The sequence below is a fragment of the Ruditapes philippinarum genome, unplaced genomic scaffold (assembly GCF_026571515.1).
Source record: "Ruditapes philippinarum isolate M1 unplaced genomic scaffold, ASM2657151v2 ctg10927_1_1_1_1, whole genome shotgun sequence".
NCBI lineage: Eukaryota > Metazoa > Mollusca > Bivalvia > Venerida > Veneridae > Ruditapes > Ruditapes philippinarum.
This window is the reverse complement of record NW_026862102.1, coordinates 1-113,495: the sequence shown is the minus strand read 5'-3', so window position 1 is coordinate 113,495 and position 113,495 is coordinate 1. Positions and strand designations below refer to the sequence as shown.

General features: G+C 33.0%; 3 long non-coding RNA genes across 3 annotated transcripts; all 3 read right to left on the bottom strand.

Moving 5' to 3' along the window:
* Positions 1 to 36,208: 36,208 nt before the first annotated feature.
* On the bottom strand, positions 36,209 to 56,009 carry LOC132717941 (uncharacterized). Its single transcript, XR_009624009.1, has 2 exons — positions 54,381 to 56,009; positions 36,209 to 52,700 (listed from the first exon to the last, which is right to left on the bottom strand). It is a non-coding gene; the product is annotated as an uncharacterized LOC132717941 (long non-coding RNA).
* Positions 56,010 to 60,551: 4,542 nt separating this feature from the next.
* Positions 60,552 to 94,699, bottom strand: LOC132717940 (uncharacterized). Its single transcript, XR_009624008.1, has 2 exons — positions 93,550 to 94,699; positions 60,552 to 65,659 (listed from the first exon to the last, which is right to left on the bottom strand). It is a non-coding gene; the product is annotated as an uncharacterized LOC132717940 (long non-coding RNA).
* Positions 94,700 to 94,921: 222 nt separating this feature from the next.
* On the bottom strand, positions 94,922 to 112,797 carry LOC132717939 (uncharacterized). The gene is made up of 4 exons (XR_009624007.1): positions 112,403 to 112,797; positions 109,472 to 109,642; positions 107,443 to 107,610; positions 94,922 to 105,794 (listed from the first exon to the last, which is right to left on the bottom strand). It is a non-coding gene; the product is annotated as an uncharacterized LOC132717939 (long non-coding RNA).
* Between the last annotated feature and the right edge of the window lie 698 nt (positions 112,798 to 113,495).

Genomic DNA, 113,495 nt, shown 5'->3' with positions numbered 1-113,495 from the left:
ACAAGTTCGAACATGGTCACAGGATCCAAATATCCTTTAAATTGGTCTGAATGTTTGTTTTGATGATTTCTAGGTCAAGTTCGAATATGGGACACCTGTTTGTTTGGTTGGTTTAACGGCTAAGAATACATAGACTGCAGTTAATTGAACCCATTTTACGATCACACAGGGATAAGCGATGGCTGTAATTGCTATACCTCAACGATTTAAGGCATTAGTACAAAGGGCGTGCCATAGTTGGAGGATTATAATTTATGTTTTTCATCCCATTGAAAGGCAATAACGTCGGAAAAGAAACTTATAGCATGCAATACATCATGCTTAGGATATGTTATTCTTCGTATCCTTTAAATAATTAAACATGCTTTTAACAAATTAAAGAAACCCCATTTATAAGTGCTTACTGAAATCACCAGAAGACTTATTTTCAACGATTATAATGTAGAATATTACCGGAATAAGACATAAAAAAACCTTTATGTATGTGAAATGACACCGGCTTGAAATAATAATTGGTTTGGGTCAAAATATGTGAATTGTTATTTATTATTATTTTTGTATTCTGAATAGTAAATGCTAATTGTCAATATCGGGAAAGCGTAGTAAAAAAACTACTTTAAATTACCGTCCGCAAATTTGTACCTTGAAACAAAACCCCCTGTTGAAAGTCGAGCAAAAAATGAAAATTATAAAATGTGTACATTTTGTAAATAACAATGATTGTGTATGGAGACATTGTAAAGTATGTATATATTTTTGCTGTCGTGCAATTTCATATAGCAAATACAGACGGGTCTCTATAATAAATAATAATCTATACCGGTCAAAACACAGTTATAAATTTAATAAAATATGTAAACAGATTGTACCTGATAGTTTTTGTAAGTATTGATAATGTCATCAATGAAAAGCGTTTTCTCTTTGTTATTTTGACTTGTCATGTTTCCGTCAGGAGTAGTTAATAACATGAAGTTTATAAAATTTCTAAAGAACAAAATTTGAATGATTTATATGTTACCATACCGACATTGGACGGACTTTAGCTATACCGAAAGTTTTATACAGGAAGTTGATAATACTCATTATTTGGATTGTTTTTTGTTTGTTCCTTACGATTCATTGTGTTCAGTTGTTAATCCCAGAAGCATTGTTTTCATTGGTTGAAAATGGTTTGTGTATTGTTGCACATGATTGTTGTGGGGGTGAACATCAATGTCATGATATAGCTGTCTATTTCTTCGGATTGTGGATCTCCACAGAACTCCATGATAATTTGTAACTTTTGGTTTTTATTTGTGTTGTTGTACTGTGCATTAATTAATGTTTATTTGCCATTTTGATAAAATTAACTGTTTCAATAATTTATTTTATTTTTGATATTTATTTATATTAAGTATTTAGAATTAAAATGGATGACATTTATATAAAATAGAGACACAAAAAAAATCCCCAAAGAAAGCCCAAACATGACATTATATTGAAAATGTTGCAGGCTCGGTTTGATTGAGCCTCTTAATATTGAGGACGGTAATGAAAAGCGCACCCCCACCCCGGCATTGGCAGATTTCAACATTAAAACACGAAAATTGTGAAATTTAACAATAGCCAAAGTCAGATGTACTAAAAATCATTCGCTCGAAAGGTGATGAACATATATCGATTATGGATAGACTGCTGTTGAATGGTCATTGTTATATTTTTTTACAACAAGAGGGCCTAATGGCCCTGGGGTCGCTCACCTGTACATAGGCCCCAAGGCCGGGCCAGTTTAAACCAAAGGGCTTTTATTTGAACAAACTTGCTTCTTTCTTCACACCCATTAGAAGATGTTTCATGGTGTTAAGTTTTTACTATACACAAATAATGAAAAACAATGACTTTTGCCCCCACCCCCCTCTCCCTGGCAGGGCCAATTTTAACCCAAGGGCTTTTATTTGAACAAACTTGGTAGACACCCATTAGAACATGTTTCATGCTAAATATCTTAGCTCTAGCTCTTTGGGTTCTTTTAAAGAAGATTTTTAAGTTTTTAATTACTATATGCAATATAGGGAAAATCAATGAACCCCTAGGGCGGGGCCAATTTTGACCCAAGGGCTTTTATTTGAACAAAATTGGTAAACATCTATTAGAACATGTTTCATGCTAAATATCTTAGCTCTAGCTCTTTGGGTTCTTTAACAGAAGATTTTTAAGTTTTTACTCTATGTATATAGGGAAAATCAATGACCCCTGGGGCGGGACCAATTTTGACCCCAGGGCTTTTATTTGAACAAATTTGGTAGACACCCATTAGAAGATGTGTCATGCTAAATATCTTAGCTCTAGCTCTTTGGGTTCTTTTAAAGACATTTTTTTAACAAACTTGGTAGACATCCATTAGAACATATTTCATGCCAAATAAGCTCTAGCTCTTTGGGTTTTTTAGAAGAAGATTTTTAAGTTTTTACTACATGCATATAGGGAAAATCAATGAGCGCCTGGGGCGGGTCCAATTTTGACCCAAGGGCTTTTATTTGAACAATCTTGGTAGACATTCATTAGAACATGTTTCATGCTAAATATCTAAGCTCTAGCTCTTTGGTTTTTTTAGAAGAAGATTTTTTAAAAGTTTTTACTATATGCATATAAGGAAAATCAATGACCCCCTGGGGCGGGGCCAATTTTGAGCCCAGGGCTTTTATTTGAACAATCTTGGTAGACACTTATTAGAAGATGTTTCATGCTTAATATCTTAGGTCTAGCTCCTTTGGGTTCTTTAAAAGAAGATTTTTTTAAGTTTTTACTATATGCATATAGGGAAAATCAATGACCCCCTGGGGCGGGGCCAATTTTGACCCCAGGGCTTTTATTTGAACAACCTTGGTAGACACTCACTAGAAGATGTTTCATGCCAAATACCTAAGCTCTAGCTCTTTGGTTTTTCTAGAAGAAGATGTTTAAAGTTTTTTCTTTTGGTTGCCATGGCAACCAGAGTTCTGCATGGAATAGAATTCTTTGAACAACTTTGTTAAGGCTTCACACAAGGAACATCCCTGTGAAGTTTCATTATGATCTGCCTTATGGTTTCAGAGGAGATGTCGTTTGAAAAGTCTGAACGGACAACGGACGACGTACGACGGACGACAGACGACGGACGAAGAGTGATCCTAATAGCTCACCCTGAGCATATGCTCAGGTGAGCTAATAAAATGTCATAGCCATCGGTCATGTAATGTTCTCTTTTCAAAGTGTTACAAAATTGTAAAACATTTCTTTCATATACATACCTGTAAGCTAAGAAAACTAGTTTATTTAAAATAGGAATAGCCCAGAAATCAAACGGTATATTTTAGCGTCAAGCGACCAGGTACTAAATTATAACAAGGATATATGGATTGTGCTGTAATTTACATTAACGTATGAAACATCGTCGCTTGAAAACTGTAATGTTCTATCTCCAAAATTTCCAAAAACAAGTTGAATTACGTCATTGACTGATCCATCTCCTTGGCATGTTATATTAGTGCTTCAGAGCTTCATAAATGAATTACAACAGAACCATCCTGTTCTAGCTTCACAAAATCAGTATGTTCTTACATATTGAACCAATCATATCATCGATAAATGTCACGTGACCTTTTGGGGCATATGCAACAAACTGTTCTGAATCCAAAGTACCGTATCAAAGCATTGCATTAAATCACGTGAAGGCAGGACACCCGCCATGTTGTACGAAACATTTTGAGTTAGCTGGTTATACAAAGTTTGCTGATTATTTCATATATTAATACTGAATGTAAGTATTGAAAGATATTATGTATTCATAAATTTACTCCAATCATTAACATTTAAGTCTTAAGTTCTATGAATAAACTGCATGTGATTAAACAGAGTTCTATGAATAAACTGCATGTGATTAAACAGCAATTAAATCTATCATAAGTTGCAAGTAATTTCGGATGTGTATTTTCGGATAAAAATAAATGTGATCATACAATTTCAACAAACAATTTCGTAAATTGGAATTGTTTATATGTTCTAAAATTTCTTTTATTAAAGACACATAATACGTTTTTTGGCAGCCTTTTAAAGATAAAATGTGACATAAATCAATTCAACTTCTAAGTCACATTGAACACTGTGATTTTTAAAAAAAATTGAAAAAAAAGTTACAAGGACTGTTCTATCTCCAAATGTTTTCTTAGGTTTTTTTTCAGCAAGGAAATATCAAAATCCATATATCTTTTACGATATTGAGTTGTTCTCCCGGTATTACGTTTAGTAGTTTTTAATTTTTTAAAATCCGACAATAAATAAAAAAGGTAAGCAATATTAAATCTTTACATGCTTTCTTCAAATGGCACTTAGAACAAAACGTTTTTCAAGCGACGACATATAGTCGTTAATAATGTAATAGCCTATTTGTTTTTTCTTTTGTTTGTGAAAAAAATCGATCGCATTTTTTTTTAAATTAATAAATCAACATAATAGTATATTATGTTTGTTCTATTATATTATAGTGACACCTTCAATTGTGACCTTGACCTTGAGCTGACACATGGGCAACATAGGTTCTGCACATCTCCTTGTTGAGGTGAACATTAGGCCAAGTTTGAAGAAAACCGTTTAATAAGTGTAGGACTTACAGAGCGGACACGACATACTATCTATTATTTGATTGTTTGATATTTGACCTTCAATTGTGACCTTGACCTTGAGCTGACACATAGGCAACATGGGTTCTGCACATTCCCTTTTAGAGGTGAACATTTGAGCCAAGTCTGAAGAAAATCCTTCACTTGGTAAAGGATTTAAAGAGCGGACATGATAATGGAGACGAACGGACATACGCGACAAAGCGAATCCATTATAGCCCCCACATTTTGTGGTGGGGGTATAATAATGAAAGAAGGGGGCCATGATGGCCCTGAGTCGCTCACCAGAAACAACTGATTTCCAGTGTTGGAATGTCAATATTTTCTAATATTAAATTTGAGCATAGAATATGTTTAAACAATAATTTGAAGAGATGCCATGACCAGGGGCATTAAAGGTTTAGCTTAAACGGGGCTAATCAAATTAATATGAGCAAACCTGATAAAAGACTACCTAAGAATGCTACAAAGTTTGGTGATCATCTATCAATTATTTCAGTAGGAAATTCGTATTCGTTTAAAGGTTTTTCTATATTTAGCTTAAGTGGCCCTTAAAAGGGGCTAATCAAATTAATATGAGCAAACTTGATAAAAGACTACCCAATAATACGACAGACAAAATTTGGTGATCTTTCATTTATAAGTTCTGTAGCAATTGATGTTTAAGCGTATTTCTTTTTTTAATTTTAGCGGGGGACAATCAAAATGGTATGATCGAACTTGATAAAAGACTTCCCAAGAATGCTGCAGACAAAGTTTGGTAATCATCCATCAGTTAGTTCTATAGAAGAAGATATCTAAAGTATTTCTCTATTTTTAGATATAGAGACCCTTAAAAGGGGCCAATCAAATTAATATGGGCAAACTTGATAAAACACTACCTGAAAATGCCACAGACAAAGTTTGGTGATCATTCATCAATAAGTTCTGTAGGAGAAGATGTTTAAGGGTTTTTCTTTTCTTAGCCCTAGAGACCCCTAAAAGGGGCCAATCAAAATAATATAAGCAAACTTGATAAAAGACTACCTAAGAATGCTACAGACAAAATTCTGGAAACAAAGTGATCCCTCGGAAGCATTAATCACATCAAAATAACATAAGAATTGCAGACTCTGTTTGATTGAGTCTGTACATGAGGGATAATGAATAATTGCAACATCCCTCACGCCCCCTAGCACCGGCTTGACCGGTACTCAATACTCAACACTTTATAGTGTTGGCATCAATGATCCCGAAGGATCAGAAAATGTAACAACACTGAAATGAAGTACGGGGCAACTTTTTACGGCTGCCACACGGCACTTGACACCTGCTGTTGTGAAGTACAAAATTCTGGAAACAAAGTTATCCCTCGGAAGCATTAATCACAACAAAATAACATAAGAATTGCAGACTCGGTTTGATTGAGTCTGTACATGACGATAATGAATAAGTGCAACATCCCTCACGCCCCCTAGCACCGGCTTGAGCAGTACTCAATTCTCAACACTTTATAGTGTTGGCATCAATGATCCCGAAGGGCCAGAAAATATAACAACAAAGTTTGGTGGTCATCCATCCATTAGCTCTGTAGAAATAGACATTTAAAGGTTTTTCTTTTTTTTAGCTTTAGCGGCCCCTAAAAGGGGCCAAACAAATTCATATGATCAAACTTGATAAACGACTACCCAAGAATGCTACAGACAAAGTTTGGTGATCATCCATCCATTAGTTTTGTAGAAGAAGATGTTTAAAGGTTTTTTTTCTATGTTTAACCCAAGAGATCCTAAAAGGGGCCAATCAAATTAATATGAGCAAACCTGATAAAAGACTACCCAAGAATGCTACAGACAAAGTTTGGTGATCATCCGTCAATTAGTTCTGTAGAAGAAGATGTTTAAAGGTTTTTCTATTTTTAGCTCTGCTGACCCTAAAAAGAAAAAAAAATGGAATGACATGAGCAAATTCAAGTGTGACTTCACAAGGATGCTACGACCAAATTTGAAGTAAATCTGCTTAGTAGTTTCAGAGAAGAAGACGATTGTTGACGCATGACGACGGACGCCGGAGCATCCCCCTTTGATCCTGAGCCTTCGGCTCTGGTGAGCTAATAATTGAACTACTTGCATAACCTATTATATCATTATGATACGACCGAATAATGCACCGTTATCGTGTTCTTTTACTGGTAGTAGTTGCAGATTTTATCGACCTTTAAGATTAACAAGTGAGAGCGATATTCACGGAACTGAAAGGTCAGTGTTTAATATTTTCTTTACAATATAGTGTTATAGCCCGCGGTCATAAATTAAGTAAGAGAACAGATTAAGTCGAATTATATTGGTTCATGAAAGTAATAAAATATGAAATATTCAAACATTAAGTTTAAGGAATTGGAAAAAAAAATCTACTGGAAGTAAATGCATCTTTAGCTGAAGAAAAGAAAACTTAGACTTTAACTTTTAGTTAAAGAAACTTTAGAACATATAACAAATTTTCTTTTTTACGAATTTGTTTGATGAAATTGTTAAAATACACATCCGAAAGTACTTTCAAATCATGATCAGTTTTGCTTGTTGTTTAATCACATGCAGTAAATTTACAGGTCTTAATACTAAAATGTCAATAATTGGAAGGAATAAATGAATACATAATATCATTCAATACTTATATTTAGTATAAATATATTAAATAAACAACAAACCATCTAACTCAAAATGTTTCGTACAACATGGCGGGTTTCCTGCTATCACGTGATTTGATGTTATGTTTTGATACGATAATTTTGGATTTAGAACAGTATGTTGCATATATCCCACAGGTCACGTGACATTTATCGATAATGTGATTAGTCCAGTAAGTTAAAACAGTCTATTTATAAAGACATAGTAAATTTATGGAGATAGAACAGGATGGTTTCGTTGTTATTTATTTATGAAGCTCTGAAGAACTAATATAACATGCCAAGGAGATAGAACAGTCCATTACGGACAAAATTGTGTATTTAACTTGTTTTTTGAAAAATTGGAGATTGAACTTTACAGTTTTCAAGCGACGACTGGTCTGATAAATCATGTTATCAAACAAAGCAGACTAATATTAATAATAAAACACATCAAAATTCATTCATAATCAATCACTTGAATAAAAAATCAAGTTAATAATTAGTTATTCACCAACTGAAAGAAGGTGGAAATATCTTTCAAAACCCTGTTAAAGACAAGTCAAATAATGCATGATTCCTGGTTTCGCTAAAAACACATTCCTACATAAAATCAATGTTAATACATTGTATTTACTTTCTATCACTTTGAAATTTTTATGTTGTTGCATGTTGCATTTTTTGTCAATTTAAAGGAATAACAAATTTCTCTCTAAACTAATATCGAACTCTCAAACATTACAAGAAATAAATATTGATACAACAAAATATCAGTCATCTGCTTTAACTAACATAGGTTGATATGTCTTTGTGAAATTCCCAAAATAATTAGTACAGATTATATCATTTTAATTACGAAATTAAACAGTGTATTCTTTACATGTCAAACAAACGACATTATAAAGATAATACTTAAAAACTTTATAATTGCTTCAAACGAGTTTTGCAAAGTATCTGAATGAAAATTAAAAATATGTGTGTATATAACCTGAATATCAAATGACGAATGAGAAAAACATTTCATTCTATCCATACACGTTATTCATGTGAGTTACATAACAAATACTGTCTTTGTAAGATATTTTTAATATCAACTGTTGTAACACGCGATTATAGAAACAACATATTTCAGTATTTAATGTTTCTTTTTTTCTTTTTTTTTCATCCGACTTTGCAATATACCTATCCAAACTGTAGACTTTAAAATTTAAATTTCATCGTATTGAAACACAACTCTGATAAAAAATAATAAGAATAATCTGCATCAATCATTTCTGACTGTCATTATATCACATTAAATCAGTGAAATGAACGGTAACTAAAAGTAAATGAGATACGGTCATGTCATTTTGAGGTTTTAAGAACTATACAAATGAATTGTTCCGATGATTTGAAATAAAACACAAGCTGAGTTAAATCTGTCTGTTTATTCAAGTTGCTGTTTTATTAATATGGACTATTGATATATATTGTACGTACTAGTTTTGGGGAGATTCTTTACATATTCATAGCAAATAATTATTCGGAACACAGCGGCTTCTTTCATAACGTCTGTATACCGATCACTGTAAATTCATTTTACTATATAATGTAATCTTATCACAATAGTTATTCCATTTCCAATTAGTAATTGTGCATGAATCTCTTGTACGGATATTTCTGGTTTTCAAATTAAAGTTATCATTACTTTTGACGCTATTGAAATATCTAAAAAAATAACTAAAAATCTTTACTCGGTCTATCGTTTTACATCGTATAGTTCAAACTGCAAATGTCATTTATGTCATCACATATCAATGATACAACAATTAAGACTGAATTATTCGTCTATTGTATGTAAATGTTCTTTCAAATACAAGTGAACAGTGGTGCATTGCACATACTTGTTAAGCCAAGGCTAACCGGGACAAACGCCATATACCATCGATTAAGTTTATTAAAGGGACTTTTGATTTAAATACAACGAAACTCATTGTGAATGACATTTTTACACCTTGTTAAATTAACATATTGTCTTCACTTAACGTGCTATGTTTCTTTATATGTTGAAGTCATCACGGTTTTGGCTTTTTTAATTTTACGCAACTATTTCTTCTAAAATCGCTAATCTAAAAGAAAATTGCGTAGTCTGCTTATCCCCGTCACGTGTAAAACATAAGATTGATTTATCATTTCTATCAATGTCATTGGTTAAATGTTTTAAAACAAAATGGTATTCCTATCACACATTTTTAGAATAATAGTTTAAACAATCTTGATTTGTAAAGGTCATTTAAAACCGAATACCCAAAACATATCATACGCGTCAATTAATCAAATGCGATTAGAAGCTTAATCAGAACGACAGAACAAGACCGATTTCCCCCAGAAAACTTTTATTTGAGCTGGCATTGCAGACATAACTCGGAATGAAATACAATCTCAGCTAAGGATAGCCTGTTAAGACATGCTTCAGAAATGAATATAGTGTAGTATCGAGCACAATAGTACGATACTGTATTTCTCTTTAACCAACATTACAAAACATGTAAATAAAAAGTAAATAAATGCAAAGATTTGAGTATTCCATAATATCGTATAAATAAATAGATAAATAAATAAATACAGATATTGATCATACTTTTAAAGACAATTATAGTTTTTTTTCATTTTAGTTTTCTGTCCTTTAGTTTTCATAAAAATGCATGTTGGCTTCTGGACACACTATAAAAACGGCTTTAATTTTTATTTGGGACTTTCTTACAAAACAACTGTTGCAAGATATAAACATGAAATTAAGAGTTTTCTTTACACAAATGCTCATAACAAATTATTGATTTTATATTTACATTGATAACCTATTTGGAGTACATAATCCAATTGAGCTCTTTTTTTATTTGGTCATTTGTTCTTGTGCAAAGCCATGTTTGGTCAGTGTATGAAAAGGTCATGCTCTTTGAATTCATATTGGTCTGTTATGCTCAGCAGATCTTCTGAATGTTTTATTTTAAAGTAAATATGCGTTCTGTAAACACCCTCACTTCTCTTTAAATTATTATTTTGGACAACTCTAAAACTGTTTAAAACAACGCTTTAAAAGATTGGGTGTGTACTGAACAAAAAGTTAGACATAAACAAATTGTTGACTATTTTTATCCTAAATTAGTATGGTAACGTAATGTCACTTCTTAAAGAATTGTCAACCATTTAATTTTAAGAAGATCTCAGTGTCTTCAATATGCACTCAAACAAACAAAATACACGAAGGGAAATATTTGTCTTGTTCTATCTTTGCAATGTTTGTTATTTGAAATGAAATCGTTTCATTGACGCAGATGAAACATTTATTTGCCAAAAATTTAGGATGCTTTCATTTGTCTTTCACAGCTTTTACTCTGAAAATATGTAATTATAATTGAATCAATTAACCTTTTACACTGTCAGAAGAGATAGATTAAACTTCTAATTGATATGTAGCCATGTCCGATCAGCTGTCAGCGCCGATTTCTGAGAAGACTTTTGGGGGAATAATTGTGATTAAACTTTGTTAATTAAACATAAGATACACGATTCTCTCTATTTATTTAGTGAAGCAAGTAATCTCTATCTAGTAAATATTTCACTCATTAAGTTAATTTAACTGATAAATACTCCATAGCCTAAAACTGCAATATTTTGCTAAAATTCTCATTCCTAATAATTCCCAAATGAAAATAAGAAACACTTATTTTATAATGAAATGTAATACAGATACATAGATGAGCCATCGAGTTAAATTACTCTTCCATTAAGTGTTAGTTCTCTTTACAGATTCATTCTGTGTATCTATTTTTTAACCCGAAATATACTCAATAACTCAATATATACTACATGATTCAATTTATTCATCGAGCTCATTATTTTTAGCGACCATACTCTGTACTGCCATATTAATCATCGTCTTACACGTTAAGTAATAACAAGTATGCAAGGGTCTTGTAACATGACAATTTTTCCGTTAACGAATGGCTCGATGCATTTAACAAGTTGATTGGCAACACTATCATTTAATAGATAATGAAATGATTGCAGTATCCCTTAAATCATCACGACAATTAACAGAATGTATTCTGATATCACATATTCAAGATTCCAAACTTCTATATAGGTTCAATCTACTTAGAGAATTTAAAACTCGCTGACTTTGGTGCAGAAATAGAACATAAAACATGTAATAACACTTCTGGCAAATAACACAACACGTTATTTGTTTATTTGATAAAAGTATTTTTCTGCACAAAATTATGCACATTTCAATATTAAAAGCCTTTTGTTAGTGTAATTTCGTATTTCAATTCAACGATAATGTTGCTATGCACTTCAATAGGATGTATTGATTATGAAACATGCACTTACGAGGAAGTTATTTATAATTCAATGTTTGTAAATATTATGCATATCATGTACATTTTCATTCATTAGATATTCTGGTGATTGATCAAGTAGCGACAATGTAATTGAATTTTGTCAGTAACTTCAATCTGTAAGATATATAATTGAAACGTTGTGCTCTTTCTTCTTCAATCATTTAAAAGGAAATAAGGGTTATTTTTACCGTAAGTGTTGTGTGTTATATTGATCAATAACGTTGAATTCAAGAAGCGAAATTTTTTTTTCTTTTTTTTTTTTTTTTTATTGTCCTCGTCAAATGATGCTGAAGGGTCGAGGGCATCCCAAACAGCATCTTACAATGTCATTTCATGTATAATTATAAACTGTATACAATGACAAGAAACAATAATATAAGATACATGTATATAGGAAAATTACTTAATAGCTATAATATTAAACAAACAAAAAAAACAACAACAAAAACTTGCCCACCTTTGTTACATGAACCATTGGTAGAATTTTCTTTGCTAAAAGAAAAATATTTAAATATAAACTTAATCTGAGGCGTCCTGAAAAATATTTTTGACCAGTTTCTATTCTTTTTCAAAATGTGATAGTGTATTTCTTTTGAAAGCTATATTTCTGTTTAAATTGTATTGAAATTGAAGAAAAAAATTAAGTCTAGGGAATGTCAAAGTTCCATCTAAAAATCTACTTTGAAAAATGAACTGTTTTTTAATAGAAATGTATTATACAGTGGTATATTGTTAACCTAGGATCGTTTTTCTTTCATTCACTTGGAATTGTATATTATTTCTTTCACATACTAATTTTAACTCATTGAGAATCCTAGATGTATGAACACATGACCAAAAGAGATGCTAAATGCTTTCATTTTTCTACATTACAATAAGAACAAAGTGGGGAGACTTTCAATTTTAGTTTGAAAAGGTACTCATTTACTGGTATTATTTTATTCTAAATTGTAGCCATTGTGCACTAGTATTTTTGGTGAAAAAGTTTGAAATAAAGCCACTTTGTATAACAGATGATTCAATATCGTTATAAAATACGTTTTTTCATTTTTTAATTGAATTACCAAAGTTAAATATGTCTAAGGTTTTTTGTAAAAATTGCCAAGAAAAGGAATCAAAGCTTTCTCAAAATCAATAAGCAAAAGAAGACCAGGTAAATTTTTTTCATCTAAGTAATGCATAATATCATAAAGTAATCTAGTGAATTGAGTACCGCTCAAGCCGGTGCTAGGGGGCGTGAGGGATGTTGCACTTATTCATTATCCCTCATGTACAGACTCAATCAAACCGAGTCTGCAATTCTTATGTTATTTTGTTGTGATTAATGCTTCCGAGGGATCACTTTGTTTCCAGAATTTTGTACTTCACAACAGCAGGTGTCAAGTGCCGTGTGGCAGCCGTAAAAAGTTGCCCCGTACTTCACTTCAGTGTTGTTATATTTTCTGTCCTTCGGGATCATTGATGCCAGCACTATAAAGTGTTGAGAATTGAGTACCGCTCAAGCCGGTGCTAGGCGGCGTGAGGGATGTTGCACTTATTCATTATCCCTCATGTACAGACTCAATCAAACCGAGTCTGCAATTCTTATGTTATTTTGTTGTGATTAATGCTTCCGAGGGATCACTTTGTTTCCAGAATTTTCACCAATAAATCTTCCCTTTAAAATACCAGTTTGTTCTTTACTAATAATTTTACTAGTATCTAATGCATTTTTTAACCCATTTGCAATTGAACCTGATGCAATTTTATACACTATATTTAATAGAGTTATGGTTCTCCAATTTTTTTAACAGATGACGTGGTTTATTTTCCTTTGGTATGCAGGTTATAATTCCCTGTCTCTGAGTTATGGACATAAGACAAGTATCGAAGGCATAATTAAGGGAACGTACAATAAAGTGTCCTAGTTGTTTCCAAAATATTTTGAAGAAGTTTGAAGAGAAACCATCACTGCCTGGACTTTGATCATTTGTCATAGGTTGTAAAGTTAAACCTGTTTCCTTAAATGTTAGTTTACCTTCAATTGAATTTGTCTCGAAATGATTAAGGGTAGGATTATTATCACTTTGCAAGTACATATTTAAATCAAAATTTTCATAATCATGATTTTTATACAGTTTTTCATAAAAGTCATACATTTCTTGTAATATTTCAGGCTGGTCTTTTATAACTTCACCCTTTTCTTTCTCCAGTTTTGAAATAGTTTTATTTAGATAATTGTGCTTCTCCAGATTACAAAAAAAATTAGAGGGTTTTCTCCTTCCTCAATCCATTTACTTTTTGGTCTCAATATATGTCCTTTTAGTTTTTCTTCTCTTAAGGAGTTCCATTGTTGTTTTAATTGTAATAATTCATCTGAGTTTTCATTATTTACCTCATTCTCTAAAGACTGAATTTTATTTAATATTTCAGATTCTAACTTAGATTTCTTTTTTTTTTGACAAAACTTGCATATGATATTGACTGTCCTCGTAATTCCATTAAAAGTGTTTCCAAAAACAATTGATCATTTATAATAAATTGTATTTCATCATTAGGTACATCATTAATGTCATCTAAATTATAAACAGGTAGACAATATTGTTGTTTTATATCATTATTTTTTTTAATGGAGGCTATGTAATCAATATCATTTAGAAGTTCATTGTTATGTTTCCATAACCCTTTACCATGAGAAATATCTGAAAAATTTATATTTAGTGTTATAAAAGAATGATCTGATTTGTAACTTGATTGAATATCACATTTTTTTATATTAGGGACCAGGTCTTCAGTAACAAGGAAGAAATCTAATCTTGCTTGTTGAACTGGGTTACATCTTCTCCAAGTAAATCTTTTAACACTTGGAAAGAAATCTCTAAACGGATCAATAAGCAGACGTTCAGTAATATGTTTAAGTACGTTTTCCCTAGCTTTTTTATTATTTATTCTTTGATAATTATAGTAATCAATTTCTGGATTTAAAAATAAGTTAAAATCACCGCATATTATGTATTTATCATTATTTAGATCATCTATTGTTTCAAAAACTTTTTCATAAAAATCTGGATTGTCATTATTTGGTCGATACAGATTTACAAGAGTTAACCTATTTTTTCAATTGTAACATCTAATGCAATAAATTTACCTATATCATCATTTATTTTTTTGTGGATTTCAAATTCCAAATTTTTATTAAACAAAATAGCTACACCTCTAGCATTAGACTTAGAAAAACTAAATAGACATTCTCGACTCCACTGAGCATATATAGCTTTTTCTTGCTTTTTTGTAAAATGTGTATCTTGTAAGCAATAAATATGGTGTTTTTGATCCTTTAAAAAGTTAAATACATCAATGCGTTTCTTGTAATCATTCAGGCCACGTCAATTAAGGGATAAAATACTTAGTTCATACATATTACTAAAATGAACTGTTCAAAGTCATTGAGATCTTCTGAAGTTCTTAAAAAACAACTAACAATTCTGCACTGTGGGCAAGTAGAGAAAAATATTATAAGAGTAAAAAATGGAAAAAAATATCATGGACATGTACATATATATAAAGAATTTCTTTCAAAATCATTCAAACAAAAATAAAAAAATCTTGTGCTTATTTAAGATTACTAGTTATAATTCAATACTTACTTAATTACTGTTTAAGATAATAACAACACAAAGAAGATACCAAGGATATGGTAATAGTCTTATATCAATTGTTTTCAATCCATTTCAAATATGTTTTAACATTAAGAGAAAAAAAATCAAAGGGTAATTCTTATATGATGATAACAATTATCAAAATATCACAATTTTTGTATGAAAGAAATCATCAATAAATATACATTATTTTTATAAGTATATAATTATTATCAATGACAACAATAACTCTTTTATGAAGACAAAATATGTGATAATTCTAATAAGTAGAAAAAAAAATTAAAACGTCATCATGATATTCTAGCAATAGAAGGAGTATTTTCATGATAACGCTTATATGAAGAAAAGAAGAAGAAGAGAAAAAAAACATTAAAATTACAATTTTATTTTCAATATGAAGAAAAAACAATCATTTAAACAATAATTTAGAATATGAGGAAAGTTATCATACATAATTATGTTACTCCCTATATATAGTTCAAATTAACAATAAGCTATTGTCATTCTTATTTGAAAAGAACACAAACATCAATAATCATTATTCTATTATGATAGTTATCCATAATCATGATAATTCTCATATGAAGAAAAACCATCAATAATATTTCTTATATTTAAAGGAAAAATTATCAAAAAATAATAATGTAAACATAATGTAAAGACGCGCTAAATGTTAGCGTTATACTATAGGCGCGTCAATGAAAAATGACTCTTATTTCATTTTAAACGGTCTTTATTTTGAGTATGTGATAAATAGAATATTAAATTCGTGTAAGTTCATTACTGAATCTATTGCACGAGTTGAATAAAATAATATTATGCTCGCCAGAGGCTCGCATAATATAATTTTATTCAACTCGTGCAATAAATTCAGTATTGAACTTATACTCATTCAATATCCTCTATTTAATGAAGCTTTGATATAAATATGCAAAAGGGGCGATCCCTCATGAACAAAGAATACTTGAATATATTTTTTTATATCTTTGTTTATTAAAATGAAACCTGGATTGCTAGAAACTAATTTAATATTTTTCTAAAACTTCTTTATATTTCGTAATTATAAGTAGGAATACTTAAAACAAATTGGTTCCATATGAAGATATCAAAATTTATATGAAAAGATTTTATTTAGCCTAATAATCAACACACACGAATAAACTTGTTTGTAAAACTATAATTATGATCAATTTCAGGGTTTATGTGTTTAAGTATCATTGCAGTTGTTTCAAGCTAACAAATATGCATCTGTATACCGTGTCAGTACTTTTTTCTGCGGGAACTTTATTTCTGCTATTTCTGCGGTTCACAACGACACCGCAGATTTAAAAACCGCAGAAAATTAACCCTTTTCGTATGCATAGGTATCCGGACAATACCCCTCCCGGACGATTCCCCTCCCAGTATATATATGCATATGTCGGAATATATCAACTATTGTATAATTACATTAACAAGTACCGTTATCAGTTTTTGTAGATGGGAATTTTTCTTTATGTATCTGTCGTGAATAAAATATGAGAAAAAAAATGTTACTTTGCTTGTTCTCTTTGTTTAAAAGAATGTTATGTTTTTATGAATTTCGCTCACCCTTAGCTTGATTTCTTTTTTAAATGAAACTATTGGAGTTTATCGGGTACAATAAACATACCCTTTTGTATTTGTACAATATCTTGTGTCAACGTGCGATTTTGCCATTATTTATTATTCACACTTCATATATATACACAGTATTAAAATTGTTGTCATTGCACGTTTATTAACATGTATATGCCGATACATGATGATTACGACGAAATACATTGTCAGTCGTCTGCATGTTAACCGGAAGTAATGTACATGTTACATCAACAAATCTTGAAATGTGGTCTGTTTGTGTAGGTTAATTTTGTAAAAATTAAGTTCATATCGTCATTTGTTACGCTGCATCAATATAATTTATCGATAAAAAAATAACAGCACAAAAAATAACAACCATAATAAATAAGCCTTCCAGCATGAAATTGAATTCAAGAGATAAAGTTTGTAACTTTGCAATAATGTTATTTTCCCCACGAGTCATGGAACATAAATAACCTGACATAAATCATTGTCAACTCACATTTGTTGTGAATGTAGAGATTGCTTATTTTCGTTTAAAATTGTTTAAGCACTCAACGTGTATAAAAGTGACACATAAATACAATGTATCATAGGTTTGTTTGTAATCCTCAATTATAAAAAAATCATCTCTGTGGTAAATTTCAATGATTAATTGATTTTTTACGTATTTTATCGGAAAATGTTTCTAATAACTAATTAAATTTAAATTAATGGAAAAGATTTATATTCACAACAACAGGTGTCAAGTTCTGTGTGGCAGCTGTTAATGTTGCCCCGTACTTCACTTCAGTGTTGTTATATTTTTCTGGTCCTTCGGGATCATTGATGCCAGCACTATAAAGTTTTGAGAATTAAGTACCGCCCAAGCCGGTGCTAGGGGGCGTGAAGGATGTTGCACATATTCATTATCCCTCAAGTATAGACTCAATAAAATCAAGTGTGCAATTATTTTGTAATTTTGTTGTGATAAATGCTTCCGAAGGATCACTTTCTTTCCAGATTTTTATACTTCACAACAGCAGGTGTCAAGTGCTGTGTGGCAGCTGTAAAAAGGTGCCCCGTGCTTCACTTCAGTGTTGTTATATTTTTCTGGTCCTTCGGGTTCATTGATGCCAGCACTATTAAGTGTTGAAAATTGAGTACCGCTCAAGCCGGTGCTAGGGGGCGTGAGGGATGTTGCACATATTCATTTATCCACATGTGCAGACTCAATCAAACCGAGTGTGCAATTCTCTTGTAACTTTTTTGTGATTAATGCTTCCGAGGGATCATTTTGTTTCAAGATTTTTTTTGAGACATTACAGGTTTTTATCAGTTACTAATTATTTATCATTTAGTGATAGATCTGTCCGTGCTGACTTGTGCCCTGTCCTGTTTTTGTTTGGGGTCCGCCAGGCTCCTTGCCACTGGTTTTTGTTGCTGGGTCATATGGGGATTACGTTCATTGAACGCCGCCTTTCCTTGTTGATCTTGTTTATCCGAGGGATCACTTTGTTTCAAGATTTTTATGTGAGACAGTGCATGTTTTTATCAGTTACTAATTATTTATCATTTAGTGATAAATCTGTTTGTGCTGACTTGTGCCCTGTCCTGTTTTTGTTTTGGGGTCCGCCAGGCTCCTTGACACTGGTTTTTGTTGCTGGGTCATATGGGGGTTGCGTTCATTGAACGCCGCCTTTCCTTGTTGATCTTGTTTATCCGAGGGATCACTTTGTTTTAAGATTTTTATAAGAGACACTGCAGGTTTTTGTCATAATATCTAAGTTAGGATCATTTTACTGAACAAGATATTTTAATTTCCATATTTAATTTTTAGTATACTTTAATACATTGATAGGAAAAGAAGGAACTTTACTTAAAAGTAAATCCATCATAACATAATCAGGGAATAACGTGTTAACCCTGTCTGTCTGTCTGTGTCTGAGAGCGAATGTATATGCATTTGAAAGCCCAATCCAGCCAATAACTTTGTATAAAAAAATGATTATATTAAGACAAAGTGTCCTCTGCCAGACATTGACACGCTCCAATGTTAAGGTAACACTGAGAGGTAAAAGGTCAGCAGATAGAAAATTATGTCTGGCAAATGACTCTATCATTTATATATTTTTGTCAGTGTATAAAAAGGTCATGCTATTTGAATTCATGTAGGTCTGTTATGCTCATCAGATCTCCCAAATGTTTTATTTTAAAGTAAATATGCGTTCTGTAAACACGTCACTACTCTTTAAATCATTATTTTGGACAAATCTAAAACTGTTTAAAACGACACTTTAAAAGAATGGGTGTACTGAACAAAAAAGTTAGACATAAACAAATTGTTGACTATTTTTATCCGCAATTAGTATGGTAACGTAATGTCACTTCTTAAAGCTGCATGCCTCCAGATGAGACAAAATGTTTCAATAAAAACAAACTTGAGTAATATGTACTACAATTTTAGTAAAAGATAAGTGCTTCAAGATTCAAGCTATATTTTACATGTCATGTGTGGTTAATGACTGATTTTTAAATATTTACAACTATATATCTACCGCGTTAGTACGCAGTAAGGGCTATTTTGGACAACTTTTTTGGCGTAATTTACGTGGGCTTATAAGTGCCATTGATAATGAGCAAATTGCTTCCTTTTTCGCTATTTCACCAATTTATTATAAGATTTAAATACGAGGTTTTCCAAAATTTTCATCGAAAAATAAGCTTAAATCTTTAGAGGCGTGTGCTGCTTTAAAGGTTTGTCAACCATTTAGCTTTTAAAAACAAATCTCCAGTGTCCTCATATGCACTCAAAACAAAATACGCGAAGGGGAATATTGTAACAATATGCCTTTAAAGTTACAATTGATGTTGTTGTTATTGTTGTTATTGGTTTATCTATGTTCTACTGATTATACTTTAGAAGATATATTAATATATTTCTTGGCTATAGGAACGCCTCCTTACTAGTGATTGGTTAATTGATTTCTGCGTTGATATTATCGATATACAATTTTTCTTTCGGGGAGAAGCGATAGAGAGATGGATTAGAATAGATCATAAAAATAAATGATCTGGGTTGTTGTCGTAGTTAGGGAAATAAACTTAGAAATGAATTTGTAGTTGTTGTTTAACTCCCACCCTGTTACAATATTTGTCTTGTTCCGTCTTTGCAATGTTTGTTATTTGAAATGACATCGTTTCATTGACGCAGATAAAACATTTATTTGCCAAACATTTAGGATACTTTCATTTGTCTTTCACAGCTTTTACTCTGTACTGCCATATAAATCATCGTCTTACACGCTAAGTAATAACAAGTATGCAAGGGTCTTGTAACATAACATTTTTTCCGTTAACAAATGGCTCGATGCATATGACAAGTTGATTAGCAACACTATCATATTATAGACAATGACATGTTTGCAGTATCTCTTAAATCATCACGGAAATTAACAGAATGTATTCTGATATCACATATTCAAGATTCCAAACTTCTATATAGGTTCAATCTACTTAGAGAATTTAAAACTCGCTGACTTTGTTGCAGAAATAGAACATAAAGCATGTAATAACGATTCGGATAAAGAACACATCACGTTTGTTTCATTTTACGCCTTTTCCCAACAGTATTTCAGTCATATAGGTGGGTAGTTTCCTTATTATCGTTCCAGGAGAGTTTACACCAGTATTGTACCCCTTCCTCCGCCGCAAACTGCCAAAGCATCTCCCGGGATTCGAGCCCCACGCCAGAGAGGTACTGGATTTACCCAAGGTCATTTGGAACTCTTACCCCTCGACCAACGGAGGCCGGGTAACATCGTTATGTATTTATTTTGATACCAGGTATTCAAGTAACAAAAATTAAATTTTAAATATGGCAACATTTCAATCTTAAAAAAGCATTTTGTTTCTGTTCATTTCGTATTTTGATTCAAACGATAGGTTGCTTGCATTTTCAATAAGATTGTATTGATTTATGAAAAACATGCACTTACCGAGGAAGTTATTTATTTAATTCAATGTTTGTAAATATTATGCATATTCATGTACTTTTCAATTCATTAGATATTTTTGGTGGGGTTTAAACAATTTGCGAAAAAAATTTTAATTGTATCTTGTCAGTAACTTTTTTTTAAATTTATAAATTTAAAACGTTGTGGGTTTTTTCCTTGTTTAAAAACATTTAGAGGGAAAAATTAAGTGTAAGCCCGGTGTTTTTTAATAATTAAACAGCAAAAAAAGCTTTGGTTTTTCGTTTGTTTTTGGGGAATTTAAAAAAAAAAAAATTGGAAAAAAATTATACTAAAAAACAAATGTATATTTTTTTTTCAATTAGCAAAATTTTCTCATTTTTTCGTTTTAAAATTTTAAAATTTATTTTATAAAAAATGAGTATGGAAAAAACCCATTTAACAAACATTTTAAAATTTTAAAATTTTTAAAATTTAGGGCCTTATCCAAATTTTAAAGTTTCTGACAACTGTTTTCCCCCAACCATAAAAGGGCACTTTTTTAGCATAATGCTTATGAAGTGAAGTATACAAAAAATTTTTTAAAAAATAGGTTTAAAAAACTTTAAAAACCTGATTGGTTTTTCCAAAAAAATTTTCAAAAAAGGACTATTTTAAAAATAATTTAAAATCAGAACACTAAAAAACATTTCCATTTGGGAACTTTAAAAACTAACCCCCTGAAAAAATCTAGAATTTATTGTTATCTTCTATATTTAGGCTAAAGTATCTTATTTCTAAATTATGAAATAGTTGACATCTGTTTTTGAAAAAACATAGCCATTATGTCACTTGCAAAATGTAATTTATCCTTTAAATGATTTATGAACAAAACAAAGCTTGTGTCTTAGCACCTTTAACTACGAACTTTAACATTTTGTGAAAAATTGACTATTGCTATGTAAATTTGTCATGATAGTTTATTCATCTAATCTCGTGATGTATGTAATGGAATGCATTAATAAAACTAGAACAATTATAATACATAATACAATTTAGACTTTATATTCTAAGTAAAATGCGTTAGACCGTAATAAATTAAATGGTTTAAATTAATATACTTATAAAAAATAATTACAAATTTTTCTTAACAAGTAATTCAAAGGGCTAAATTCTTGTTAGTTTTTTATAACCCTTTCACCAGATTCCATTCACCTTTACACAATTAATATTGCTGCCCAACAAATTTATTGTAATGGAAAATGGGAATTAATTGGGGGGTTTTTTTTCTGGAATAAAAACAAACTTTGTTGTTTTATAAAACCTTGACCCAATAATCAAATTAAAATCCTAATATATTCGATGCTTTGATTATCGTCATATATATCAATAAAAACATTTTCAAGATTTTTTTGTCTTTAAAATAGATATATGACCACTTTTAACATTTGAATCATATTCAATTTAGTATACTTATTACATATTGATGTCTATTATTTTAAATTATTTCATTTATCTTATCTTCGTTTACTTTTTTCTGAGAAATCAATTTTGTACAGATCTATTATACTTAAACGCTGCAATGTTGTCTTTCTGATTCGTTAAAATCCGTGCAATTAAATTTGGGAAGAAAATCAAGAATTTGTGCAGTAAAAAACTTTTAGATTTGAAAATTGATAATGTGTCGGTAATATTCAAACTCTCATGTGTAAAAAGTAATGCGATGTTCAATGCTCACTTATTTCAGTTAATTGTTTCTTTCTTTTTTCTTTAGTGAATTGTTTGTGATGCGATTCAATATAATGGGCTTGAACGAGGATTTCTCTTACAAAGACACAACTGTCATTTGTTACAATTCTTATTGTCCCATTTGTTAAGATTGGTTTAAAGGGAAATTTAAATTCCGAAAAATTTTCCTTTTAACTTTCATTTTGATGGGTTTTAAATTTTTTTTATTAATAAACGAAAAATTAACCCTTTAAAACAAAAAAAATATTTTATTGGGGAGTTATGAAAATTTCTTAAAAGGGAAAAAGAGAAAAAAACCATAAACGATTTTTTTTAATGGAAAATTTTTAATTCAAAATGTATTTTCAAAAAACGCATAAAAGCTTAAAAAAAATATGCCCAATGCATAAGGGGAAAAATTAACTAAAAATTATTTTAAGGGCCCGGTATGCCCACATTTTCAAGCCGCCGTTTTAAATTTTTTTTTAAAAGGCTAAAATGCTTTCTTAAGCACATCATAATTTATGCGTTTCTTTGCCGGGGTTAAAAAAAAAGGAGAAAAAAAACAGATATTGTCTTTTGAATCCGCTGCAAAATCCACATAAAGAGTTAGTTAATTGAACCATTGAATTTTACAAAATGTTGTGCAATGCTAATTATAAAATCCGGGCATACACCCAAGAACATAAAAAAATATTTTCTGTTAAAATAGTTTAATTTTACATCTGTTTTAAGATTGTTTTTTTAAAGCCGATCGAAATTAGATTATTCTTACGTGCGCTCTGACAGATCTTCCTCACGGACAGTTTTCGCCAAATCAATATCCGGATTTGCGTTCTTTTTCTAAACATTAAAGTGAAGGGGAGTCTAAATGCACTTAAACACATTGCCCAAACATTGTATTTTTACATGACCTTTTGAAGGTGAAAACAAAGGAAACTTGTGCATGTTTGTTTCCTGAGAGTATTCTGGCTTGCACCAAATGGCCCTTTTGACATGTAAAACGTTTCCAAATTACTAGTATTGATTAAAATTTCATTTAATTTATGATGATTAACATGAAGACAGTTTTAAACCCAACTACTGGGGGCTGCGGATCTGTTATTACAATTTAAGTGAGTATTAAGCGTCGGTAGATTCTTGTTTGTTTAGAATATTAATAACCCATGTATATATGGTATAAAATCATTTTTTTTTTATTTAAGCAACAATTTGTAGCAAACAATACGATAATGGTTTTAATAAGTTTTAAATTTTGTTTTTGTTTTGGGTTTATACGTACATCGACACAGTATTATCGCGACGTTCAGCTTACTTGTTGTAGGAATCTTTTCCTAGCATTTCATTCCAGGCACGAAATGGGCCCACCTGAGGTAAACCAAACCGACGTTCCGTAAGCTAAGCTGGATAGGTTCCTACAAGACATGGAAAGATTCCAAAGTCCCTGCCGGGATTAAAACCCAAACAGCGGGTGAGGGAGAATAAAAATTTTAAAAATGAATTAAAATTGACAATTTTTTTAAATAAATTATAGGTAATGTTATAATTTAAAATTTAAATTAATTTTTTAATTTTTTTTTCCCTTTAAAAAAATTAAACCCGTAACTATGAAATCTTTTTTTTTGATAAAAAAAAAAAAATTTAAAAGTTTTAAAAAAGGGTTCTTTCTTTATAAAAATAACCAAGGGCCACAAGAAAAAAATTTACAGAAAATTGTTACTACCCTTTTAAAACAATTAATTTTTGGCGAAAATTTTCAAAAAAAAAAACGTAAAAAACCCGCTTTTTTGGGTAAAAATTAAAAATGGTAAAGAAAAAAAAGGAAGGAAAAAAATTTATATAAGACCGATTTTTTTTTAAGTTGTGCACAAATTGTAAAACATGTAAAAATTTACAGGATCGGGTTTCTAAGCCACCGGTTCAAGCCATTACACCAAAATTTTTCGATGAGTATAATTTTCAATGATGACTTGATAAGATAATCATTCTTGTTTCAGTTAACAATGTGTTGGAGTTACAAATTAAAAAAAAATAATTAAAAGGGTGTTAAATTTTAAAGATAATTATTTTTAACCTATATTCAATCAATTTTATCTAACCTTTAAGCACAGTTTCAATATTTAGGCATTTAATGTTGTTAAAAATCAGTATCGAATAGGGAAAAAAAGCAATACTTGTCGAAATTTACATATTTTGCTGTAATGCGGTATTTAAAAACAAAACTATACTGTTGTAACAAGAAAAGATGGTTTTTTATTTCACAAGAGAACTTTTTCCCACTAAAATTAAATTAATTTCAAGCACAGTTTCACCAACTCGCCCTGTTTTAAAATTAAAGAAAGATCGACAAAACTAAAGTCTTATTGAAATCTTTTTATCTTATGTTCCCATGTTGGGACGAGAATGCTTTTAACAATTTGAACCCATGGGCGATAATAAGTTAAAAAAAAAACGTTTCATATAAAATATCTGGGGATACGTAGACTAGTTTGGGTTCCGTTTGTATAAACAAAAATTATCAAAAAATTCATTAATTCTTAATCAGGTAATTTTAAAACATACGTTAATTAATTAATGCTAATCAAAACTTTTTTGAAATAAGAAGTTAAAAGATATATATTTTTTCATTATTTTGGCTGCCCTTCTGACTAAATGTCTTAACTTGACATCGAAAATTGACGTCCACGATACATCCTTCAAATTTGAAGTAGGACAACAACGAATTACGGGTTGGTTTTTTTACAGATTGAAACAAAGATGATATACATATTTTTGATCTCAAAATCAACAAAAGTTCATTTTCATGATAAATAGCATCTGCTTAAAAACATTTTTAAATCGATTTAACTATTAAGACAATGAACGATGTCGGTTTCATGTTTTGCTCATCTAACTCAAGCCAAAATAAGATCAATAAATGGACGTTCTCAACATTATGTTACCAAAAATGTGGAACACATTTATGTCTAAACAAGTTAAACGCTTACGGTATATTTTCTTATTGAATATAAAATTTAAAACCGAAAAACATTCTAATTTCAAATCCTAATCATTTTATTATTGGTATTATTGATATCGGGGTCACAGTTAGCGAAATGTTATCCATTTTCCATACGGCTGAACCATATGTTGCTTCTTTTACAATGTTGACATTCAGAACATTTCCAGGTTATGTCAAAATACCAACTTGAAAATGTGATCCATAGGAAGCATTTAAAACAGCAAATTGACATAAAAAATTACAGACAGACTCGGTTGATCGAAACTGTACAAAAGGTGAAAAATGAAAAGTGCAACATCCCATCCCTCACGTCCCTAATACCAGCTTTGAGAGGGAAATAAAATTCTAAAGTCAAAGGCCCCCCCAAGGGACCGAAAAAATAAAACAAGACAAAGTGAATTTTCCCGGGCCCCTCCTTTTCTAAGGTAACCACCCCAAAAACTTGACATTTGCTGCTGCTGTGTAAAAGAAAATCTGGAAAATGTATCCTTTGGGGGAAAGTATTAAACAAACAAAAATTAAAAAATAAAAATTTCCCAGATTTGGGTTTGTTTAAAGGGTTCTTTTCCCCACGGGGGAAAATGAATAGAAACAAAAAACACCCCACTTCAATTAGCACCGGCCCTTAAAGGGGTACCCCAATTTAATCTTAAACTTTGCTTTACTAAAAGATCCCAAAAGGCCCAGAAAAAAATAACAAACTGAATAGGGGGCAACGTTTTACTGCTCCCCCCAACAGCATTTCCCCTTCCCTTTTTTGATATTTTTTAACCCATTTTTGCTTCAACATGACCAATTTTTAATTCCCAAAGTATGAGGTTAAAAGGTTTTAAAAAACCCCAAAGCCCATACCTTAAAATTTCTTTTTTAAATTTAAAAAGAAGAACTAAAATCCGCCCGGAATTTAAATTTTCCCGAAGTTTATTATTCTTTCAGGCGCCGTTTGGCTGTTTATTTAACATTCCGTTTGAGTCTTTCTTCCCCAAAATTCAATTTCACACGACGAAATCAGAAGAATTATTATAAAAGAATATCTGTTTTTAAAATGCCCTTTCTGTTTTCCAGTGTTAAAACGCTTTTGTTTCAATGACGTTGTAAATTTTATTTTTTTTAACTTTTTTAAACTGCCTCTTCAAAAACTAAATTCTAAACGGGTGTGAAAAAAGTTTTTAAAAAAATTTGGTAAAGATTTTTAACCCCCATTGCGATTAGATATAGAAAAAATAAATTATTCCAGTTATTCAGAAGTGGTGGGGATATGCAGACTGAAACAATTTTTCTTTTTAGCGATTGTAGAAGAAATAATTTGCGTAAAAAACATTGCAAACAAAGCCTAAACCTTGTATACTTCAACATATAAAGAAACAAAGTATGTAACTTCAATATTCATTACATTTTAACATTTTACAAGGTGTGATTAGGTTATTCACGTTGAGTTTCGTTGTATAAAATTCCTGAACTGTTTTATTATATAAACTTGATCGATGATATGTTTGCTCTTGCCACTCTTGACTAAAATATTTATTTGAGCCGCGTCACGACAAAACGCCAACATAGTGGGTTTGCGACAAGTATGGATCCAGACCAGCTGCGTATCCGCGCAGTCTGATTCAGGATCCATGCTGTTCGCTTACCATTCCTATTACAAGAAGAGAAACTGACAGCGAACTGATTTCGTTATTACTTTCTCCTGTGCCGATATTATGTACTTATCTCAGAAACCTTTTCGGAAGACAGACAAAAACATTCCATGAAGACGTTATGATTAATACGTAATACATAAAACATTCCATGAAGACGTTATGATTAATACGTAATACGTAGAAGTTTTTAATCATTGCAAAAAACTATGTTGAATTACATGAGCTATTTGTCAATGCAAGTAACGTCTTTACGTCTTACTAAATATTTTAGCAAAGTCTTGAAAACAAGAAGATTTGACAGGATTTTTTGTCGAAAAGACAAAAGCTGCAAGCATATCGAAAACAAATGCAGTTGCAATGCCTAAAAGCTTCTCATCTATGTCAGTAAATTTTATTGAGAAATGCAAAAATATCTTATATCAACGCGAATAAAAAAAAAGTCGACTTAGAGAAAATAAATCCACCAACTGTATCCCCTTTTCCCGCTTCCGTACGGGGAAGTCTTTTGGCTTACCGTATCAAATTTGCTATTTTAAGTGTACGACTTTGGGAAACAATTTAAAACCCTTAACATAATTTAATTTTCACGTTACCCAGGGAATGCAAATTATAAGTGGGCCCGGTTTATAAAATTTGGTAAAAGGGACGTTAAAAACCGGCTTTTTTGTTAAAAGGGCCCTCTTTAAATCACTTACCAAAACCGTTAACAGGCTGCAAAATATAACCGACCTTTTTTGTTTCTATTGTTCTCAAAATAAAAATAAAAAAATGTAAAAGGTCAAAAACCCTTTCTTTTGAAAATTACACAATTTTCACCGTAAACGCAAAATTTTAAAAGTACATTTTTTTTTCCAAATTAACAAATTTAAAATTACCCGCATAGGGCTGTAAGGCCCCTATAACATATATTCGAGATTATTTGTGAGAAAATCGAACTGGCTACTGTTCTGGCGTTGAAGTTTGTGTTTCGCCGATATTAATGAGTACAATAACGCACATTTAGCCTGTCTTTATAGTTTGCTTTTTGGTATACCGAACTATATAGCTACATAAGATACTACGTTTTCGATATTTATTTCCATAACAATGTCTGATTTTGCACAATCCTGCATTATTTTAACAATTTTGCATTATGGGATATATACGAAGATTGGTGCATATCGAATCAAAGTCAACTTCAGTGAGAGTATAGTTCATCTTAAGTATAAGACCGTTTTTATATTCTCGTCCCCCCCCCCCCGTTTGGATTTTGTATACCAGTACTCGCCTGTTCCTCACAAGAATACGACTTGCGCTTCCATTCTAGACCGCGTGCTTACATGCGGTCTTATCAAACATATGAATAACGGATGATGCTAATTAAGAATACACCGATAGAAAATTCTTCCAAACATGAATGAAATTCTAAGAATATTTAAAATCAGCCGCCATAAACAACAACAAAAACAAACAACTTACATGACGGTATATCTACATGTATTACTTATATATATTCATTTACTTTTCTTTGAAAAAATTGTATTTTTAAACAAAGTCTCCGGATTAAAAATAAATGGCTTTAATGGCCTCATTTTAACATGCCACAATAGATTAGAGGGGCGAACATAATGAACAACAATAACTTACAGTTATTAATCGTTACAGTTTATTGTCATTGCGGTTGTTAACCATTTTTCAAATATCTCTTATTTAAAGCACTGTAACACCGCACTTTGGGGTCAAACGCACTTTGGGGTCCGACCCCAAAGTGCGTTAAACTTCGCACCGCACTTTGGGGTCAAACGCACTTTGCGGGTCAAAATCGAGAAATTGATCCCAAAGTGCGTTAATATGCTACATATCAACGCACTTTGGGTTCAAGAGGTTTAAAGGTTTGTAATACTGAGTTCTGCTTAAATAATACTGAAGTACTGACTTTATTTCTATCTGCGACATTGGAATATTTGAGGGTGGGTAGTTCAAAGATGGCGGTCAATACTTTAATGATGCTTAAGTGATAAAAGTTTCATTAATTTTTACCACTTGAAATGTCTAAAATGTGTGTTCATATAGCAAAATTACGGAGGTATAAAAGTGACATTTTGCATTTTTTGTTTTGTCTTTTAGTTTTGTATACATATTTTATTTTAGTTTTACATACATATTTTTTCAGTTGCATTCATGTTTTATTTTTGTTTTCGTACATATTTAATTTTTTTTCCATACATATTTTTTAGCCAATCAAAACAGCCTTTCAAATGTCCATAACAGCCCATAGTTGAGTTATTAAAACTAGCACAGTGGTTTGGTCACATTTCGGCCCATCTTTGGAATCAGCCCAGTCTGTTTCGGCCGCACCACTCAACCCCACCCCCCTGAGATTTGAGAATTATGAAACTTAGCTCAATTCCTTTAGCACATCCAGATAATGGCAGAAGAACTTATATGCCAGATGTTGCCGGCTCAAGGTCGGGTCACACCTACAGGCCAAAGGATTTAAAAACTTGGGTTTCATTTTTACGCCTCCTTATCTCCGAAACCCCATGAAGGATTTTTAAGGCACCTTTATGCAAATGGCCGTCATTGTAAAAAATGTACGAAAAAAACAAAAAAATAAAATATTTACAAAAAAAAAAACAAAAAAAAATATGTATTAGCAATCTAAAAAAAGAATATGTATGCAAAAAACTCAAATAAAATATGTATTCAAACTAAAAAAAAAGTAATATGTATGCAAAACTAAAAAAAAGTATGTATTCAAAAACTAAAAAAAAAGTATGTACGAAAAACAAAAAAAAATGTCTAAAAAAACTACAAATGTCACTTTTTAATGCCACTGTTCAAAAATACACTAGTACAGAAATTGTGTATTCCTAGAATTAAAAGATGCTGCGAAAAAAATACCCCGTTTCTGTCGGTCATTTACTGATAACTTTTGTGCCATATTGAAGCCCCATTTTAATATGTTGGAAATGAAATAAAATGCAGTTAATATTTTTTTCCCAAAGAACTATAAATATACTCCATTGCAATGTTCTGGTGAAAATCAAGCTTTTTTCGATCGGACTATAAATAGTTATTTTTACAAATACTTGTACATTATTAAGCTAATCAACAAAACTTAAGAGTTTTTGTAAGCTCCGTAACAACCGTTCGCCAGAGGCTTTTTGTATGGGAAATCTTACATACTTCTTTTAAAAAGAGCAAAACATGAATTTAATAATGTTAAAATAATGGTATCAGAGAAATGTTAAGATGCTTGTTATCTGAAAGTAGCTCTGATAACTGTGAAATTATTCGTCATTTAAAAGAAGTTTCAAAAACACTGTAGTATTTTGACTTCCATATAAAATACTAATTCACTATCTATAACTGTACTCATCATTGCCAAAAAGCAACAGATGAAAGAAGATGGCTCAGGTAATTGTTGAGTCAATGTTGTTTATATTTTTTGGATATATTTATATTTAGAAGAACATCAAAATAAAAAAGCTTTTTTAAGAAAAACAAATAAAAGCATAATGTGGGCCTTTAAAAACGTTATTTTTAATACCCCCGGTTGGGATCGATACCCCACAATCCCCTCTATACCCCCAGTGAGAATTTTACATTATTCTGAAGCTCCGCTCAAAATGTGCGACTACTTCATTAGTTGATATTTTAAGCACTGCCTGTACGGACTACTACTTAAAGCCGCATCTACACCTAGTCAAGTTATCTATATGTCACATTGAGCTAAATACATGGCTCTTTCAACATATTATTAGGCACACTTTTTTTTACTGAAATGACTTACTAAGCTTTTCTCAGAATTTAATACCTTTGTCTATGCTAAGACTATCATATTTCTAAAAAAAAATGTGTAAAGAAAAAAAAGGTAAAATAATGCATTTAGCCAAAAACAATTGAGTTAATGAAAGGTGTACATTCTTTTAAAATAAATGGAAAATTTGAGAAAAAATATTTTAAGCTTAATAATTGATACAAATTCTTTATTTGGTGATTTATTTTGTGAAAGTTCTTCACTTACTTATCAACACCATTTAAATCCCTATTGATTCTACTATAATTCATGGCACATGTTTGTGTCTATTAATACCTTGATTTTTTGTTTACCATTGGCTTTGACTACAATATATTATTTAAAACATAATGAACATTAATTTTCTATGACCCCAAAGTGCGGTCGTTTGCCTGATGTTAAAAAATGCATATGTACCTGTGTAACGCACTTTGGGGTCGAAATTGGACCCCAAAGTGCGTAACGCACTCTGGGGTCGGACCCCAAAGTACGTAACGCACTTTGGGGTCGGACCCCAAAGTGCGTTTGACCCCAAAGTGCGGTGTTACAAAGCACTGTTATTTTAATGCAGACAATTTTATTCGGTCGCGTAATGTACCGTTATATATTGAACAGAAAGATTGTCCGTGTCAGTGTAGATGAAGTGCCGAAAACTAAATAATAAGAGTGCTGATTGTTTAAACATTGTTGCTGACTTTATCATTGATGGTAATCCATATTTGTGTTCTAATTTCAAGTAAATCTTATATACTAGTATTCATAAGTCCATATTTGTGTTCTAAGTTCAAGTAAATCTTATATACTAGTATTTATAAGTCCATATTTGTGTTCTAATTTCAAGTAAATCTTATATACTAGTATTTATAAGTCCATATTTGTGTTCTAATGTCAAGTAAATCTTATATACTAGTATTTATAAGTCCATATTTGTGTTCTAATTTCAAGTAATCTTATACACTAGTATTTATAAGTCCATATTTGTGTTATAATTTCAAGTAAATCTTATATACAGAAGCAAGGTGTAAAGTGATAATTGAAAGGTGATGCCGAAAATCCTTCAAATTACCGTGGTGTCACGTTAGCACATTGTATGACAAAAATAGGTTCCCTGGTACAATATTATACCTTAAATAAATAGTGTTAATAAGAACAAATCTTTGACGATGAACAGGTTGGTTTTAGAGATTATAAAAAAACGGGTTGATTCTGTTTTTACTGATTGGGAGGTTCAAATAAACGCATGCAAACAATAACACAACATAGTTTCTATTACCTACCTGCGCAAAAAGTCGTGAAGCGCTCTATATTCGTCTGTTTCGAACGAAATCTTCAAATCAGAGAGAAATCTGCGTCGGCAAATACATGTTGGAAATTCTGGTCATGGTGTATGGAAACCTTTCATTGGTTGTCGTTATAAACAAAGTTCCTACCGAACCAATGAAAGGTCTCGATACACCGGCTGGTCACGTGAACGGGGTTTCCCCAAGATGTCTACGTCGAAGCAGATTTCTGCTCTGATTTGAAGATTTCGTATGAAACAGACGAATATAGAGCGCTTCACGACTTTTTGCGCAGGTAGGTAATAGAAACTATGTTGTGTTATTGTTTGCATGCGTTTATTTGAACCTCCCCCTTTTAAAATTGATATTTTACCCGTGGAATTTGGTGTTGCGACATCTCGTACGACTAAGCAATTTTGTGACAGAAGTGAACGGTTTTGAATAAATTTCTTAAAATGGGCTAAGGGAATCAGAATAGAGTTAGTGTTTATCATTTGTGGATTATATATAGAGCTATGCAACCGCAGTATAGTTTTTTGGAATTTTTTTTTATTTAATTAGTGGAAATCTCGCATGAATTTGAGGGTGATCGAAAATTTCTCTATTTAGCGAGTAAATGCCCCTTGTCTATATTTATATACATATTTTAAGGTCACTATTCAAGCAGTATAATACCATCCAAACACTGTGTGGGCCCCCTGTGGCACTAACCACAAGGGGACAAAGACGCTGACGTGTTCTAGATTTTGTCAGTAAATATATATTTATTTAAAAAGGCCAGCAATGTATTGATGATTAAATTCCAAATTTATCTCTTTTCTTTTTTCATGTTTTTTTGCTATAAATATTTATAATCAGATATCATCACATTCAAACTCATAACAAAGATCCTCAACAAAATACTATTTATAATAGTTATATAATAATAGAGTGATTCGTGTTGTTAGTGATAAGTTAATTCTGTATCTCTGTAATTTCATCATCTCGAGAACCTTGATTCAATGATATGTTACATATTTTATATTGTTAATTGTAATGTGGATACAAATATAATATATTTTGATTATTCTAAGGTTCCCTTGGCATTCGCATACATTTAATCTATGATTAATTAAATAAATACATTGATTATTTCAAAGCTAGTAATACCAGTTAATCATTCATCAATCAGCCTGAGGGTTCATTTCAAGCTAACGTCCTCTTTATAACTTTGTCAGGTCATTCCTAATAGATACTAAACGGTCAATATCATAGAATAAACGACTTTTGGGAAATATAATTTAGTTTACTATTGATTCAGCGTAAATCCATTATTTTCATTTATAACAGCGATATGGATTTGATTTAACTTAAAATATAGTAAAATTTGTTCAGACTATTTCTCCTACTTTACTTAATCCAGCGTAGGGTCGCGAGATCAGAAATCTCCTGTATCCCCACCCCCAAAGCTCTTACACCCAATAATTATTTTCCGGTATGACAGTATATAATTTGTTTCATAACTTTATAAAGTCTGCGGTTTTAACGAACTCACCGTTGGTGAACATACCACATTATCTGGTAATCTATTCCATCATGGTACTACTCTTAATGAAAAGAAATATTTTCTATTTTCCTTTACACATGATTTTATTTTCAACCTAATAGAATTACCTCTGATGTGATGATTATCAATAACGTTACTTTCCCTGAGGATTTAATACAGTCGAAATATACGGTGGCCTGTTTGGCCCAGTTAAAGGACTCCTATTGACATTTTTTTAAAGTCTTGCCCTGCCTTTCTGTATTTTTTATAGCTAAAGTAGCAAGATTTTACATTCCCGCAAGAAACTTTTCGCGCCAGTTAACATTGAATTTGTCTCATGATTATACCTTCTCATAAATTAATCCTCGTGCGAATCAAAATCTAATAATCTTCGCGATGATTAACCTAAATTTTCGCATGTTTCTTTCGAGAACTGTAACTTATTTACAATACAAGTGTCTATGGTGAAAGTTCTTCGAGAGAGAATGTTAAATCTCGCTACTTATCTATTAACAAGAGCCAGTTCGCTCGACTATTCTCGATGCTTGATAGTCAAACAAGAGCCTGAATAATGTAGAACTTTTTAAGTTCAAAGGGGCGAACATTCTGTCCAAATTCACATTAACAACAGCTTGCCCTATTTTTCGAATAGTCGAGCGTAAACAAGAGAGTTGGTAAATCTAAAATTGTAACAGGCGATATGTTAACTGTCTCAAACAGAACACCATTTAAACTGACGGAAAATTGTAGCGAACTTGATAGTGCAACTCATGGGCATCGATAAATGAATCAAATCAATCGGATGGCCATTTCCAGAAACAAAGTCATATTGACAAAACTAACAGTTGTTCGTTGGAAGATGCTAAAACTCTATCTGTTTTGTATGGGTCTAAAACGTTATCCATATAACATTGACACAAAACATGTTCAGAGACGGTTACAGTGTTGAATGACATAATTGATCTCCCTGATGAAGGCAGCCATTTTAACATTGTTTATCATGAATAAAAGTGAATTCTGTGCGATTTAATAAGTGCACGAAAATTCCGTGCATGTGCAATTTAACTACACCTTTCAATACCCAAAACTTAGAGGCCATGTACATATTTTTTATAGTTTAATGTTTTCAATGTAAATAAACATCTAATTTCAATTTGATATATTTATAATAAAATGTGTTTATTAATTTATCTGTTCTTTTGTTCTTTACAATTAAACGTCGTATAAGTCAGATACAGTTACTCGTATTTTCTTCAAAATTGTCTTCTTAGACAGTTCGCTAGCTAGGACAAACAACAATTTGTTATTTTATTTGTAACAATAATTCGCTTTTTCGTTTTTACATAAATGCATTGACGTTAAAAAATAGATATCAGGCTCTACAGTTAAATTGTACGTAACAAAACAGAGATATCATTTGTTTTAAATATACATATGTAAAATTTAAATTTCGTTTCACAATTGAAAACCTTTTTAGATTTAACGTTTCAAACATAAAGCAAAAAAAATATTTCCATTGTTTGTTGAGACTTTGCTTTACTTTTCAAATGTGTTATTATTAATGAGGTTTAGATGTTGTCCACGAATTCATTAATATTATCAAGGTACACGATAGTCTTTCAGTTATTCAAAGTGAAAATCTTCTTTTTGTCATTGATTTGAAGGATGAACAGTTTCCTTTTTAACGTGACTCATGATTATATGATTACTCTCGCCGACTTTATTAAATGTATTTTATTAAGCACTTACGTTGCATCAAGACTTGACATTATATGTAGGCTTTATATGTTCCTCCCAATAGATCTAGTTGTACACTTATATAGTTCTTAGAGACAATTAAGACATACTCGGTATAAGCTCTATAATTGATACTTATTCACTCATACGGGAAGCGTATCAGTGCATCTCGACGTATATCGGTGTAAGATTTCGATTTTTATGCTCTCATTAGGTGCCGAGAATACTGTATATGTATATCGCGACTCTTGATGATGTAGTAATTTCTCTCTGTTTGGTCAATTCTCAAGTTATCTTAAATTATCTCAACTGTTACAAATGATGATCAGCGCAGAGGTCTGTTTAGCATTGCGAGCATTGACATATTTTGTTATACGAATTGTGCTTGAGTAACTTATGCTCTGTTTACAGCTCTGTGTTTTCGTACTATAAAATAGTCACCTCGTTTAGATCTTACTTGTTTATTTCACACAACTATTGCTAAAAGTCTTTAGAGTTTATAAGTGACAGTAAAGACGTTACTGCTTATCTGTGAGACATTTATACGATAAGTCTCATTTCCATATTGCAAGAAAGAACAATTATCTCAAACAGATATAGCAATTTAGATTTTCCAAGTTAGGAAAATAAAATTGAAGAATGAATTTCTAGAGTAATATTAAGTAATTAGATACACAGTGATATTTTGGTGTCAAACGCAGATGACAAGTAGTAGGATGATATGACCTGATAAATGACTTTTATTGTTTCACTAGATTACAATACGAACGTTATTTATTTCCATTAAGAGAACAATGACTAGTTTTAAATTTATCATATAATACAATACAAAATAAGCACGCTTAAAGCGCGATGTCTTATGAAACATTAACATTTTATTTTTTTTGACCTAACGATTCACATTTGCATTGACTTTTTCAAAAACGCATTTAAATTTAGTTCGTTTTTTTTTTTTTTTTTTTTTTAAATGTTAAATTGTTTGATTTAACCCCGTGCTTTCATCTACGGTGACAATGCTTTTCAATGCTTTTCTGATCTGCCTTTATGACCAGAAATTAAAAAAGAGAAGTAAAGAATCTCTATAGAACGCACAAAACGACAAAATTGAAAATGTTGCAGGGTCGGTTTGATTGAGCTTGTTGGAAAGTGCAAGTCACTGTCAACGCCCGCTTATATACCGGTTTAAGCAGTATTCAACATTTGGATATTTAGGAAGTATCATTATGCGTACGGTCCATGGCATCATTGCATACCAACATCAACTATAAATCAACCGAATGACATAAGGTCTCAAAGTTGATTGCGTTTGTTGGTTGGTTTTGCGGCGCACAAACACAGTTCTAGTGAATAATGTTTTCAAAATAAAGCTCAATATATGTTCGTGAAGTATAAGGCAGTATTAAACAATGCCGTGAAACAGTGAAAAATGTACACTTATCTGGTTTATTTGTTTAGAAAAAAGATATTTAATTGTGTTATTCTGTTGATGATATCACAATGAATGATTCAGTGAGGTAAAGCTACATTAAATAAATATGTAAAAATAGTTTTGCCGTCGGCCTTAAAACCAAGCATTCTACAGATTCATTAACCTGTTGAATAGTATTGTTGTAAATTTCATCAAATATTGTTCATAAATTAGGATTATAAACGAAAACCCCACGGTAACACTAAAGTTCGTATACGAATTTTAACATGCAAATGAAGATTATAATAAGCTTGTGTAAGCGCTACGTCACAGTGGTATAGGTGCTATCCGGAACACAACAAATATGAGATTTTCTTGTGCAAACACATGTTAACCGTTAAACTTCACGGTGCACGAGGCCTGATGTTCAGTAAAAAGCAATCATCTCATAAAAAGTTTAAATTTGTATGAAAACATCCGTTACAATGCAGAAATTTACCGTTAAATTAGGACTGCTACTTATAGTCATGTTTGTTGATTTAACATTGATGTACGGATGATCTGAAGGCGGAGTTTCTCATGCAAAGAGATATTGTACTTCTGATTTCGCCAGAATGAGGTTGCCATTTTTTATGCTTATAAAGCTCATTTTGGTTGTCAGGACACCATAATAAAATCTGGAGTCGATATAAAACCCAATTAATAAATGAAATGTCGCTATTTCTGTTTATATGAAATTTATTAAATGAGCTGTGTCACAACAAAACCAACATAGAGCGCTTGCGACCAGCATGGATCCAGACCAGCCTGCGCATCCGCGCAGTCTGATCAGGATCCATGCTGTTAACTATCAGTTTGTCTACTTGTTATAGGCTTGTAAGCGAACAGCATGGATCCTGATCAGACTGCGCGGATGCGCAGACTGGTCTGGATCTATGCTGGTTGCAAACGCATTATGTTGGTTTTGTCACGACGCGGCTAAAATGAAACTTAAGGGTGAGCATCATAACATTATGTAAACATTTTGTATAACAATTTCATATACACTTTATTAATCATGGCATACAAATTAACATACAATTCATTTTTGCCATAGCTTTATCAATTGAACTTGTGAATTATATGTTTTGAAAAACGATACGTATCTATTCATATGATATTTGCATCCAACATACCATAAACAAAATGTTTTACTTTATTTCTTATTTTCTGTCAAACGTAGTTGATTTTGACCGGTCATGATGCAAATAAATACTTCATTTATAATAAAATATATAGCCAGGTAGAATGGTTTTACGGTACACTAACACAGTTCTAGAGAATAGCGTTTTCAAAATAAAGCTTTTTAGAAAATTAGACAGAATAAATTATGACGTGAAACAAGCGAAAACATATGCTTCCATTTAAAATTTAGATTCCAACGCTTCATTTCTCTGGTAAACTATCTTAAAAAGTATGAAATTGTATGCGTAAATAAAATCTAATACCGGTATACAATAAAATGTTGTCCTTGTTAATTTGTAAAATTTCATATTAAATTTGCATCCATAATAACATAAACAAAGTGTTTTACACTTTAAAATAAGCATGTATGTTTGCCATACTTTTGGTGATCTTTCCACTTTCTATCATTGTCAATTTTAACCTACACTAGCATTGTCCAGAGAGCATAAATCATAATGCAATTTGTAACAATGAATAATGTCTTATAAAAAATAGGCTTAATGCAGTGCTAGGGAGTCATTGTTGTGTATAGGTAACGATCGATCGGTTATAAGGTCGATGTGCGAGAAAAAAGAAAAGAAAAAAAGAAGCTCAATTGAACGCACAAAACGACCATATTGAAGATGTTACAGGCTCGGTTTGATTGAGTTTATTAGAAGTGCAAGTTACTGTCAACGTCCCTTTATACTGGTTAAAGCAGTATTCAACATTTAGATATTAAGGAAGTATCATTATACGTACTGTCCAGGGCATCCCTGTATGCCAACATCAACTATAAATCAACTGAATGACACAAGGTCTCAAAGTCGATTGTGTTTGTTTGGTTGGTTTCACGGCACACCGACATAGTTCTAGTGAAACACGTTTTTAAAATGAAGCTTAATGTATGTTCATAAGTTTAGGACAGTATTAAACGATTCCGTGAAACAATGAAAAAAGTACACTTCAATTTCTTATTAAATTGCATTAAATAATTAACCTTGTTAATTTGTTAAGAAACAAGAACGTGTTTGTTAAACACAAATGCCCCCGGCTCAGATTCTTGTCAGTAGCAATACTTCAAAATATGCTTACCCATTCACTCAGTTATGGACGGAAAAATCGCCAAAAAATTGTAAACACAAGTTTTATAGCTTGACAAAGTCATGGCATTTTGTAATTGTGAAAAATATAAGTTGCCAAGTCATTGCTCTGACTTGTGATGTTGAAAAATATTCAACTTCATGCAAGTTATCTTCCTACCAAATATGAAATACAACTGTCATTAAATAAAGGCTGTATGGGCAAAAGTGTATAAATCTATTTTGAGCACTGGTGACCTTGACCAAACCGACCCCTAACTCTATCCAAAAGAAGAATACCATGTAAGTTATCTTTCTACCAAATTTGAAATACATCTGTCAATAAATAAAGGCTGTATGGGCAAAAGTGTAAAAATCTATTTTTAGCACTTGTGACCTTGACCCAACTGACCCCTTACTCCATCCAAAGGAAGAATACCATGCAAGTTATCTTCCTACCAAATATGAAATACAACTGTCAATAAATAAAAGCTGTATGGGCAAAAGTGTAAAAATCTATTTTTAGCACAACTTACTAGAATTTGACAATTGTGGAATTTCATTAAACAATGGAGAAAAAAATCACTTGCATGGATCCATATTTTGGCCCCTAAACTCCTTGCAAAATTAAATTAACTGGTTAGTTACTACTTGCAATTGTATAGTTAAATATATATTTTTTATTGCCAATTACGTCACATATGCGCTAAGCAGACTAAGCCCTGATGTTATTGGGAAGAATTTCGATTCCTAAAATTTGGCAAATGACACACAGATTAGTCTAGTAACACTTGTGAAAGGGCAGGCTGACTTGACCTGGTAAATACAGGCTGGCTGGACTGCTTAAATTAAGGTTGACTTCAGCATTTTCATGAATTACAGATTGGCGATCACTATCATTTGTTGAAATGTTAAAATCAGTTGTATTTTAAGCTTGTAGATCAAAATATCCCCCTTGACACTTAGCCAAATAAATTGGTTTATTTTCGTTGGCACATCTGTTGCCTCACATGAAAATGAAAACCCTGGCTGACTTGACTGCATAAGTGCAGGCTGGTGTCACCACTGACTCGACCTCTGACTTGACCTCAGATTTGACCTCTGACTTGATTTGACCTCTGACTTGACCTCTATACAAAAGAAACTGATCGTAGGAAGAAGCTGTTAGAAAGATTTGCTATGGTAACATTGTTCTTCTTAACAAAAATTTACGTATTACCATCAGGGTCTGCAAAAAAGGAATAACCCGGAGATGGAGGTATGTACTGTTGTGAGTTGAATGAGTTGAATATAAAAATTATGAACTGCGCCATGGCAAAACCAACGTAATGCGCTTGTAACCAGCATTGATCCAGACCAACAGCCCAATATACCTCTATTACGTTACGCCGACTTCGGCAAAGTATTGAAGCAGGTGTTCCCGAATATAAGCACAAGACGCCAGAGGGGCCAGTCTAAATATCCTTTAACTTGTATGATGCGAGATTTTTTATAAAGAACGTGTTTCTTTTTACCTCACCTGGTACAAAGTGACAGAGTAAGCGTTTGTGATCGCATTTCGTGCGGCGTCCGTCCGGCCCTGGGGTCAAGATTTGCCCTGGGATCTTTGATTTTCTTTGTATGCATATAGTGCATATAGTGAATATGAAATAATTTTTTTTATAAAAACCCAAATACTCCGACTCAGGTGAGCGATTTTAAGCCATCATGGCCCTTTTGTTTATTTTTATAAACCCTTCATTTTTTTTATTTCTGACTATTTTTTTCCTTAACAAAAAACCTAAAGTGATTATTTATATTAAGGCGGACTTTATCATATTTTATCTTCGTATGGCTATTTCTTGCTCATGTATCAATATTGGCATTCATTACATGTACAATCATGTTGGAAAAGGCGTAAAACATATATGTTCAAAACATTTCTATCATCCATATTTTCCCACATTTACAGAGTTGCGAGCTTCTGTACACTGTGTATCATACAAATCCAAAATCATTATGATCGGGCACTTGATAAATTAAACCTGTTGTCTAAGATTTATTAACTCATGTTATAACCTTTAAGTTATACTAACCGATATATTACGTTTAATAATCTTTTGTTAGCAATTTTAATGTTCGGTGCGGTGTGGCCAGTTATGTGCCGTTAAACCCAAACAAGATTTAAAATGTAGCAATGTTTGCCCGTGGGCTATAATATTCTACTGTAAACGAAATAAATATGACCATACAGTAACGGTCTATGCATAATCGCCACTCTAGCAACCTTTTTCTGATACTGCCCAATGCACACATAAGAAATGTTACGCTTTTTTGGTCAATATAAAAATCTGGAAACAAAGTGATAACTCCTGTTTAATTTGGTTTTACGGCCTACCAACACAGCCCAAGCCATGACTCGTGCAATACACCCGGGCTAATGCATTGTACAATGACAGTTGACCATTACTTAATACTCAATTTTAATCATATGAAATATGATAAACAAGATCAACAAGGAAAGGCGGCGTTCAATGAACGCAACCCCCATATGACCCAGCAACAAGAACCAACGGCAAGTAGCCCAGGCGGACCCCGAACAAAAACAGGACAGGGCAAAGACAGAGCACGGACAGGTTAATCATTAAATGATAAATAATTTGGAACTGATTAGGAATTCAAAGAAAATAATAATAGGCCCACAAAGAGGAAGGGGATAGGAGACCGGGGAAAGGGGGTGCAATTAAAGAAATAAATACTAGAGGCAATGGAGAAGATACTTACCGTAGACGAGAAAACAACAAGGGACACAAGCAAAAGTGTCACCAAAACAGTATGAAACAACATGGACATACATCTGAGGAACACAGTGAGGCGCCGCCTTGGAACGGTCAGCAGCAGAATAATGACTGCTGGGGAGTTTAAACCGGTTAATGGTGCACCAAACCTCGCTCTTAGCCCCACCATGTTCCTATAAACGAGACAGTGTAAATAAAATGAATCCCCGCCAAGTGAAATTCTAACAGTTGTCATGGTTACGAAAGGTTAAATAAGTAAAACACTAAAATGATCATGTAGAAACATATGAAAGTAAACCCAATGACATAACAAAAGTACTCAATGTCCTAAAGGAAGAAGACAGAGCAACAAGAAAATCACCTACAAAACGGTTTTTCTTAGAACTTTATTAGATATATGTATCAGTTTCTCCGTTTCTTTTCATATTATAGTTAATATTGTTGATAACTACACAATGTTAGAAAAATACTGACACTTACATATTGTTATGACTGCATTACTTATTGCCGTATATACCGTTATTAAAATATTGAATTTGGTTGGGTTTTACGGCGGACAAACACAGTATAGGTCATGGTGACTCCCACGATTTACTGGCGGAGACAGACATAAGATACCTTTCGATGCCTTGACTCGGGCAAATGTTTTCAACACAAGTGAACAACAGAAACGTAAACATGTGATATTTACTGTTTATTTGTAAATATAGTATAAACAATGACGTAACCAGATAAAATGCAAAAAAGGAGAGAAAATGAAACCATCTAAATTCTTTTTTGTGGAAAATATATAAGCGAATAAGATTACACTCCTTTGTATAATTTATAGTTAATATATAAATTATGAACAAGGCAAGTATTGTTTTCAACATTTTCAATTTTGCCGTGTTGGGCTTTCTTTAGGGATTCTGTATTTATCTATTTTGTTTTCAATGTTATGCATTTACGGTCGTTACGAACATTCCGGCGCCAAATCTTCAGCATTTGTTTATCACTGCCAGTGTACTAAACATTTACAAATTGAGATTAAGCCAAGTAGAAAAATAAAGATATATATGTAGTAAATATTGTGTACAAAAGGTGACATTTCCGGAGCAGGGAGAAAAATACTATTGCCCATTCGGTTTGATTTAGTTTGTTTATGAGAGATTAACAGAGTTTGGTTTTACGGCGCACCAACATAATTAAGGTCAAATATATAAATAAAGATAATTTGGCTACTCTCGGGTGTTATAAACGTACCTCCACACAAGGGGGTTCCACTAAATTGACCACATCTAGTCGCCTCTGATGATCACGCACGCTAACAATAGCTGAAATACTTATACCTCAACCTGCTTGCACAAAGCTAAACATCGGTTTGGTGTGTGCGTCCGTCCAGTTATTCTTGTGAGGGATATAACTTTACTATAATTAAATGTTGAATTCTAGCCAAGCCGGTGCTAGGGCGTGGACGCTAAATTGCACTTTCTAATACCGTCCATGAACTGTCTCAATCAAACCGAGCCTGCAAACATTATCAATTTTGTTTATTACTATCTATTTTGTAATAAGAAGGCAAAATTAAAAAAAAAATGTAACTTAATATGTTCACAATAACGAGAAGGCGTGTCATTCGAAAGAACGGTGTTGCTAGGTAAAGGTCGTACGTTACGGTCAATTGCAAAAGATCCTCTAACAGCTTGTCTGCACCAAATAAAATATGATAAACAAGATCGACAAGGAAAGGCGGCGTTCAATGAACGCAGCCCTCACCCGACCCAGTAACAAGCGTCAGTGGCAAGGAGCCCAGGAGGACCCCAAACAAAAAAAGGACAGGGCATAAGGCAGAGCACTGGCAGGCAAACCACTACATAAGAATAAATAATTAGTAACTGATAATGAACTAAAAGAAAACAAATACATAATTGAAGATTAGGCCCATAAAGTCAAAAGGCACAGGGAAGGGGGCAGGAATAAATAAAATAAATAAAAACTAGGGGCAAAGGGGAAGATACTTATTGTTTGATTTTATTAACCTGTCAATTCCATACTTACTAAACGGTCTATGCACATAATATATTAATAATCGATAAATCTTCGGTAAATTCCGTGAAAGAAACGCAGTAAGATGTAATTGGATTCGTCTTGTTTCTATGAATTAGTTACACTGACCGTTATAGCGCAATAGGGTAAACTACGGGTGTAAAATATCTAAATGTCCTATGTGTTGTATGATCGAGACCGCGTAAACCCAGGTTTTTTTTCTTATTTATAACTATTTTCATCATTTTAAGTAACGTTTGTTCTTTTTTTTTAAATCTGTTTTGCACTTGTTTGTAAATACTATACTTTTGTATATAACATTGTTAAAGAATTAATATTGAAAATTCATTCGGATTAAAATCAATGAATGTCATTTCAGTGCCTTAAAATACATCATTTAACGTGACAATTCGATCAGTGTTTCTTATTTGTTTAATATCCCTGTACTAGACAATATTGCAAGCGCTAGAACATTTTCATTAAAATATACTTAAGATAAAGAACGAATTAGTCTAAAAAGAATGTCAAGTAGGGATCAAACCCCGGATCTCTAAGGCATTAGATAATCACTTAACCGACTGAGCTATTGCGGATGTAACGGAAACCTACATCAAGCTAGTGGGAGTTTCCAACCGTTTGTGATATACTCCATATCGATTCTCGTAAAATAAACGGACAAACCAGAAGTGGGATCGAATATCTAAATGAGTGCTATAATGTATTCATAATTGACAGGTCGATAAAATCAGTATACCGTAGCCGAGAAATAAACAAGAGACATAAAACTGTCACCATAACAGTATAAAACAACATAGACATTCATCTGAGGAACACAGAGGGGCGCCGCCTTCGTATGGTCAGCAGCATAAATACTGCTTGGGAGTTTAAACCGGTTAATGGTGCACCAAACCTCGCTCTTAGCCCCACCATATTCCTATAAACAAGACAGTGTAAATAAAATGAATCCCCGCCAAGTGAAATTCTAACAGTTGTTACAAAAGTTAAATAAGTAAAACACTAAAATCATCATGTAGAAACATATTAAAGTAAACCCAATCACCATAACAAAAGTACTCGATGTCTTAAAGAAAGACAGAGCAACAAGAAAATCACCCACAAGATCCCGACGAAGCAAGAAAGAAGACAAACATTAAGGCAATTCCGTCCCAAAGGGCTTTAAGAACTGTCCATCGTAGAGTCTCCCACTTGATCCGTCATATGTAATCAAAAGAGGAAAGCGTAGTGTCCAACTGTATATGGGTTGAACACTAGGCCTGCGGTATGTCTTAAAATAATAGGGTCATAACTACTTTTATTAAAACGTTTAAAAATTTTAGTAAACACAACAGCAAAATTACAATGACCAAAGATCTAACGAAGTAAACAAAATCCCCGTAAAAATCAGGCTGGCTAATTCCTTGTCGCAGAAGTGTTTGGTGAACCATTAACCGGTTAAAACTCTCCAGCAGTAATTATTATGCTGCTGACCGTTCCAAGGCGGTGCCCCACTGTGTTCCTTAGATGTATGTCAATGTTGTTTCATACTATTTTATCTCAGTTAATTAGATTCGCTCGAGCTTTTATACATATTTAAACTGACGGTTCAAAAGAAGGTTGCAAAGTAGGTGCGGCTGTGTTTGAAAATAATTTTACATCTAGTATGAGGTTACCAGATAATGCATCAATTTTTACTGCTGAAGCAAAAGCTATCGATTTAGCATTGTCATACATAGCACAGCATACCCACGATAAATTTGTGATATTTTCTGACTCGCTTTCTGTTTTAATATCCATTAAAAATATAAAATCTGACAATATCATGGTAAAGAAACTTCTTTTACGATTTCATGATATACTAAACACAAAATATGTTAAATTATATTGGATTCCAAGTCATGTGGGAATACGAGGAAATGAAAAAGTAGATGCTGAATTGTCTTAATGTTCGTCTTCTGCCTTGCTTCGTCGGGCCCTTGTAGGTGATTTTCTTGTTGCTCTGTCTTCCTTTAGGACATTGAGTACCTTTGTTATGGTCATTGGGTTTACTTTTATATGTTTCTACATGATCATTTTAGTGTTTTACCTATTTAACCTTTTGTAACCATGACAACTGTTAGAATTTCACTTGGCGGGGATTCATTTTATTTACACTGTCTCGTTTATAGGAACATGGTGGAACATGGTGGGGCTAAGAGCGAGGTTTGGTGCACCATTAACCGGTTTAAACTCCCCAGCAGTCATTATTATGCTGCTGACCGTTCCAAGGCGGCGCCCCACTGTGTTCCTCAGATGTATGTCCATGTTGTTTCATACTGTTTTGGTGACACTTTTGCTTGTGTCCCTTGTTGTTTTCTCGTCTACGGTAAGTATCTTCCCCATTGCCTCTAGTTTTTGTTTCTTTGATTACTCCCCACCCCCTCCCCCCGGTCTCCTGTCCCCTTCCTCTTTGTGGGCCTAGGTTATTTTCTTTGAATTCCTAATCAGTTACAAATTAATTATCATTTAATGATTGGCCTGTCCGTGCTCTGTCTTTGCCCTGTCCTGTTTTTGTTTGGGGTCCCCCTGGGCTCCTTGCCGTTGGTTATTGTTGCTGGGTCATGTGGGGGTTGCGTTCATTGAACGCCGCCTTTCCTTGTTGATCTTGTTTATCATATTTTAGCTAAACAATCATTAAATTTTCAAAAAACTGCTTGTGATTTTAGACCGGCTATAAATAAACTCGTATCATCTGAATGGAAAGCAAATTGGGACAATGCCGTTTTTAATAAACTTCACGATATAAAATAGATAAATACAGAATCCCTAAAGAAAGCCCAACACGGCAAAATTGAAAATGTTGCAGGCTCGGTTTGATATAAACCAATCTCTTGTTGTGTCACCATCTTTATCTCTGTCAAACCGACGTGATCAAACAGTTCTTCTTCGATGCCGAATTGGACACACTAAAATGAAAATACCCCTTTCTGTGTAGGTTGTAATGAAAATTTTACTGTCAAGCATTTTCTTCTTGAATGTCATGATTTTTCACAGGCTCGTAATAGATTTTATTCTGTAAATTCGCTCAAAGAACTTTTTAATACAATTCCATCAAAAAACATAATTGATTATTTGAAAGAGATAAACTTGTATTCTAGGATCTAATTGTCATTTACAAAGTTAAACATAACATTTTAAGCCTATTATAGCATTCGGCACGATATGGCCAGTTATGTGTTGACGTGCCGTAAAAATCCAAACAAACAAACAGGAGTCAAAACCACATGCTGGAAGCTAAACGTTGTACATCAACCAATGCAGTACCGTCCATGAACAGGCTAAATCAAACCGAGCCTGCACCATTTTCAATTTTGCGGTTTTGTGCTTTCTTTAGGGATTCTGTATTTACCTATTTTATGATCACATCTGTGTTATTTGTGCCGTGTGGCGGCTGTGAAAATCTCCCCGTGCATTTAAGGTATGAGCCCCTTAATGGGCACTATAAGGAACTATAAAATTGACAACATAGGTCAGTTATATACCTTAAAAGACACAAGAATGCAAAATTTAAACAAAGTTTACCGTATGGTTTACGAGTTATGGAGATTTTTCTAAAGTGAAACTTGGGGGTTGCGTTCATTGAACGCCGCCTTTCCTTGTTGATCTTGTTTATCATATTTTGGCTATTAGAAGGGATCTTTTTCAGAAATGAGAAACTCTTATTATTCTATTATATAATCATTATGAAATAATGTTTTCCTATAGAAAATATTTAAGAAACAAATAATAGCATTCAATAGCTAACAAATGACCAAGCAAAATTATTGTATCTACTCAAATGTTTGAAATATGTATACAAGTGCAATTATGTGCGTTCATTGAACGCCGCCTTTCCTTGTTGATCTTGTTTATCATATTTTTTACCCTACGCGACTCATTTTAAGTAGTTGTTTGATCATTTTTCTACTTGGAGGGCCTTATTCAAATATCCCTAAAATTTACTCAAATAAGGGGCTGTTTACAAAGTTTGCATAAATTTTCTTTAAAATATAATGGATGTGCTTGTCAAATATAAAATACTATTTGATAATAAGTATGGCACAATTTAGCCAATAAATACCAATAATAATTTTATAATTAAAATAAAACACTTTTTTTCTTATCAAGAGTGATCTGAGAGACACAAAAAATGTTCAAAGAAAACAAAAAGAAAGAATTAAAAGTTGCCTCTTCTGGGGCTTGAACCCGCGCCCCTCAGTTTCAATGCAGTTGGCTATAGTTCTAGCCTATTTGAGTACTCTTCAAAGTGGAGGTAATGCATTAGGTGGGTCATACCTCAATCAATGATGTTATATTTTCGATCCTTAAAGATCGTTCAGCACGACATCTTTGTTGTGCTTGTGGTATTTTTAGCTTCAACTTTTCGGCATTTTCTAGTTGGGTGGTTCCAATATTCCCACTTGAATAATGTTAAATCACCCTAAGGGTATGTTGCCTGCTTTTTAAATTTGTCTTTTGACGTCTTATCTGTGATATGCAGGCTTCATAACCTCTGATCCCCTTTCAAAATTCCATTTTATTTAGTTCCGCCCATTGTTTACTCGTTTAAGGCACACGCTTTTTATTACTTGGGGACCATACGCCGCCGTATGAACACATCTGCGGATGTTTCTAAATTCAAAATTTTACTATTTCATGTTTAAATGTTGAATTCTGCTTAACCGGTGCTAGGGGGCGTGTACGGTAACTTGCACTTTCCTGTACCGTCCATGAACATTTGTTTACTTTTTTAGCTCATCTGTCACAAAGTGACAGGGTGAGCTTTTGTGATCGCTTTTCGTCCGTCCGTCCGTCGTCCATCAGTCCGTCCGTAAACTTTTACTTTAAATGACATCTCCTCATCAACCACTCAGCCAATTTCATCCAAACTTCACAGGAATGTTCCTTTGGTGGTCACCTTTGCAAATTGTTCAAATAATTAAATTCCATGCAGAACTTTGGTTGCCATGGCATCCATAAGATAAAACTTCAAATATCTTCTTCTAAAAAACCCAACAAGCTAGAGGTTAGATTTTTGGCATGAAACATCTTCTAGTGAGTGTCTACAAATGTTGTTGAAATAAAAGCCCTTTAGTCAAAATTGGCCACGCCCCATGGGGTCATTTATTTTCCCTATATGCATAAAGTAGAAACATACAAAATCTTCTTTGAAGGAACCCAAAGAGCTAGAGCTAAGTTGTTTAGCATGAAATATCTTCTAATGGGTGTCTACCAACTTAACAAGTTTGTTCAGATAAAATTCTTGAAACAAAGTGATCCCTCGGAGGCATTAATCACAACAAAATTACATAAGAATTGCAGACTCGGTTTGATTGAGTCTGTACATGAGAGATAATGATTAAGTGCAACATCCCTCACGCCCCCTAGCACCGGCTTGAGCGGTACTCAATTCTCAACACTTAAAAGCCCTGGGGTCAAAATTGGCCCTGACCTAGGGGTCATTGATTTTCCTTATATGTGTATTGCAAAAACTTAAAAAATTCTTCTATTGAAAAAAAAACAAAACAAATAGCTAGAATTTAGATACTAAGCATGAAACATCTTCTATTGAGTGTCTACCAGGATTGTTCAAATAAAAGCCCTTTGGCCAAAATTGGTCCCGCCCCGGGGTACATTGATTTTCCTTATATATGTATAGCAAATAGATAAATACAGAATCCCTAAAAAAGCTCAACACGGCAAAATTGAAAATGTTGCAGGCTTGGTTTGATTGAGCCTGTTCATGGACGGTACTGGATAATGCAAGTTATCGTCCACGCCCCGTAGCACCGGCTTAAGCAGAATTCAACATTTAAACGTGAAATAGTAAAATTTTGAATTTAGAAACATCCGCAGATGTGTTCATACGGCGGTTATCATTGAACCTTCAATGTGACACTTCCGTGCCATTCCATGAAAAGCGGCGTATGGTCCCCAAGTAATAAAATGCGTGTGCCCTAAACGAGAAAACAATGGGCGGAACTAAATAAAATGGAATTTGGAAAGGGAATCAGAGGTTATGAAGCCTGCGTATCACAGATAAGACGTCAAAATACAAATTTAAAAAGCAGGCAACATATCCCAAGGGTGATTCAACATTATTCAAGTAGGTAAGAATATTGGAACCACCCAACTCAAAAATCTTCTTAGAAAAAACCCGAATACCTTGATTTAAGATATTAAGCATGAAATATTTTTAAGTAAGTGCCTACAAAGATTGTTTAAAAAAAAGCCCTGGTGTCAAAACTGGCCCTGCCCCAGGTGTTTCATTATTTTTTTAACAATATGTGTAAAGAAAAAAACTTTTGAAAAATCTTCTTATAAAAAACCCAACGAGCTAGACATTAGATGTTTGGCATGAAGCATCTTCTAATGTTTGTTCAAATAAAAAAACCCGGGGTTAAAACTGGCCCCGCTCCGGCGCCTATATACAGGTGAATGACTTCAGGGCCATCATGGCCCTTATGTTAACAAATAAGTAATTTTATTTACATAATCATATGAAATTCTGGAAACAAAGTGATCCCTCGGAAACATTAATCACAACATAATAACGTAAAACTGCAGACTCGGTTTGATTGAGTCTGTACATGAGGGATAATGAATAAGTGCAACATCCCTCACACACCCTAGCACCGGCTTGAGTGGTACTCAATTCTCAACACTTTATAATGTTGGCACAAATGATCCCAAAGGACCAGAAAATATAACAACACTGAATTGAAGTACGGGGCAACTTTTTACGGCTGCCACACAGCACTTGACACCTGCTGTTGTGAAGTACAAAATTCTGGAAACAAAGTGATCCCTCGGAAACATTAATCACAACATAATAACGTAAGAATTGCAGACCCGGTTTGATTGAGTCTGTACATGACGGATAATGAATAAGTGCAACATCCCTCACGCCCCCTAGCACCGGCTTGAGCGGTACTCAATTCTCAACACTTTATAGTGTTGACACCACCAATGATCCCGAAGGACCAGAAAACATAACAACACTGAAGTGAAGTACGGGGCAATTTTTTACGGCTGCCACACAGCACTTGACACCTGCTGAGTTCTCAACAATACAGCCTCCGAATATTTCTTTTTATCTCTACTTGAGTATTAAAAATAAAATAAAGTCATTATGATACGACACAAATGCAACATATTTTGTACTTAACTTGATTATTATATTATTAGAAAAATGTTTTCCTGACAAATAAAACATAAATATGATAATTTAAGAACATTTCTTTTTTGATTTTTACATGTGTTTTGGCTACGAAAATTGATATTTTCGGGCCAGAATGGTGGACAATATATGTTGTTTTCGTAATACTGTCTAGGTCGTATTCCTCTGCATTTGTAAACTTAATGAAATTATAAGATCTACTGTTGGGCAGGGGCAATGCTCAATATTTTTTTACTTTTTCTAAAGACCGCCTCCGTGGTCGAGGGGTTAGAGTCGATGACTTCTAATCCAGTTACCTCTCTGGCGTGGGTTCGATCCCCGGGAGATGCTTACAATCGTAACTTTGATTTAATTTCTAAATTCAATAGTGATTTAAAAACTCTTCTGCGACAAGGGATTAGCCAGCCTGGTTTTTATGGCGAGGTGGTTTACAAACTTCGTAAGATTTTGGGTCATGGTAATTTTTCTGCTGTTTTTACTAAACTCATTAAACGTTTTATTAAAAGAGGTTATGACCCTACTATTTTAAGACATACTGCATGTTTAGTGTTCAACCCTTTTACAGTTGGACACTACGCTTTCCTCTTTTGATTGCATCTGACGGACCAAGTGGGAGACTCTATGATGGATAGTTCGTAAAGCCCTTTGGGACTGAATTGTCTTAATGTTCGTCTTCTGCCTTGCTTCGTCGGGCCCTTGTAGGTGATTTTCTTGTTGCTCTGTCTTCCTTTAGGACATTGAGTACTTTTCTTATGGTCATTGGGTTTACTTTTATATGTTTCTACATGATCATTTTAGTGTTTTACTTATTTAACCTTTTGTAACCATGACAACTGTTAGAATTTCACTTGGCGGGGATTCATTTTATTTACACTGTCTCGTTTATAGGAACATGGTGGGGCTAAGAGCGAGGTTTGGTGCACCATTAACCGGTTTAAACTCCCCAGCAGTCATTATTATGCTGCTGACCGTTCCAAGGCGGCACCCCACTGTGTTCCTCAGATGTATGTCTATGTTGTTTCATACTGTTTTGGTGACACTTTTGCTTGTGTCCCTTGTTGTTTTCTCGTCTACGGTAAGTATCTTCCCCATTGCCTCTAGTTTTTATTTCTTTGATTAACCCCCCCCGTTCCCCCCGGTCTTCTGTCCCCTTCCCCTTTGTGGGCCAATTATTAATTTCTTTGAATTCCTAATCAGTTACAAATTATTTATCATTTAATGATTAACGTGTCGTTGCCCTGTCCTTTTTATGTTTGGGGTCCGCCTGGGCTCCTTGCCATTGGTTATTGTTGCTGGGTCATATGGGGGTTGCGTTCATTGAACGCCGCCTTTCCTTGTTGATCTTGTTTTTCATAGTTTAGCAAGGAGGAAGGTAGTTTAGTACTGGTGTACTTGTTCACAGGAGGATTTGAGTTCTTCTGCCAACTTTCTCAGTTCAGAATGTGATTGTTTTAAACCTGCGTCACCAGCAATATCAATTAACCTGTAAAAAATAGCCAAACATTATAATATAGCTTTACATAACCATATATATATTATCTAATAGATGTTCTAAAGAAACAAAAAACAACTATGAATTTTTCCAGTAATACTAAAACTCTTAAATGCGCATGGCATTCCTTCCAATGTGATTCAAAAATCTATTATACTTCAATGCAAACTAGAACTATCATTAAATGTGATTAATACCCTCCCCCCCCCCAAGACTGCTTCGGAAATGAGAAAGTTACTAGTAAGAGAATACCTTGCTAAAGAATTAAAATAGAGTTATGGTTGTGGGCAATTATAGATAGTTGTGGTTCTTGTATGTTGCATTTCCTTTTAATGTGGTTTACCAATGATGAAGTTTTATTGAATTACTATGTAATAAGGCCAGAAAGAGTTACGCTTCTTGAGCACTGCACTTCCTCTCATTTGGCTTGACCATTGTATGAAGTTGCATTGAATTCTAAACATTAGTTTTTAAGTTATAATTCAGACAAGGAAAAGGAAATAAGGGCAATAACTCTAAAAATACTAAAGATGGAGTTATGGTTATAGTACACTGCAGTTCCTCTCATTGCCTTTGACCATTGTATGAAGTTGTATTAAATTCCAAGATTAATTGAGTCAAGAAAGAGTTATGGTTTCTGTGCACTGCGCTTCCTCTCAATATATTTGACCATTGTATGAAATTGTATTGAATAGTAGTTTTCAAGTTATGCTCTGGACAAGAAAAAAGCAATGGAAAGGTAAAAAAGGGCAATAACTCTATAAATACTGATAGAGTGATGGTTCTTGTACACTGCACTTCCTCTTAATGTGCTTGATGATTGTATGAAGTCATATTGAATTCCAACCATTAGTCTTCATGTTATGCTCCAGACAAAAAAAGCAATGGAAAGGTAACAAAGGGCAATATCTCTGTAATTACTTCAGATAGAGTTATGGTTCTTGTGCACTGCACTTCCTCTTATTGTGCTTGACCATTGTATGAAGTTGTTTTGAATTCTAACCAGTACTTTTCAAGTTATGCTCCGGACAAGGAAAAGTAACAAAAGGCAATAACTCTGTAATTAGTCAATATAGAGTTATGGTTCTTATGCACTGCATTTCCTCTCAATATGCTTGACCATTGTATGTAATTATATTGAATTCCAATGAGTAGTCTTCAAGTTATGGACAAGGAAAATGCAACGGACGTCTGGACCGACAAAAAGTGACTCCTATATACTCCCCCAAACTTTGTTTCGGGGGTTTAATAATTCAATGAAGTAATTCTAAATGAATAAATTCATCCAATTGTAGGTAGTTCGCTAATCTATCATTATTCACAGCATAAAAATATGCAAAACAGCTCTTGTATCTTCATCAACCGCCTCCGTGGTCGAGGGGTTAGAGTCGATGACTTCTAATCCAGTTACCTCTCTGGCGTGGGTTTGATCCCCGGGAAATGCTTTGGTAGTTTAGCGCGGAGGAAGGTAGTCTAGTACTGGTGTAACTCTCCAGGAACGATGGTTAGGAAACTACCCGCCTATATAACTGAAATACTGTTGAAAAAGGCGTAAAATGAAACAAACAAACAAAAAATTCATCAACCCAAATAAAAAGATTGTTTAAATTTTGAAAATGGGTCATTTATTTCTGTATAATCCTTAATTTAAACAAAAAAACGAACACTTACCGTGACAGTGGATCACCATATTTCTTGTAGCTTTTAATAAAACGTCGGATCTCTCCATTTGTGAAGTTTTTTATATCTTCATTCGGAGTGGCCCGCGGCCTACCACGTTTTTTTTTGCACACATCATTTTTTTCTTCATCATCAGACCAAGACTAAATTATATTGTAAATAAATACTTATATAAACGCAGGTTTTAAAGTTTCCTATAGAACTTCTCTAACAAAATGAATGATAATTGTTTAACTATCATAGAACACACACAGAAAGGACTTGTCATAAATTTTTTCCCCAATATATGCTTTTCTTATCAACGCTTTTATAGTTATAATATATTTACTTTCCAAGAGTCATTTCGATTTGGATCTGGTAAGGTTCAAAATACAATTTGAATAGAAACTGGAGGAAGTTCCTCTAGCTCTAAAATGGTAAGACAGCGAAAGTTTACTCTCGTTCAATATTCGGGCATCTCTCTCGTTTGTGGTTAACAGAAAGTTTACTCTCGTTCAATATTCGGACATCTCTCTCGTTTGTGGTTAACAGAAAGTTTAGTCTCGTTCAATATTCGGGCATTTCTCTCGTTTGTGGTTAACAGAAAGTTTAGTCTCGTTCAATTTTCGGGCATCTCTCTCGTTTGTTCTCGTTCAATATTCGGGCATCTCTCTCGTTTGTTCTCGTTCAATATTCGGGCATCTCTCTCGTTTGTGGTTAACAAAATGTTATACTGATATGACATTATCAAATCTTTTCCTTCATCGTTCATCTTCTCAAATCAAATCATTTCGGAATAAGTATTTATTATTTTTGATGTAAACATTTTCAAAAAGATTCTGTCTAGAGTGTCATCTGAATGATGCATAAATCAGAACATATAATTTGTCTGCGAAAACAAATAAAAATGTTGTTATCTCAATTTTAATGGAACTCTGCAGAAGCACTGAATACTGCTCAAACAATTGCTATGTTGAATTGGATGCTGCCGAATTTTAACCACGTTGTATTTCAAGAATCTACTTTTTATGTTTCCGTGCTTATTTCTTCTTTTTCGTCTACATTTTTTGTTGCAGTAAAGTTTTGATTGTCTAGGAGAATCTTTCCGGCAACACTATTTCTTTAAATGAGTTTATTATTCAATTGTCTAACTTATTTATCTATAAGAGAAAAAGGAAATTTGGTCATTAAGTTTTTGTTTTTGAAGTATGATATTGCATTATATTTTTAACAATTTAAGTATGATAAACATGTTTTTAGGATATGAATGAAGTATAGCCATTTGCACAGGGGTCTTTCGAAGAAAATATACAGACACGCTTTTACGTGTATGTGAAATACCCCCCCCCCCCCATTTAATTGAATTAATATGTTGAAGAGGTCAGAATCATACGTTAGATTAATGCAATCTCTCATTTTTAAGGTATGCAGTTTCTCCCTGCCTCATAGTTCAATGCATGTAACATAATATGTGGGTAAAATACATCCGCAAATGAAATAAAAATCAATATATTTATTTCTTATTTATATGTAACGTTAACCATTTTTCGCTTGAATGCGTATGCATATACACAACTTTATTTGATTTACGAACATGACTATCATTGGATGAACAGAATGGAATTCTAAAAATGTTAATGGCGGTGCATATTGTTATATATATGCCCTTTGGAAATGGGCCCTTTTAAATTTGGAAATAAATTTCTTCACAAAAAATTTTTAGCAACTTTTTTGGCCTTTATTCATTCTTCTTATATGAATTTAGAAATTTTGGGAAAAGATTTTTTGGGCTCGCTTAAATGTATTTTTAACATAAATTAAGTTTTTTTTAATATTTTTTTATGAATTTTAAAATTTTTTTTTCCCCAAAATAGACCCAAAAAACCCAAAAATTTCACCTTTTTTTGGTTTTTTACATATGAAAAATTTTTTAAAAATTGAAAATTAAAATTTAGCATTTCCCCATGGGGTTTTTAAAAACAATTGTTTTTTTTAAATTGAAAACTATTTTCTTCGAAATTTATCCCATGTGGTTTTTAAAAACAATTTTGGTTTATTGAATGTGAAATTTTCTTACAGAAATTACTCCATGTTGCCTTAAACAATGTATTTATTGAATATGACAACTATATCTTACAGCAATTATCCCATGTTGCCTTAAAACAATGTATTTATTGAATATGATAACTATATCTTACAGCAATTATCCCATGTGGCCTTAAAACAATGTATTTATTGAATATGACAACTATATCTTACAGAAATTACCCCATGTTGCCTTAAAACAATGTATTTATTGAACATGACAACTATATCTTACAGAAATTATCCCATGTTGCCTTAAAACAATGTATTTATTGAATATGACAATTATATCTTACAGCAATTATCCCATGTGGCCTTAAAAAAATGTATTTATTGAATGTGACAACTATATTATACAGCAATTATCCCATGTTGCCTTAAAACAATGTATTTATTTGTTGTTTGGTTTTTATCGTTTGACTGACATTTTAAATTGTACTACTTAACATCAATGTAAGTAAACATGAAGAAAACAATCTATCCCATTTTTTATGAGAATATCATGATTTTAGCACTTATGTGTTTACTTATAAATGTACCCACTTCTATAAATATCAAAGGATTATATTTTTGAAAATATAATTATTGATGTAGGGAAACCTAACTAGCATGTTTTCGAAAGTTTAGTAAAATTGCTCAGCCATCCTGTAAAATCAAGTAAAATGCAAAGACGTCTTCTTTTTACAGAAGAACGTGAGGATTTTCAGTGCTCATATATGTACATAAGTGTGCATTCTTTTATGGCAATTTAAGTATAAATACTTATATATCCAGTAACTCATTAATTCTTGTATAAAATCGTGTTTTTTTCTGTTGATAAACTATTGAAATTCATAATCATCTATGTATCTTAGATTTAATTTAACCAAGTTATATCATTTATGTATGATGCTAACGTTACAGCATTAGACTTATCTACGCATTGACGAGTAATCTCTCTTACGTGAATTACAGCATATTAGTAACACTCCGATAGTGTGGCGGCCGTAAAAATGTATTTAGATCGAAAACGTTTCTATGTACGTTTTATTTATTCTGCACTACTATAATTAGTTCAAGATAAAATTTCTTTCTGTTAAATTAACATATCGGAATTGTACATGTTCTAGTATTCGAACAATCCATTAAAACAGCAAACTAGAGAAAAACAGAATCCCCAAAGAAAGCCCAGCACGCCAAACTTGAAAATGTTGCAGACTAGACAGTAGTGGTGATTGCAAGCTACCGTCTACGCCCCCTAGCCCCGGCTTAAGAAAAATGCAACATTTAACATGAGGATTCAACTTATGAATATGTCTTAGATTTTGCCAAAACGTATTGAGAAACCTTTGGTCTCTTGATTTTAAATTTAATTATATGATTTGACTTGCAATATAATTGTTTAAAAATATTTGATCCTTGAAAGTAAAAATTTTGGGGAAAGTAAAAATGGGCCCAGATTCCGTTTTTTAGGCATTTTTAAAATGATAATATATGCCCCGGGTTTACTCAAAAAATGCAAAAAAAAGTTAAATGATAAATTGAAATAAAATGGGGTAGACTTTTTTCCCCAAAACCCACAAAAGCGCTATGGGGAAAAACCCCGTTAAAAAATTAAAAGTTTAAATTTTTAAAATGCGCCATAAATGTTTATTTTTCCCAAAACCAGGGCCCGGCTTTTAAAATTTTACTTTTTGTGTAGGGTTTGAAATTGTTGTTTTTTTAGTGTTTTCCCCATATAAGTGTGTTCAATTTTTTAATATTGTAAATTTGGGCATGAAAAATTTTAGTTTTGAGTTTTATTTACACCCCTCAAACTTCTTTACTGATTCAATAATAAATATGGTAAATGTAAAATGACAAAAAAATACAATATCGATTTGCTTAAAGACTTTACCGAGACATGATACTATGTCACACAACACGGACTCAAGCGCGCGCCAGCACGCAAAAACACAAACATGTTTGGTGAATGTAATACGCTAGTCTATTTGCACCTAAGACATTTCATAACAAAAACAGAAATAATTTGTCATGGACGTTGAGAATTTGATTCCGCTTAGTTTTAGAGCTTAAACTTATCAAATCATATGATCAAAAGAGGAAACAAAACGATATATTCGAAAATGTAACAACTTGATTTTATGGTACATTATAATTATTTCACTTATACATGGAAAATATGAAAAACTTCTCATGCAGATGTAAAATCAAATGTAGCAGAACTTAAAACTTCTTTTTGATATCTTTAGTCATCTTATGAGTTTAAGTAATCATATCACGATAGTTTTGCCATTGAATCTTAATTAAAATGACTTCAAAGTCACACATTTCTTTACATCTCAACATAAATTTCACAAATTGAGCGTTTTGCTTTTAATGATGAGATTTAATGATTCTGGCATAAGTTTTATAGATTGATATTTTGTACGACATAATGACATTATAATATTGCTCGTACTTCTTTACTGCATGATAAACATCGTAGATTTTAATCGGCTTTTGTAATGTTCTAAACGCATATGTGTGCTTTCAGTTATTTATCATTAAACGATGGTTGCTCACTTCCTATCTGAATATCCCACGTACATTGTTGCGATAAATTGAAATCTCGTTCACGAAAAGATCAGCATTATATATATATATATATATATATATATATATATATATATATATATATATATATATATATATATATATATATATATATATATATATTATATCAACGAACTTAAAGATCATTTCAAAAGATATCGAAAATGATATGTCATTGTACATGTAAACTAGAAAAAAAAACAACAGATAAATACGTAGAATTTTACATCTTTTACATAGGCAACATGATTTAAAATATTGTAGTTGATTGTATATTCCGTATTTTCCTTTCTTCTAGCTTTCAAAGCAAAGATGCACAATGGCTTACAATCAAAGTACAAAAAATGCACCCCAGTGAGTAATAAAGGTCCTATAATAGATTAAAATCATTGTTGTCTTATGTAAACATGCAGTGCACAAAAACGAAAATAACATGAGGCAGACATTGTGTAGCAAACGGCATTCCGTCATGCTACACCAACGCTGAAAGCATCAATTTTACAATCCTAAACATGATTTCTGGCCCTTCTGGTTCAGAGTTACACAAAAAGCCGGCGCTAGATCAAACTGGAATACAAAAATTCAATAAACAAAATCAACAAGGAAATGCGGTATTCAACGAATGCAACCCCCACATGACCAAACTACCTTGTATTCGTTTAATTTCTTTGTTCAATGTTTTGTCCTTGTACGTTTATGTTACACAAATATCATTGCATTTAATGGGAAATTATTGGAAACTGAATTAATTTAAATATGGTTTATAGTTCACTTGAAGCCCATGCTCATTAAAAACAAACAAAAACAACAAAATTGCAGGATGTAACTAAGGTTCCTTCTGGACAATTATTTCCAGTTTTGTTAATAAAAGATGTGTACTGTAGTAAATAATAGGAAAAAAAACATTTAAACAGAGAAAACAAAAGAACGCTAAAACCGATAAAATTTGAAATTTTGCAGACTTAGTTTGATTGAGCCTTTTTATACACTGTACTGGAAAGTACAAGTTACAGTCCATGTACCTTAGCTCCGACTTTCTTTTAATCTGAGTCACACTAACATGATTAAATTAACTTTCATTTAACTGATTTCAATTAGTTTCTTACATTTCTCTGCACAGCAATATTTTTCTCTCGTTCAGGAAATCAATTGAAATTGTCTGTCAATGGCAGATACCGGAAGCATTGATGATTTTTGGAAATAACTGATTATAAAATACATTCACGGCAGATAACGAAAATCACGTAAGAAGGTTGTCAATACTTTTTCATGAACAAATAATTATTACGATGTTGAAGTATCTTACATTTAATCAATAATTATCAATTATTAGTATTCGTAGTTTTTTTCTGAGATATTTTAGATTTACTAAAAATTGGTGTTTCTTAATACAAAGTATTTTTCATTATAGTAACAACAAAACAATACAAAACAGACTGTTTTAGCTATGTTCTCTTTACAGTTAAAGAAACATTGATTGGAAAGCAAAGAATGTGGTGAGCATGACATTTTCAAAAATATAAATCAAACTGCTTTGAAAACCAAGAAAAGTTTTCACCTTACCAAAACGTTAGTTGTCACTTGCTTATACAATTTATACATATTAAATTATCACTGTCCAATACAGTCACGTACTTTTACTACTGTCTTATCTTAATATCCTAAAAGTTTTCATAACATTTATTACGCATTAAGAGCCTTAATATATTTATACTTAGAACTTGGTAATAACAACAGATTTTTATCAGCATTTACGGATAAGGGAGTCAATGATCAATATCCCGCGTTTCATTTGGTTTTTATTAACAGGTTTTTTGTGTATTTTCTTTTCAGAAACATATTATGATTATGCAGAGATACATTACGTTAATATTATTAACGTTGGTTATTTTGAATTTTTAACATTTTGGTTATTCGCAAAATACCAAATGCAAACGACAAAGTACTATAAATTCAGTATTTTATAAGAACTATTTAGAAAATAATAAAGGTTGAATTGTTTATATATATTGACAACAAATTCGGTATCAGGCTGCTTCATCTAAGCAAACAGTTATTTAAAACTTGTCAAACTAAATGAATACTGGATAATACTTACATTGTTGGCGAAAGTTTATTAGTTATATTATCAATGGGCCGGTTCTAGTATTCCTTTTTGGATACTGTTTAATCTCTTCTACGGTCTGTTACTTGCTTTTTAAATTGTATTTTATTATCTCTGATGTACAGGCTTCATAACCTCTACACCATGTTAATAGTGATAAAAATAATAAACAGAAGAGAATTTAAAAAATAGTACTCAAAAAGGAGTAAAATTAGACAATGTCTGTTATTTTGACCAATGTCGTATTATAATTTTATTGACTATGACGATGAGATTACACACGTTTGATGTGTGACTGTATGTAAACTTGACAAAAGTCTAAAAGTTTATGTCAGACTGAAATACCTTTCTGACGTGTTGAATTATTTAAATCAGTGCGCTCATCACTTTTCCTCCTTGTGGGAAGGGATACAGTATAAAGAATGATTCATTTTTTACGATTACCTCCTTGCATATCTTTTACATATTGGTTTAGATATAACTGTTCCACAATGAGAAAAAATAGTAAACACAATGTATTTATATAAAGATATTTGAAAGATGTACATAACAATATATATTCATACAGCTTTTAAAAATTTCTGCCGAGCTTTATTATTGTCTGAAAATTGTGATTCCTCGACATTTATTTTATATTCAAGTAGTCTGTCCTTTAAAATAATGAGAAATTTACGCTTCATTTTTTACAGTTAAAAGCGTCAACTTGATATTTCCGAGCACTGTCTCTTTACAGACTGCTTACATGTCTTTCCCAAACAATGGAAAGAAACCTAAGTAAAAGTGATTTAAAATGACGGAAAAAAATCTCATGACAACATACCATGTGTTAATATTCTGAAAATCATGATAAAATTTGAAATCTTTGAAATGTTTGATATCATTTAAGCGGACTACAATCAATTTGTATCAACAGTGTAAGCTCTTGACACAAATCTCATTACCATGTTATTACTGAAGAAAGATTGAAACTTATTTGAAAACTCAAAATAATTTGATTTTGCGAAAATATTAATTGACACAAACTTTTGTAATATGTCATAATATTGGTTTATTCGAACACGATTGTTGATACAAAACATGAAAAAGATCAACAAGGAAGGGAGGCTTTCAGTGAAAGCATTCACCAATATAACACAACATCATCGGCTAGGAACCTAGAAAACACATAAACGGGACAGGGCGCAAGGACTAGAAGGATTTGTCAGGTGAAAAAAGAAAAATAAACGACAAAAACCAATAAAGAAACCACAAAAACAAAACAAAAGGAAACCCAAACAACAAACTTTTGATGATGTGGATGGAAATCCATTCCTTTGGTTCCGGTTAATGGGATATTTAACAAGGCCGGAGAACGTCAATCACAATACTGGCCGGATACCTAATAAGCACACAATTGACAAATCATTAACAATTATTTAAAGGTAGGATCAAACAAAAAACCTTAAATACATAATATTAAACTCGTGACTGGGCGTTGAATTTTTGGAACACAAGAACCTTTTTAGCCGGATGTTGCTCCCCGAATAGGTTTTGACACAGGAAAGTATACCTATTGTAGTATCAGAGTTATGTCGACGAAGTTCAAAGTTTGAACATGAACGAAGGGCAATAACTCCAAAGTTAGCGACAAGGCAGAGTTAAGGTTCTTTTGCACTGCACTTGTATTCAATTAATAATGAGATCAATCTACCTACAAAGTGTAATGTTGATACCTCTAACCGTTTCAGATGTATGTCCCGTACGTTCAAAGCTGCAGAAAGTAAAAGAAAAGTACAAGGCATTGGAAAAAAGGATATGAACTCCACTAGGAAAAATCACTGTTTTTAAGTCAATATTGCTTCCTTTATTGACTCATTGTTTTACAAGTCTACCTACAACTTATACTGCTTTTTGAAAACACTTCATGACTTAATGACTTATTTTATGATTTTATATTGGAAGGTAAGGCAAAAAAAAATCTGCAATCATTACAAATACAAATAAGATGGTCTTAACATGGTAGATATTAGTAGTTATGTTCATTATTTAAAAGCAAGGTAATGCTGTTACCTTGACTTTCAAGGCATCGATCCAAATGTTATGCGTGACACGTAGTCTCAATATAATGAACATTTCTGTGAAATAGTTGTAAAATCCGACTTCAAATAATGAAGTTATGGGCCGGACACGATTTTGCTGCAAGGTCATGCTGTGACCTTGACCTACAAGGTAGCGACCCAAATGTTGCACGCGACACGTCGTCTCAATATGGTAATCATTTCTGTGAAATAGTTGTAAAATTCGACTTCAAATAACGAATTAATGGGCCGCACACCAATTCGGGACGGACGGACATCCCGGCGACTATATGCGCCCCGAACTTTTTCGGGGAGCATGTATAAAAACAGAGAAATATAATAGACGAAAAACAAGATAATCAAAGAAAGGCGGCGTTTAATGACCGCAATCCCACATGACCCAGCAACACAGGACCACAGTACTACAAACTAATAAAGGTTATTACAAAAACTATATATAATTTTAAAGATTTGTGTTAAAAACCTTCAACTAAATACAAATTAGATATGAGATATAAATGAATTAGCATTTATTGTGAATGTTTCCTCAAAACAAACATACTTTTATAGCAACACAATCCGACAAAAGACTTACGACTATTGTGAATGTTTCCTCAAAACAAACATACTTTTATAGCAACACAATCAGACAAAACACTTACGACTATCTTTGACTTTTAAGATTTCCCTCATTTTCAGTTTTCATTTCAAGGGCAATTAACTTTTTCATCAAGGACATAATTGAGATTTGCAGCCCTATTAAAGTGACTGCATAATTAACTCTTGTATTACAATTGACAAAGGAAACGATGATTACGTCTTATTTGTATGAACGTACTCGCGATGATTGCGTTTCTTTTCCTCGTATATTCAGCGGATGCACAACAAATAATGTACGCTCTTCACTAATTTGGTTTAAACAGTGTTTATTTCATATAATACAAACATATACAATTATGATACAACGTAGATTTCTTTCCTGTAAATTGTAAAAATAAAGCAAATTATAATGTACACGTACAAGTTCACTAGTTACTGACATGAAATAATACATATTTACTTATAGCAAGAGTGAGATAAGTAATGAAAATACAACAAACGACAACTAATGTGCGTTCATATATAAAAAAAAACTCTCGATTTTCATGTATTTTTGCTGGATATAAGGCTTCGCAGGAATCATTTTTAGCAGATATTTGTGTAAGATCTTGTAATGTTAAACACATTATTTGTTCTAAATAAAAGTGTGTTGTCTTCGCGTGAATACAATTTAAAAGATACAACGTTTCTTCTTTAATTGATACCTAGATTGTGTATTTAATATAATGGAAAAAAATTGGCTTCGTAGTAACTTCACTCAATAATATATCAATTCTGCGACACAAACTATATTTGCGTACCAAATGCTATAAGCGGAAAGTAAGATCTGCTCAAATCGGTGTTTGGGTGCACTACACGGTATCAGATAGTGTTTTGCAAAATATTGATCAGATACAGATGATGAGAAGATTTCATAAAGTCTAACATTTCCGTTCACTATTTTTACAATCTGATGTAAATGTGCTGGCGGTGTATATCACCTGGAGCTAAGGTGTGTTATAACCGGTACTTTGTACCTAGACGGTTATTACTTTTTTGCTTTTTTGTAAAATAACAGAGCCATTCGTCCTCAACTCATTCGAACATAATGCGATTCGCACCAATATTTAAATTGACATATTTTCGGGGAAACGAAGATATCTTTAACCCTTTTCTTTGTCTTAAATTTATTTTAAGTGTACCAGTCCTAAATTGTTTTAAGTATACCAATCTTTTCAATTTTACTTGTTATCCAATTTCAATTTTTGTCGCAACATCATTTCAGAATTTCAGATAAGGCATTACTTTGGGAATTTATGCATTAGGCGATACTTTTCCACAAAAATATGCAACGTAATTATTAAACAACGAGCACATTCCAAGAACATGGAGATAAAATTGACTAGTGCTTCGGATATTCAACTGTAATAGAAAACGATTTTCAAGGCTGATTTTGTGCATTACCTTTGACTGTTCACATCTTTTGGCGGAGTTCTTGATGTGCAGCATCAACATTTAATTTGTTTGATTGTCTTCATCGAAATCAGAATCAAACAAATCTTGAGTGCTTTCTAGGGCCATTTGAAACACGTTTTGCTTCATTGCAGCAAGCTGCTTTTTCAGCAAACAATTTTCTTGAATCAATTTGGTTCTCTCATCACACATTTTTGACAATGATTCATAATTGCCTTGTAAATATTAAAGTTGTGCTTTTAAGTCCTCTATTTTTGTACCCGAAATGATCATGTTTTCCTAACAAGATTTAAACGTCTTGACACTGTTTCCAATTTTGTGAAAATGTCTTTTATAGATGATCCACCTCTCAGCTTGTATGACACTCCCAACATTTCAAGATGTAAAGCCTTCATGCTTTCAAGAGGATCCATTATAACCTTCAAAAGAAAAGAAAATTATAATAATACGACTTTTATGAAATGAATTCAGAAATATTTTTATTGGCTATGTAATATTAAGTTCTGTAGTTATCATTGAATGTTGAATAAAAGTATGAAGCACACCTTTGTTATTGTTTAAGAGTTGAACGGTGACAGGTATTGCTTTTCGAAAGAAAAGTAGTCAATGGAATTTAACTGAAAATATAGAGAATACAAATTTAAATGGAATCTTTCTATTCATATAAGTATCACTTGATGTTATACTCTGGAGGCAAGAGGTGTGACTTTTTCTCTTTAAGCATGTAGCATTCTTCAGCATCATTTGGACAAAATGATGCAAAGTTAAAAAAATGGTAGTTTGATAATAAGAAATTATTGTTTTCATTATTTTTCAGGACTTGTAAATAATGATTTGAAAAATACACGATGCTGTCATAGCCAATTAAAAAGTAATAAGAGCAACTAGAAGTAAACTATAAAGAAATAGCTATTATTTTATACTTATTTAGGAAAGATGAAAATTAAAAGACCTGAAACTCTACATTTCTGTGCACAAATTTGATGAATATTCTACTAGTTAAAGAAAAAGGTACCGACAGATAAAATAAATAAGTACTAAATTTCTAAGTTTTCCCAGAGCATAACTCATGAAATACTACAGAGTTATGCAACTTGTGTTAGAGAAGACTAAATACATGACACAGATATGAGTGTTGTTCAGTGATTCATATTTATGAACAGAAAATATACATATGAAGTCTCAAGTTTGTATCTTTAATAGTTTCAGAGATATGCAAAACGTGCATGTAAAACTTTACCAAGAAAAGGAGTTTTTTAGTACAAAAAAGGAGCATAATTCAGTCATTATACATGGCAGAGTAATTGATCTTGAGATCTGATCTTCAATAATGACCCTAAGTACATATGTAAAGTTTCAAGGAAATATCTTTAATAGTCCTTAAGACCTTTAACCAAAAGTTTCATGGGCATAATTCTGCAAATATTGCAGACAGAGTTCTACAACTTTGCAAACTGATGTACATTGTTACTATAAAATGTATTGTAAATTTCAATTAAATATCTCAAGCAATAATTGTGACATTTGACTTCACAAAAAACTTCAACCAACATTTCTAGGTTAAGAAGGGGCATAATTCTGTAAATATTGTAGGTAGAGTTATCTAACTTGTCAATCTAATGTACATTGTTACAATAAATAAGTATTGTAAGTTTCAATTGAATATCTCAAGCAATAATTGAGATATTTGACTTTACAAATAAACTTTAACCAATGCCAACACCGACTTGGACCCCGATGACGACGCCGGGGCAACTGCAATAGCTCCCCATATTCTTCGAAAGGTCGAGCTAAAAACACTTTGATGACAAATGACACAATATCTCACAATCAACAATGGGACGCATTGAAACATTAAACGTTCTGCTTTCAAATGTAGCAAGGAGGAATATAATGTTTTGTTTTGAAAGTGTTACACAATTTCTGATAAATGTCTCAACTTTACACAAAAATGTGTAAGCTACAAAGACCTGTTCTATTTTCTCCAACAACCATAATATATCAAAGTCGATTTTGTTTGTTTGGTTGCTTTCACGGCACACCAACACCGTTCTAGTGAATAACGTTTTACAAATGATGCTTAATGTATGTTCATTAAGTATAAGACAGGATAAAACAATGCCGTAAAACAATGAAAAATGTACACTTTGATTTAAAATTAAATTCCAATAATCATTTTATCTGGTTAATATGTTTAGCAAAGTTATGACATTGTGTCGTGATATCACAATGAATGATTCGGTGAGGTAAGGAAAAGCATCATAACATAATGTAAACATTTTGTATAGCAATTTAATATACACTTTATGAATCATATACTAAACTATAAATTATACAGGAACAGTACCCAGTTTTTGACGTCAATTCATCGCTATTTCTTAAGATGACGTAACGGGTCATATTGATTAAATTACAAAATTATTAGTACATTTATTTTAAATCTAAAATGGCAATCACTTCGTTTGTAATGTAATTGCGATGCTTATGTACTTTTCTCGTATCTCTACGCCAAAAATGCGTTTTGTTTCATGTTCCCATCTGAAATTTGTTCATGGGACTCATAAAACTCATATGAATAACAATAAAAAAGAATAAACATGTTTTGTTATGATCATTGTCCGGACATACTTTAGAACCTTTTTCGTTCATTATTCATAAATGACTAGGTGAGATCAAAAGTGAAATGTGATTTATTTTAAGTATAGTTATTATGAAATACTATATGTTATGGTTATGGTTCAAACAACATTTATTATAATGAAGCGTTTCCCTCTTACTAGTAGAGATTTACAGCTTGTACGGATAACGATAGCCGGAGACGAACAACGGTTATAATATTCGGGGGCTATCTCAAAATATTTATCATTCAATCAAATACAGTAAGTTCTTTAACCTTTTTATGGCAAGTAAGATAAAATAAAAGTACAAATAAGATCATACAATTTATTATTTATTCATACACTAGAAATTGGCATGTTACGTATAATCTCTGCAATAACGTGTATCATACTATTCTGTTAAGTTTTAGGCACTTTCTCCGCCGTTTAGCCCCTATTTACGGCGTATTTAAGCTGACGTGTATGGTGTCGTAATATGGGCATAAGTCGGATAAATTTTATCGACAAGTTCAACGCACTCTTTTGAAAATGGTAATTTAGTGCCGATTTGAGGTAACAGTAATACTGCTGGGCATCGTTATAGTGACCAAGAAACCCACTTCGTATATATCTTATATTCGATGTCCCGAACAAAAATGTTCTTGTGTTTCATTCACGCATAGGGCTACTGCTACCATATATAGTTCAATCAATTGCTATCACGGCTATTGAAATTCTGTTCCAGGTGCCTCTCATGGCTTACCACTTATGAACCTGTGGCAAAACGACAAATATTTTCGATGTAGATAGAAAATCGGGATAACATATCATTGTCGCACTTGGGACCGATATGTTGAACAATGGTGAAAGCATCATAAACTTCTGTTATGTTCAAAACCACATAAGCACAAAAAGAACTCTGTTTATTGCAAGAAGATTAAGAGGCTTGTATGATGAAATACGAAAAGTTCCTAACATATCTAACAAGAGCTGTCAGAAGGACAGCGCGCTCGACTTTTTTAGTGCTTGCCTATAAAACAAAACTTTGACAGTTAAGGGCACACAAGACTTTAACTAGGAATTTCTAAGTACAAATCAAGAAACATTTTCACAGAGTTATCTTCTCTTGCTTACAGATAGGTCTCATGATGGCACATAAGAACTCCAACTTCCAAAGTAATATCTCAAATGGTTAAGTCAACAAGTGGACAAGAATGAAAATCTTAACTGAGTTTCTAAGTCAAAAAGGGCCATAATTCAAATAAAATCCTTAACAGAATTACCTTCTCCTGCCCATGTTTTGGGACCATGATGGTAAACAAGTATTCCAACTTTCAAATTAATATCTCAAACAGTTCAGTCAAAAAGTGGACTGGTACTAAAAACTTAACCAAGATTCTAAGTCGATAAAAGGCCTTAATTTTTAAAACAAATCCTTGACAGAGTTACCTTCTCTTGCGTACAGATGGGGGTAATGATGTGAAATAGCATTAAAAGTTTCAAAGCAATATCTCAAAGGGTTAAGGCAATAAGTGGATTTTACCCATATTCAATGTATTTTCTAAGTCAAAAAGGGGCATAATTCTGTCAAAAACCTTGACAGAGTTATGTCCTCTTGTCTGTTGATGAAGGTCGTGATGGTAAACAAGTATGGTCAGTTTCAAAGCAATACCTCCAATGGTTTTGAAATAAAGTGAGGTGGTACAAAAAACTTAACCAAGCTCAATACACTTTCTAAGTCAAAAAAGGGCCATAATTCTGTCAAAAACCTTGACAGAGTTATGTACTCTTGTCTGTAGATGGAGGTTATGATGGTGAACAAGTATGGTAAGTTTCAAAGCCATACTTGTAATACTTCTGAAATAAAGTGGGGTGGTACGAAAAACTTAACCAAGGTGTGACGCCAACGCTAACGCTAACGCCGACGCCGACGCCGACGCCGGGGCGAGTAGGATAGCTCCCCTTTTCATAGAAAAGTCGAGCTAAAAACTGTCTCAGCAGTTCCCCCGGTCACTTGAAAGAGATAAAAAGAAAACACATTTCTGCCACTTAAAATGTCTTAAACGATTCAAAAAAAAAATATAACTTATTTTTAGTATTTGGTTAGGCGATGCTCGAATGAGTTCTAAAATCGTGCAAATAAGTCCAAAGTAATTGGTGATGTCGGGGAAGCCTTAACCAAAGCCGGTAAAATGTTTTATTGCTTTGATTGGTTCATAGTCCATTGTTACCTAAAATAAGACACATCTCTGCCTGGAATTTTTTAATATTCATTTAGATGTGACATAATAAATTGTGTTGAAATAAGTTTAGCCATACTTCATAAACTATTATAGTCTTTTTGTACCGTCATATTACAAAAATAGTATTCATATAAAGGGAAATTTCCCTCACGGAGTTCACATGGGCAATGAAACACTAATGTTAACTTTGTCGATATGTAAAATGGAAGGTGAAAAAAAGACACAACAAAACATTAAATCTATCATTTTCACACTATAATTTATACTCTGCTTCTCTATTCGGTTTACCCTTTTGCTTTTTGTTATTTTGTTGCATAAAAATATGCGAATTAAACATGCTTTTAGTTTCGGTCATCTTGTGCAGGAGTTGCATTAGATGCTATTGCGCACCATCTTTAGAATGTCGGGATCGACACGAGAGAACACGAGACCAGCCAAGTAGCTGGTCAGTCACATCAGGTTAATCAACCAGAAACAGGTGATTTAAGGGAAAACATTAAGACCTTACTTCCCCACGTACACAGAAACGGAATAGAAGAACGAGGCCGCTTGCTGACATTATTTGGGAAAATCAATTATTTTACAACGATTTTATTAAAAACAAAGTTTCAAAATTGCTTCACCAGCTTGATGTCGAGAAATATTCTGATGAATCAAACTAGATACTTAGAAAACACATATGAACGGCTTTTTGTAATAGAAATAAATGAAATTATTAGATTTGGCTTTGCCTTCTGTTTTCTTTAAAAAAATCATTTTGAAACGCCCCCTTAAAAAAGTTAGCCGTCTCCGTCTCCGTCTATCGGTATCGGCTCAAGCTAAAAATCTCTACTGTGACTTAGACGTGTATCGTTCTCTATCATAGAAATAAGGTCATGTCTTTATATTTATTATTTGGCAATTATATAACATTCACATTAAATTCAGCTCAAATAAGTATCGTAAAATGTTTGATAAAAAACATCAAGCAAGGTTTCATGGACTTGTTTTTACTGCATTATCAGTCATCAGTAGATGACATGGTCCACGTTTAATTAATTTGTCGGAAGTACATCTGAAATAATCTAGGCTGTGGTAAAACTCAATAATTATTTGTTATTGTTAACAAACGCTCAATTGTTTTAATCATTTTAAATATTATAGTTCTATTATTTGTAAAAAGAAAAAAAGAAATAAAGTCCATAATAAATCACAAATGTAATTTGTTATTTGATTCAGATCATAATATAGATAATTGATAATAGTAACGGTACATTCCGAACAATATTTATAGAAATGTCCGTGGATCATGTGCATTATTGTTTATTTTTGCAAAATAAAATATAAAATTGAGAACAACTATGGAAAAAAGAAACAAGAGGGCCATGATGGCCCTGAAATCGCTCACCTGTAAATAGCCCCCCCCCAACCCCACCCCCCCCCCAACGTTGCAGGGCCAATTTAAATCAAGGGCTTTTATTTGCACAAACTCGGTAGACACCCATAAGAAGATGTTTCATGCTAAACATCTAAGCTCTAGCTCATTGGGCTTTTTGAAAGAAGATTTTTTAACGTTTTTACTTTACACATATAGTTAAAAACAATGACACCCCTGGGGCCGGGCCAATTTTGACCCCAGGACTTTTATTTGAACAAACTTTGTAGACACTTACTAGAAGATGTTTCATGCTTAATATCTTAACTCTAGCTATTTGGGTTTTTTCAAAGAAGATTTTTTAAGTTTTTGCTATACACATATAAGGAAAATCAATGACCCTCGGGGCGGTGCCAATTTTGACACCCCAGGGCTTTTATTTGAACAAACTTGGTAGATACTTATTAGAACATGTTTCATGCTAAATATCTTAGCCATAGCTCTTTGAGTTCTTTAAAAGAAGATTTTTTTTAGTTTTTACTATATACATATAGGGAAAATCAATGATCCTCCAGGGCGGGGCCAATTTTGACCCAAGGGCTTTTATTTGAACAAACTTGTTAGATACTTATTAGAACATGTTTCATGCTAAATATCTTAGCTTTAACTCGTTTGGTTCTTTAAAAGAAGATTTTTTAAGTTTTTACTATATGCATATAGGGAAAATCAATGATCCCCCGGGGCGGGGCCAATTTTGACCCCAGGGCTTTTATTTGAACAAACTTGTTAGACACCTATTAGAACATGTTTGATGCTAAATATCTTAGCCATAGCTCTTTTAGTTCTTTAAAAGAAGATCTTTTAAGTTTTTACTATATGCATATAGGGAAAATCAATGACCCCCCGGGGCGGGGCCAATTTTGACCCCAGGGCTTTTATTTGAACAAACTTGGTAGACACCCATTAGAACATGTTTCATGGTAAATATCTTAGCTCTAGCTCTTATGGTTCTTTAAAAGAAGATTTTTTAAGTTTTTACTATATGTATATAGGGAAAATCAATGACCCCCCGGGTAGGGGCCAATTTTGACCCCAGGGCTTTTATTTGAACAAACTAAGTAGACACTCACTAGAAGATGTTTCATGCCAAATATCTAAGCTCTAGCTCTTATGGGTTTTTAAAAGAAGATATTTAAAGTTTTTTCGTTCGGTTGCCATGGCAACCAGAGTTCTTCATGGAATTAAAATCTTTGAACAATTTTTAAAGGTGACCACTAAAGGAACATTCCTGTGAAGTTTGGATGAAATTGGCTCAGTGGTTTATGAGGAGATGTCATTTAAAGTAAAAATTTACGGACGGACAGACGACGGACGGACGCCGGACGAAAAGCGATCACAAAAGCTCACCCTGTCACTTTGTGACAGGTGAGCTAAAAACGTGTGGACTGACCATTTACACTTGAATTGGCCTGTCATTTAAAATAAAGGAATAAATGAATATTTCATGTTAAGAGATACAGCTATATATATAATTTCAAAGTTCAAATAAATAGATGTTCTACGTATTGACAAATAGTTATGAGAAAATACCATATGTTAGTTACCTGACCAATCATCGAAAGTAAGTCTATTTTCTTTTGATGATGGCTTAACACATTAAAATGACAGATCGTATGAGAACTTGACATAAAGTTTTGTTTGTTTGGAATTTTACGGCACGTCAACACATAACTGGCCATATCGTGCCGAGTGTTATAATAGGCTTAAAATGTTATGTAAAACTTTTTAAATGACAATAGAAATGAGCCAATTAGATCCTAGAATACAAGTTTATCTCTTTCAAATAATCAATTATGTTTTTTGATGGAAATTGTATTAAAGAGTTATTTGAATGAATTTAAAGAATAAAATCTATTACGGGTAACTGTTATATAGGAAAGACGGGTGTATTGAAATCTGTATGATTATAATCAAGCACATATTGTGAGTCTTATTTACAAAGATATGAACTCTTTGATCTCTTTAACCAAATCATTTATAATTATATAATTAGAAATACGCTATTTTTAGATATTTATGTTATTTGTAGTCAATAGCGATCGGAATGTCAAACAAATCTATTAAAAATGAATTTTCTGATTAAAATCAATTTATTTAACGCATAATAACAGAATAAAAAATCTGACAATATCATGGTAAAGAAACTTCCTTTACGATTTCATGATATACTAAAAACAAAATATGTTAAATTATATTGGATTCCAAGTCATGTAGGAATACGAGGAAATGAAAAAGTAGATGCTTTAGCTAAACTATCATTAAATTTTCAAAAAACTGACTTATTGCTACCTGCTTGTGATTTTAGACCAGCTATAAATAAACTCGTATCATCTGAATGGAAAGCAAATTGGGACAATGCCGTTTTTAATAAACTTCACGATATAAACCCATCTCTTGTTGTGTCACCATCTCTATCTCTGCCAAACCGCCGTGATCAAACAGTTCTTTTTCGATGCCGAATTGGACACACTGAAATTACCCATTCTTATCTTCTCACAAATGACAATGCCCCTTTCTGTAAAGGTTGTAATGAAAATTTTACTGTCAAGCATTTTCTTCTTGAATGCCATGATTTTTCACAGACCCGTAATAGATTTTATTCTGTAAATTCACTCAAAGAACTTTTAATACAATGCCATCAAAAAACATAATTGATTATTTGAAAGAGATAAACTTGTATTTTAGGATCTAATTGGTTCATTTCTATTGTCATTTACAAAGTTTAACATAACATTTTATCCAAACAAACAAACAAACAAACAAACGTATAATAACAGTATTCTTAATTTTATTATAGACATACTTGACTGTCAATCAGTTGCAATTAATAACTGGTATTTATTTAAAACAGTGATTCATATTGTATTTATTACATAAATAAAACACATCATTTAATATTATTATAGCACAATGCCAGTGTAATAAAATTTTATATAAGAGACCTGTAACGAATATAACATGCACAGATATAACAGGAAGAAGAAATATTACAACTCTTACACATGCATTTCTCTTTTATATATTAACAGAAATACCATTTATTTCAAACCGCTTTTTTTCTATGGACTGTAACATGTCGGACATCTCTTCTGCAAACCTACCCACAATCTGTGGACCATGAATTTAATTTTAATAACAAATGTCTGATGAGAAATATCGGGATATTTAAGTTCCAAACAAAATCTAAAAGTTTCTATTAGGCTGAATTACATTTTAACGTGTTGCATTATTCAAATCGTTGAGTCCGTTCATTGCTTTTCTTCTTTGTAGGGGGATACAAAATAAGTGTATGATTACCTCCTTGCACATCTATAATATATTGGCTAAGATATAAATGTTTAACAAAAAGAAAAAAAAAACATTACTTTCCTCATTGGATAAAATTTTTATATTATATTTTTATTAAGAAGTACACAATAATAAGTGTTCAATAGCCTTTTAAAATTTCAGAGGTATGTCGAACTTTACTATTCAGTAAAAGTTAATTTGATTCCTGCCTCAAAGTTGTGATTTCTCGATATCTATTTTAAATTCAAGTAGTCTTTCCTTTTAATGAGAAATTTACGCAAAATTTCAGTTAAAACCATTGATATATCCGAGCATTGTCTCTTTTCAGACAGTTTAAATGTTCTTCCTAATCAATGGAAACAAAAACTAAGTAAAAATGATTTAATTTGGTAGAAAAATATCTAATGGCAACATACGATGTGATAATACTCTGAAAAGCTTGTTTGATATCAATTCGGACTAAATTCATCTCGCATCAACAGTGTAAGTTTCTTTCCTGACACAAAATACATTACCAAAAGCTTGAATCTTTTCTTCAAAATTCAAAATAATTTGATAATGGTAAAATGTAAAATACGAAATGTACACAAAAATTTATGCTATTTTATAATGTTGTTTTTATACCATGTCATAGTGTGGTTTTATTCGAACACGATTGTTAGGTTGATAACAAATATGAAAAGATCAACAAGAAAGGACGGCATTCAGTTAATTTCACCTACACAACACAGCATCATCGGCTAAAACCTAGAAAACACAATAACGGGACAGGGCAAAATGACTAGTGAAAATGAAAACACACACACGCACGCACACACGCAGATAGATTCATGTATTTAAAGAGATATTCAAGAGGTGTTCAACGCCCAATCTCTACAGGTAAACATTATAGTTGTTTAACATAAGTGGTTAAAGAATTGACTGCCCAATTTGATTCAATTAAAGAGATATTCAAAAGAGGTGTAGTTATCTCTTGTTCTATGAGCAAGTTTTTGAGATTTTCTGAATATAATTGATTTAAGATGTAAATTGTCAAACAAGGTATGGTTTGTAATTGTTGTGCCAAAACACCTCAGTGTTATCAATATGTAATCCTTTCGTACCTTAATTTTCTTGTGTCAGGTTTGTGCTTTATTTAGAAATAAAATAGTGTGAAATTAGTTCATATTATCATGGTCCAATGAATGAATTATCACCAAAATGTTATGTCAATTAATTATTGTGTCAGTAGCCTTGCATCTAGTTTGGTAATTGTGATAATTACGACTTACCTGTTGTAGCACTCTGCAGTGCAAAGCCAAATTTCAGCCCAATCCCTCTTCTCGGGGAGCATCAGCCGGTTAAACCGGTTCTTGTTAATGTTTGCTTACAACTTATTGATTGGACAACTCTTCCTGAGTTTCAACTCTCATGAGTTTTCGAACAGATGCTGAAAAGTTACCATTGACATTCAAGAAGGCCAAAACAGACTGTAAATGTTACAGCAGTTTTTGATTTACTGTATTTCTTGGTAATTTATATATTCTGAGTTCAGCCAACTCCTCTCGTGAGTGTTATAGCAGGGTTGGCAAAGTATTGACCACCCGGGAAAACCCGTTTTACAGTTACAGCTATAGGCAGGAATAATTTGTATGGTCATTAAATTTTCCGGCATGAAAGTTTTTGCTACATTGTAAATGTACTTACAACAAAAAAAGGGTGGCAAGTCACTGGCAATTAGGCAACAAAAAAGGTTGCTTCATTGCCAAGTGGTTATGGCCACTGATCATTCAAAATATATGCATGGCTGTGCAAATACTATTTTTATGGAGCCGAAAAATTAAACGGGTGTGTGATAAAATAATAATGACAAGAGCCATGTCAACATGGCCATCCCAGGCCGAATGTGTTTGCTCATTGGAATAATGTATATGTAGTAGAGCGGAATAATTCCATATTAAGAGGTCTTTTGGTAATGAAAACTGATGGCTATAGTGATATACTGATGGCTGAAAATAACAAAGGGCAATTACTGAAAAATAATGCAGGGTAGGTTATCATTATTGTGTGCTGCATCCCTCTTCAGTAAAATCTATCCACCTATGAAGTTTCTAAGTTGATACCTCAAATACTTTTTGAGAAAAAAAATTGAATTGAAAAATTAAGTATGAAAAAGAACAAAGGGCAATAACTAAAAAAATATAAAAGGTAGAGTTATCATTCTTGTGCACACCTCCTGAGTGAGATCTATGCACCTATGAAGTTTCATGTTAATATCTCATAGGCTTTTGGATTCTAAAATTCTAAATTTTACCAGTTCATGTTAAATGTTGAATTCTGCTTAAGCCGGTGCTAGGGGGCGTGGACGGTAACATGCACTTTCCAGTACCGTCCATGAACAGGCTCAATCAAACCGAGCCTGCAACATTTTCAATTTTGCCGTGTTGGGCTTTCTTTAGGGATTCTGTATTTATCAATTTTTTGGAGTTATGCTCTGGACAAAAATCAATTTTGAAAAATAACAAAGGGCAATAACTCAAAAATCGTGCAAGGTAGAGTTATCATTCTTGTGCACTGCACTCCTCTTTAATGTGGTCTATCCACCTATGAAGTTTCAAGTTGATAACTCAAATACTTTTAGAGAAATTTTTCGGCGGGGGATAATAAAAGGTAATTTATTAATGAAGAAATGTTATTCCCAGCAACAGATCAGTGTGCAAAGAATGGATAGTAAAGACCAATACAGTACAAGACATAACTCGTGCAATACACCCGGACTAATGAATTGTACAATGACAGTTTCCCATTTTTTATATTCAATTTTAATCATATGAAAACGGTTTCCTTAGAACTTTATTAGATATATGTATCAGATTCTCAGTTTCTTTTCATATTATAGTTAATATTATTGATAACTACACAATGTTTGAAAATTACTGATACCTACATATCGTTATAACTGCATTACTTATTGCATTCTACTGTTATTTGGTTGGGTTTTACGGCGGACAAACACAGTATGGTCACGTGATAATGGCGGAACAACTTCTTTGTTTCGCTCCGTTGAAAAATGTGAAATAATATAGTTTATTCGTTTTTTTGGAGGATAGTTTTATGTTGGATATGTTTATATTGGATTGTTAACCATGATGATAAGTAAGATATAACATTTAAGCTGTTATTAGAAAAAGAATTTGATGTTCAGTTTTCTTCAAAAGCTTTTCGCTCATGTTTCACTTCAATGATCACAAATGTAAACTTTAACGTATAGTACGTAAAGTACAATAGACATACAGTCTAAACATCAATATATTTTTACTGTTAGAGACAGCTTTTTTGCCACATATGTCATCGTGTACTTATACTCCAACAAGTAAACAAAAGAAACGAAATTTGTCCTCGCCGTTTGACAATTTGAATAACAAACGCTTTTCTGCAGTAGCGATGGACTCTAAAAAAACAAGTACCACAAACGTTTCTTTTGGATAGGAAGATCTCGAAAGAAATAGCAGACGTCCTTGGGTCTCCTTTTCAAAACGAAATACTCGCTTTAGTCGAACATGCAGTTAAGTCTTCTGTTTAGGCAATTGTAGACGGCGTATTAAGTGGCCTCGAATGCAAAATTAAGTTGCTTGAATCCGAAAACACTCGCATGACTTCTGAAAACGCATCTTTAAAAGTCCAAGTTAGTTCCGTTGTTTAGTCAAATCTTCATTGAAGTAAATATTTTTCATATCATTGGATTTAAGACCTGACCATGCTTTAAGGAGTCGTTGGCGTGCCCTGTACGAAATAAATTTAACAATAATGGGCCTTGGTGGGCCAGAGCCAGTACGTTTCCCGAACCTGTGCGACCGATCAATTTCATTTATATTCATATCTACATTTAGCTGTTTGCAAATGTTGAGCAGTATTTGGTCAGTGTTTTCACCAGAAGATTCTAGATACCCTGCAATACGGATGTTGTTCCGCCGGCTGTACTGTTCCGCAGAATCTGCTGTTGCTTTGAGCGTATTAACTTGGACTTCATTTAGTTTGTTTATGAGAGATTAACAGAGTTTGGTTTTACTGCGCACCAACACAATTAAGGTCATTTTGTGCGAATAAAGAGATTTGTCTACTCTCGGGTGTTAAAATCGTACCTCCACACAAGGGGGTTCAGACTCCAGTAAATTGACCACATTTAGTCGCCTCTGACGATCATGCACGTTAAAAAAAGATGGCTGAAATACTTATACCTCAACCCGTTTTCACAAAGCTAAATATCGGTTTGTATAGTGTTGAGAATTGAGTACCGCTCAAGCCGGTGCTAGGGGGCGTGAGGGATGTTGCACTTATTCATTATCCCTCATGTACAGACTCAATCAAACCGAGTCTGCAATTCTTATGTTATTTTGTTGTGATTAATGCTTCCGAGGGATCACTTTGTTTCCAGAATTTTGTTGTGTGCGTCCGTCCGGTTATGCTTGTCCGGGATATAACTTTACTATAATTAAATGTTGTAAATTAAATTGTGTTTATTACCATCTATTTTGTCATTAGAAGGCAGAAATTAATAAAATTGTAACTTACCGTGGTAATGAACATCTTTTACCACCTAAACCTAGACTTACTTTACGGCATCTCAGAAAGGATATATTAGCGTGTTTTAGTTCCGACAGACAAGGCGGCCAAGAGATATTATAAACAGTCATATATCTAGTATTTCTAACTTTAAAGTACGTGTTGATGAGAAAGAGCTTAAACTTCCTATCATGTACTGGATTCCAAAATTACATAAACATCCATATAAAGCCCGCTTCATTGCTAATTCTTTATCTTGTACTACCAGTAATCTTTCTATTTTATTGACTTCTTGTCTTACTGCCATCAAGACACATGTAATTAGATACTGTGAAACTGTTTATGAAAATAGGGGCAAAAATCTGTTTTGGTCTATTAAAAATTCAACTGAAATTTTAGATAAGTTTAAAGTTAAGAATTTCATTATCCCTCATGTACAGACTCAATCAAACCGAGTCTGCAATTCTTATGTAATTTTGTTGTGATTAATGCTTCCGAGGGATCACTTTGTTTCCAGATTTTTGTTTCATACTGTTTTGGTGACACTTTTGCTTGTGTCCCTTGTTGTTTTCTCGTCTACGGTAAGTATCTTCCCCATTGCCTCTAGTTTTTATTTCTTTGATTAACCCCCCCCCCTCCCTTCCCCTTTGTGGGCCTATTATTATTTTCTTTGAATTCTTAATCAGTTACAATTTATTTATCATTTAATGATTAACGTGTCTTTGCCCTGTCCTTTTTATGTTTGGGGTCCGCCTGGGCTCCTTGCCATTGGGTTCTTGTTGCTTGGTCATACGAGGGTTGCGTTCATTGAACGCCGCCTTTCCTTGTTGATCTTGCTTATCATATTTTCTTTACCAATGTTATCATTAAACAATATACAATGTGGACCTGTGACGAAGTTTGTAAAGCACTTTCGTTTTTATTAGATAACATTTTTGTCAGGTTTGGTAATACAGTTTACAAACAGGTAATAGGCATTCCAATGGGAACTAATTGTGCCCCCCTGATAGCTGATTTATTTCTTTATTGTTATGAGAGGGATTTTATGTTAAGTCTTTCCCCTACTTCGCATCAGGAAATTATACACGCATTTAACAACACTTCCCACTACCTAGATGATATTTTTAACATGAATAATCCTTATTTCGATCAATTGGTTTCTAAAATATATCCCAGTGAACTTTAATTGAATAAAACTAACTCTTCAGACGTTATTACATCTTTTTTAGATTTAAACATTTCTATCATTAACAATACTATAGTAACTAAAATCTACGATAAAAGAGATGATTTTGATTTTAATATTAGTAACTACCCACATTTAGATGGAGATGTACCTCATGCTACATCATATGGGGTGTATATTTCTCAATTAATTAGATTTGCTAGGGCGTGCAGTCGTGTTGATGATTTTAATGAACGCAATTTATTTATTACTAACAAACTTCTTAAACAAGGTCATCGCTATCATAAATTGCGTAAATATTTTTTAAGTTTTACCATCGTAATTCAGACTTGGTTTTAAAATTTAATTGTCATTTAAAAACTCTTTTACGACAAGGTATAACCAAGCCTGACTTCTATGGAGATGTGGTTTACAAACTTCGTAGGATCATGGGTCATAGTTATTTATTCTGCCGTCTTCATTAAAATTATCAAACGGTTTATTAAAAGAGGTTATGACCCAATTATTTTAAGGCATACCGCATGCTTGGTGTTCAACCCTTTTACAGTTGGTCGCTACGCTTTCCTCTTTTGATTACATCTGACGGACCAAGTGGGAGACTCTATCATCTCCTGTCCGTGCTCTGTCCTGGCCCTGTCCTGTTTTTGTTTGGGGTCCCCCTGGGCTCCTTGCCATTGGTTCTTGTTGCTGGGTCATGTGGGGGTTGCGTTCATTGAACGCCGCCTTTCCTTGATGATCTTTTTTATCATATTCTATGATGGACAGTATTTAAAGCCCTTTGGGGACTGAATTGTCTTTATGTTCGTATTCTGCCTTGCTTCGTCGGGCCCTTGTAGGTGATTTTCTTGTTGCTCTGCCTTCCTTTAAGACATCGAGTACTTTGGTAATGGTCATTAGGCAGTAACTTTTTCTACATATTTACATAAGTTTGAAGGTGTTTTATTTATTTTGTCTTATGTAACCATGACCATTGTTAGAATTTCACTTGGCGGGGATTAATTTTATATACATTTTCGTGTCATTCAGGAACATATTTGGACCAAGAGTGAGGTTTGGCGCGCCTAAAACCGGTTTAAGCTCCCCAGTGGTTTAACTATTACTGACCGTTCCAAGGCAGTATCCCTTTGTGTTCCTCCATGTGTTTTTCTTGTCTGTAATGTTACTTGTTTTTGGATGTTTACATGTTTTGTGATGTCTGTCTCGTTGGATTGTCGTTGACGGTAGGTATTTTCTCTTCCCCCCTTCCTTTTTTAAACCCCCTCCCCACCTTTTCACCCGTACAGCCCTTTTCCCTTTAATTCCCTTATGTGCCTGTTTTTGTTTATATTATTTCACATTACATGTCTCGCCCTTGTGTCCACTCCGGGTGCTTGTTTGGTGCCTTCTGGGTGTCCTGCTTGGGTGTGTCCGGGGGGCGGCGTCCTGTGACCGTTGCCTATGCCTTGTTGATCTTTGTTATCCCCCGCCGAAAATTTTCGGCGGAGGATATAGAAATAGTCTCCGTCCGTCCGACCTTCCGTCCTTCCGTCCGACATTTTTGTCCGGAGCATATCTCTAAAAGTATTTGAGTTATCAACTTGAAACTTCATAGGTATATAGACCTCATTGAGGAGGAGTGCAGTGCACAAGAATGATAACTCTACCTTGCATGATTTTTGAGTTATTGCCCTTTGTTATTTTTCAAAATTGATTTTTGTCCAGAGCATAACTCCAAAAGCCTATGAGATATTAACATGAAAATTCATAGGTGCATAGATCTCACCCAGGAGGTGTGCAGTGCACAAGAATGATAACTCTACCTTTCATAATTTTTGAGTTATTGCCCTTTGTTATTTTTCATACCTAATTTTTCACCTGAGTGGAGCATAACTCAAAAAGTGTTTGAGATATCAACATGAAATGTCATAGGTGGATAGATCTTATTGAGGAGGAATGTTGTGCTCAAGAATGATAACTCTTCCCTATACAATTTTTGAGTTATTGCCCTTTGTTTTTTTTCCATGCTATTTTGTCCAGAGCTTATCTCAAAAAGTATTTGAGGTATCAACTTGAAACTTCAAAGGTGGATGGATCTCATTGAGGAGGAGTGCAGTGCTTAAGAATGATAACTCTACCCTGCATAATTTTTGAGTTATTGCCCTTTGTTATTTTTCAAAATTAATTTTTGTCCAGAGCATAAACTCAAAAAGCCTTTGAGATATCAAAATGAAACTTCATAGGTACATAGATCTCACTCAGGAGGTGTGCACTGCACAAGAATGATAACTCTAACTTTTATAATTTTTGAGTTATTGCCCTTTGTTCTTTTTCATACTTAATTTTTCAGTTCAATTTTTTTCTCAAAAAGTATTTGAGGTATCAACTTGAAACTTCATAGGTGGATAGATTTTACTGAGGAGGGATGCAGCACACAAGAATGATAACCTACCCTGCATTATTTTTCAGTAATTGCCCTTTGTTATTTTCCGCCATCAGTATTCACTTAGGTTTCAAATCTGTAATCACTATAGCCATCAGTTTTCATTACCAAAAGACCTCTTAAAATGGAATTATTCCGCTCTACTACATATACATTCTTCCAATGAGCAAACACATTCGGCGGGGGATGGCCATGTTGACATGGCTCTTGTTCTTGTTATTTTAATATGTTCGCAATAATGAGAAGGCGTTTCATTCGAAAAAACCGTGTTGCTAGGTAAAGGATGTACTTTAAGGTCAATTGCAAAAGATACTGTAACAGCTTGTCTGCATAAAAACTATTACTAGCTCGAGGAGGCATAAATGGTCAACATCATTTGCTTGTGTCTCTTGTTGTTTCTCGTGTACGGTAAGTATATTCCCCTTTATCCTTAGTTTTTTATTTAGTTTAATTATTCCCCCTTCCCCGTGTCTCATGCCCCCTTCCCCTGTGCCTTTTGACTTTATGGGCCTATTATTTTGTGCCTTTTGACTTTATTGGCCTAATATTATATCATTTATTTGTTTTCTTTTAGTTCCTTATCAGTTACTAATTATTTATTCGTATGTAGTGCTTTGCCTGCCCGTGCTCTGCCTTATGCTCTGTCCTATTTTTCTTTGGGGGACTCCTGGGCTTCTTGCCGCTGGCGCTTGTTGCTGGGTCGGGTGGGGGCTGCGTTCATTGAACGCCGCCTTTCTTTGTCGATCTTGTTTATCATATTTTTTACGGCTGCCACACAGCACTTGACACCTGCTGTTGTGAAGTGTAAAATCTGTTTAAAAGTTATCTAAAAATAAATATACATGTACAATTAAAGTTTTGTTATCAGAAAATATCAAAATGATGTTAAAAGTGAATCCCTCCCTACCATAAAGTCTGTACATTCCGAACCCCCTGTTAACGTCCTCCCACAATGCCCTGCATTTCTGCATGTCTCTGTTGTCGCATGACTTTTCATGGAATGGCACGTAAGTGTCATATTGAAGGTTCCATGATAACCGCCGTATGAACACATCTGCGGATGTTTCTAAATTCAAAATTTTACTATTTCACGTTTAAATGTTGAATTCTGCTTAAGCCGGTGCTAGGGGGCGTGGACGGTATTTTGCACTTTCCAGTACCGTACATGAACAGGCTCAATCAAACCGAGCCTGCAACATTTTCAATTTTGCCGTGTTGGGCTTTCTTTAGGGATTCTGTATTTATCTATTTTATGATCACATCCGTGTTATTTGTGCCGCGTGGCGGCTGTAAAATATTGTTGTGCTTGTGGTATTTTAAGTTTCAACTTTTTGGCATTTTCTAGTTGGGTGGTTCCAATATTCCTACTTGAATAATGTTGAATCACCCTTAGGATATGTTGCCTGCTTTTTAAATTTGTCTTTTGACGTCTTATCTGTGATACGCAGGCTTCATAACCTCTGATCCACTTTCAAAATTCCATTTAATTTAGTTCCGCCCATTGTTTTCTCGTTTAGGGCACACGCTTTTTATTACTTGGGGACCATACGCCGCTTTTCATGGAATGGCACGCAAGTGTCATATTGAAGGTTCCATGATAACCGCCGTATGAACACATCTGCGGATGTTTCTAAATTCAAAATTTTACTTTTTCATATTTAAATGTTGAATTCTGCTTCAGCCGGTGCTAGGGGGCGTGGAAGGTATTTTGCACTTTCCAGTACCGTACATGAACAGGCTCAATCAAACCGAGCCTGCAACATTTTCAATTTTGCCGTGTTGGGCTTTCTTTAGGGATTCTGTATTTATCTATTTCATCTTTGCCGTCGGAACAACCCATATATTTGTCAAAATGTAATCTGTTTGGAAGACATCTCGCATAGTCACAATGAAAAGCCCCCGCTTGGCAAGTGTCTGCATATGGATAAATACTTTTGGAAAAAGGCGTAAAATGACACAAACAAAACAAAATAGATAAATACAGAATTCCTTAAGAAATATGATAAACAATATCAACAAGGAAAGACGGCGTTCAATGAACGCAAAAAAAACAAGATTAAAGATCAACAAGACAAAGTTCACAGGACGCAACCCCCATATGACCCAGTCACAAGAACCAGAGGCAAGGAGCCCAGGCAGAGCCCCAAACAAAAACAGGACAGGGCAAGGACAAGTTAATCATTAAATGATAAATAATTTGTAACTGATTTGGAATTCAAAGAAAAGCCTAACATTTTTCAAAGAAAATTCTAAGCCCAACACGGTTAAATTGAAAATGTTGCAGGCTCGGTTTGAATGAGCCTGTTCATGGACGGTACTGGAAAATGCAAACTACCGTCAACGCTCCCTAGCACCGGCTTAAGCAGAATTAAACATTTGAACATGAAATGGTAAAATTTTGAATTTAGAAACATCGGCAGATGTGTTCATACGGCGGTGTACATGGAACCTTCAATGTGACACTTCCGTGCCATTCCATGAAAAGCGGCGTATGGTCCCAAGGTAATAAAAAGCGTGTGCCCTAAACGAGAAAACAATGGGCGGAACTAAATAAAATGGAATTTTGAAAGGGGATCAGAGGTTATGAAATATGATAAACAAGATCAACAAGGAAAGGCGGCGTTCATTGAAGCCTGCAGATCACAGATAAGACGTCAAAAGACAAGTTCAAAAGCAGGCAACATATCCTAAGGGTGATTCAACATTATTCAAGTAGGAATATTTGAACCACCCTGCAAGAAAATGCCTAAAAGTTAAAACTAAAATTACCACAAGCACAACAATAATGTTGTGCTGAATGATCTTTAAGGATCGGAAATAAAACATCTCTGATTGAATGTACGGGGCGACTTTTTACAGCCTCCACACGGTACAAACAACGCTGATGTGGCAATAAAATAGAGAAAAAAAGAATCCCTAAAGAATGCCCAACACGGCAAGATTGAAAATGTTGCAGGGTCGGTTTGATTAAGCCTGTTCGTGGACGGTACTGTCAAGTGCAAACTATCGTCCACGCCCCCTAGCACCGGCTTAAGCAGAATTCAACATTTAAAGGTGAAATTGTAAAATTTTGAATAAAGAAACATCCGCAGATGTGTTCATACGGCGGTTATCATGGAACCTTCATAGTGATAATTCCGTGCAATTCCATGAAAAGCGGCGTATGGTCCCCCAGTAATAATAAGCGTGTGACATAAACGAGAAAACATTGGACGGAACTAAATAAAATGGAATAAAAGTTTCACACATATCAAACTAGGAATTCTGTAAGTAGTACAGTGTCACTGGTTGCAGAAAACACTGTTGAAGGAATGATTGTAATGTAATAAAGAAACATAACCTGGAAATACCATATTTCCAGCTTGGAAAGAGGAGCACATCTTCTCTTCGAAATGTTCTTTTATATTCGTTTCTGCCGGGTACTTACATACCAGTCGAATACCAAATATTAAATACATAACCAGATTCTTTCATATATATCTAACCACAAATCAGCAAAACAGTTGTACAAAAATTAATTTTTTCAATAATTAATATATTAATTTTAACCCTTTCGCTGCCAGAGGGTTATTGTTTTATTGATCACCTATTTGCCAGAGGGTTTTCTAAGAAATTACTGTAGTATTAATTAATATAATTATCATTATTTGTTAATATATATAGAGAATACCATGCTAGTGTCTGATATTATAAAATTTATCAGGCAAGGCTAAGAAAAAAAAAGAAGGGCGAGGCTCTGCCGAGCTCTTCATTTTTTTTCGTGCCGAGCCTGATAAATTTTATAATATCAGACACTTGTTTGGTATTCTATTTATCATGTTTTCAATTTCAATTGTTGTTTGATTTTTTTTTATTTTAATTGAAGCAAAACCCTATCCAGAACCTCTCGTGTTCAGACGGCGCGCAATAATATGTGAAATGTCAAATAAAAAAGAAATAGTCCCGAATGTTTTAGTTAATTGTAAGTGACGCGTTCATATTCAAAATTTCTATTCGATTCAAAGTTTATCAGTTAAATATTTCCAACCCAGTAGCAGGAAAAAATATTCCATTCCTTTTATTTCATTTCGCAAATTTCGCATATTTTTGATATTTTGGTTTCATGTCGCCATCTTGAATTTACCGACGTATGGATTACGAACGTTGAACGAGCATAATCGATAGATGAAAATTGGATATAATGTCTGAGTTAAATGGATTTATCAATTCACAAAATAAGATTACGTGTTTTTATTCAATATCAAGTGTTTCATGAGACATATCAGTGTTACATTAATAAACAGGATATGAGAAAACACAAAGTAAACAAGATTTGAAAATGTTGTTGAACAGTGTTGAACAGCTGATTTCACGGAAAATGGAAATTTTAAGTTTGCCAGTTCATCGTCAAGTGTTTATATTTTTTAAAGTGAATTTACCGACTTGAATAAACATTCAGGTTGTTGACATGCAATACTGCGCCATAAAATATCGAATTTAAGCTGTTGCTGGATAAAGCAATCTGCTGTGATGAGTGGGTGGGGTAACTGATTTGGCCAGGATTCATTTGGCCATGTGACTCCGTTGAAACTGCAGAATGAGATATGGAAATGGACTCTAATGACGTATTTGTAACAGTGCCAGTTTGATCTGTAGATGGCGATGGAGAATCTGACCGTGTAACTGTAGCTGATGGTCCAGTGGATGGATTGCGGACTGATGCCAAAAGGTTAGAGCACTCAATTTGCCTTTCTTCTGAAATTTCACTATAATTTATAATAGATTGAACATTTTTGTGCCCACTTATTGCCATAATATCTGTGGGTGCAATATTGGAATTTCTCAACTTTTGGACGAGATGCTTTCTTGCAGAGTGATTTGTCATATTCTTATCCGGGTTTAACTCGGCATCTTTAGCCATTTTTTTAAGAAGGCCTCCAAGTTTCTTCACACCAACTTTCTGGTTGAGAAACCACTGGCATTGACCATTAGGTTCATTGTTAATAGGGATTGTTCTTGGTGCAATATAAAATGGAGATTCATCAGAAAGGCATGCTGCTGGACGCTTTTCAGCGTATCTTTTGTAGATTTCAATAGGGTCCCTATCATCACCTGGAATTGAATACATTCGGGGACTGACTTTCCTTACATCACATACATTTTCGCCATTCCTGGTTTTAGTTTGGCGTTCATTAAATTCTAAATACTCTAGACCCTCTGATGTTTTGCCAAGTTTGATATCTCCCCATCTGAAAATAATATAAAATGTAATGTGTTAAGTAATTAATTTATTAAAAGAGTTATAAATATTTTATTTAGATATTTTCTAGAATTTGAAAATTTTTATTATTGTAAGAATAAACTTCAGATGCTTTGTTAAAACCAATATTTACTTTGTATGTTAAATTAAGATTAGATACAAAATTTAATGGGCGGGACATGAAAATTTATTTATAAAATAAAATTTTAATGCTGCTGCAATTTTTTTTACAATTTTTGGAAAGACTCTGGTAACCCACGGGACTTTTTGATTGGAAATAGTCTGATAATAAGTGTTTAGACATTTATTGTAATGTATTATTTGGATGGAATTAGATTTAATTGTGAAATTTCATGTTAGTAATATGTAAATATATTTCATATAATTACTGCTTTTGAAGCCTGTTGTTATTATTGAATATTTTAGTATAAATTGAAATAGATTTATTTTGTCCGTGGATTATATTTTAGCATATTAATAATATTTTTAAAATATTTCACTTTAACATTGTTAATATTATCAGTGATTTTTCTACTTATATAACAGACTCCGAGAAAAGGCCTTTTCCCAATTGAAATTTTCTTTAAAATCATGCAGTTTTCCCAAAAATCTGAACTTAAAGCAGCTTTTTTACTTCCCAAATCAGCATTTTTAGCAATTGTTTTTCCCAAAATCAAGAGGCTAAGGCCTCTTCCCAATATAGTGAGAAAAATCACTGATTATATTTCCTTTGGTTTATAGAGCTGACATTGATAGTGATGTTAATATTTTTCTGTTAATCAGTCATTGATACTAACATATTGTTTCCAATTATAGTACATTTTTATAGTTCCAATTAGTGCCTTTTGTAAAAAAGCAAGTCCCCGGGGTGTTAAATAGAGATGATACGGTATTTGAAAAATCAATAATTTTAATAAATTATGAAAATTCACCTGAATTACATAAAAAAAGCAGTTGGCCAAAGTATTTTTTTTTATTTTAATATTATGAAGTTATAATCATAATTAAACAAACATTCTACCTGAGATTATATTGCTCTGTCGTCCCTCTAATTCCAAAATGAAGGCAATTGTTCCACCAAACAGTGTTGAGTAATGCTGTTGGTGTCATGGCACCAAGTACACCTTTCATATACATTTGATCAACTTCTTTATCTGAGAGTGACGATGCAACTCGTGGTTTATTGCCTTTTCCCAACTTTTTTATACATTTTTGTTTGGCCTTTAAGGCATCTCTTGTCAAAGAAAATTGTGGGCCATTTCCTCTCATTATTAGAAATGGATATTTATTTCTCTGCAGTTTTCGGTCAATACTACTGATAATGTTACGTAAAGAACTCGGTTCATATTCGGTACCATCTGCTTTCTTTATAGACAAAATAAAGTTTGCTAGATATGAGTCAAGTTGGTCAATGCTAATCTCATGTATCTCTCTTTTTTCACCCTTTGTTTCCAGAAATCTCCTGAACTTATTTATGTCAGAGTTTTTCTCATGGTATTTTTGTTATCTTGCTCTTCAATGAACTTGTTAACATCATTTGAGGATAAATTTAAAAATTCTGATGTTTCAGGAGGCTGTTCAATTAATGTTGGCAATTCAAGTTGGTTGGCAGCAACAGAGATGGACAACAAAGGAGCACTCTCAGAAAGACTGTTTTCAACAAGGCTAGGTGGTGGTGTTGGTTCCATTTCATCATCAAAATCAGTAATTTCCAGACTGTATTTATTCAAGAAATCATCAGGATCAATTTCTTCAACATGTTGTGTTTTAAGCTGATCCCAAATTAAGTCAAATGTGGTTTGACTCAAATAATCAGACATTTTTGACTGAATGAACTGCTCAGATCTTGGATTTTATCAGAATAGCAGAAGACAAGCTGATAAATTCTCTCCTTATTATTATTATTTTATTTATTTTAATAAAAGGACTAAAAAAATTTTATTCTTTTTTTTATTTATTAAAAAGTGTGAAGCAATACAACAAAATAAAAATATAACAGTAACAATTTTTTTTTTGTATTTTTAATATGCTTTATTTTTATCGTATCAAGATATGTAGTATTTGTAGTATCCAATGTAAACAGTAGACCGGAAATGACCCGAAAAAAGTAGTTCCGTCAAGGTCAAAATGTGTATTGATGAGGTGTCTGATAAAGCTTGGGGTGACTGATAAAGCTAGGTTTATCGGGCATGCACTTTATCAACAGAAAATCAATGTAATGACATGATAAAATTATACATGTTTCCAAATCTGTGAGTATAATAATAATTATTGTCGATGGTATAATTTTCTTTATATTTAATATTATTTTTATTATTATCATTATTAATTTATTATTATTACTATTATTATTATAGAAACGACTAAAGCCGTCCATGTGGCAAATACGCCGAAAATAACAGGGACGGCACACTGGAGAAGTCATATGGCAAGTTTCAACCTGAACTGGAGTGAAGAAGGAAGATACACTTAGATATCATTTCTGGCTTGCACCAAAATAAAACTTATGATATAAATATACTAAGACATTTTATATACTTTATAGTTATCAGTATTTGTCCTAGATGCTAACTGCTTGCTAGATAGTCTCAAATTAAGAGTATTTTTTTCCTTATCAGATCTGAATTATCCATGCTAGAGGTGTTGGTTAACATGTCACAACAACAATTTCTTTCATATCAGACAGGATAATCTACTGTTTGCGCAGGTGCTAAAAACCTTGCCTACACCCCTGGCTTTAAAGGGAATTTCTAGCCCACGGGTAACTGTTTACAGAAAACTCTGCAGAGCATATTGCCGAAAAAAATTGCTTAAGCTAGATGTTCAGATCTGTACTGACAGCTGGTGTAAGATTGCGCAGGCTGGTCTTGATCCATGCTTGTCGCAAACCCATTATGTTGGTTTTGTCGTGACACGGCTCATTTTGTGGCAAAGTATGAGGACAATACAGCAGGATCTTAATAATGTTATGATCAAGGTGTAAGTTGGCGGACAACAACAGGAACACTGCCATGACTGCAACAATAGTGAATACCTCTATTTCTTTTTTCGTAAAAAAATTCTAATTAAAAAAATCAAACAAGGTAAAGTAGTGATTCTCTGGCACTGTAATTCTTCAAAATGGTCTCTATCAATGTGTGAAGTTTTTATCAGGGGACATCTCTGGCAGAGTGGTTATGGTTGTTGACTTCAAACCACTAGCCCCTTACCACTGTGGATACGAATCCTGACAGGGACTTTAGATTCTTTCATGTAATGAAGCTATAATAGCTAGCTTAAGGAATGTCAGTGGCTCTACTCGGGTTCCAGTCTGGACCAGAAATAATGCTAGTCGTAGTGCTTATTATGATTATGTTTCAAATAACAAATGATACATATGTACTTCAATTGTGTCAGACAAAGTGTGTCCTAACCCTAGACATAAGTGTTCAGGGTAAAACACAGCAATATCAGATGAATTTATGGTTTGTCGCAACTGTTAAGGCAGTCTGATGACAGCTACAATAGCTTCAATTAGTCATCTTTACATATTTTCAAATATGCTTTACCTGGTATACAACTATAATTGTTTCTTATGTAAAACTGAATGAAGCATAATTGTTTAATACAATAACAAGAGCTGTCACAGGAGACAGCCAAGCTCGACTAATAAAATAAGGAGGACAAAACTATGAAAGAACAAGAGCGATCAGTAATCACATGTGTCGCCTAATGATGGCCAATTTCATGTTGGGACAAATTTTGTGACAGACTGACAGACAGACGGACAGTGCACAACTAGACTTGGTACTGATCATTCCTGTAAAGTTTGGATAAAATTGCACCAGTAGTTTATGAGGAGTAGTCTGGACAAGCTTTGGCGTATCTGGCAACTCACAGAAAAAAACACCTTTTATCAAAGGGCCATAACTCGGCCAAAAATCATTCAACCAGATAACCCGTGCAATATGCGCAAGGACTTGAGCGACAGATCAATCCTGTAAAGTTTCATTGAAATTGCATTAGTGGTATAAGAGAAGTTGTCCGGACAAACTTTAAAATTAAAAATTATTAAAGGGCCATAACTCTGACAAAAATCATTGCACCTAAAAATGCTGCTAATATGCACAACTAAACTTGGTACTGATCATTCCTGTAAATTTTGAATGAAATTGCACCAGTAGTTTATGAGGAGTAGTCCGGACAAGTTTTGTGACGGACGGACAGACAGACAGACAACGGAGAAGTGATCCCTATATGTCGCCTATATGGCGACACAAAAATCAATTATGTACAATCATGTATTACTTTATAGTAAAAAAATAACATTTGCTAACTTAAATTCAAAGATCAAGGGGAATAATTCTAGAAATAGTCACGCTAGAGTTATATACAGGTATATACACAGTACATAATATAACATGCCTATAAAATATATTTTACAAGTAAAGTTAGAACAATTTTGGTAGAAGTAGAAAAAATTGTAGTGTTTTATGGCATTATCTTTACAATGTTCCATGGCTTTAATCTATACTGATATTACCTACCTTACAGATTTTGAAAGTAATATTATGTAGGTCATTTTTAATATGTTAAATGTGTTATTATTAACAGCATAACAACTAATACAGGTTGTAATAGAAGATATTGTCACAATAATTATATAATCAAATTGTTATATTAAATTTTTAATATTCAAACCCCTACAAAACATAGTTTTACCTTGACCATGAGTCATAAATGACATTGACCTTCAAGGTCAAATAATTGATTTTTGCTGATTTTTTGTTGTATTTGTCTATAACTTTGTTATTTATGAATAGATTGTCTACATATTTAGACACAACATCCTTAAGGACATTCTTATGCCAAGTTATATAACTTACATAGTTTCAGTTTAACATAGTTATGCACCCTTTTTAACTTTGAAAATATCCCAAAATATTCCAAAGTGGCCATAGCTTTGTTATTTATGAGTAACCTATTTTCATGCTTGGACACATCAGTCATCTGGAATGTTCCTTCAAGTTGACTAATATTGACTTTGATTATCAGTCATCAATGATCTTGACATTTAGGGTCAAATTATTGAATTTTGTGTATATTTTGCTGTAACTGTATAACTTCTTTATTAATGTCTTCATATTTACACACATCGTCATCAGATCTGGGGATCAGTAATTGATTAAATTACAATAACTTTCAGGTTTTATTGTAATTGATTATGAATTGATTACTCAGACCTGCCTCTGTAATCTATTATAATCAATTTATAAATCTATTATTCATCATTTAGGCCAAGACCTTGATGAAAATCAATTAACCTTGACCTGTACTTATAGCTGATCTTAACATTGAAAGTATAATTATTGAAATTTAGCCAATTTTCCTGTTTTTTTTACCTGTAACTTTGCACATGAAAATTAACCGCAAACGAAATGGACTTGAATGTGATGGTGATGGTGGTGGTGTGTTCGCTTCAAGATTTTTCTGCCTTTGTTTATGAACTCTCCAACATCTTCTTGCATTTCTACGTTCGCGGTCGGTCATTTCAGAGGCAAGTTTTATTTCACCCTTTGCTTTCCTCTTATGATACCGGGCCCTTTCCTTGCTAAGGTATTCTGCATAATTATTCTTGTGCGTTTTGCTTTTTCTTCTCCCTATACATACCTTCGTGCTCTTTCAGCACCACTGAGGGGCATGTCTTTGTAATAGCTTAATCTTTTTTCTATGGACTAGTAAAGTTTCTTTAGCCTTTGTAAGCTCCTCGTAAGTGTCACATACAACACGTAACCACTCCTCTCTCTCTGGCTGAGTTGGTTCGTAGTTCAAGTAATCTAACAGTTCCAAGTGAATTTTGTTAACTGTCTCTTCTTACAAGTTTGTGTCATGTATAAGCTCTTTCAGTGACTCTTGTGTATCTGTAAAAATAAAGTAATTTAATTGTTGCGATTGATTTTGGTTATTACTAATATGTCCAAAAATGTCTTTAGAGCTCTTGTTATAATTAGATATTTTTTATTTATTAATCATTATAAGGGCAATTAACTTTTCATCAAGGACATAATTAAGATTTACAACCCTATTACAGTGATTGCATACTCTTGTCAGAAGGAACGGTTATTACTTCTAAATTTCATGACTATATTTTCATAACGTACTCGCGATGTTTGCGTCTCTTTTCCTCGTAAAAGCGGGTGTACCACAAATTCGTAATATCCGCTTGAAAAATGAAACATGATGCCTCAGAAATCATTTCTTTTATCAAAATCTGTTTACTTTTGGTACCTTGTAACAATTTCAATAAAATACTAATTTGCCATAAAAATGATTTATTTCTGCTTCTTTTGCTTTGTTGACAAGTTGGTATAACTATAGTGAATTAGTATTTTGTATGGAATTCAAAAAACTACTTTGTTTACTTACATTTTGCTACCTTTGCAACACATAACTGCACAACATATAATTAACATTTCTAAATAATTAAATAAGTATATTGTGCCTTTAAGTATAAGATCATAAGTTTATTAAGCATTAAGTTTGTAGACTCAATCAAACCGACTCCATGTTATTTTGTTGGAATCATATTTTAAAAAATATTTGTGTAAATTGTTTTAACATTACAAATATATTCACTCTAAATAAATGTTATTGTTTCGCGTAAATACACTAGGGTAATAGATACGCCGTGTTCTTCTATAATTGATACCTAAAATGAGTATTTCAATATAATGTACAAAAAATTGCCTTTATAGTAACTTCACACAATATTTGCGTATGTCATAATCTTATAGTAGTATCTGCGCAAACCGGTGTTTGGGTGCACTACCCGGTATCAGCGAGTGTTTTTCTAAATATTCATCAGATACAGAATATGAGAATGTTTCATTCAGTCTATCATTTATTTTTTTTACTATATTTACAATATGATGTAAAGGACAGAACCATCATGTACTGGCAGTGTATCACCTTGAGCTATTGTGTAACAACCGGTGCTGGGTACTTAACAGGTTAATACTATTTACTTGTACTGTCTAGAAAAGGCCCATCTTGACGAAGCATTCGATAATATATTGCTCAATTCTTATTTTCTCGATTTTGGTTTGTTTGGTTTTACGGCGCACAAACACAGTATAGGACATATAGTGCCGAAACAGGAAAGATGACTTTGGCTTACATCGGGTATTACAAATTCAAAGTTACATCAGGAGTCGAAACTACCTCACCTGCTTGAGCCAAAGATGCATAGTCGACTTCCCGGTGATTTTCTTTGTTTTATTTTCCAATTCTAAAAGCCTAATATTTTACTATTTCATGTTTTGTTACTTTCATGAATCAATATAATTCGAATTAATATATTTTCTCACTGAATTTATGACCGCGGGCTATAACATAGTGTAAAGAAAATAACAATGACCATTTAGTTTTGTGAATAACGCTCCCCTTTGTTAATCCCAAAGATTCGAGTTTCTTGCAACTGTATAACAGTTTATATTTGATACTACCAGTATAAGTCGAACACGATAACGTTTACATTATTCGGTCGTATAATTATGATATAATGGGTTGTGTAAGTAATTCAATTATTACATTTTGCAATTTTACTACAATATATAAAAGAGTAAAAGTGAACATGAGAGTAGAGTCGATTTCCGACAGGGACTTTGGTTTATTCCATGTGCGGAAGTAATCCAACTATTCAGCATGAGCATGACATAATGCACTGAATGAACTGAGGAGGTCTTCCTCCATTAGTGCAGCTGGAGAGTATTATGTAATTTCTCAGGCTTTGACAGATCGATAAATCATGCAATTTGCAAGTTAAATTTTTTTTGGACTAATCAACTATTGCGACAAACGGAATCACCGGATTGTAATTATTGCATTGGTTGACAAGTTCCCTTATTACTTGAAGGCGAATATATTTTAGTGGCTTCTGACACAAAACTTGACCTGTTACATTATTTTACTGATTACCCACCGTAAATAATTCAATAATGTGAATTGTATTCTTTCTAACCATACAATATTAGATCTAATCGATTTGCAATATGAACAAATGTCAACAATCTCAAGATCGACAAAAAAATGAGAAAAAGGAAATAAAAACCACAACAAAAACAACAACAAACAAAAACTTTATAAAAGACAACAAGGCAGTCTGAAGGACAGCTAAATTGCCTTCCGCAGTGAACTTTTTACAGCCACGACCTTGATGTTATGCCTAGCATATCATAAGCACAAAGTCTCATGATTGGAATTATTTGTGCCATGTTATTTGACATCTTTCATAAAGTAAAAAAAAATGTGGAGAACATATAACCTTGACCTTGCGGGTAGCAACCTAGATGTTGAATGTCATGGTGACGATCATTTGTGCCAAGTAATTTTAAAATCTTTGAATTGTCAAGAAGTTTAAGAGCGGACATGAAAAATAGATCTTTTTACAGTGGACCTTTAAGTAGGACCCTGACCTTCAGAATTGTGCTTAGCCAATGGTGTCATAATGGTGATCATTTCTTCGAAGTTAACAAGAGGGCAATGATGACCCTGAAATTGCTCACCTGTATAATTATAGGCCCTTGGGCCAAGAACCTTTTTAAACCAGGGGCTTTTATTTGAACAAATTTGGAAGACGCTCATTAGAAGATGTTTCATGATATATATCTAAGCTGTAACTCTTTGGGGTTTTTTTAGAAGATTTTTTAAGTTTTGACTATATACATATAGGGAAATCAATGACCCTTGGGGCGAGGCTAATTTTAACCCAAGGGCCCTTATTTGAACAAACTTGGAAGACACTCATTAGATGATGTTTCATGTTAATATTTGAGCTTTAGCTCTTTGGGGTTTCTAAACGAGGATCTTTTAAGTTTTTACTATATACTTAAAGGGTCAAACTATGAGCCCCTGGGGCGGGGCAAATTTTTTTATCCAAGGGCTTTTATTTGGACAAACTTGGTAGACATTGACTAGATGATGTATCATACCAAATATTTAAGCTCTAGCTCTTTCGATTTTCTAAAAGAAGATATTTAGGTTTTTTCTTTCGGTTGCCATGGCAACCAGTGTTCGGCTTTGAATTAAATTCTTTGAACATTTTTTAAAGTTGACTTTATCAAAATTGACTACCAAAGTAACATTCCTGTGAAGTTTGGATGAAATTAGCTGAGCGGTTTATGAGGAGATGTTAGACTTTTTATTATGAAATGAAGAATATTTAACATTTGACCTTTAAGTGTGACCTTGACCTTGGGGTAGCAACCCATTTATTGCGTTCTGCACATCTCATTATGGTGATAAGTTGTGCCAAGCTATTTTAAAGAAAATTCAGTAGTTTAAAAGTTATGCAGCGAACACGAAATGTAGACTTTTATTATGAAATGAAGAGCTTTTAAAATTTGACCTTTAAGAGTGACCTTGACCTTGGGGGTAGCAACCCAATTATTGCGCTCTGCACATTGTTTTACTATGGTTATTAATTGTGCCAACTTATTTCAAAAGTTTTTCAGTGGTTTAAAAGTTATGGAGCGGAAACGAAAGTGTTACGGACGGACAGACGGATGTTCCTACTGAGTTGACATTATGTTTTTTTTCTTTGATCTCTAAAACCCCATAAGCAACGTATTTGCACCCTATAAGCAATCTTTTTCCCCATAAGTACCGTCTGTACGGAATGAACATGGATGTTAACCCAATAACGTCATTTGAGGTCGTACGGACGGACAGACGGAGGCCATTCTTATGATCTTCTTTCAGCAATGCGGACGGTGATTAAAACAGAATAATTGTATGGCATTTCATTTGTCTTCGCATTCATCACCATGATAAATCACGGTTTCCGATAATAACCCAATTAGAAAAAACGAACCATTTTATCATTATTAATTGATTATCATCAAAGTCGAATAATTTACGGTATCAAAAGAAACTGGCAGTAGAATTTGACCATATCCCTCTATCAATTAGCAAAAGTTTTGACCAATTCAACTGACATGAGTAATCTGAAGTGAATTGACCGATGGAAGTGATTGATATATTCAATTGAAATTTGCAAATAAGTTATTGAAATGGATTCGTATTATCAATTACTGGTATTGTAAATAGGCAGACAATAAAATCGCTAACTTATCAAAAGCATTAATATAAACGTTTTTCATCTCAAAGTATCTAAAAAAGAGACAATAAGACCAGATTTTTGTACTATTGTTGAGATGAATACATTTGTCATATTTTCCGTTATTTAACATTATGAAAACAATGATTAGCTATCGAACTATGCGAGTCTATACATCAAATACAGTTGTGCAGTCATTTGCATAATAACTGTGCAGTCATTATTGATTTACTTAATATCAATATTACTTTAATGCCTAGAAATATGTGTACAACATGGAAAGTTCGTATTACGCCTTCATCAGGGGTGTATAACATGTATAATGTGCTCACAATAGAGCACACAATCTCTATGTGTACACCGTTTAGTATCAAACATTGATTGAACGGAAAAACCGCCGCTAGAAAGGTGATAAAATTGCATTGATTATGAAAAGACCGTTATTGAATAGGCATGGTTGTCATACTTACAAAAGAGTATATAGCCTGCGGACAATGTGGTGTAAAGAAGATTAAATATCGACTCTTAAGGAATTAAAAAATAATAAGAAAATCAAAACTACATGTATAAAGTCGTTTTGATTTTATTTACTAAAAGTATAATGCCAGAAATTGCATGTTTCATCAAGTAGGATATTTTATGTAGAAATTACATGCTTTCATCACAAATTACAATAGATAAGATGTTCCCAGGCCCGGGAAAGAGTGACATTTCTCCACCGCCTGATTAAATCAAGGCTGAAAGCTCTGTTGTATTTTCTGATCTTTGCAATCTAAATCGTAATGTACAGTACATCTTAACTATTTTCCTGTATAAGTTTATTTTTATATACTATAAATTATTTCATCTTAACAGGGTACCGGGATGCAGCGACTGCGTTTAGATTTTTTACTTTAACAGTTTGAGTTTGATACATACGGAATGCATGACTAGAGTTGCATCAAAAAAATAATTATGTTCATTTTTTATGACAGCCACACATTATCATTGCATATCGTGTCTACTTTCTTAAAAAGACACTTTAAAAAATAGTTGCTTCGACTGGGATTTGAACCCCTGACCTCTCACACCCTAAACGAGCGCATTACCCCTGTACCATGGGGAAGTTAAAATTCATAGCCCCTATATTTGAGGAGAATGTATTTGTAAGGTACATGATAGCTTAGGGATGGCACTGAATATGGATGTTTATTTTCTCCCAATTCATTGGAATTTTGTCGATGTTCTTCTATCTTTCTTGGGATAAATAAATTCTCTGTAACATTTAAACACTGTTAATTCCAGTAGTAAATTGCAAGTTTATTTTGGTTGTAACAAAGTTACAATAACAAAATAATAAATTGTCAACACATGAGCACAATTGTATTTTAATATTCAGCAACAGATTCAATACGATAATATAAATAAGTAAATTTTTGTAGTAGAAAACATCAAGAATTTTCAAGTCCTATTTATGTTAAAACTGTTTGATTTCCTATAATTTAATGTACCATAGTGTCTAACGCGTGTACACGAAAAATAGCGTACCAGTGAACCGTGACTGAATTCAACAAGCAGTTAAATAATTTATTTCAAAAAGTAAAGTGTTAATAATAGCTCAGAACTGTTTAATCTGAATAAATAAATCGTTATTTATCATTAATAGTTTAATTACTTTAATACGTAAAGTTGCAGTCGGCACTTATTTTTTTCCGCTCAAATTTGTAATTCAACGAAACCGGGTTTTGCTTCTGAAGTTCTGGTCAAGACTGAGTTGTTCAACCAAAAGTCCGGGCCCTTTTATACCCAGAACAAATCCGAACCAAAATAAAGTGGTTGAAGTGGTTGGTTTACCAAAGTGGTTGTGGTAGAGGCCAAAAAATGGTTGGTACGACCAAGAAATATTTGTTGATTTACCAAAACGGTTAGAAATTTAAACATAGACTCTTAGACCTATGAAATAATAAAAATGGACATAGAACTTTTTGGTCACATTATTTTAAACAAGTTATACCTTTACAACGTAGAAAATACACCAAAAGTCAAATCGCAGAATTTCGACAATAACTTAGCTGTAGCCGGTCGTCCCAAGTAACATACCGGAAACAGTTCAAATATGGCATCTTGTAGTTAAAGTGGAAGCACGTTTTTCTAAGAAAACGGATCATAACTACAAAAATACATGGAATTAGACATTGTTACTTGACAAAACAGTGACTTAAATAATTCATAAACAATAACAATATGATTTAAAATCACAGGTAACGAGTGTAAGTGACAATTCCTCCTTAGAAGTTAGATTGAGCTGCACATTGTGAAAATTGAGGATAAACAAGGAAAACATGTTGGATAAAATAGGATAGATTAAATTTGGCTAATTACCAGTATATATGGGTTGCTGTTTTGATTTCTAGTACAACACAACTCATTATAAGTTTTATAGCAAGTAAATGTCAACATGTCCTCATTATTGAAGATAAGAAGAAAAGTAATGTCTCAAGTTCAAGTCAATTAAGATAAGGAGTTGAGTTCATGTAGTTCAGTTATGTTACAGTTATAGTTGTAAATTTCAGATCACTACAATATACTATAAAAAGAAATAATTCATTTGCGTTTCTGAAATGATCATCGTTTTTAGGAACTTTGTTGAGGGGAAATTAGAACTTTCCTTTTTGCTTTGGATATTTGGGTCTTGTAACATCTTTTCAGAATATATGTATAACGTAGACTGCCTCACTTCTTAACTTTTCAACCACCGTTTATGTAACTGAACTGAAACGAAAACATTCAGTGAACATCATTTTAAGAAAAAACTTCTGGACATGGATAAATCTTTCAAAGCAATCAATAACATCATATGTAAATTGCAATTTGTAAACTCGGTTTGATTGAGTCTATTAATGAGAAATAATGTAAAAATCAAAATTTCTTAAGCACCCTATCACCGTCTCAAGATGTAATAAATTTTTAACAATAACGTATTGGAATAAATGTTCACAAAGGACCAGAAACAAATAGAACATCACTGAAGTAAAGTACTCGGCATGTTTGTAAAGCAGCCACTTGGCCACATTTGACATAAAACTTATTTACACAATTTACTAATGAACAAAGTCCTTTCTATGTTTTATGTTAAATTATTATACCAACGCGTTGATGTTGTTTCAGTACTGGTTGAAATATTCTTCGTTACTGCAGCGGTAAAACATGTTTGAAGCCTTACTTATCAGACATATTACCAATGGTTACCTTTATATACAGATTCTGATTTTTTATTGTATGACATAGCACCATAAAGTATCTTCCAACATTTCATTCAGTAATTAATTGGTAATTGAAGCAATATCTTCCTGTAAGCGAGGAAACATTTAATTAATTGCTATTTGATTTATTGACTTTTCTAATGATAAATTTTAAATGCATATATGGAGAGCTTAAAATGGTCATTAACTTTAATTTCGTGATAGTTCTACATCAAAGACGCATCCAAGAAAGTACTACAGGTAATAATTACGCAAAAGCAAAATGTGATGAATAAAATGCATCTTTACTTAATAAAATAGAGAAAAACAGAATCCGTAAAGAAAGCCCAACATGGCCAAATTGAAAATGTTGCAGGCTCAGTTTGATTGAGCCTGTTCATGGACGGTACTGAAAAGTGCAAGTTACAGTCCACGGCCACAAGCTCTTACTTAAGCAGAATTCAACATTTAACACGAAAATGGTAAACATTTGAATTTGAAAACATCAGCAGATGTGTTCTTACGGTGGTTATCATGGAACCTTCAGTAGTGCCATTCAATGGAATTTTGAAAGGGGATCTGAGGTAATGAAGCCTGCATATCACGGACAAGACGTCAAAAGATAAATCTAAAAAGCAGGCAACATATCATAAGGGTGATTTTACAATATTCAAGTTGGAATACTGGAACCGACCAAGTTGAAAAGGGCCAAAAAAGATGAAACAACATGTATACACAACAACAATGTCGTGCTGAACGATCGTCAAGGATGGAAAATAAGTGTAACTGATGTATCACCATTTGACATTTAGTCGATCTATAATAATGTTTTTGTAAAGTTAGTTTTGGCAACAAGGAGCACAATATGTGTTCTCCATTTATTATTTTTCTTTTATGATCTATGTTGGCTTTCTTGTTGCTTGGTCATATGGGGGTTGCGTTCATTGAACGCCGCCTTTCCTTGTTGATCTTGTTTATCATATTTTAAAAGTTTTATTATATATTTGCGCATTTCTAAACTTCTAAAGCTGATTTCAAAGGAATATTTATGTGTCTAAGTCATAATTTTATTCGATTTATTTCAACTGAAATCAAAATTAATGAGAGTGGTATTTGAAAGTGCATAAATATATCATTTTTGCATTAAGTAAATTGACATTTATTTATAAATATTAGGTCGAGAACTCTTGTTACTTCGTTATTTGTATTTCAGATGACTTCAAAGTCATGATTTTCATTCAATCTAAATACAACCTGCTAATAAATGATTTAACCCATTACTTCATTAGCATTTTGTGAAAAATGGCTGTTTTCATTGAAAAGTATCCCGTCACAAGTTCAATTTGCTATAATACTATAAAAACTGCTTCAACACTAATCAAACTTGGCACAAATGTTGACTGGACCATTGCCCTTGAAACAACATGCTCAGACTTAAATTTTCTGTTACCATGGCAACGAGGGGACATCTCAAAATTGCCAAAAATTAACTATTTTGCGTTGATTTTTTTCATCAAAATTGATTTCAAAGTGCTGCAACGTCTCAATGGATTGAGATAGAGTCAAATGCTTTTCAGCGTTGGTTACACGTAACCTTATGATCAATCTGGGCACATCCCCCTTCTGGCAACCCCCTGATGTATTTTTTGGTTGGGGGCCGCGCCGAAAAAGTGGTCACTTTTTTAACAACATTTCTCAAACAAAAACAAGTGTTGGGGGCCTAAATAAGGCATTTTTTCACCATTAGAGACAACAAAAAAGGGGATGAAAAAGGCATTAAAAGGCGTGTATCACGCGTAATGGGTTAAGCGCAATATTAATATATTGGTATTTTGTAGAACATGACATAACAATATTGCCTGCAATAGTGATTTACTAGTATATGTATCCATGAATTCAATAAAATGTATAATTTGAGTGCTATATTGTTGCATTTTCAAGGCATATAACACGTTACATGTAACGCAGTAATAAAACATCTTAAAATTGCTGGTTGTTCTGTTAGATGTTTGAAAAATTTCTCAAGACCTTTTTTCCAACAATAGTATCTCAGATTTAAAAAAAGGTCTCCTACCGATGCATAATACATTGTATATTAAATTCTATCACTTTCGGAAATTTGCCTATATAGACAAAGAAGGCCGGAAGCGTACATTATTCTACAACAATGCACTCGACGTTCTTATTATCTCCCTGTGTATTTTCACATTGAGGGCGCCATTTTGTTTAAAAAATCTGATAAATAAAAACAATTTTTTGTCGAACTTTTGTTGTGAAAACTATCTAGAATGAAAGAAAATGGTCTTACTAAGAAAATGAATCCGAACACCAATATATCTTATTCAGTCGTTAACGCTGTACAGACGTTTAAAGTGTTGTTTACGTGACGTCACAATGTAGCGCCAAACAGCACGTGCAAAACAATCAAATCAAGTACGCTATTTTGATATCGCAAACGACTTAAGTTTTCAATTTATTTCACTTTTAACAATTTGTAGTTCGCTTGAAAAATTATAGAGTGAAATAAATTAAACAAACAAAGTTTTATCAACGTTTACAAAATTCTTTAGATTCAAAATGTTTCTACACACGGTAGATTTAACGACATTTTATTCAACCCACTGGAACAGCCTTTTAAGAACGTTTCTATTGGAAATTCCGGGGCGAAAACAATAGAAAACTCCGGGGCGAAAACAAATTTAACCACCAAACATAAAGTCCAACTTTATAATAATAATTATATTTTTTCTTGACGTGTTAGAATGGAAATAGATACTAATTCTTCGTGCATTATTGTATAATAATGCACGATTTTCGTTCAAATGCTTTGTAATTAATCACTCAGGCCTACGGCCTTCGTGATTATATTACTACGTATTTGAACTCAAACCGTGCATTATTCTACAACAATGCACTCAGAATTGATATCTATTTCCTAAATAATGCGCGGTTTTCGTTCAAATGCTTTGTAATTAATCACTCAGGCATATCGGCCTTCGTGATTATATTACTACGCATTTGAACTCAAACCGTGCATTATTCTACAACAATGCACTCGGAATTGATATCTATTTCCTAAATAGAGGATATTAAATGAGTGTAAGTTCAATACTGAATTTATTGCACGAATTGAATAAAATTATATTATGCGAGCCTCTGGCTATAACGCTAACATTTAGCGCGTCTTTACTCTTTGTTTGTATAACGCTAATGACGTCACGTCAAAATATATGCACGGCCGTGCAATACCATATTTACGGAGTCGCAAAATCGGCACGGGTGTGTGGTAAATAAAATATATGTACAGTGTAAACTTAAATGGGAACATAGACGCAATACATACTTAATTTGAAGAAATTAACATAATGTTTTCACTTATATTTGACACTACCAAAACACGCATTTACAATCATTTCAATACAGAATTGTACACAGAATAGTTGGCGCAAACAGACATTTTTATAAGATACAATACAAAGATAATCCAAACTGCAGTTTTTGCAACAATAATGCTGAACGTTTACAACATCTCTTTTGCGACTGTGGACTGTTTTGATATAATTCATGGTCTTTTTGAAAATACACATTTGCATTTGACAAGAATACATTTTTAGGCTTACAAAATGCAGATAATTCAACAACGTTTTGCTGTTATTTGTAAAGAAGTACATATGATATTGTAAAATGAACTTAAAAAAGAGCGTCCATAGAGGTTTCTCAGCTTTACAAAAAGAAAATTACAAGGTAGATATTTTTGACAAACATTGGGAAAGTTTATAATTTATTATAATTTCTTCATTTCATGAAAATATGTGAGTGCGGACATTGTTTTGTTTCACCATAATTGTTACATCCTGTAGACAATTTTACGGAATACACCCTTTGATATATTATATCATATAAAGTATATGTGTACATATGGCCCTTTTTCTACGCGTACATGTAGGATCTAGGTCTGCATCATTTGACAAGGACGTTTTATCATAAATCTAACGAATCGAAGAAATTAATGTTAGCCTACTTAACGTTAAAAAATGAATATATCAAAAATAAAATAACAAATACAAAAGATATTTCTAAGCTTTTATGTTTCTCCCTAGTCAGCTGAAACTAGAGCACCACTGAACATCGATGTCTGATTGTGATCCACGTATTCCCAACCGCCGCACTAGATATCTATGACGTCACCAGTGACGCAATGTACGAAGGTTGACGCAGACGCCGACTTCCAGTCTGTGTTTGCTGTTGTCAATGCATAAACAAGTTGGCGTGTTCACGGAGAAATAAACCCGCATTGTCGTGGATGTAACTTAAATAATAAATATCATTTAATTTTACCAATTAAATACGGTGCTTTATCAGTTAAATATATTTGATTTACTTGTATATTTCATATTTGTTAAAAAATAAATATGAAATATAAATAATATGAAAAAGGCAAAGCCTCAAAGCGAGCTCGATGTACTACAGATTTTTCAAACAAAATGGCGCCTTCAATGTGAAAATACACGGGGAGATAATAAGTACGGCGAGTACATTGTCGTAGAATAATGCACGCTTCGGGCCTTCTTTGTTTATATAGAGAAATTTCCGATAGTGTTAAAATGTTTTGTTTCTTCAAAAAAAAGAGGGAAAAGTTGGTTAAAATAATCGTTCAATTTTCATTTTACATTTTCCGTTTTAAAACTGTCATTCGATATTTTATACAGCATCCGTTATTCTGGTTCCCTGTCCAATTATGGTTCCCATCCACATGCGCGGGTGACCAGTCTACACATCCGTTTTCAGTCAAACTTCCTCAGTTTTTATCGTTATCTTTAAATTCGAAAAGTTGCGATGTGTCCAATTCGGTACTTCGGACAAAAGTTTTCAAAACCATCTCTTAGCAGGTACTCGCTTTACCGTAAAGCTCGCCTTGCGAGCAGGCCCTTCGGGCCAGCTCGTCGAGCTCGCTATAAAAGTGGGCAGAGTCAAACTTATATTCATTTCAAGGGACTTCTTTCGCCATTTTGTTTGAAACAAAAGATAAATAAAAAAACATTTTTTTGTTGAATTTTGTCTAGAATGGTAGAAAATGGTCTAACAAAGAAAATAAATCCGAACACCAATATCTGAAATTCAGTTATTACCGCTATACAGACGTTTAAAGAGTTGTTATGTACAGTGAAGCGCCAAACAGCGCATGCACAATATATTACTGCGCGTTGTACAGAGTGAGACAGAAAAAAGGATAGGAGCACCTCACTAAATACCGTATTCCGGTATATACCGGACAAGGCGCTTGAATGATAAAATGCTAAAATCTTGCCTTTTTACCAAACGAAATGAACTTTTAAAGGTCTAATTCATCTTTTCACACCGATTTATGTATGATAAAGAATGAAAAATGTAAAAATCGGCGAAAAAAACAATATTTGTCTACTTTGTGATTATGATTTCTGCAAGCGTCTAGAGGTACTGCTCCAATCCTGTATTGAGTTAAATCCCTGTACAACTGCAGATGCGTAGCAAGCAAGGGGATTCGTTACCATTTTTCTTTGATTATGAAGTTATTTTTTCGTTCTTCATGAAATATGGTAGATATATACATTTTTACTCAGCATGATAAAATACCACAAGCATATTTTATCATGTTTTGTGAAAACATATTCCATATTCCACTCAAACGAAAAAATATCTTCTTTATATATTTATGTTTAGCTATGTACTTCTATGGTATCTGACACTTTTGCCCTTTTGGTAAAACTATAGTCACCACGTTTTCTGGAGGAAGTTCAAGCTCTTTGATGTAATGGTACATAGATAGATCTACTTAATATTTTTACCATCTGCAGAAATAATGTGAATTATGAAAAAATGAAGCAAACTTGAAAATCAAAAGCCAAAATTCCTACCTGGTGCCGAATTGGCATATTCAATGTGATAGAGACTGTCGACTGCTGTCAGTCAATAATTACCTGGACATACTGTAGAATTACAAGAGGCATATTCCATATTGTTTCCTGCACACTGTCTACCCAGCAACGATGGTTTTGTGTTACTGCACGTGCGCTGTCTAGACTTTAGACCGCCATTACAAGTAACCGTGCATGTGCCCCAAGTAGACCACGAAGACCAACCGCCATCTGCAAAAACACGTGTGCATACGTCTGTATTTTGTCAAGAAACAATATTATTATAAATAAAAATAATCTGTTTTATCACATAAACCGCGGCGCAGGAGTGTAATAAAGCCATTTAATAAAAAACGATATTACACTTGTGACGTGACGTCATTTGCGCTGTATAGAAACATAGCGTTAAAGCGCTACACTATGGGCGCGTCATTGAAACAAAATACTCATTTCAACAGTTTACTGTTCTTTTTTTATATATATTTGAGATAAATAGAATATTGCATTCGTGTAGATTCAATACTAAATTTATTGAACTCGTTGAATAAAACAATATTATGCTTACCAGTGGCTCGCAGAATATAATTTTATTTAACTCGTTCAATAAATTTAGTATTAAACTACACTCATTCAATATCCTCTATATTATGCTCGCCAGATGCTTGCATAATATTTTTTATTCAACATTACATGTCACACATTTGATAAACGTCTTGATGTCATCAAATCTAAGTCAAGCTACGTCAATTAACTTTACAATAAAAATAATACAGGACAGTTAAGATGATAGTGGAATTTGTCATTCCTAGAACAGCTATATCTATTAAGGTCTTTATTATTAATTGTGAATTAGTAGAACCTAATGCATCAATTCTCAAAGAATGCCATCTGTGATATTCTGAATAAACTAATGTTTGTCTGTTGCAACAAAAATTGAAATATCTGCTCGAAGGAAATAAATGCGCGTTAAAAATCAACAAACATCTACGTTGGCTATCAAAAATGCCGTTAGTACACTGAATTCAAAATCTTCAAATCAATCCATTTTTACATTTCAAACGTTAGTTTACACTTATTCTAAAATGATTCTTAAATATAAGGAGGCAAAAATCGATTGGAAAATACATTACTGTAACAGTAAATAACGGATTTGAAATAGATTATACCCTAATCTCTGGTTTATTGTCCAAATTCGGTTCCCTGCGTAAGATATAGACTGGCTCATTGACACGTTATTTATTAGGGAAATAAAGAAGATAGAAATAAAAAGAACACGATATTCAAACATGGCGCTATCACTTAAGTTTAAAGTTTATTTTAATTCCTTATAGCTCGGTGACATGTTGAACACCAGAATAACTATTGTTATCAGTTTTATTATCTGTAAAAAGTGTAATTTTGTTAAAAAAAAATATCAAAAAATATATTAAATAAAAAAGCAAGACTAAAATTTTCCCAATTGCTGAATATCTGAACGCGGCGTTTAACAAAAACTTATTACCAGTTAATGGGAGATAAGTAGTACTTATTCTGAATACGGAGGCACGTAGGAGTTACGCGCCCTGGATGTATCAGAAATATTCCCGATTCATATGTATATTATTCTATGTATGTAGACTAACTAAGAAATGTTATAATTATACCTTAACTGAATCATTGAAATGTAGCATGTCTATATGACAAAATGGCAGTCTACAAAAATAAACCTTCATGTATTAATTAAGCAAGACTGGTGTAATCTCCTTAAATAACCTGCACGTCTTTCACGTCAATTTTTATTGAGCAACCGTGACTTTTACAAATTTGTATGTAAACGGCTGCTGTAACTCAACTGTAAAGACTCATTTTTTGTTTCAAAGAAATTAAATGATTGCGTAGTTTTTAAAATGGTTATATAAACACGTTTAACATGTTATTTGGCCGTGTGTAAACGGTTGTTTTCTAAATAACTAATGACTTACGACCCGGGTTATATACGTTTCTACAATGGTTTGTACTGTTATATATCCTGTGATTTTTTTTTTAATTATTAGACTTACTACATCCAAATTTGACTATTTTCCCCTGTCAAATATTTAAAAACTATAATTACCCATGCATGGCATGCCGTAACAAATTTTGTCTTCAACAGATTCACCGAAACAATGATCACCTCCATGGCTAGGATACGGATTCGAACACGTACGATCCCGACGCTGAAGACCAACACCACACGTCTTGCTGCATGCAGTCCAAGGTGCCCAAACACTCCAGCCCCCTGACACTTTATAAACCAAAATATTTACTTACGAAACTTTATTTTTGCTATGGAATATAATCTTAAATATAAATGTACATTTGAAGTATAATGAAGGAAAAAGAACACAAATCAATTTCTAAATATATGTATTATTATGTTGTTAAGTATCATACTATTATCTATTTTCAGTTCATTTAGTTACATTAGAGGATGTTTTCAAATGTGACGTCATTATTTGTAAAAATACCAAATGGCCGCTGGAAAACATGTTCACTTTGTTTCGTAAAGATTAATAGTTCAAAGGAAAGTAAGAAAAAGATTAGTTAGGACATAGTTACACAATAACTAATTGACAAATTGAAACGTGTATACGAGTTTATTTTTCTTGCATATCAGGCAGGATTATCTACCGTTTACACCGGAGCTAGAAAACTCTTTCTCACTAACCAGATAGAAAAATCCTTAAATGTTACTAAAAATAGCGGTGTTGGAAAATCTTATCTCACATGGGCTTATCTCACACTCAACGTGCAGCACTTCTAAATAATACGCGATTCACTCCTATTTTAATAAAAATGAAACGTCAAAAGGTCAAAATGTATTAAATATTTGTGAGCTAATCTATTAAATTGTCTACGGAATCAAAATAGATTGATATTAACTTTCACACTGCAATGAGTCCTACTCTACCTAGATCCGCCCTTTTCAATAACGATCTGTTACTAAAAATAGCACACTTTAAAATATCGAAACATTCTTCGTAAAATCGGATATTATGACACTTTGCCTGAAAAACATTCATGTTTTTTGTTATGATAACGATGCTTCTTGATGACGAATCTCATTTTGATATATTTTAATTGAATATTCGGCCAAAATAACCGAAAAAGTAGAAAAATCTTTGCAAACGGTAAACGCTTTTTTGTCAACCATTGAAGTATGGACTGAAGTCCTTATAAACACTAATATTATGGCACTTTCCGTTTATAATATCGATGTGTTTTATCTTGATAACCTTGCTTTTTGATGAGGGATCTTATATGAATTCATTCTCATTAAATTTTTCACAAATAAACTTGGTCAGAAGAATTTTTTGCGGACGTACATAATGCTTTTTAATCCTAAGCCCCGCCCCCTTTTCAAAACTAGGTACGTTGTAATGCGCGTAGCAAGTAGATTCACTGATATTTTGTGTGTCCAGGTGAGTGAGAGAAATAATCAACCATTGGGTTAGCTAGAGGATAGGGAAACCCCAACCCTCGGGCAATCGGTTCCATCGGAAACTCGCCAAGGCTCGTTCCCGATGGAACCGATCACCCTCGGGTTGGGATTTCCCCAGCCTCTGTCAAACCCAATGATAGATTCTATTAATCTTTCACCCCCATGTAAGACAAGACGCGTGCTTTAAATGACGTCTCTGACGCGCGCCTTTTATGATGAACTGCGTTCTTAGGATGACGTCATTTTTCCGTTATGAATGAAATTGTAAGTTCATACGCTACTATAAGAAAAAAGTGCGTAATGAGAATATCAGTTTTCACAATTTCTGTGCCGAAAATAATTGACATGTAATATGCAAGAAAAAGAATCAAACACCGGCTGTCGGTACAGACGGGAATATCTAGCTCTCGGGTAACTGTTTAGCGGAAACTAGATATTACGGTCTGTACCGGCAGCCGGTGTAAGATTCTTATAATATACAAACAGCAGAGTGAATTTAAATTACTACTTTCATATACTTGGTTCCTGGAACCATACATAACAGGATAACATGTATTCATGGAACAATTCTTACACTCGATTCCAATACAATACAACCAAGACCTCCATAAACACGATATGGAGGATATTCAAGTTTTTTCTATAAATACATGATTTATTTTCATCGAGTGGTATGAAAATAAATATTTCATGGGTGGCGGTAGCCACGAGTGAAATATGGTAGTTTTCATCCCACAAGATGAAAATAAATCATGTATTTATAGAAAAAACTTGAATTAACTGTTTATTATAATTATATATTTCTCTTTTTTTTTTGCTATAAAATTTGAAAGACTTTCCCTTTAATTTTGTGTAATGGAAGAATTTAAAAGAAAGTAGTCCGGCAAGACACCAGTGAAAATACGGAAAATATGTTTCACTGTAGTGAAAAATGAATTTTTACACTGAAAATACGGAAAATGAAAATACGCATTTTATTTCATCAATATTTCTCAATATTTCATTTATAAGTATATAATAAATAGAGGATATTTGTTTAGTTCAGTGTAAGATCGGAATATATTTCACCGAGTGAGCACCAAAAGGTATATTTCACGAGTGGCGCAGCCACGAGTGAAATATGAACTTTTGGTGTTCACAAGGTGAAATATATTTCGATCTTACACTGAACTAAACAAATTTTCTTTTTATTATATGCAAAGAAACGTTTTAAAAAGACATTAAACCTAAAACTGAATGAAAAGCGCACCAAATAATAATACAACGTGACGTCATTAAGTTGGTACCCAGTTCTGTGCACGCTGGTATTTCACTGAAACAACGTAAGGGGCTTAAATTCAAAACAGTGAAATTATATGTTGTCGCTCATTTATAAATTTTCGTTTTAAAATTTAAACTAGTCGAACACGTGAGGATCCCATTCTCACATCGTAGTCTAACATCTTATCACAATAAGTAAGGCATACGTATATAAATTTTCAGTTTAAATATGACAAATCTAATAAATTATCAAAATTTTAAGGTCGAAATAATAAATGAAAACATTTTTTGTTTAAATCCTACCCGGACATGGGTTCATGGAACAATTCCTATACTCGATTCCGCTTCCAATACAATCAATTCCTCCATGAGCTGGTGCGGGGTCATCACACGCTCGCACTCTTACCTGTTGACTTTTGCCACAAGTCCTTTCACACATAGACCAATCACCCCAAGCTCCCCAAACGCCATCCACTACAATGAGTAAGAGTTATTCTATATACATTTTCTTATATTACGATATTTCCATAGCAACGGAGGTAATATTTCGCGCATGCTGGTATTACGTAGGGCAAAAAGTGATATCTGACCAACCAATGGAAAAAAATATCAACATCATGATCGAATCCTTAAAAACCGCTAACTAAACGTTTTGAAGAAAGAAAAAAACACAGCAAACATGCGAGCAGTAAAAAGGCTTTCTGTTTAAAGTATCATTAAAAGAAACAATTATATTTATATTACATTTTTCTGGAACAAAAATAGATACTGTACAAATAAATGTTTTGGATCTTAATAAAAAGATATTTAACAACGATGACGAGCTGCTTCCAAGTGCGGTCTCTTGATATGCTTTTAGTTTTCTTTTATATGAATGATGAGTAGAAATGGCAATAAGAATTAAGTATGAAAATGTGAATATTTTCTGGCTCATTATAAAATCATCACCTTTATATATTTGTCTTAAAAATTATACTATTAGCAATATATTATTCTTAAGTGAAATAACTGAGACATGTCTATGAACGTCTACATATCTTATATATATATGTCACGTGACGGAAAGTAGTAAGGCACGTAAATATTGCATAGGGTAAATATCAAAATTTATGACTTATAGCGTAAGAGAGTCGCTTTAATAAATTGTGAAAATGAATTCGAACATTGGTACTTCTGAAAGGACTTTATCTCAGATCTTAAATTCATCTCAAGAAATGGAAAATGAGGATTTATTTCAAAACCAAGGTAACTCTCAGGTGGGGTATATGAACAATATGGCGGATGAAATGGCGGATAGCGGTCAGTGGTCAACAGTACAAAACAAAGGAAAACGTAAACGAATAAATACTGGTAGTGTCAATTTTGAATCATATGAAACAATGACCCCAGACGAAAA